Raw genomic sequence first — 144,179 nt, 5'->3', positions numbered from 1 at the left:
TATTCCTAAAGAAATGTTAGGGCCAGAAAAATCCTCCAAGAATTCCCTGGGGGGATAAAAAAAAGTGTTCTTGTTTTCGGCAAAATCCATTCTGAACCAGGCAGTTGAAAACAAACACGGCTCCTTCCCCTGGTGTCGGGAAACCATACATTGTGTTTGGAGGCCTCCTGGAGTGGGCTGAAATATTCTTTCTCTCGGGGGAAATGAAACTCGGCTTCGTACACTACAGTTGGGACTGCTTCCAACCCCACAGTCAGGACATTTGCTATTCTGATTGTATAAGACCGAGTCAGTTACACACGCTGGGGCTTCTGAATATATTTACAAGGAAATCAGCATAATGCTCAGTTAATATTCAGAATGTGATTAATCCAAAAGCCGCACTCCATATTCCAATTACATCCACTGCTCCCTGATGTGGGCTGGGTTTTGCTTAAATGCATATGGAGTCAATTGGAGCGCCAGATTTATGGAAGCTGCCTAAAGTCTGGAGCTCTAACAGTAATAAGTTATATTCCTATTATGTTGTGGGCAATAAAAAATCTGATATTTGTTCTGCTGGATTTTGAGAAACTCTTGGAAAGATCCTAGGCTGCTGGAACACAGGGACATATTTCCCAAACAAATGTCCCCACTGTGGTTTCACAGCTTAGATGTGATGGAGCCACCGTGAAGTCTGGTGCCCAAATACTGGAGAAGGCCAACCAGCATCCCCAACATGGTTGGTAGGTCCTCCCTACCCTAGCATAAGAACTTGGTTCTGTCCTCCCAGAAAGGTATAAGCTGTGTGTCCTTGGGCAAGACCCTCAGACTTCCCCGAGCGTCTTTTTCTCCATCTTTTCCTCCATTCCCATCAAATGGGAATGGCCATAGCCACCTGAAAGTCCTCTTGCAAGGATTAAATGAAGAGATGAGCATGCCTGCACATGGGCCAGTGTCTGGTACATAGTAAGCAGATAGTTATATCTAATAGATATATTCTTTCTAACAGATGTGTTTAAAAGAAGAATTGGAATTTACAAAAGAATAAATGGATTGGAGTTAATTTTTTTCAGTGCATAAAGGTACTTATTAGAATAGGGTGTCCTTAAAATGTGGTAACCATACCACTGGGGGAGAAGGGCCTAGGGAATGATGATTCACGATGCATGATAGTGATTTTTATTTCTAAAGTTGAGCACTTACTTTAATGGATCTTGAGGGTAAGTAACAAACACATCAACCACATGATTTCATGATTATGATTGTTTAGGCCAAGACTCTAGAAGGCTGGCTATTGGGATAAATGTTTTTTTTTTAATAAGGTGTAACTAAAGATAGGCAAAAAAATCTCGAAAGTAATAGTAAAATAACTGCAGCTTAGGAAGCATTATTCTAGAAGGAGTAAAAATGGTGACAAGAAATATTGGGGTTTGCTAAGTTCTTTCTAAACACAAAAACAACTCAAGGACCTTGAGGGTGTGACAGAGTCACGTGAGTACCCTAGGGTCATTTGGAATTCCCCAGATGGCACCCACTGCCCATTTCCACCCATCTATCACCTGCAGGAAAACAAGGCACTGAAAATGGCATCATTTTAGAGGGAAACTTGAAAGTTCTCCAATTTATTTTTTAAGCAAATCATTGGCCCACTTTGATAGTTCACAACCCATTCAAGTTATTTTCCAACACCCTGGTAAGCTGATGGCCATCCAGCACTGACCAGTGCAGTGGTTGAGAACCACTGGTCTCCAGGACCATGACACACGGTTGAATGAAAACCACCCAGGGTATCAAGAACCCAAACTGAAAGCAAAACAGGAGAGATCTGGTTCTAGCTTCTTCTGCTATCATGCCATTAGCCGGAGAGCGGCTAAGGCCACCATCACCTGCTGTCCTTATTACAGATTTCCCTGCACCTTGGAAGAGAAATTCATTTCAGGCTGGACACTGTGCAGAAAGACAAGCTTACGGAGCAGCAAGGGGTAGGTTTGGTTGGTTGGGCATGGACCTCTTTTTACATAAATTTCTGAAGTTTTCTTGTGCACTTGGAAAGAGCAGAAGCTCTTTTCCTTTGGCAACTGCTACAGTGCTTTTCAGATGACCAAGGGCAGGGGCTCTCACTCAGAAATGGTGGGTAAGAATCAACGTCTGAGGACCCGGTAAAATGATGGGCAAACCAGGGAAACCAGTAGATGTGCGTGTGCGCAGGGGTGCGGGTGTCTGCGCTGACTGGTGCATTTCTCCAGGAGAAGGTCCGTGGCTTTCAGAGACTGTCAAAGTGGCCGATTTTGGTTTTGTCAGCTGTCTGGAGCTTCAGGGATATGGGATCTTAACACTGAAAAGGAAGAAGTGTATCAGTCAAGAGTACAGAAGGTGGTTTGGGGTGATGCTGGGATAGAAAAGGAGGCTTGAGAAATAATTCCGTGGACTCTGAGTCCACGGTGTTGAAGAATTACAGTAAGTGAATGTGAGTCAGGGGTGCCTGGGTGGCTCAGTGGGTTAAAACCTCTGCCTTCGGCTCAGGTCATGATCCCAGGGTTCTGGGATCGAGCCCTGAGTTGGGCTCTCTGCTTGGTGGGGAGTCTGCTTCCCCCTCTCTCTGTCTCTGCCTGCCTCTCTGCCCACTTGTAATCTGTCTGTCAAATAAATAAATTTTTTAAAAAAGTGAACGTGAGTCATTTTTCAATTATTCCTGGGGTTGTTAAGTTGTCCTTTTCATCTCAATACTTCTTTCAGCTGGTCCATATGGATCCTGACTCATCAGCAGCACGCTGACACTTCCTGCCAGGTCTCCCGTCTCTCCTGCCAGATGCTGGTCTCCTGGAGGCAGGAGCTCTGGCTAATTTCACAGCACATCTTCTTTTACCTCTGAAGCTGCCACTTGGTGGATATTTGCCAGAGGAAAGATTGTGCCTGTTTTCATTGCATCCAAATAGACGTGGACTCAAACTGTTAATCTCCATTACATAGTCATAAGGTGTTCTCGGGCTTGTTTCCTATCCACTTCCATCCTCAGTCTCCCATCAGAGAAATGGGGTGAATGTTCCCAGGGTCTATGGTTATTGAGATAATTGAGTGAACGGAGTTGGTGTGCTTAGCATCATTCCTAGCCCTATATGAGGCATGCCGTCAGTCATGGTTACTGCTCTACAAAATATATTTGTTTGAAAGACTGACCCCACTTAATTGTTTAAAAATCATTTAAGGTCAGCTGCATACAGCTCACATTACCACTAGCTTTCACAAAAGTATTATTCCATCAACTAATTCTTCGCTGAGAGCCCCCTCCGTGCTTTCTATGTAGGGGAGCAATGATGCAATTCCAGGCTTCATGGGCTCAGCAAGGAGAGGGTGGTGTGGGTGTCCTTTACAGGATCCCTGCAAGCTCAAACAGAAAGAGCTAAATGCCACGGACATTCTCCTGGATGTGGGATCAGAGAAGCTGTCCTAGGTGAGCAGATGTGAGGGAAGACAATTTAAAGAGCAGGAGGGGTGCCTGGGTGGCTCAGTGGCTCGAGCGTCTTGACTCTTGATTTCAACTCAGGTCATGATCTCGGTGTCCTGGGATGGAGCCCCATGTCAGGCTCCATGCTCAGTGCAGAGCATGCTCCGGATTCTCTTCCTCCCTCTTCCCCCACCCCTCCCCCACTCCCGCTCTCTAGATAAATAAAAGTGTGAAGAGATAGCTAGAGAAAGACGCTGAAAGGGATTGTCCTCTTCACCTTTGAGTGAGGTGAGGGGCGCTGTATCAGAAACCTTAAGGCGAGAGCAAGCTTGTGAGTTAAAGGCCAGGGTCCCAGCATACCTGGAGTGAGATGAAGCAAGGAATCCTTCAGGGTGGCCAGGCTAGGAGCACTGCCGGCTGTCCCACCTGTTCTCCCTACTCCCATTCTTGGAGCAGTCTTTTCCAATCACCTCCATCGCCATCGGGGAGATCACTTGGATCCTTCCATTCCCTCTTATGGCTCTCTGTGGCTGGCAGGATGAAGTCCAAGTTGCTTTTCTCCTCAAATGTCCTACTGACCCCTGATGACCTAATCTCTGACCTCATCCCACACGGGCACCACCCCCGCCCCCATGCTTCAGCACACATACTGTGCACCAGCCTCCTAACTGCATCCATTCTCTTCATTGTGTGGGCCTTGCTCATTCCCACCCCAGGGCCTTTGCACCTGCTCTTCTCTGCACCTGAAGTGTTCTTCCTCTAAGTGCTAGCCTGGCTGCCTCCCTCACTCCATTATTGCCTTAGCTCTACTCCTCAGACAGGTCTTCTCTGGTTTCGTTAAGAAGATCCTCCCGCGCTTCCTTCACATCTTAGTGCTTTCTAAAATCTACTTTATTTGGGGGTTTCCTTGCTTATTTCTTTTTTTAAAATTTTTATTTATTTTTTAAAATTTCTTTTCAGTGTTCCAGAGTCATTGTCTATGTACCACACCCAGTGTTCCATGCAATACTTGCCCTCCATAATACCCACCACCAGAATTCAAGTTCCAGGAGAGCAGGGACTTCATCTAATTCACCACTCAGGGTGTGTTATTGTGGGTTCTCAATAAATCTAAATAATGAGTGGATTGAATGGGAAGCATGAAAACAAAGGTGTCTGGACCAAGTCTGAGGTGTGTTGAAGCCAGGGTTCTTCAGGCTCCCAGCAAACCTGTCACCTGGGACTGAGCCTCAGGTGAGTGCACACCTCCCCCACCTTTTCCCTGTGCTGCTTCTACCAACAAACAGCTCATGTCTCCTTTCACACCGGGCTCACCCTGCACATAGTCACCCTTTCAACAACAACACATGTGCACCTAGGAATGTGCTAGGTCCTACTGTGGGGCATCCAACACAATGAACAGAAACACAGACTTAGGGAGCAGTCTGTACCACAATTAGATCCAGGCTCTGCCATTTGTTTGACGGCTGTTGGAGCTTGGGCAAATCTATTTGCTTCTCAAAGCCTCAGTTTCTACATCAAGAAAATGGGGCCAATAATAGCACCTGCCTCACGAAGTGATGGGAAGGAAAGGATGCAATGATCTAGTAAAAATACTCGAAAGAGACTGACAAGGTCAAGGGGCAAAGCCGTTCCTGCAGGAGGTCCCCAAAGCAGCCGGGCACCAGACAGGGAACGTTGGGCCAGTCACCTCAGGTTTGCACATGCTTGAATGTAGCTGGCAAGGTGCACTCGCAGGCAGAGAGAATGCCCTGGCAAAAATTTGAAAAACTCTGGCCACCTGCATCAGCTCTACCCTGTTGAGGATTTGTGGGTTACACCTGTGCGGGGCACAGAGCTCCTTCCCAGAAGGGAGGCTTATTTCTTTTATTTAGTTATTTATTTATTTTTTTTAAATTTTAAAAATAAACATATAATGTATTATTAGCCCCAGGGGTACAGGTCTGAATCGCCAGGTTTACACACTTCACAGCACTCAACATAGCACATACCCTCCCCAATGTCCATAACCCCACCCCCTTCTCCTTACCCCTCCCCCCAGCAACCCTCAGTTTGTTTTGTGACTTTAAGAGTCTCTTATGGTTTGTCAGGGAGGCTTATTTCTTGATCCAAATGTTGATTCCTTCAAAGTGTCTCCCAAGAACCTAGAGACTAAAAGCCAAGTGGGAAAATGGAACAGAGAAGATGAAACATTTTGCCCCGTGCTTTCAGACTGTTGTTCCGTGCGGGCCCCGGGGAGTGAATGAGTGAACGTGATTCTCCGTTCCGGCTGTATCTAAGTGAGCTGACTCGTCTGCATTCTGGGTTTGCATTTTATTAGGAGAAACACAGCTTCCCTGACTCCCGGTAAGTAGATGGTGAATAGATGATATTCAAGAACAGTGATAGATGCCAGTTGGGAGTCTGTCTGGGGAAACCGTGGTCTCAGGGAGGCTCTGGGTCAGGCTCCGCAGAGTCTGGGTGACTGCGAGCTGCTGTTGTTACATTTGTAGTGGGAGTGGCTATTTGGTTGGTGTACATCTCCTTTCACCAGAGTCATGCTCTTTTAAAATATATATTGATTTTGAGAGAGAGAGAGAATGTGTGCGATTGAGAGGGGTTGGGGGGAGGGGCAGAGTAAGAGGGAGAGAGAATCTCAAGCAGATTCCCCACTGACCATGCAGGCCAATGTGGGGCTCGATCCCACAACCGTGAGATCATAACCTGAGCCAAAATCAAGTCAGACACTTAACTGATTGAGCCACCCGGGAATCCCCATGCTCTGTCTTTGAAAGGAGTAAGTCATAGGTCACAAGATGTCATTTTTTCAGCCCCTGAGGTCCACTGGGGAGGAACACAGCAGAAGCCCAGCGTCAGATGGCTGATGATCCCGTTGTATTTTCAAGATAGGAACATGGCTGTTCTGAATCAGAACTTTGCGTCACATGTGATGGAGAACCTTCTTCTCCCAGCTGCAGGCTTGCTGCCATTCTCCAAGGCATCCACAGCGTAGGTCCCCATTGCCACGGAAAACTCGATTTCTAATCCAGAAAATCCCTGACTAATCATAACGTCCAGGAATTAGAGATTCTGATTAATAGAATTTTCCGCTTAACTGAGTGCTAATCAGACAATCTTTTGCATTTTAACCCTTCTGGCTGTTACCTTTGACTAAGTATGGACGTTCCCTCTGGTTCTGAATCCTGGCTCTTATTCTTGAGAGCGAGGTAGGTTGGGACAAGTTACCTAATGTCTTAGTGATTCTGTTGCCACCTAACAAATGACTTCAAATGTAGTATCTTGTGGTTTCCATGAGTCGCTAGTGTAAGCACGGCTCCCTGGGGTCTTCTCTTCAGGGTCCCACATGCTGCATTCAAGGTGTCAGTGAGCTCCTTGCTGAAACGTGGTGACTTAGTGAAATTACTGCGTTTCGTGTTCACCGTGATCCTCTAAGCATACACACTCATGATTTCCACTTTGCAGATGAGGAAACTGAGTCTTGACACGGTGCCATGATTTGGTACAGGGATTTCCATCCTGCAGGTGCAGGTGTGCCCCTCCCCCTGCCCCTCACCATCAAAGCCAGACTGGTCTGGCTTCAAAGCCCACATGTGTAACCAGTAACAGACGTTGCCTCCTGCTGGCTGTGTCTTATTAAAAATTGGTGGAGCTTGATTGTGTCTTTTTTAAAATTTGAGAGTCTATTTCTTGCTAGGAGGCATGTCTCAGTCCTGTATGACCCAGGTCCCCAACACAAGCCGGGGCATATATCAAGTAATTATTCCACGGTTGCTAAATAGGTGAGGAGGGTGGTAAGCCCCTGGTGTAGCCCCGCCCTCCCGTGCTATCCCATGTTGGCTGTCCAATGCCCAAGCTCACATTTGCAAATAGTGTGTGTATGGATAATAATGACTATTTTATTATGTGAATGTTTTCAGTGTCATTAACTTTTAAAATTAAATTCTCCCCAAATTGCACAGTTGGGGGATGCCATCTATTTCCTGAAGAAGACATTAGTCCACCATGTGGCTGAGACGAGGCTCAGTGAGAGCCTCCTCTGTGCCTGGCTTGTGATGGAAAAAAATCAGACTGGCGAAAATAACGCGTTCCTCTTGCTGAGCTCATGCTCTGTTCTGTGCATGCTGCTAATATCTGATATAATGATCGCAACCACCCCAGGTGGGGGCTTCTATTATTATCCCCAGACAAGAATACTTAGGCTCAAAGCGGTAAGGGACCTATGAAAGGTGACTGTAAAGGCGAAAGGGGCAGGATTCAGACCTGGTCGCCCTGACTTCATGGCCTCTTGGCAGCCTCACAGTGCAGGAAAGCAAACGTGTGCAAACGCTGACTCATCTCATCTTCATCTCTGCCACAGGTTCAGTGAATTGTACAGACCCATTGTACAATGTACATTGTACAGATGAGAAGACTGAGTGTTGGGGAATGGAGCCCAAAGAACCACAGGTAGAAAACTTCAAGGCTGACTTACAAATCCAGCTCTACCCAACTCCAAAACTTCTCATTCCGTTTCTGTCATGCCTCTCTGCCAATCAGGTCTAGTCTCTTAGTCACACTGCATCCCATGCGGACCCCAATGGGAACTCTGGGCAGCTCTGCCCGCAGCCTGCTGGACAGAGGTGGGTCTCTCACACCCTCTGCTTTGTCTCTCAAGTGGCCTGGCCTCTCTCCAGGCCCCAGCAAGCTATCTGCTCCCATGTCAACCGTTTCTCGGGGCCTCCTGTCACCCGTGTTTTATAACCTCCTCAGTGAACAGCAAATCTGTATTGATTTCAGAACAACTCAGGCTGTAAATTACAGGTCGTGATTGGCTTGGTCACCCCGAAATGAAAATCTATCCACTGCACCAGGCGTCTAAATCTGATTATCGTCGCAGGAAGCCCATTGGCAGGGTAGTCTGGTGCCTGTGCAGAAAGGAATGCTTCAGATGGTCAGCAGCAGCCTGCAAAATACATACTACAAAATTTAGAGCTGCCTCTAGTGTTTGTCGGGCAAACAGAAGTCTCGCAGGTTGCTTTGATCATCAAATTGAATATCAGAAGTAACCTTGAGCCATTTCTGTTATTAAGAATAGTAGTAATAATGAGAATGATAAAATAACTGTAGCTAATAGTCGCTGATGGTTTGCATGCACTCTTTCATCTGGAAACCTCAGAGCTGTTCGTCACTTACTGGCTGTGGGACTCTGGGTCAATTATTTAGCTTCTCTATGCCTCTGTTTCCTTAGCTGTAAACTGAGGGAGAGAAGCAATATGTGGTTCATCACATTGAGGGAAAGGTTAAATAAAGTGATTTATGCAAATTGCTAAGATCAGGAGCAAGGTGCATTCTTGCAGTCATTATTCATGAAGAAACAGAAATTTAGAGAAGTTAAGAGACTTCCCTGAGGTCACACAGCTAACAGTAATTTTTGTCTGCAGCCTGGCGCATTGTTTTTAAAATGCTGTTTAATTGCCAGCATTGAAAAATGCAGCTGATTTCCTGTTTCTCTTGAGCATCGGAGAAAAACTGGCAGCACCGAGGCCATGTTTCTTTCTACCAGGCTTCCCTGACTAAATCTATTCTGGCCGGCCAGCTAAACCCCAGAGTGCCAAAGATTCTTGTGCAAAAACAAACCAACACCCCCCAATTTAGGGGGTTTTGAGGTTGTCTGGAGACAACCATCAAAGGCTTTGAGTGCTCTGAATCAATTAATGACCAGCAGCAGCTGAGCCCATTACGTGGGGTTTGTCTCCTACTTTGCCACAGTCCCCACCAGTCCCTGCTGCCCTGCACCCAGCCTACCTCTCCCACAAGGCCTGTTTGGCCTCTGTAGACACTGGAGATTAGGGGATGATCAGCACACTCAAATCCCATATCAAATCTATGAGAGATCTACCACTGTCACACTTAGTTTACAGATGCAGGCACAAGGTCACAGAAATAGGGATTTGCCCAAACTCACACAGTCAGCAAACGTCAGAGCTGGGATTTGAATGCAAGCCCACTCACACCCAGAGCCAAACTTTTGTCCCTCATGGGGATTCCTTCCCAAGCTCGTGGGCTAAAGGGAAGTCTCCAAGCTCAGGCTGGAAAGGGGAGTCGGTGTCAGTCTCTCACGGGGAGGCAGGGATGTGAAAAGAGAGAGTCTCACAGACTCTCCTGCCACTCCTTCTCTGAGGACAAAGGGGTGAATGGCCCTGTTAACATGCAAGGCTCTTCCCAGAGAAAGCACTGAACTTACATTTGTCCCTGTTGTGTGACTGTCACACAGAGGGCTCCCGCATTCAGCTAGCTGTCCTTTTCTATTCTTCAGACCTCCCAGAAAAGCCAGAGGCAAGGAGAGGCTGTGGCTGGTGGTGCCTGACACACAGCCTGGGCCCCAGTGGGCGACAATGCCAGGGCTCCACTGCCCTTAGCCCCCTTGAAGAGATAGCTTGCCCTCATATCCGCTCCGCAAAGAAAGCAGCCCCTGGGTACTTGGGGTCGGGGGAGGAGTGGCCAGGGAGAGAGATTCCATTTTCTTTTCTAGAGCTGAGAGCTCGGACAGTAGCTTCCAAAGGAACAAAGCTTATTCTCAGGGACACAGACAGGCTGAGCTTTACATGAGTCCATGAATATTTATGGCTTTCCTCCCAACTTCTGCTTCAGTCTTGCCCTGGGCACAAGGTGCCCACACACAGCCAACCCTTTGAGTCTCATTGCTGCACGGACGTGGCTTGTCTGCAGCCTGGATGAAGAGCTACTGGGGGGCGCTGTTGCCCAACGGGGAGGATTGCTCTCCCAGGCGCTGGAGCTCCTGAAGCCTGCTGAGTGAGGGCTTTCCATAGGGTTAGATCGCTCAATCCTCCCAACCACCCCTAGAAGGATGCAGGGAGGCTCAGAGGCACCAGGTTGCTTTCCCAAGGTCACATAGCTTGGAGGTAAGGGACACAAGACTCAAATCCGTAAACCAGTGGCAGAAGTTACTGTCATCCCCAAGCCAATTTTTTTTTTCTATTTTGATTAAGGACAAGAAAACCAATAACAGACACACTGTCTCTATTATTTCATAAAAGGAAGGGTGTAACTTTGGGTGAAAAAGACCATAGCCCTTCCCCAATGGAATCATAAATGAAACATGGCAGCGGTGGCGGGGTCGGGGGGCGGGGGGTGGGGGGCAGCGATGGGTGAAAGGTTTTCAGCCAGGGCGCTGAGGGTGATTGTCCTGACATCACATCTGCATTTTAAAGATTCGAGCTTTGGCTGTAGTGTGGGTAAGAGGCCAGAGGGACGGCAGTGGTTGGGGGATGGAGACAGTTGAGGAACCCACTGGATGATGCCTACCAGATAGTCCCATCGAGGAGGACCTGATGAAGTTCTAGAACCTAGGTGAGGTTCGGTGCGCTGAGATCTGGAGCCGATGACCAAGAAAGAATTCTTGAGACATCTGTGGTGCAAAATGGTAGTTTATTAAAGCACTGGGACAGGACCCATGGGCAGGAAGAGCTGCTGCCTGGGGTTGTGAGGGATGGCAGGTTATGTACCTTGTGGTTGGGGGAAGGGGAGGGAAGGGAGGTTTCAATGGAACTTTCTTATGCTAAAGAGGGCCTACAAGGTGCCAAGATATCAGAGGCCTACCAGAGGCCTTGCCCTGGTGGGCTTAATCAATGTTGTCTTTAGGCCAGCCATTAACATCAAGATAGTTGGGAGATTTTTGGTCAGTTGTCACAATCCTGTTATCGTTCATCTTTGTTAGTGAGATTTAGGTTTAGAAGAGATTTAACTATATTTACATTTTCTTCTACCTCAGCCTTCCTCAGTTTTGTTTATGGAGGGGAGGGTGTTGCCTCTGGAAATTGTGCTATTGATAAGGTAACTTCTTTGTAGATCTCTAGGGCATTTGTAAACCAAGGGAGACTCTGTCTTGCAGCATGTGATCTCTGCAAGTTAACTATTTACCGAGGAGAGTGTGTGGAGAAGGGGTGCAAGGTGCCAGCTTTTGCTTTGTCTTCAGCCAGCCTCCTGCTCCCTCATCAGACCAACACTGCAAGCCAGGGTCACATTATTCGGGATCCTGATGATGAGGGAGCAGGAGGCTGGCTGAAGACAAAGCAAAAGCTGGTACCTTGCACCCCCTCTCCACCCACTCCCCTCGGTAATGTGTGTAACATTCCTCAGGCACCCCTGACTGCCATAAATGAGAAACAAATAGTTGACTTGCAGAGATCACAATCCTGTAAGGCAGGAGTCTCCTTTGGTTTACAAAAGTCCTAGAGATCTACAAACAAAGAAGTTACCTTATCAATAGCACAAATTTCCAGAGGCAAGTAACTCTGTTCCTCAGCTCTAAATAAAGTTAAATTTCTTCTAAACCCAAATCTCACTAACAAAGACGCTTGATAGCAGAAATGTGAAGGCAGCAGCTCCTCCTGCCCACAGGTCCTGTCCTGGTGCTTTAGTAAACCACCATTTTGCACCACAGATTCTCAAGAATTCTTTCTTGGTCATCGACTCCAGACCTCAGCCCACCAAACATCACCTAGGTTCTAGAACTTCATCACTGACAAGAGGCAGATCACCTGGAATGGCAAAGAGTTGGTTCTTAGCAAGCGGTATTGGGTGGGCTGGAGGGTAACTCCTTTCCCATTTGCAAGGGTCTGTCTGGCCTCTACAGTTTTAAGTAGAAAGATCATCTCACTGTCCAATTTGCCCAGAACCTTGGTACCAAAAGTCTCAAGCAGGGAAAACTCCTGCCTTCCTCCCTAACTTGGGGGCAAACTGGGGCTACGTTTGCTGCGTCAGTCAGGGTACATGGGCACTTTACTCTGTGCAGCATTTCGTCAAATTGTGCAACACGAAGCAGCTGAATCTGAGATTTTGTTTTTACTGTGCCGTGTAGTACTTCTTAAAACTACATGCTCTGTGTAATGACTGGGATATGTTGTCTTACAGGCAAGGTGCTTAGTGTTAGAGCTTTTTCTGCAATAGGCAATAGGCTTTTCTGTAAAGTGAGCGTAGAATGCTTGGATTAGCTAAATGCTTTGATTAATATTTATATCATGCTTGTAAAGGAATCCTACATATTCAAATATTATATTACAATAAAAATGCACTTTTTTGTGGTTGTTACTCATTAAAGTCTTGAGATTACATGCTTGACCTGGAAAACCGGGTTGCACGGGGTTCAAATTTCCCTCTGTTGTCTGTAAGTCTTATGACCTTGGGCTTGTCACTTAGCCTTTCTGTGTCTTGTTTTTCCCATATGCAAAACAGATAACAGTAATATCTACCTCTTAGGGTCGTGTGCAATGCTGGCTATCATGCCAGGCATACAGTAACCACTCAATAAATGGTACTCTTACCTATGAGCCAAGGAACTTTAAAGAGAGAATTATGTGAGATCGATTGCACCCAAGCCACCATGTGCATTAGCCATCAACCATCAGCCATAAGATGTTAGTGAGCATTTAAAGTCTAAAGTGTTTTGCTGTTGTTGTGTTCTGTTTTTTGGGTTTTTTTTTTTTGTCTGTTTGTTTTTGTTTTTTTATAGGAAGTCTTGAAATCTGCCTTTATTCTATTAGAACCGGTGGTTCCTCTGGGAAGGACCCTGAATACATTGAACTAGAGCCAGACCCTGCGTCAAGGTTAAGATAGGTTATACTGCCTTCTGATGTCCCAGGCACCAAACCAAATTCCTATTTATTTAGCCCAGCTCTGGGGAGGGGGTGAATTGAGATGTGCTGTATGGTAAAATATTTTTTGGTGATTTCATAGAAAGAAAGAATGTAAAATCTCTCTTTGCTAACTTGTATGTTCATTGTATTATAAGGGCCTATTCAGCCAGAGCAGCCCCACCCTGGCTGAACTGCCATTTTGCTGTAAAGCTTAAATTGACCTTGCCCCCTCCCCGCAAGGGGAACTTCCTTAGAAGCAGGTCTGGGCAACCAGTCCCAGGTAACAAAGTCCAAGTACAAGGGTGGGTTAGGCCCGGTGGAGGTATTCAATCAGTGGGGGCACATACTGTCTCCTGGCTACCAAGGAGTAGGGGCCCCGCCCTTCAGGAGCCTTTTGGCGCCAATCCTAACCAAGGTGTGATAGGCTGGTCCAAATGTCTACTAGGGTAAATTGTAATTCAATTTGTTGCCTAGCATCACTGTGGAGTTTCCTGTGTGTGTTACAATCTCATTGGCCTGTGTGTGGCCAGGCCCAACCACATGGCCTTGCTCTATAAAAGTTAGTCTGGAAAGCAGGGAGGGGGTTGCCCTCTCTGTAAGAGGTGTGGCCCTGGCCGGCCAGTTTGATACCTGATGCTTGGCGCGAAATAAAGCTTTGCTTGACCTTCGCTTTGTATCAGTCTCGCTCCTTTAATCACGGACCCATTATTGGGGTACCCAATTTTGGGGGACCCAACAGTATATTGAAACAATAACATTTTTAATATATCAAACAAGATAAAATCTCTTACTAACTTTCTTCTTTATTAATATGGCTACTAAATATTTTAGAACTATGTATGTGCTTTCCATATGTAGGTTGCATTCTTTGTCTGTTGAACAGTGCTCGGCTAGAGGTTTGGGGGCTGATGGACAGGATAATCAAGGAAGAAGGAGAGAGGCACCACTGCCCCTGAAGTGCTCCTCTGAGACCACACAGCCTTAGGTACTCATGTTTCGCTCAATCACATCTGCTCTTTCTGAATGTGAAGATCTCTTCCATCAGATACTGTACCACTCTAGCTCCACGGTTTGATTACTAGAACACTAAAAGCAAAGAGAAATCAGGATATATAACATCATGAGAATTTTCTCTCCTCCTTGGTGCAAATAATGCTGTTTGTTCTTCTGCTGAAAACATGTGTGTGTGCCTGTTCCCATAGATGATGCATTATACTCTGAACCCAGGGAGCAAGGATGTGGGGACTGCCTAGAGGTTGGAGATGCCTCCAAGCCCTGGATTCGGACCTCAACAGGAAGGGGCTGGGCACCCTGGGACACCGAGTCCCAGTGTTCTACACTTGACTATGTCACCTGCTACATACTGGCTCTGAGAGTAGACAAGACACTTAACGCTCTGAGCCTTAGTCTCCTTGTTTGCAGAATGGGACAATTACCTCAATTCAAGGTCTTGTGATTAGGACTAAATGAGACAATGTGTGTAACACACCTAGCACATTAGCTGGTAAACAGTAGATACTCTGATGTCTGACTTCCTCAGGCTCTGTGTTTGTGAGATTCAGTCACATTGTTGCATGTGCTGGTCCTTTGTTCATTTCCAATGCTGTGTTGCCACTGAAAGCCACTACCGTCCCTTACATCCTTTACCTGGCTATCATGCCAGGTATAATCCAATACTGTGATATTGATGGACAATTCCAGTCCCTGCAAATACTCAGCAGCACTGAATGTTGACAACTTTCACTTAGACATTCCGGTGTGTGTGTGTGTGTGTGTGTGTGTGTGTGTGTGTGTGTTGCATGGGGTGTCAAATTGTATTTCAGTGAAAACTGATAAGGTTGAATATATTTTCATTTGAGTTTTAACAATGGACATTCTTTTTGGTGAAGTGCATATTCACAATTTTGTCTATTTCTTTTTCTCTCTCTCTTTGTCAACACAAGTCCTTTATTGGATATATGTATGCAAAAAGCATTTCCATTGGTGGCTTATCATTTCATGGTATTCATTGATGAGCAATCCTTTTTTTTTTTAACATAGTATTATTTGCCCCAGGGGTACAGGTCTGTGAATCATCAGGCCTATACATTTCACAGCACTCACCATAGCACATATCCTCCCCAAGGTACATAACCGAGCCACCCTATCTCTCGCCTCCACCCCCCAGCAACCCTCAGTTTGTTTCATGAGATTAAGAGTCTCTTATGGCTTCTCTCCCTCCTGATTCCATCTTGTTTCATTTTTTTCCCTCCCTACTCCCTATTATCCCCTGCCCTGCCTCTCAAATTTCTCATATCAGAGAGATAATATGATAATTGTCTTTCTCTGATTGACTTAATTTGCTCAGCATAATACCCTCTAGTTCCATGCACATTGTTGCAAATGGCAAGATTTCATATTTTTGATAGCTGCATAGTATTCCATTTTAATATGGACTATTATCCAATTTAATATGGAGTGTACAGATATATACATAAGTACCTATATATATCACATCTTCTTTACCCATTCATCTGGTGATGGATATCTAGGTTCTTTCCATAGTTTGGCTATTGTAGACATTGTTGCTATAAACATTTGGGTGCACATGCCCCTTCAGATCACTACATTTGTATCTTTAGGGTAAATACCCAGTAGTGCGATTGCTGGGTCATAGGGTAGCTCTATTTTCAACTTTTTGAGGAACCTTATGCTGTTTCCCAGAGTGGCTGCACCAGCTTTATTTCCAACAAAAGTGTAGGAGGGTCCTCCTTTCCCTGCATCCTCACCAACACCTATCATTTCCTGACTTGTTAATTTTAGTCATTCTGATTGGTGTGAGGTGGTATCTCGCTGTGGTTTGGATCTGTATTTCCCTGATGCCGAGTGATATGGAGCACTTTTTTATGTATCTGTTGGCCATCTGGATGTCTTCTTTGCAGAAATGTCTTCTGCCCGTTTCTTGATTGGATTGTTTGTTCTTTGAGTGTTGAGTTTGACAAGTTCCTTATGGATTTGGGATACTAACCCTTTCTCAGATATGTCATTTGCAAATATCTTCTCCCATTTTGCCAGTTGTCTTTTGGTTTTGTTAACTGTTTTCTTTGCTCTGCAAAACCTTTTAATCTCGATGAAGTCCCAATAGTTCATTTTTGGCCCTGCTTCTCTTGCCTTTGGCAATATTTCCAGGAAGAAGTTGCTGTGGCTGAGACTAAAGAGGTTGCTACCTGTGTTCTCCTCAAGGATTTTGATGGATTCCTTTCTCAAATTGAGATCTTTCATCCATTTTGAGTCTATTTTTGTGTGTGGTGTAAGGACATGGTCCAGTTTCAATCTATGCATGTGGCTGTCCAGTTTTCCCAACACCATTTGTTGAAGAGACTGTCTTTTTTCCATTGGACATTCCTTCCTGCTTTTTCAAAGATTAGTTGACCATAGAGTTGAGGATCCATTTCTGGGCTCTCTGTGCTGTTCCCTTGATCTATGTGTATCTGCTTTTGTGCCAGTACCATACTGTCTTAATGATTACAGCTTTGTAATAGAGTTTGAAGTCTGGAATTATGATACCACCAACTTTGGCTTTCTTTTTCAACATTCCTCTGGCTATTTGGGGTCATTTCTGGTTCCATATAAATTTTAGGATAATTTTTCCATTTCTTTGAAAAAAATTGATGGTATTTTGATAGGGATTGCATTAAATGTGTAGGTTGTTTTAGGTATCATAGACATTTTCACAACATTTCTTCTTCCAATCTAGGAGCATGGAATGTTTTTCCATTTCTTTGTGTCTGCTGCAATTTCTTTCATGAGTACTTTATAGTTTTCTGAGTACAGATTCTGTGCCTCTTTGGTTAGGTTTATTCCTAGGTATCTAATGGCTTTGGGTGCAATTGCAAATGGGATCAACTCCTTAATTTCTCTTTCTTCTGTCTTGCTGTTGGTGTATAGAAATGCAACTGATTTCTGTGCATTGATTTTATATCCTGATACTTTACTGAATTCCTGTATGAGTTCTAGTGGTTCTGGCATGGAGTCTTTTGGGTTTTCCATAGAAATTATCATATCATCTTCAAAGAGTGAGAGTTAGACTTCCTCTTTGTCAATTCAGATGTCTTTTCTTTTTGTGGTCTGATTGATGAGGCTAGGACTTATATGTTGAATAGCGGTGGTAATGGTGGACATCCCTGCTGTGTTCCTGACCTTAGGGGGAAAACTCTCAGTTTTTTCCCATTGAGAATGGTATTCACTGTGGGATTTTCATAGATGGCTTTGATGATATTAAGGTATGCACCCTCTATCCCTACACTTCGAAGAGTTTTGATCAAGAAAGAATGCTGTACTTTCTCAAATGCATTTTCAGCATCTATTGAGAGAATCATATGGTTTTTGTTCTTTCTTTTATTAATGTTTTGTATCACGTTGATTGACTTGTGGATGTTGAACAAACCTTAGAGCTCAGGAATAAATTCCACTTGGTGGTGGTGAATAATCTTTTTCATGTACTGTTGGATCCTATTGGCTAGTATTTTGGTAAGAATTTTTGCATCCGTATAAGGGATAACATGGAGGACATGGGGAAATGGAGAGGAGAAGGGAGTTGAGGGAAATTGGAGGGGGGGGGGATGAACCATGAGAGACCATGGACTCTGAATAACAAACTGAGGGTTTTGAATGGAAGGGGGTGGGAGGTTGGGGGAGCCTGGTGGTGTATTATGAAAGGCATGTATTGCATGGAGCACAGGGTGTGGTGCCTAAACAATGAAATCTATTACAGTGAAAAAAAATTAAATTTTTAAAAAATTTCAAAACTTGAAAAGAAATATTTCTGCATCCATGTTCATCAAGGATAATGGTCTGTAATTCTCCTTTTTGATGGAATCTTTGCTTTTAGGATCAAGATCATGCTGGCCTCATAAAATGAATTTGGAAGATTTCTTTCTGTTTCTATTTTTTGGAACAGTTTTAGGAGAATAGGTATTAATTCTTCTTAAGATGTTTGGTAGAATTCCCCTGGGAAGCCATCTGGCCTTGGGCTCTTGTTTGTCAGGAGATTTTGATGATTGCTTTGATATCCTTACTGGTTATGAGTCTGTTCCGGTTTTCTATTTCTTCCTGGTTCAGTTTCAGTAGTTTATACATCTCTAGGAATGCATCCATTTCTACCAGATTATCAAATGTGCTGGCATATAGTTGCTCATAATGTGTTCTTATACTTGTTTGCATTTCTTTGGTGTTGGTTGTGATCTCTCCTCTTTCATTCATGATTTTACTGATTTGGGTCCTTTCTGTTTTCTTTTTGGTAAGTCTGGCCAGGAGTTTCTCAATCTTATTAATTCTTTAAAAGAACCAGATCTTAGTTTCATTGATTTGTCCTACTGTTCTTTTGGTTTCTATTTCATCAATTTCTGCTCTGATCTTTATGATTTCTCTTCTCCTGCTGGGTTTAGGCTTTCTTTGCTGTTCTTCCTCCAGCTCATTTAGGTGTAGGGTTAGATTGTGTACTTGAGACCTTTTTTGTTTCTTGAGAAAGGCTTGTATTGCTATATCCTTTCCTCTCAGGACCACCTTTGCTGTGTCCCAATGATTTTGAACAGTTGTACTTTCATTTTCATTTGTTTCCATGAATATTTTCAGTTCTTTAATTTTCTGGTTGACCCATTCATTCTTTAGTAGGATGCTCTTTAGCCTCCATGTATTTGAGCTCTTTCCAACATTCCTCTTGTGGTTGAGTTCTAGTTTCAGAGCATTGTGGTCTGAAAATATGCAGGGAATGATCCCTATCTTTTGGTACTGTTTGAGACCTGATTTGTGAACTGGGATGTGATCTATTCTGGAGAATGTTCCATGTGCACTCGAGAAGAATGTGTATTCTGTTGCTTTGGGATGGAATGTTCAGAATATATCTGTGATGTCCATCTGGTCCAGTGTCATTTAAGGCCTTTTTCATTGTTGATATTTTGCTCAGTTGATCTGTGCATTTCGGGGGGGGGTGTTAAAGTCCCCTACTATTATTGTATTATTGTCAATGTGCTTCTTTGATTTTGTTTTTGATTTATATAATTGGCAGCTTCCATGTTGGGGCTTAGATAATTAAAACTGTTAATTCTTCTTATTGGACAGACTCTTGAAGTATGATATAGTGTCCTTCTTCATCTCTTATTAGAGTCTATGGCTTAAAATCTAATTAATCTGATATAAGGATTGCCACCCCAGCTTTCTTTTGATGTCCATTAGCATTGTTTTCCACCCCCTCACTTTAAATCTGGAGGTGTCTTTGGGTCTAAATTGAGTTTATGTAGACAGCATATTGATGGGCTTTGGTTTTTTATCCTTTTTGATACCCTGTGTTTTTTGATTGGGGCATTTAGCCCATTTACATTCAGGGGAAATATTGAAAGATAGGAATTGAGTGCCATCGTATTGCCTGTAAGGTGACTTTTACTGTATATTGTCTCTGTTCCTATGACTTTTAGGCTCTCTCTTTATTTCCTGTAGGGCTGGTTTGGTGTTTGCAAATTCTTTTAGCTTTTGTTTGTCCTGGAAACTTTTTTATCTCTCCTATTTTCAGTAACAGCATAGCTGGATATAGTATTCTTGGCTGCATATTTTTCTCCTTTAGTGCTCTGAATATATCATGCCAGTCCTTTCTGACCTGCTAGGTCTCTGTGGATAAATCTGGTGCCAATGTAATAATCTCCACCATTGATGTTATAGACTTCTTGTCCTGGGTGGCTTTCAGGATTTTCTCTTTGTCACTGAGACTTGTAGGTTTTTCTATTAGATGATGGGGTGTGGACCTATTTTTATTGATTTTGAGGGGGGTTCTCTGGGCCTCATTGATTTTGATGCTTGTTCCCTTTGCCATATGAGAGAAATTCTCTACTATCATTTGTTCCAATATACCTTCTGCCCCTCTCTTCCTTTCTTCTTCTTCTGGGATCCCAATTATTCTAATATTGTTTCATCTTACAGTATCAGTTATCTCTCAAATTTTCACCTCATGGTCCAGTAACCACTGGACCATGAGGTGTTTGTCTCTCTTTTGCTCAGCTTCTTTGTTCTCCATCATTTGGTCTTCTATATCACTAATTCTCCCATCTGCCTCATTTATCCTTGAAGTAGGAGCCTCCATTTTTTTTAATGCACCTCATTAGTAGTTTTTTTGACTTCAACTTGGCTAGACTTTAGTTCTTCTATTTCTCCAGAAAGGAATTTTATTTCTCCAGAAAGGGATTCTCTAATATCTTCCCTGCCTTTTTAGAGCCCTGCCAGCACCTTGATAATCATCATTCTGCGCTCCAGTTTTGACATATTACCAATGTCCATATTGATTAGGTCCCTAGACATTGGTATGGCCTCTTGGTTTTTGTTTTTTTGTGAAATTTTCTTGTAATTTTATCGAGATGAGAATAGATAAATTGGAGAATAAAATACTAAAAGGTTAGCAATGACCTCACAAAGACATACACTAAGCAAATCAGAAGAGACCCAAAACCAGGTTGAGAAGAAAGGGGGGAAAACGGGAAAAAATTATATGTATGTATATATAAAAGATTGGTGAATAGAACAAAAACATGCACTTGATTTGTTGTATATTTTGGTCTGTTAGAAGAAACTACCTCCAAAGTTTTATAGAAAAAAATATATCTATGGGCAGACACAATGAAGGGATGTAATATGAATATAAAGATGAAAATTTAAAAAGATTCTTATAAAGGAATTGATAAGATAAGAAGTTGTTTGAAAAAAGAAAAAGGAAAAAATGAGAGAATGTGATCAGGCTGGAGACTAGAACAAAGCCATGTGCTAGATTAAGGGTGTATTTTGATCTATTAGGAGGAATTATATACCAGAATTTTAAAGAAAAAAATACCCTATATGTACACAAATAATAAGGTTAAATAAAATGAAGGGATAAGATGTGACTATATGAAAATTAAAAGAGATTTTTTAAAAGCTATTGATAAGATGAAATAGTTAAAAATGTTAAAATAGTAAAGAGGAAAAATTAGAAAAAACATATAATAAGAAAAAAATAAAATTAAAAAAAATTTACTTTGAAAGTCTAAAGAGTCATGGGGAAAAAGCGATGAATTCTATATATTTCGTTCCCCTAACTCTGAAATTCCGTAGTTCTCACTGATTGGTGAACTTGGTCTCAGCTGGATATTCTTGCTGATCTGGGGGAGGGGCCTGTTGCAGTGATTCTCAATGTCTTTGCCCAAGGTGGAATTGCACTGCCCTTGCCAGGGGCCAGGCTAAGCAGTCTGTTCAAGTTTGCTCTCTCAGGAGCTTTTGTTCCCTGAATGCTTTTGTAGAGCTCTGGAGGACAGGAATGAAAATGGGGCCTCGCAATCTCAGGCCCAGAGTAGCAGAGAGCTCAGGGCCCCACTCCTCAGTGCACTCTCAGAGAAAAGCAGCCAATCCCTCCATCTCCCTGGTCTCTGGCCACGCTCCGAGCTCACCCAGCCTGAGACCGAGCTTTTCTATTTTTGGCACATGGCCTCCTTTGGAGTCTGCAAACCCAGCAGATTCCTGACGCTTGCCTGTGCTGCTCCTCCCAGAGGAGGAAGGTAAGTTTCCCCAGGTCTGCCACTTGTGGGGTCCCCGCTCAAAGAGCAGTGGCCCTACTGTGCCATGGATCATGGTTTAAGGTAACCCTAAGCTGGGAGCTCCCTCCTCAGCTCTGTGTCTGCAGCCAGCTTCCCCAATCCAAAACCTTGGAGTCTGCCATGCTCAGACACCCACAGTCTTTCTGTAACTCTACGGGTCCTGAGAACACCTTGTCCCTGCGAGGACTCCACTCCTGCTTAGCCACTGGAGAGATGTCCCTCCATCGAACAGACTTCTAAATGTTCTGATTAGTGCTCTGCTGCTTCACAGCTTGCCTGGAGTTGGGCCCTCCGCCTGCGATCTCTCTTCCCAGGGCTTTTGAATTCACTTCTCTGCATGTCCTACCTTCCAGAAAGTAGTCTCTTTTCTGTTCCTAGAATTGCTGCTCTTCTTCTTTTTGATCTCCTGTTGAGATTGTAGCTGTTCAGAATGGTTTGATAGCTGTCTAGCTGAACTCCTGGGACCTGATGATATTTCAGTCTGCTACTCCTCTGCCGTCTTGCTCCTCTCCCAGCTCCTCCTTTTAAAATAGCTATTTCTTCCCTTCCCAATGGTGGGTACTCAGGAGGGCACGGATTACATGGAACACTGGTTGTCATACATAAACAATGAATCATGGAACCCTACATCAGAAACTAATGATGTACTGTAGGGTGATTAACATAATAAAAAATTATAAAAAGTAATAAAATAAAATAGCTATTTCTTCCCTCATGGTTAGCACTGTTGTACACTAGTTACATAATCTGTGCCAACCCCCAAAGTCATGAAAACATTCTCTTCTGTTGTATTCTAAAAGTTTATTGGTCTATCTTATATAATTAGATCCCTAATCCATCTGAAACTGATTTTTGGATATGATTTTGAGGTTGGCTTAAAGATTTCCATCCAGAAAATTGATCCAGGATCATTTGCTGGAACACATGGAAAAATTTGCGATTTTTTTCCATGTCCAAGAGTTTAGCTGTCATTGTCTTAAGTGCATTTTTCTTTTTAAAATATTTTTAATATTTTAGTATTTTATTTTTTTAATAACTGGCATTTATTTATCATGAACTGAAGCCCTACTATGCTGAGCTCTCCACAGCAATGGGACAAGCAAGTGTGGCCCTCACAGTTCTCAGGGGAGCGGACATAGGACAAACTGCTCATAGAATGGGTCTATTTTACTCATCTCTGTATTCTTGAAACCTCAAACAGTGTCCAACTCATAGTAGGAGCTCAGGAATTAACAACTGCTATGGACAATGGGACAACACTATGTCTCTGGCCTTTGGATTTAAACAAAATGTTTGACAAATAACAGCTTGTCTGGTTACATGCTGTGTGATTCTGGGCAAGTCACATCATCTCTCTGAGATTTGATTTCCTGGTATGTAGGGTGAGAACTCACTCCAAGGGGTCTGGGGGTGGTGAAGAAGCTAACTGGTGAAAGGGAGTCTGGGTGGCCCAGTTAATTGAGTTTCAGGCTCTTGGTTTCAGCTCAGGTCATGATCTCAGGGTCATGACTTTGAACCCTGTATCAGGCTCCAAGCTCAACGAGGACTCTGCTGGAAATTCTTTCCCCCTCTGCTCCTTGCACATGCACACACACTCTTCTCTCTCCCAAATAAATAAATAAGTAAATAAAATCTTTAAAGAAAAAAAAAAAGGAAAAAGGCAGCTAATGGGTGAAAGAAGCCTGACACGCTGAGTGCTCCTCAAGTCACAGCTATTGGAGTCAATACTGTCACCAAAACGTCAAAGAGCCCAGGTAAAGCCTCATATTTCCACATGCTTTCTGAAGAATGGGGAGGGCTCAGCAGATGGCCTCTCTGCCTCATCCACACTAGGATCTCAGAATCAGAAATTCGAGCTGTTGTCAGTGGCCATAGAGCAGCATCTAGTGGAAGGGAAGGAAAAGTGACAATGTCACAGGATATCTGGAAGAGAGAGTTTTAAAGGTGGGGACAAAGTTTGGCAGAGAAGCCAGGAAAGTGACTGGCCTGTGCTGGTGTCCTCAGCAGGGGAGGTCACACAAGGTCCCCTGATCAGGACCTGGGACTCTCCCTGCCTGAGCCAAGGGGACCAATGGAGGAGAGGCCCGCTCCCTCTCATCCCCCTCACTCCCTCTCTTCCTCCCTCCCTGCATGAGTGCTGGGACCCCATCTGTACCATGTCCAAGCCTGCTGCCTCCACTACTCCCAAGTCCCCAGCTCTCAGGACATCAGGACAGAGGAGGACTCTGTGCAGGGCACAGTCAGGCCATCTCCACGGCTCTTGGGCCACTCATCTGCAGCGGGGTCTGTGTCCCTCTGACACCTGGTCCTTGGGTTTCTGGTTCTGCTGGTCTGTGCAGGGACACTAACCATGCTGTCCCTTTCCCTTGCCCCATCCTCCTGCCTCCCTTCATGCCTCTGCCTACAGCCCTCCCTTCTCCTCCTTCTGCCCAAAGAATCTAGAGAAAACCAGCCTTCTCCCCTGTCCTTGTATGCCTAGGAGAGTGGTGAGAAGGAACAGTGCTATCAGGTTGATGCACTGAACATTTGGCAGCAGAAAGAGTGAGGGTCCAGTGATCCTCAGGGAGAGTCCAGGGGTGAGCTCGTAGGCTATGGATATGGAAAGGACTCTTGAAGAGGGGATGGGACTTGGTCCCCTGCCACTGAAGGACCTAGGGTTGGATGAGGAGCTATAGAGACTGGAGGAAGAAGGAGGACAGGGAAGGTACTCTACTCCGGGCCAGTGCTGCCCACATCCGCTGTCAGCCAGACCTTCATCCAAGTTACATGGGTGTTTACTTAGACCAAGAGCCAGTGAAACCTTGAGGGTCCTGGAATCCATCCATTAAGCCACCAAAGCACCAGGCCAGATGGCCACTTTCCTAGTTAATTCGCAAGAACTGGTGGGGTTCCGGTTACCAGCCAGGGTTGGTCAGTCAAAGGGAAGCTAGTTCTTGGCAGAGTTGTCCTGCGATATTTGGTTTGGAATGGCCTGGGTTCTGAGTCAGCCAGTGAGCCCAGCAGACCACTAGTCCTTGAGGGTCAGCTGGTTACCAGGAAGGCTCTGCGTGAGGAGGCTGGGGGAGGACGGCCACAGCTGGGCTTCCCTGACCCTTTGGAGGGCTTGGTTTGGGGAAAATAGTGGGTATTTTTGGGTCAGGGATTGATAGAAAAGGTGAATGGTGATTCGGACCCTTGTGTTGGCTCTGATACTTCTTCTAGGACATCATCTCTCTCTCATAGGAACCTTGAGGGAGGAGGAGTTAATAAATGAAGGAAGGGAAGCCCTTGGTTCAGGAGTTAAGGGCATGATTGAAAGGACTTGGGGCTGAGTTCAGGGAATCTCTGTCCTCAGGAACCAGGTGCATTCTTGGTCCAGAACCCTCACTCATCTGTGTTGTGGATTTCTGAATACCTCTAAATTTCAGTGCCATGAACTATACAACACAGGTCACAGGTCCTGCTCAGCCCACCCCGCAGGGCTGACGGGATCAGAGGAGATGGGAACAGATATTCCTGAGCTGTAATGCATCCTCCCTGTGTACAGGATGAGAAGTAAACCTCACCCTCCCTGCTCTGTGGCCATGTAAGCCCCATCTCCAGAAGCAGCCACTGCTCAAACACAGAGCACTTACCAATTATTTTCTTAAGGATTTACCTGTATGTAATAATTTTTGAGCATCCTACTGTTAAAAGGAAACAGGAGGTTCTATGCAAGTATTCATGGTGCAGTGCAGAGAACTGAGGCACAGAGGGGTAGCCCGACCTTCCCAGCTTCTCATAGCATCTGAACCCAGGACCTTGGGCTCGCGCTGTCTGTTACGAGCTCTGCTGACTTTCTATATCGCTTAATGCAAGGAAGGGTATTTCCCACGCAGTCTGTCTGCTGGGTGTTTTAAGTGCGCACCAAACCACAGGATTCCAAAGCCCAGCTTTGATTCAGCGGGTTCATGAGAGACCAAAAGCTTCAACTGTGAAGCAGTTATCACTAGTTTCGCTGTGGTCTTCTGCCACCGAGGTGTCAACAGCTCTCTTATTATGAACTTGTTTCCAGAGTCTTAGCTGATGGATACAAAAAGAAAATTCGGTCCTCATTTACGAAAAACACGCACCTCACCGCCGGCAGCGGGTCAGAAAAATGGGTGTCCTGCCGCGCCCCAGGGTGCATCCCGCAGACGAGTCCATGGAAGGAAGCGTGGAAATTAATCATTCAGCAGATTTGAGAAGAAATGAATGTTTGTTCGGTGTACCACACGTGATGGAAAGCTATAAACATGCTAAGCCATGTGCTTTTTTATTCCATGTGTGAAAGTTGTGATTGGCTGAGTCAGTCAGTAGTGCTGTGACCATCACTGTGGAAGTAAAGACGGGTTGAGAGATAACTCCGCCTTGTTCACATTTAATAGGAAACAATGTCTCAAGTTAATGTTTGGATATTAACTGGTGCTGAACATTAATGGAAATAGATCTCTTCTGGAAACATACTAGTTTTTAATTAATAAACCCGTTTTTAAATTTTTTTAAATTAATCAAGCAAATAAATAAACAAATAAATAAAATTAATTAATTATATTATAATGACTTGTTTATAAATTATAAATTATTAAATTAAAAATTAAATAGATATTTATTTAATTATATAATTATAATAAATTATAAATTATAAACTTACTTAAATAATTAAATGATTAAATACATAATTAAAATTAATAAAATTATATTTCCTTACACCACACACGAAAATACACTCAGGACCTCAATGTGCGAAAGGAATCCATCAAAATCCTTGAGGAGAACACAGGCAGCAACCTCTTCGACCTCAGCCACAGCAACATCTTCCTAGGAACATCGCCAAAGGCAAGGGAAGCAAGGGCAAAAATGAACTATTGGGATTTCATCAAGATCAAAAGCTTTTGCACAGCAAAGAAAACAGTTAACAAAATCAAAAGACAACTGACAGAATGGGAGAAGATATTTGCAAACGACATATCACATAAAGGACTAGTGTCCAGAATCTATAAAGAACTTAGCAAACTCAACACCCAAAGAACAAATAATCCAATCAAGAAATGGGCAGAGGACATGGACAGACATTTCTGCAAAGAACACATCCAGATGGCCAACAGACACATGAAAAAGTGCTCCATATCACTCGGCATCAGGGAAATACAAATCAAAACCACAATGAGATATCACCTCAGACCAGTCAGAATAGCTAAAATCAACAAGTCAGAAAATGACAGATGCTGGCGAGGATGCGGAGAAAGGGGAACCCTCCTACACTGTTGGTGGGAATGCAAGCTGGTGCAGCCACTCTGTAAAACAGCATGGAGGTTCCTCAAAATGTTGAAAATAGAACTGCCCTATGACCCAGCAATTGCACTACTGGGTATTTACCCTAACGATACAAACGTAGTGATCCAAAGGGGCACGTGCACCCGAATGTTTATAGCAGCAATGTCCACAATAGCCAAACTATGGAAAGAACCTAGATGTCCATCAACAGATGAATGGATCAAGAAGATGTGGTATATATACACAATGGAATACTATGCAGCCATCAAAAGAAATGAAATCTTGCCATTTGCGACAACATGGATGGAACTAGATTGTATCATGCTTAGCGAAATAAGTCAAGCAGAGAAAGACAACTATCATATGATCTCCCTGATATGAGGAAGTGGTGATGCAACATGGGGGCTTAAATGGGTAGGAGAAGAATCAATGAAACAAGATGGGATTGGGAGGGAGACAAACCATAAGTGACTCTTAGTCTTACAAAACAAACTGAGGGTTGCTGGGGGGAGGGGGGTGGGGAGAAGGGGGGTGGGGTTATGTACATTGGGGAGGGTATGTGCTTTGGTGAGTGCTGTGAAGTGTGTAAACCTGGCGATTCACAGACCTGTACCCCTGGGGATAAAAATACACGTTTATAAAAAAATAAAAAATTAAAAAAATTAATAAAATTATATAAATAACTCATCTAATTTATAAAGCACTTCAGATTCACGTAAAACTTGAACAGATAATGGAGAAAGATCTACTATGCCTTCTCCCCTCCACCGCACCTTGTTTTGCTTGTTACTCACCTCTGACCTTCATGTGGTGTGTTTGTTCCTATCAGTGGACCAATATTGGTGGATATTTGTTATCAACGTGCACTCTTTGTGTGGTATAATTCTATGTTTTTTTTTTTAAGAAAAAATTTGGAATTTGGCAAAAATATATAATGTCTGGTATCAACCACCCAGAAGAGTCTCACTGCTCTACTAATCCCCTGGTTTCACCTATTCAACCCCCCACTTCCCTGAGACTCCTGATCTTTTTACTGTCTCTCTAGATTTGCCTTTTCCAGAATGTGATATAGTTCTGATCATGAACATTTCATGGCAACTTCGATGGTCTTTTCCAGAAAGCCGAAAGGCTCTGATCCTTATTTCTCTCCTGCCCCTCTCCTTTGCTGGTGACCCAGTAGCAGCCCAGTTCATGGTTATTAACTAGCTGATTCCATGACTCCCTCTCCATGCCCAAGTCGACCAAACCTCCCTGAGTCAGTCCTGAGCAGCAGTGCCGCCCGAGACTGACAGCCCCTCGGTGTCCTAGACCCTCCAAGGTCCTATCTGAGAAGCTTCCTCGTGTTCCAGCAGATTAAGAAGCCCCATCTAATGCCCGGTTATGGTCTCCCGGCTTTGAGATGAAAACGTCGCTGTGTCAGTTTATCTCATGTTCGAATGAGCTCACGTATGGAAAATCTGACAATGGATATTGTAGATGGGATGTGCAGTTCTCATTGTGGGGAGACTCTTGAGGCCTGATTCAAGAGGGTGCTCACATGCCAGCATCAGCTTACCAACCGTATGGCATGGCTTCTCTCTTCAGCACCAATATCCCTCCTGGGTTTTAGAGTCTTACTGTTGCTGATCAAGATGGACATAAGAGTTGCATCCACTGGGACAAGCCTGTGTCTTTCCCACAGGGGTCCTCCACACTTGGTTCTGGCATCTTTGCCCAGGCCATGGCTTCCTGTCTCATTTTCTAGACTCACCCAGAGAACAAAAGCCCCGTGCCAGCAGTGTACAGTATGGCCGCACCTTCGTGGGGGTTTCTTTTGTGTAAGGGCAGGTGGCCTCCAGACCCAGTAAAATAGGAACGTGTTTTTGAATCACTTACTTACTGAGGAAAAATCCATGAGAAAGGAAAGGTGGGGCTCTCGTGTTTCGCTGGAAGGTCATGCTATTTCCGGCTTCCTGCTGGGAATGAGGATTGGGATGTTTCTGGAAGGACTGATTTTCCAGGTAATGGACTGTGGCCAGTGCTACAGCCTCCAGGAGCAGCCATGTTCCCTTTAGGTGGCATGGGTCTGTGTGCTCAGGCTTTAGGGATGTCTCTGTGTTGGTCTGTGTAGTGTGAATGTGAGGTGTGGACAATGGCTAGACCCGAGAGGGTGTGCTCCCCCTGTAGATATGTCCCATGGACATGTCACAACTTGGTGTCACTCTGAGAAAACCCTGTCTCCCCTGTACCTTTGGCATGCCCTGTCTTGCTCAGCCTTCGCCATAGCTGGGCCGGCATTGGTTTTTCTCCCACTGCTCAGAGGGAGAAACTGAGGTACAGAGATGAGTGACCCACGCTCCAGAGTGCTCGGGGGGAAGATCCAGCCTGTGACCTCCAGCTCTGAAGTACTAACCTGTGCTCAACACTTGCACAGGGTCACTAGCGATGGAGTTCCAGCATCTGTGCATGTGCCTGGAGGCTGAGAATCTGCAGAGGTCCCAGATGTGGCCACTGCCATAAGGTGGCGTCTGAGGTCCCACAGCCCAGGGCGGCCAGAGGCACCCAGAGCCAACTCTGGCATGGAGGCTAATGGGAAGCATGCATAGATAGCCCTGTGCCCCTGATCCGCCTGCAGATTCAGAGGTGAGAGGTCACCTTGGACCATGTAGGTCCGCATCTGTCAGTGCTGGGGTCGCTCCTCAGCCTTCAGCCCAAAGTAGGGAAATATCGTGGAGATTTGTCACTACAAGCCCTTGAAGCATCAGGCTGTGTGAGCTGTATAGCCTGAGATGGTGGCAAGGAGGGGTTCGATACTCCGCTGTTTTACCAGCCTGGACTCAGCTCCTCCCTCCCCTCTGTCCCGCTGCTCTCCTTGGCCTCCTTCCACCACCAAACTCCTCTGCCTGACAGCAAGCAAGCCCCACCAGGAGGGAGCCTGACAGCAACACAATGTCCTCCTAGCTCCACACAAAGGCCTGCTGGAGGAGCACCCCAGGGACAGGAACAGGGAAAAGGCCCCATGGAATGCCAAGGTGAGCTCACCTGCCGTTGAGATGCAAATCCTGCTTTCTTGGTCTCTTTCTTTCTTTTTAAATTCAGTTGAATTCCGAAGAGAAGCTGTGGGCCTGTGCATCACACACAGTGTAAGGACCTATTTAACCAGACTTCATTAAGGTTAAACAATAACCTTGTTTAACCCTTATACTGTCCCTGCTCCCCTCCCCCAGGGGACTGACTTAAAAAATAAATGAGTCCTGGAAACCAGCCACAGGTAACAAAGCCCAGATACAAGGGTGGGTCAGGCCTGGTGGAAACATCCGATCAGTGGGGGGTTGCATACTGTCTCCCTAGCTATCAAGGAATATAGGGCCCGCCCTTTGGGAGCCTTTTGGGCACCAATTCTGACCAAGGTGATAGGCTGGTTCAAATGTCTACTAGGGTAAATTGTAATTCAGTTGGTCACCTAGCATCTCTGTGGAGTTTCCTGTGTGTGTTACAATCTCATTGGCCACCTGTGTGTGGCCAGGCCCGACCGCATGGCCTTTGCCCTTAAAAGCTAGTCTGTGAAACAGAGAAAGGTCACCCTCTCTGTAAGAGGCACGGAACTGGCCGGTCAGTTTGATTCTTGATGCTTGGCGTGATATAAAGCTTTGGTTAACCTTCACTTTATATCAGTCTTGCTCCTTTAATCACGGACCCATTTTGGGGGGACATAACGGTATTTGCCATCTCCTTTTTGGGGGTTTGGGGGAGTCGAGTCCCACCTGGGACACCTGCTTCACACAGCCAGTGGGGGGATGGCAGCACCAGCTGGTAGATGGTAGACTGTGCGAAGGTGGGGTGGGGTGAAGGTTTCTCCCCAGCAGAAATCCTCCCTTGTTGGATGAAGAATTCCATGATTGGCAACCAGTATGGATGGAGAGTACGGGATCCAGGAAAAGCTCAGGCCCATTTTGCCAGCATCCTTTCTGCTGGCCTTGGGGTTGATGAGGGAGCACAAGGCTGGCTGAAGACAAAGCAAAAGATGGCACCTTGCACCCCCCTCTTCATCCGTTCCCCCTCAGTCATATGTGTAGCATCCCTCAGGCAGCCCTGACTGCCGTGAACAATAAGCAAATAGTTAACTTGCAGAGATCACAATCCTGCAAGACATCTCCCAACTATCTTGATAATGGCTTGCTAAAAGACAACATTGGTCTTCCGGCACCTTGTAGGCCCATATGAAAACTCCATTGAAACCTCCCTTCCCCTCACCTTCCCCCACCTGCAGGGTACATAACCTGCCATCCCTCACAACCCGGCGCAGCAGCTCTTCCTGACCACAGGTCCTGTCCCAGTGCTTTAATAAACCACCATTTTACACAAAGATGTCTCAAGAATTCTTTCTTGGTCATCGGCTCTGGATCTCAGCCCACTGAACCTCACCTAGGCTCTAGAACTTCATAAGGGTCATGGACTGGACTGTTCCCCAGCCAGTTTGCTAAAGCCAACAATAGGACAAATGACCCAGACAGACGTATAGGGAGTGATGTGATCTGTCACTGCAGGTGGTCTTGGGAATAAGTGACAACAGTATCAACTCCAGATTCCCTCACTTGCCAGAAAATGATCTAGGTGGTAAGAGAGGGTGGAGGCCCCTTGCCACCTCTGCTGATTCTGGGTTCCTGCTGGGAACCAGGGCTGGGGGTGTGAGGAGGGAAGCTAATTCTCCTGGTAAAGAACTGTGGCCATTCTTCAACAAGTACCGCTGTTCTCTTTCGTGGGTGAGGGTTTGCATGCATGGTGGTGGGCTGTACCTTGGGGGAATCAGGTGCTGTGATTGTGTGTGTGTGTGTGTGTGTGTCCATCCCCCTAGATCGAGCTCCCCTCTAACAACACAGTTGTCAACGTCAGTATCTAAGTGACAATTCCCATCACCATTGTTTCATGCAATTATCTGTTTCAAAATGATCAAATTGTGTATTTTAAATGTTTGCTCTTCCCTGTATGCCAAGTACACCTCAGTAAACTTGGGGGGAAATGCCATCACCAGCTAGGAGAATGTTCACAAGGTTCTAAGTGGACAAAACTGTGCTCCAGATTAAGAACATTAAGAATGTTCACAGGGTTCTAAGTGGACAAAACTGTGCTCCAGATTAAGGGGTCAAAAACAACTTCAGATCTGACCTCTGAGCAGGCTGTTTCATTCCCCTCGAGGTGCTGGGATCAATCATGACTAAAGAAAAGGAGCCCTAACGGTATCTAGTTGGCCTCTGAGAAAAGGGAGGCTGGAGAGGGTGCAGAATTGTGCGGCATCACACAGCTTGTGGTTAAGGAACCCGGCACTGAGATAAAGCCCTTCAAGCCCCAGACCCTATGCACTATCTCTCATGCCTCCCCCACCAGGAGAGAATTCTGAGAGGGGATGAGGCAGGTGGTGAAGTCATGGCTGGTGTGAGTGCTGTGTGGACGTCTTCCTAAAAGCCCAGAGAGAGGGCCTTGCTTCCCATTCCAGCCTCTTCTCCAGCAGCCTTGTAACAAATTAGGCATCTTCCTTCATGGAAATTGGGGAGAGGCAGAGAATGCAGTCAGGTCTCCTGTTCCCCAATTGAGACACATCAGTGGGGATGGAACCACAACCAGACCAGAGACATGGAAGTTCCCAGTCTGAACCACCCAGGGCCCGGAGGGATGAGTTTTTACTTTTCACCTGCTTCTGGGAGTCACCTGACAACCAGTCCTTGTCTACACACTGTTGGCTAAGGGTTATCTGGCCTGCAGACACAGTTACACTGAAGAGATCTCACCCCATGTGGCCATAGCAGCTGTAGAGCTGCACAGGAGGTGAGAGGGGCACAGACTCCAGGCACGGTGAGCTTAGCAAAGTGATGGGAGCTGAACCCAAGGCTGGGGTGATCCTTCTTGATCCCTTTTATGGCCCAGAGGACATCAGTTTGAGGGTTTCTCTGACATGACCTGAGAGTTCTCACACACAAACTCTGAGTCCTCCTGCTCATGGGGACGGGTAGCCACTTCAAGGGCACCAACAGCATCTCCCTCATTCCTTCTCCCCGAAGTGGTCAGCTCTCAGCAGCCTCTCTTGATACAGCCTGGATTAGGGTCTACTTCAGGAGCAGAAACTTCCCTCTTCAGCTTGTCTGGGCCTCTGTGACCCCATCCTAAGCTAAGTACCTGCCCAGGCTCTAGTCTGGACCAGGAAGAGAAGGATGGGCTCCTGAAGACAGTGAAGTGTCCCTGCCCCTAGCTAGACATGCCTGCTCATGTGTGAGTTAATTCGAGGAAACAAAGCTAAACAGTCCCATCCTTCATCACATCAGCCAAATTTCAGGTGCCCCGTAAAGCATGTTTACAACACAGAACATTTTCATTTGCACAGACATCTCCCCTGGGCATCTGTTCTAAGCCTGGCAGAGGGGCTGCTCATGGACCCCATCTAACCCAGACTGTTTCCACCACAGTTGGGATCGCAGGTTGATCCATGCACAGGTGAGAGCTATCTTGATCCCATGGAGACAGGGAAGTGCCATGTGAAGGGGCATCCTTCCTTTCGCTGAGGGCAAGCAGCTGTGCTTAAGGTCTTGTTGAAGGGCTCTGACTCCAGGAAGCCCAGGGCAGGTCTGGCTCTGGAGGAAGAACAGGTGATGCCAGGCGAGCCAGCCTGGTCTCCGCTGGGGCCACAGGCACAAGGGAGCCCCTCTCTCTAACAACCCACCACTCATGCTTGTGTCTCTAAAGATTTGATTGTCTACAGAAGCTACAATTCAGCAGTGAAGATGAAGACACCCCAGGTAGGGAGCAGCTCTCAGGTGTGTCCCATGGGAGAGGTTTTGGGGAGCAGTCAGGGAACACTTACAGCATGGAGACTTAGGAAATGCTATGAAATCAGAGAGAACAAGGAAATGCATGTGCTTTTCATATTTTAATGATGTAAGAATAAGAGCCATCATGTCTATTAGCTTTGGGTGTACTGTTTGTCATCATCTTGTCTTCCTTTGCTATTTAAGATTACCTTTCCTCCAGACCCTCCAGGCGCTGGTCTCATCCAGGCATAGGAGGTCCTCACATCTCCCATGTCTATAAAATGTCCTGCTGCTGCCCCCTCACTTCTCTCCTGCATCACCCTGGCTCCTGACCTGGGTCTGCAACACAGAATGGTGCTGAGCAGCCCTGAGTGGTGGGCAGGGAGCAGGGTGGGAGTGAGAAGGACTGGGCCTTCCTGCTGGAGGGGCCCTGGAAACCTGGGTCTGCCCCGGGCTCCCCCCACTTTGTGCTCTCCTGCCCTGGAGGGCTCTGGACTCACTTAACAGCTACCCAAATCACACAATTTTAAAACAGGATGATTCCATCAAGAATCTGATTCCCGAAATCCTCTTCTTCTGCATTCCAGAGACTGAATCAAGAAAGAAAGAAGAAAAAAGAGAACAGGAAGAGGAAATGGAGTGTAGAGAGGCAGGAGGAAGAGCAGAGGCAAACGAGAGTCCTTCAGGGACCCAAACCCCAGGAGGGCACTGGAGTGGCCTTCACTGCCTATGACCTTGCAGGAGGAATGACGGTCAAGGCCAGTGCTACGAGGGAAGGATGTAATGTGAACATACCCTGGGGAAAGGACACCCTTGCCTTCTCCAGCCCTGAGTTTGCTAGGTGAGTCCCCTACTGGCTCCGAGGTTGGGCAGAGGGGGCTGTGCAGTTTCACCCTGTGCCTGATGCCAGGAGGAGCAAGTCACATAGTGTTCTTTGTGGAAAGTGTCCCTGGAGGGTTCACCAGTCGTGTGTGGCCCTCTCAAGGTGAACAGGGAGCAGCTCAGCCAATCCATGTGGGGAAATAATGCGGGAGCTCAGGCTCCCGAGTAAAGTGAGGAGGACAGAGGCCCTGGGGGTCCCTCCCATGCCAGCAGGGTGGCTCTGCTGGCCCCACCACCCATCCCGGAGGGCACATGGCAGCCTGAGCTCAAGTTGGCAACAAGGCAACATCCAACCCCAGCTGGGAGAGGCCCGAGCCCTGGGGTTCCCTCAGCCTCTGGGGAGACCCATCGACGGCCAGGCTTACCTCATGGCACCGTTTCTCAGGTTCTATAGATTTTTCATACATACAGGGAAACCAAACAAAACACTAGAATTTGAAGGAAATTGAATTCAGTGCTAATTTGGAATATGTTAAGGAGTTAGGATTAGAAATTGTGCACAATTCAGGGACACCTGGTTGGCTCAGTCAGTTAAGCATCTGCCTTCAGCTCAGGTCATGATCCCAGGGTCCTGGGGTTGAGAGTCGTGTTGAGCCCAGAGTCGGATTCTACAGGGATACTGCCACTCCCTTTCCCTCTGCCTGCTGTTCCCCCTGCTTGTGCTCTCTCTCTGTGAAATAAATAAAATCTTTTAAAAAATTGTGTACATTTCACATTCTACTTTTGTAAATAAAACAAATATAAGTTGTATTATATGTTAAGAAGCAGTGTTTTCTGTCACTTACCTTGCTGGAATATACTAAAGCCATGAAATTATTATTTTTTAAGACTTCTGTTTTACTTATTCATTTGAGAAAGATAGAGAGACAGGGACAGAGCGAGCACAAACAGGGGGAGAGGCCGAGGGATACAGAGAAGCAGAGTCATTGCTGAGCTGGGAGCCTGATCCCAAGACCTGGAGATCACCACCTAAGCCAAAAGCAGGTGTTTAACCATCTGAACCAGCCGGGTACTCCCCAAATTAGTGATTCTATGTGAAGCATACTGATTGTCTTTTAACTGAAAGCCATAGGCAGGGTTTGATGGCATGTTAGGGAGAAGAAGGAATATGAGCAAGGGAAGGGGGCATTTCAGGTCTCTGGTCACTGTGCCGGGGCAGATGTCATGATGGGTTGTATTGCATGAGGGGTGGGGGGCAGGGTCACCACTCTTGGTCTCTGTTTTCAGACCTCTGGCTCCTCACAGGGCCCAGAAGGTGGGACTTGGGCTTTTTCTCCTGCAGTTACTTACATGAATTTCCCCAGTGGCAGCTTTGCATCCAGAGGAGCTTGCCTGCCTTCCCCTGGGGCGGTGCTAAAGCTTTCCTTGTGCGCAGCAAAGTTTCTGCACAGTAAGGTTTGATTGGATGCTGTGTTTCAGCATCTCACTTCGCAGGGGCCAATTCCTTCCTCTTGTCCCCGGACAGGTGTCACAGAACCCAGGACAGGATAGTGGCCTCACCCTGGAACTTTGCATCCTGAGTTAAAGTGGAGACTAATTCCTGTCAGGGCTCCAGGTTCCTGATCTGGACACCAGCTCCCCAAGCTGAACACTTGTCTTGATCTCACTCTTCTGAGGCACCACAGAGCAGAACAGACACAACAAACCTTCCCCATGGGGGTCCTTCTGCCATGAATTGGTGGACTTATGGCCGCAGACATAAACACACTTTAGTTACATGGGTTTCTCAAGATGACCCAGGCAGATGAGACATCTACTTCCTTCTTTAAAATGTTCAGCCAGACCCACTCTCTGTGGAAAAACTTGTAGACTGGAGTTTCCCAATGACTGAAATGACCATGAGTGCTTGGGTTCTTAATCTTCTCTACTTGCATGTCTATACATGTTATGTAGCTACTACATGTCATCCCTCTCCTAGGAAATGACACACAATATAAAGATAAATGACTCTTGGCCCCGAACTTCTGATATTTGAGATACTAATGAGAATAAAAAGCTTGGTTGGTCAATCAGCCTTGACCTGAGCTGGTGCAGTGAACCAGATCATGGGTGTCCAATACTATAGCCACCGACCACCTGTGGCCATCGAGCACCTGGAGTTCAGCTCCTCTGAGTTGAGATGTACTCTGAGGGTAAAATGCACACTGGATTCTGAAACTAGAAGAAGGAAGAAGTGAAATTATCTTATTGAGATCTCTGAAACAATTCTCATTGACATAAATACATGTGGAAGGGATACCATTTTTCCAATTATAATTATTTTTACTCATTTCCTTTTACTGTGTGTGACGTGGCTACTAGAAAATTTGTTGCTGACGTAGGTGGGACACATTAGATTTCTTCCAGGCATTGCCAGACTCAACTCCTGAGAGTCTCCAACTTGGGGAACTGGTCCCACCTGGCCGTAACTCAGAACCACAGCAGCCACTGAGGGGTGGAATCAGTCAGTGGGGAAACTCAGTGCAGCATCTCGTAGAGCAGTCTGAGCTATGATCTGGTTAAGGAATAGAAAGACTTGGTCCTCTCTTCAGTGTGGGTATTGAAAATCTAGTTCTGCCCACAGCTCCTAGAGCAGAGACCCTGAGTGTATGCAGTGTCTCTAGGTGCAGACGCTGTTTGGAATTGAGTTGGCCTCCAAAACACTTGCTGTATTAGGAAAATACTTTATTCCCTGTAATATGCTTTCTCATATTTGCTTTTTGCAGAACCCTGAGAAGTAAAAAAAAAAAAAAAAAAAGTTTCACAAGATTGGATGGGTCCTCTATGAGAGTCTTCTCTGGTCTCCTACTCCCTCTGAAGGTGACTTGGTTCTGGAGTGAGATCGATCTGGATGGGATCTCTGTTAAAGGGATCTCTTTCCACTCTACCATACCAGCATTTGCCTCTTGAATTTGATTCATTTTAAGTTAGTTCTAGGAGAGAATCAATTTACTGATGACAGAAAGGTGGCCAAAAATGTTTTTATTCAACATTGAATCAAAATTTAACATGGTGCTACACTTTCAAGAAAGTTGAATTTGAATATTTACAAATCTCAAGAATTGCCTGAGGCCACTAATTATAAATTTTTCTCATCTTTTAGACAAACTCAGACATGTGTATTTGACTTCATCAATATTTCTCCATATGTATTCCTCCATACATATTTGGAAAAAATTCATGCTTCATCTTGAAAACCACACTACAGAAGGTAAAATTCCCATTTCAATTTCACTAATATTTTCTTAAGATTAAAACCTCAGCTTTACTAAGCAATACTCACCCTTCACTAATATCTATATAAGTTCTCTTTCACTTTAGCTCAACTATTTAGAGTATGTGGGCCAGGGTGATGGCCATACCACCTATTTGCTAAGGAATCATGAAGAACCAAGCCAAGGGGGATGGCATTTGGCTCTGCTTCGTTCCCATCCTATGAGATAGATGCTTCACGTTGATTTTATTGCCACTTGGTGACTAGAAAGAGGAAACCCCTTATTGCTATCACATTTTGCTTCACAGTTAAATATAAAAATACAGGCGTATCAAAACCACGAAGCGATTTTAAAATATATTTGAGAATCAAGACACGGGAGGTTCAGATCAACATTTTATAAATTATACCTATTTTAAATATTCTTATTAAGGAACCCTCGGTGATATTTGAGAGGATATTGTTGCTGTGCCTCACTCATTTTGGCCTTTATTCCTCAAATATAAAAAGCTCTGATGGATTTTAGTTCTCAAGTGACTGGCAGACACTGGAACTTTTGGTGAATGGAGCAGTCGTAAATGCATCTGGCCCCTAGGTGGAGCTATGTCACAGACTATGCAAGCTCTTCCCTCTTCCCTGTCCCTACTCAGTCTAACTTCATCTGTTCTGCTCTCTGAAATGCCCACCAGAGGGCAAGGACCCATCTGAGTCTGCAAGTGCTCACAAGACAGTTAAACATCGCCCTCTCTTGATAACTAGGGTTGTCTTCACCCCTTGCTGCTCACAAGACTATTAAAAATTAGTGCAGTTTAAACTCATAGGTAAATGTTCAGCCTTCCTTCTTTCTTTATCCTCTTTTTAGGGAGGAGAGGGGCAAAGGAAGAGGGAGAGAGAGAATCTTAAGGAGACTCCAGCCCAAGGAGTAGCTACATGCAAGGGCTCCATCTCATGACCCGGAGAGCATGACCTGAGTTGAAATCGAGGGTCAGACATATAAGTGCCTGAGCTACCCAGGTGACCCATGAATCCTTAATGACACGGCAAACTCAGCTAAATCCAATCTCCCCTTAATTATTCCTTAATTATACCTGTAGGAACCTTACATTTGTTCCCAAGACAAATCATTTCTTCATGTTGCTATCCCAGGACAATTTATAAATGCTGCTGCTTCTTTCTTCTCTCTCTCTCTTTTTAAAAAAGATTTTATTTATTTATTTGACAGATAGAGATCACAAGTAGGCAGAGAGAGAGAGAAGGAACCAATCTCCCTGCTGAGCAGAGAGCCCGATGTGGGGCTTGATTCCAGGACCCGGAGATCATGACCCAAGCCGAAGGCAGAGGTTTTAACCCACTGAGCCACCCAGGCGCCCCCCCCCCTTTTTAAAGATTTTATTTGTTTATTTTAGAATGAGAGGATGCACAAGCAGGAGAGGAGCAAAGGGAGAGAGGGAGAGAAAAGAGAGATAGGAGCAGACTCCTTGCTGAGTGTGGAGCTACAGAGGGCTGCATCCCAGGACCCTGAGATCATGACCTGAGCTAAAACTGAGACTCCAACCCTCAACCAAATGAGCCACCCAAGTGACCCAACTTATAAGCACTTCTAATAGAATCAGTTACTATGTTTTTGAATGGGTGTGGTCTTACATTATTTTGAATGAGACAAATTTAAGAGAGAGCTTGGTCTGTGGTCTTGATTTTGGATATCAACTACAAGGAATATCCAGTAAAAAGTAGATAACAAATAGTTTTATTAGATTGATGTATAGTTTACTTTAAATCTTGAAGTCAGTCATATTTACCTTTTATTATCTCCTGATTTTCATGCTCCCTACACTCTCCTGCTTATCTAGGAGTATTATAAAACAATATAACATAATTGAAGGGAGAAAACTTGATTGTATCTTATGCAAAGAATAAAACAAAAGCCATTTCTTGAGTTGTGGTGCAGCATCAAGAAGGGGAAATGAGGGGCACCAGGGTGGCTCAGTGGGTTAAGCCACTGCCTTTGGCTCAGGTCATGATCTCAGGGTCCTGGGATCTAGTCGCGCATCGGGCTCTCTGCTCAGCAGGGAGCCTGCTTCTTCCTCTCTCTCTCTCTCTGCCTACCTGTTTGCCTACTTGTGATCTCTCTCTGTCAAATAAATAAATAAAATCTTTAAAAAAAAAGAAGAAGGGGAAATGAGAAGATGATATAAAAATTATTCGTAATTTCCCATCTCAGAAGTCAAGTCTATAATTCTCATTATTCTTTTACAGTTTCAAACATTTCCAAACTTGTGGTGAACGAAAGAAAGCACATATGAAACTCATCAGATGCAACATGGGGAAATGGTGGTGGTATTTGATTTCAAGGCACACACCCTTCTAGCAGGCTGTAAAGGCTGTGGGTTCACACTTTTTTCAGCCACCCCCAGAAGAAAAAATCATACATTTTATTAGCATTAGCAGGGGGTGAAAAATTGTGGGACATGGCTGATGAATGCTAATGTGTCTGTGAATATGAATTTCAGTTTGGATAAAAGATGCAGGATATTCTACTGCAATTTTCAATGTCTCGTTTCTATTATACTCTCTTGCAAATTTTTCAAAAAGGAAAGGCTATTGTCCAATTTCAGGTGGTTTGGGGCATGTTCCAGTTTGTCTAACAATGCTTGGAAGTACATCTTTGTGTCATGGAGAAAAATAGTTGGGGAGAAATGACTGGGTCCACAGAGTGAGCTTTGAGAGAACACTTCTCAAAACAGTATTTTCTACTTTAAAAAATTGTGTATATCTTCTAAAAAAATGTGTATATATCCTTACACCAGTGGGGTCTATGACTAATTCCATATACATAGATATCAACCCTTTAATATTGGATTAAAAGACATCAGTAGGAATCCCCATTTTTCTTTCTTTTTTAAAAGAAATGATTTACATGTATCTTTGAGAGAGAGAGAGAGAGAGAGCATAAGTGGGAGGGGCAGAGAGAGAGGGAGAGTGAATCTCAAACAGGGACTCAATCCCAGGACCCCATGACCATGACCTGAGATGAAACCAAGAGTCAGATGCCCGACTGATTGTGCCACCCAGGCATCCCTAGGAATCCCCATTTTGCTTAAAGGGACTTAACAGACATGGCTTAAGACAGGGCTTCTCAACCTCTGGGTTGTCCTTTGGGACAAGGCAACTCTTGTGGGGAGCTTCAGGGTGCCTTGTAGAATGCTGAGTAGCATCTCTGGTCTCTACCCACCAAATGCCAGTAACACCCATCCCCACAGTTGGCAACCTCCCATGTACTAAGTCATTACCAAGAGTCCCCTGGGTCCAAAATCCTCCCTGGGGACAACTGGAAGCCAATGCATGTGTCCCAGAGAACTGGGAAGCTATTATTTCTGGGTACAATATTCTATTATGTACTTTAGTTGAGTAAAAATACTATCGGACTAAAGAGGCATTGACAGAGTGTGAATACAGGGAGAGATAGAAAACTCCAATGTCAGCCTCATTGCTGTGTAAGCGCCTGGAGGCCAGGTTACAAGGGGAGGAGAGGAGATCCCTAAATTAATTTATTTTAATTAATTAAAATGATTGATAGTCATTCATTCTGTTCATTGGTTTCTCACATTCTCAAGAGGGTGGCTAAAGAGAGAGCAAGATGGAGAATTTAGATATTGTTGAGTAAACTGTTACTGAGCCACTACCATCCGTGCCTGGCAACGTGTATGGAATTTCCTCACACACTGACTCACTGGGGTTGGGAATCCCAGGCACAGATGTGCTTCTCAGTACTCAGTCTGAAGAAGTGGCTTATTTCAGGATGTTCATAAATCAAAGTGCAGTATAGGCTGGGATATCCTGAGAAGCACTGTCCAGTAGCATTCCCTGATGGAAATGATCTCCAGAGGCACTGTCCAATGTGGCAGCAACCAGGTCTGAGAGGCTCTTGAGCCCTTGAAAGGTGGTCACCTTTCATGTGTCACATGTGGAAATCTTCATATTTGGAGGATATTGAATTAAAAACACATGAATTTAGGGGAGCCTGGGTGACTCAGTTGGTTAAAAGACCATGTCTTGATATCAACCCAGGTGTTGATCTCATAGTTGTGAGTTCAAGCTCTGACTTGGGCTCCACACTGGGCACGAGCCTCCTTAAAAAAACAAACAAACAAAAAAGAACCCCAAAATATCATTTATATTTACCTCACCATTTTCATTTTTCTTCTTTCCAGTGTGCTTCATAGAAAACCCCAAACCACCAAAGTGCCTTGCATGGAGTCAGCAACGATTGACATTGGCACTGTATAGGTTTTTTTTTAATTAATTGTTTTTATTAACATATAATGTATTATTTACCCCAGGGGTACTGGTCTGTGAATCATCAGGCTTACACACTTCACAGCACTCAGCATAGCACATACCCTCCCCAATGTCCATAACCCAGCCCCCACTCCACACTCCCCTCCCCCTAGCCACCCACAGTTTGTTTTTTGAGATTAAGAGCCTCTTCTGGTTTGTCTCCCACTCAATCCCATCTTGTTTAATTTTGTCCTTCCTTATCCCCCAAATACTCCACTCTGCCTCTCAAATTCCCCATATCAATGAGATCATATGATAATTGTCTTTCGCTGATTGACTTATTTTGCTCCGCATAATACACTCTAGTTCCATCCACGTTGCTTCAAATGGCAAGACTTCATTTCCTTTGATGGCTGCATAGTATTCCTGTGTGTGTGTGTGTGTGTGTGTGTGTGTGTGTGTGTGTACACACATATATACATATCACATCTTCTTTATCCATTCAACTGTTGATGGACATCTAGGTTCTTTCCAGAGTTTGGCTATTGTGGACATTGCTGCTATAAACATTTGGGTGTGCATACCCCTTCAGATCACTACATTTGTATCTTTAGGGTAAATACCCAGTTGTGCAATTTCTGGGTCATAGAGTAGCTCTATTTTCAACTTTTTGAGGAACGTCCATGCTGTTTTCCAGAGTGGCTGCACCAGCTTGCATTCCCACCAACAGTGCAGGAGGGTTCCCCTTTCTCTGCATCCTCTCCGACATCTGTCATTTCCTGACTTGTTAACTTTAGCCATTCTGACTGGTGTGAGGTGGCATCTTACTGTGGTTTTGATTTGTATTTCCCTGATGCCCAGTCACGCCGAACACTTTTTCATGTGTCTGTTGGCCATCTGGATGTCTTCTTTGCAGAAATGTCTATTCGTGCCCTCTGCCCATTTCTTTTTTTTTTTTTAATTTTTTTTTATAAACACATAATATATTATTAGCCCCAGGGGTACAGGTATGTGAATCATCAGGATTACACACTTCACAGCACTCACCATAGCACATACCCTCCCCAATGTCCATAATGCCACCACCCTCTCCCTAATCTCTCCCCCCAGCCACCCTCAGTTTGTTTTGTGACATTAAAAGTCTCCTATGGTTTGTCTCCCTCCTGATACCATCTTGTTTCATTTATTTTTTTCCTACCCCCAAAGCCCCCATATTGCATCTCCACTTCCTCATATCAGGGAGATCATATGATAGTTGTCTTTCTCTGATTGACTTATTTTGCTAGGCATAATACCCTCTAGTTCCATCCACATCATCATAAATGGCAAGATTTCACTTCTTTTGATGGCTTTATAGTACTACATTGTATATATATACCACATCTTCTTTATCCATTCATCTGTTGATGGACATCTAGGTTCTTTACATAGTTTGGCTATTGCGGACATTGCTGCTATAAACATTCGGGTGCACGTGTCCCTTTGGATAACTATGTTTGTATGTTTAGGGTAAATACCCAGTAGTGCAATTGCTGGCTTGTAGGGTAGCCATATTTTCAACTTTTTGAGGAACTTCCATGCTGTTTTCCAGAGTGATTGCACCAGCTGGCATTCCCACCAACAGTGTAGGAGGGTTCCCCTTTCTCTGCATCCTCGCCAGCCATCTGTCATTTCCTGACTTGTTAATTTTAGTCATTTGACTGGTGTGAGGTGGTATCTCACTGTGGTTTTGTTTTGTACTTCCCTGATGCCCAGTCACGTTGAACACTTTTTCATGTGTCTGTTGGCCATCTGGATGTCTTCTTTGCAGAAATGTCTGTTCATGTTCTCTGCCCATTTCTTGATTGGGTTATTTGTTCTTTGGGTATTGATTTTGGCAAGTTCTTTATAGATTTGGGGTACTAGCCCTTTATCTGATATGTCTTTTCTGAATATCTTCTCCCATTCTGTCAGTTGTCTTTTCATTTTGTTGACTGTTTTCTTTGCTGTGCAAAAGCTTTTGATCTTGATGAAATCCCAATAGCTCATTTTTGCCCTCGTCTCCCTTGCCTTTGGCAATGTTTCTAGAAAGAAGTTTCTGTGGCTAAGGTCGAAGAGGTTTCTGCCTGTGTTCTCCTCTATGATTCTGATGGGTTCCTGTCTCACGTTGAGGTCTTTTACTCATTTCGAGTTTATCTTTGTGTATGGTGTAAGAGAATGGTGAAGTTTCACTCTTCTACATATAGCTGTCCAATTTTCCCAGCACCATTGATTGAAGAGACTGTCTTTTTTCCACTGTATATTTTTTCCTGCTTTATCAAAGATTATTTGACCATAGAGTTGAGGGTCCATAACTGAGCTCTCTACTCTGTTCCACTGGCCTATGTGTCTGATTTTATGCCAGTACCAAGCTGTCTCGGTGATCACAGCTTTGTGGTAAATCAGGCAATGTGAAGCCCCCTGTTTTGTGTTTCTTTTTCAACATTTCCTTAGCAATTCAGGGTCTCTTCTGATTCCATACAAATTTTAGGATTGTTTGCTCCAGCTCTTTGAAAAATGCCAGTGGAATTTTGATCAGAATGGCATTGAAAGTATAGATTGCTCTAGGCACTGTAGACATTTTAACAATGTTTATTCTTCTGATCCATGAGCATGAAATGGTCTTGCATCTGTTTGAGTCTTCTTCAATTTCTTTCATGAGTGTTCTGTAGTTTCTCGAGTACAGAACCTTTACCTCTCTGGTTAGGTTTATTCCCAGGTATCTTATGTTTCTTGGTGCTATAGTAAATGGAATTGATTCTCTAATTTCCCTTTCTGTACTTTCATTGTTAGTGTATAAGAAAGCAACAGATTTCTGTACATTGACTTTGTATCCTGCCACATTACTGAATTGTTGTATGATTTGTAGTAGTTTGTGGGTGGAGTCTTTTGGGTTTTCCATATAAAGTATCATGTCACCTGCGAAGAGAGAGAGTTGGACTTCTTCATTGCCAATTTGAATACCTTTTATTTCTCTCTGTTGTCTGATTGCTGTTGCTAGGACTTCTAATACTATATTGAACAAGAGTGGTGAGAGTGGGCATCCTTGTTGTGTTCCTGATCTGAAAGGGAAGGCTGTCAGCTTTTTACCATTAAGGATGATATTCACTCTGAGTTTTTCATGGATGGATTTTATGAAGTTGTGGAATGTTCCCTCTATCCCCATACTTTGAAGCATTTTAATCAGGAACAAATGCTAGATTTTGTCAAATGCTTTTTCTGCATCAATTTAGAGGACCATGTGGTTCTTCTCTCTTCTATTATTGATCTGCTCTATCACATTGATTGATTTGCGAATGTTGAACCACACTTGCAACCCAGGGTTAAGTCCCACCTGGTCATAGTGGACAATCTTTTTAATGTACTATTGGATCCTATTTGCTAGGATCTTGTTGAGAATCATAGCATCCATATTCATCAGGGATATTGGTCTGAAATTCTCCTTTTTGGTGAGGCCTTTGCCTGGTTTGGGAATCAGGTAATGCTGGCTTCATAAAAGGAGTTTGGAAATTTTCTTTTGCTTCAATTATTTGAAACAGCTTCAGGAGGATAGGTATTATTTCTTCTTTGAAAGTTTGGTAGAAATCCCCAGGGAATCTGTCAGGTCCCGGGCTCTTGTTTTTTGGGGGGTTTTTAATCACTGTTTCAATCTCATTACTAGATATCAAGTCTATTCAGGTCATCAGTTTCTTCCTGATTCAGTTTTGGAAGTTTATAGTTTTCCAGGAATGCATCCATTTCATCTAGGCTTCTTAATTTATTGGCATGTAACTGTTGATAATAATTTCTGATGATTGTTTCTATTTCCTGAGTGTTAGTTGTGATCTTTCCCTTTTCATTGATATTTATTAATTTCGGCCTTCTCTCTTTTCTTTTGGATTAGTTTGGCCAATGGTTTATCGATCTTATTAATTCTTTCAAAAAGCAGCTTCTAGTTTCATTGATGAGTTCCACTGTATTTGTAGTTTCTATCTATTGATCTCTGCTCTAATCTTGATGATTTCCCTCCTTGTGTGTGGAGTTGGCTTAATTTGGTGTTGATTCTCCAGTTATTTAAGATGTACAGACAGCTGGTGTATTCTGGATTTTTCCATTTGGTTGAGGGAGGCTTGGATGGCTATGTATCTTCCCCTTAGGACCGCCTTTGCTGTTTCCCATAGGTTTTGGACTGAAGTGTCTTCATTCTCATTGGTTTCCGTGAATTGTTTAAGTTCCCCTTTGATTTCCTGGTTGATCCAAGCATTCTTAAGCAAGGTGGCCTTTAGCTTCCAGGTGTTTGAATTCCTTTCAAACTTTTCCTTGTGGTTGAGCTCCAGTTTCAAGGCATTGTAATCTGAGAATATGCAGGGAATAATCTCAATCTTTTGGTATCATTAAACTCTGATTTGTAACCCTGTATGTGGTCTATTCTGGAGAAGGTTCCATGTGCACTCGAGAAGAATGAGTTTTCTGTTGTTTCAGGGTGGAATGTTCTGTATACATCTATGAGGTCCATCTTGTCCAATGTGTCACTCAATGCTCTTGTTTCTTTATTGATTTTCTGCTTGGATGATCTGTCTGTTACTGAGAGTGGAGTGTTAAGATCCCCCACTACTAATGTATTCATATCAAATATGTCTCTTTATCCTGATTAATAGTTTTCTTAGGTAATTGGTGCTCCCATATTGGGGGCATACATATTTACAATTGTTAGATCTTTTTGGTGGATAGACCCTTTAAGAATTATGTAGTGTCCTTCTGTATCTCTGTTTACAGTCTTTAGTTTAAAATCTAATTTATCTGATATGAGAATGCCTACCCCAGCCTTCTATTGAGGCCCATTGGCATGAAAAATTCTTCTCCACCCCTTCACTTTCAGTCTGGTTGTATCCTTAGGTTCAAAATGGATCTCCTGGAGACAACATATGGATGCGTCCTATTGTTTTAGCCAATCTGCATTCCCATGCCATTTTATGGGCATGTTTAGGCCATTCATGTGGAGAGTGATTATTGAGAGATATGTTTTTTTTGACATCGTGTTACCTGTGAAGTCTTTGTTTCTATAGATTGTGTCCATAAATTTCTGTTCAATGATATTCTTGGGATTTTTCCTCTTTTATAGAACCCTCCTTAATATTTCTTGTAGTGCCGATTTGGTGGTCACATTCTCTTTTAAAGCTTGCCGGTCTTGGAAGCTCTTTATCTCTCCATCCATTTTGAATGTCATTCTTGCTGGATAAAGTAGTCTTGGCTGCATGTTCTTCTCATTCAGTGCCCTGAATACATCTTGCCAGCCTTTTCTGGCTTGCCAGGTTTCTGTGGACAGGTCTGATGTTATTCTGATAGTGATGCCACAACTTTGGGTTTCTTTTTCAACATTCCTCTGGGTATTCATGATCATTTCTGGTTACATATAAATTTTAGGATTATTTGTTCTTTTTAGGATTATTTGTTCTTTTTCTTTGAAAAAAATTTGATAGTTTTTGATAGGGTTTGCATTAAATGTGTAGATTGCTTTAGATGGCATACACATTTTCACAATATTTTTTCTTCCAATTCATGAGCATGGAATGTTTTTCCATTTCTTTGTGTCTGCTGCAATTTCTTTCATGAGTACTTTATAGTTTTCTGAGTAGAGATTCTTTGCCTCTTTGGTTAGGTTTATTCCTAGGTATCTTATGGCTTTGGGTGCAATTGTAAATGGGATCACCTCCATAATTTCTCTTTCTTCTGTCTTGTTGTTGGTGTATAGAAATGCAACTGATTTCTGTGAGTTGATTTTATATCCAGACACTTTATTGAATTCCTTTATGAGTTCTAGTAGTTTTGGAGTGCAGTCTTTTGGGTTTGCCACAGAAAGTATCATATCATCTCCAAAGAGTGAGAGTTTTACTTCTTCTTTATGCCTTTTCTTTCTCTTTGTGGTCTGACTGCTGACACCAGGACTTCTAGTACTGTGTTGACTAGCAGTGGTGATAGTGGATACCCCTGCCGTCTTCCTGACCTTAGGGCAAAAGCTCTCAGTTTTTCCCCATTTTGAATGATATTCACTATTGGATTTCATAAATGGCTTTGATGATATTGAGGTATGTACACTCTATCCCTACACTGTGAAATGTTTTGACTAAGAAAAGATGCTGTACTTTGTCAAATGCTTTTCAAGCATCTACTGAGAGTATCGTGTGGCTCTTGTTCTTTCTTTTCTTAATGTATTGTATCATATTGATTAATTTGCAGATGTTGAACCAAACTTGCATCCCAGGAATAAATCCTCCTTGGTCATGGTGAATAATCCTTTTCATGTACTGTCAGATCCTATTGGCTAGCATTTTGGTGAGAATTTTTGCACCTGTGTACATCAAAGATATTGGTGTGTAATTATCCTTTTTTAAAAAAAATTATTTTCAGCGTAACAGTGTTCATTGTTTTTGCACCACACCCAGTGCTCCATGCAATACGTGCCCTCCTTAATACCCACCACCTGTCTCCCCCAACCTCCCACCCCCTGCCCCTTCAAAACCCTCAGGTTGTTTTTCTGAGTCCATAGTCTCTCATGGTTCACCTCCCCTTCCAATTTCCCTCAACTCACTTCTCTTTTCCATCTCCCCATGTCCTCTCATGTTATTTCTTATGCTCCACAAATGAGTGAAACCATATGATAATTGACTCTCTCTGCTTGACTTATTTCATTCAGCATAATCTCTTCCAGTCCTGTCCATGTTGCTACAAAAGTTGGGTATTCATCCTTTCTGATGGAGGCATAATACTCCATAGTGTATATAAACCACATCTTTCTTATCCATTCATCCATTGAAGGGCATCTTGTTTCTTTCCACAGTTTGGGGACCATGGCCATTGCTGCTATAAACATTGGGGTACAGAGGGCCTTTCTTTTCACTACATCTGTAACTTTGGGGTAAATACCTAGTAGTGCAATTGCAGTGTCATTAGGGAAGCTCTATTTTTAATTTCTTGAGGAACTCCATACTGTTCTCCAAAGAGGCTGCACCAACTTGTATTCCCACCAACAGTGTAAGAGGGTTCCCCTTTCTTCACGTCGTCTCCAACACACATTGTTTCCTGTCTTGCTAATTCTCCTTTTTGAAGGAGATTTTGCTTTTGGGATCAAGATCATGCTGGCCTCATAAGTTTGGAAGTTCTCCTTTTGTTTCTAGTGTTTGGAACAGTTTTGGGAGAATAGCTACTAATTCTTTTTTGAATCTTTTGTAGCATTCCCCTGGGAAGCTGTCTGGCCCTGGGCTCTTGTTTGTGAGGAGATTTTGCTGACTTTTTCAATGTCTTTACTGGCTATGGGTCTGTTCAGGTTTTCTATTTTTATTTTTTCCTGGTTCAGTTTGGGTCGTTTATACATCTCTAGGAATGCATCCATTTCTTCCAGATTGTCAAATGTGCTGGCATATAGTTGCTCATAATATGTTCTTATACTTATTTGCATTTCTTTGGTGTTGGTTGTGATCTCTCCTCTTTCATTCATGATTTTATTGATTTGGGTCCTTTCTCTTTTCTTTTTGGTAAGTCTGGCCAGGGGTTCCTCAATCTTTTTAATTCTTTCAAAGAACCACCTCCTAGTTTTATGGATTTGTTCTACTGTTCTTTTGGTTTCTATTTCACCGATTTCTGCTCTGATCTTTAGGATTTTTCTTCTCCTGCTGGGTTTAGGCTTTCTTTGCTGTTCTTTCTCCAGCTCATTTAGGTGTAGGGTTAGGCTGTGTACTTGAGACCTTTCTTGTTTCTTGAGAAAGGTTTGTATCACTATATATTTTCCTTTCAGGACCATGTTTGCTGTGTCCCAAAGATTTTTACTAGTTGTGCTTTCATTTCATTTGTTTCCATGATTTTTTTCAATTCTTCTTTAATTTCCTGGTTGACCCATTCATTCTTTAGTAGGATGCTCTTTAGCCTCCATGTATTTGAGTTCTTTCCAACATTCCTCTTATGATGGTGTTCTAGCTTCAGAGCATTCTGGTCTGAAAATATGCAGGGAACGATCCCAGTCTTTTGGTACCGGTTGAGACCTGATTTGTGACCTGGGATGTGATCTATTCTGGAGAATGTTCCATGTGCACTGGAGAAGAGTGTGTATTCTGTTGCTTTGGGATGGAATGTTCTAATTATATCTGTGATATCCATCTGGGCCAGTGTCATTTAAGGCCTTTTTCCTTGTTGGTCTTTTGTTTGGATGATCTGTTCATTTCCATGAGGGGGGCATGTTAAGGTCCCCTACTATTATTGTATTATTGTCGATGTGTTTCTTTGATTTTGTCATTAATTAGTTTATATAGTTGGCTGCTCCTATGTTAGGGACATAGATATTTAAAATTGTTAGATCTTGTTGAACAGACCCTTGATATATGATATAGTGTCCTTCCTCATCTCTTATTTGTCTTTGGCTTAAAATCTAATTAATCTGATATAAGGATTGCCACTCCAGCTTTTTTTTTATGTCTATTAGCATCGTTTTCCACCTCCTCATTTTATTTATTTTCTTTTTACTTCTTTTCAGTGTGATAGTATTCATTGTTTTTGCACCACACCCAGTGCTTCATGCAATATGTGCCCTCTCTAATACCCACCACCTGGTTCCCCCAACCTCCCACCCCCCCACCCCTTCAAAACCCTCACGTTGTTTTTCTGAGTCCATAGTCTCTTATGGTTCACCTCACCTTCCAATTTCTTTCAACTCCCCTCTCCTCTTCATCTCCCCTTGTCCTACATGCTATTTGTTATGCTCCACAAATAAGTGAAACCATATGATAATTGACTCTCTCTGCTTGACTTATTTCACTTAGCATAATCTCTTCTAGTCCTGTCCATGTTGCTACAAAAGTTGGGTGTCTTTGGGTCTAAAATGTGGTTCTGCAGACAGCATATTGATGAGCTTTGGTTTCTTATCTAATCTGATACCCTTTGTCTTTTGATTGGGGCATTTAGCCCATTTGCATTCAGGGGAACTATTGAAAGAAAGGAATTGAGTGTCATTGTATTGCCTGTAAGGTGACTGTTACTGTACATTGTCTCTGTTCCTTTCTGATCTATGACATTTAGGCTCTCTCTTTGCATAGGGGATCCCTTTCAATATTTCTTGTAGGGCTGGTTTGGTGTTTGCAAATTCTTTTAGCTTTTGTTTTTCCTGGAAGTTTTTTTTTTTTTTTAATCCCTCCTTCTATTTTCAATGGTAGCCTAGGTGGATATAGTATTCTTGGCTGCATATTTTTCTCCTTTAGTGCTCTGAATATATCATGCCAGTCCTTTCTGACCTGCCAGGTGTCTGTGGATAAGTCTGCTTCCAATTTAGTATTTCTACCATTGTATGCTATTGACTTCTTGTTCTGAGCTGCTATCAGGATTTTCTCTTTGTCACTAAGACTTGTAGGTTTTACTATTAGATGATGGGATGTGGACCTATTTTACTGATTTTGAGAGGGGCTCTCTGTGCCTCCTGGATTTTGATGCTTGTTCCCTTTGCCATATTAGTGAAATTCTCTACTATAATTTGCTCCAATATACCTCTGCCCTGCTCTCTCTTTTTTCTTCTTCTGTGATCCCAGTTATTCTAACATTGTTTCAGCTTATGGTATTACTTATCTCTTGAATTATCCCCTCATGGTCCAGTAGTTGTTTGTCTCTCTTTTGCTCAACTTCTTAATTCTTTGGCATTTGGTCTTCTATATCACTAATTCTCTCTTCTGCCTCATTTATCCTAGCAGAAAGAACCTCCATTTTTTATTGCAGCTCATTACTCACTTTTTAAAATTTCAACTTAATTAGATTTTAGTTATTTTCTTTTTCCAGAAAGGGATTCTCTAATATCTTTTATTCTAATATCTTTATTAGATATTTTCTTATATTTTAGTCTAATATATTTATTTCTCTAATATCTTCCATGCCTTTTTTGAGCCCAGTTAACACCTTGAGAATCATCACTCTGAACTCTAGTTCTGACAATAGCCAATGTCCATATTGATTAGGTCCCCAGCCACCAGTATAACACCCACCCACCCACACACACACACACATTTGGCTAGTGAATAGAACAGAGCCACCCATTTGATTTTGGGTGTATTTTGTCTCTTAGGAGAAACTACCTCCCAAAATTATAAAGAAAGAAAAATATATATATATATATACACACACACACAAAAATAAGGGTAAACATGATGAAAGGATGGAATATGAGTGTAATGATGAAAATTTTAAATAAATTCTAAAAAAGGAATTGATAAGTTGGTTGGAAATAGGAAAAAAAAAAAAAAAAGCAAGAGGAGGGAACGCGTTCTGGCTGGCAACCAGGACAAAGCCATGTGCTAGATTTGGGTATATTTTGATCAACTTGAAGAAATTGTATCGCAAAATTTTTTTAGAAATAAAAACCTATATGTATACAAGAAATTAGGTTAAATACAATGAAGGGATAAAATATGACTCTAACAATGAAAGTGTAAAAAGATTTTTTTTAAAGAAATCTACTGTGAAGATAAACTAGTTAAAAAACACTAAAAGAGGAAAGAACAAAAGTTAAAAAATAGAGTAAGAAAAAAAGAAAATTAAAAAATAATTAATTTAACTTTGCAAGACTAAAGGATCATGGGGGAAAAGTCATGAATTCTATGCATTCCTTTCCCCTAGCTCTGGAGTTCCACTGTTCTCCTTAATCAGTGAGCTTGGTCTTGGGTGGTGTTCTTGCTGATCTGTGGGAGGGGCCTGTTGCAATGATTCTCAGTTGTCTTTGTCTGAGGTAGAATTGCACCAACCTTGCTTGGGGGTGGACCAAGTAATCTACTCGGGTTTGTTCTCGAGAGTTTTGTTCCCTGAGTGCTTTCCATAGAGCTTTGGAGGATGAGAGTGAAAATGGTGGCCTCTCAATCTCTGGTCCGGAAGAGCCAAGAGATCAGGGCCCCATGCTCAGTGCACCCCCAGAGAAAACCAGCCAATCACTCCTGTCTCCCTGGTATGAAAATTGACACTCTCTGACTTATATCACTCAGCATAATCTCCTCCAGTCCTGTCCATGTTGATACAAAAGATGGGTATTCATCCTTTCTGATGGAGGCATAATATTCCATTGTATATATGGATCATATCTTCTTTATCCATTCGTCTGTTGAAGAACGTCTTGGCTATTTCCATAGTGGGGCAACTGTGGCCATTGCTGCTATGAATGTTGGGGTACATATGGCCCTTCTTTTCCCTACATCTATATCTTTGGGGGTAAATACCAAGTATTACTTTTGAATTCTTTCAACCTCCATAGGCTCTGTAGTGATCCTCTTGTGTCCGATATTAATGTACATTTTCTCTTTTTCTTTCATTTTTCTCCAGGCTAGAGTTCATCCTTTTCACTGATATTTACAAGAAACGAGCTTATGTCTTGGTTTTGTGGATTTGGTCTGAGAATTTCCCGTGTTCCATTTCATTGGTATCTGCAATAATATTATTTTTTTCTCTTGCTTGTTTTATATGACACTATTCTCTTGCCTTGTTTTCTAAGAAGGAAGCCTAGTCACTTTATGTCTTTCTGATTTTCCAACACACATCTTTCAGTACTATCAATTCTCCCAAGCCCTACCTCTTCATAAATGTTTGTCAAGATATAGTTACATCTCATTTAGCTCAAAATATTTAATTGATTCCCTTGAAACAATTTCTTTGACCATTGTGTTATTGAGAAATATATTTTTAAATCTCCAGCTCTTTAGGGATTCTCCAAGATTTCCTCCTATTGTTGCTCTCTAGTTTAATTTCATAGAGGTCTGAGAGCAACTATTGTATGGCTTCTGCTCTTTTAAATGTGTTCGGGTGTGTTTCACAGCCCAGAATGTGGTCTCTTTTGCTGAATGTTCCATGTGAGCTTGAGAAAATGGTGTGTTCTACTAAAGTCTCTGCTCCTGTGCTCCAGGAAAGCTTTATTCCCTGTGTTCCCTTTTCTGTCTCCTGAGAGCCATGGTTTGCCCTGTGTCTTCCCCTCTCCTATGGATCCCAGAGGAGTGGTTGATTTTTCAGTGTCTTCAGCCTTTCTTTTGTCCTTGGGAAGAAGAGCTGATTTCCATGCTTCTTGCACATGGAAGCCTCTCCTTTTGCTTTCATGTGCCTTCAATCTCCCTTCTCCTGGCATGTGTCTTGAGTTAAATATATGTGGGCACATGGTGCTTTCATTCATAGAACTAGTTTTCCAAAACAGCTAAGAAGAATGTGTCTAGATGTAAGCTTCTGTACTAAAACACATTTCCTTTACATCTTTTCACCGTTATCCCAAATTATAAGTGTACAAAAATATCAGCAACATGCTTTCTCTCAACCTGTTGCCCACCCCAGAGGTGTAGACTGGTGAAAAGAGAAAAAAAATAGATATATACCCATTGAGTATCCAGCCTTTCACACACAATGATAGACAAAGAAATCCATTGACAGAGATGGATCAAAAAGCAAGTCCATAGGGAGTTGATACCATAACAAAAAAATGAAAGGTAAATTTTTGAGATGAAAAGAGAAATAAAAAAATTATGTATATAGATCATTGCATACTTTTGCATATAGAGCACCAGCTTTAAAAAAGAACAAGTTTCTATGGATGTTGTTTTGATGTAATGCGCAAATCTGGTCCCGTGAAAGACCTAGAGCTCTTTTCAAAGGTGAGGTTAACATCATTTGCATGACTTGGAAACAGGTCTTAGTTTGACATGCCTACTTGAGAAGGAACAAATCACACGAGATGATTCGTTTCACACATTTTGGAACACCCATATGTTATGTAGGCAATCCTCTCTCCCTAGAAAACTGGTGTTCATTGTGTTTTACCAGATAGGTGTTGGGTCAGGCAACTAACACATTCTGGAAGCATGATGCACATTATTTTGGGAAATACCCACTTGGTGTATACTCAGGCAGTATACTCAACCAAAAGATTTCTGAGACCTTTGTCTGACTCCTTCAACACCAGGTCGGTTTAAGATAAAGTGGTCATGTTTAGACAGAGCAGCTGTAAGTCATGGAAAAAGCACTGCCCTGGGAGTTTGGATGCCAGGGTTTGAATGTAGCTCTGAGTTTTGTGAAGTTATAGAATCTCAGACAAGGCATCTCACCTCTAAGTAACCTTTCTGATCATTTACATGGCATGCTTTACTTATATGAACCATTCAACCCTCACCACCAATTTAGTGGTTTCCTTGCTAATGGCACTCTTCAGATGGAGAAACTGAGGCACAGAGATGAATATGCCCAGGCACACAAGCTCTTAAGTGTAAATGCCAAAATGTGAACCCCTATGCTGATCCTTTGAGATACAGAATTGCACTTACCACACTGACAAGGGTAGCTCTGAGCCATGGGTTCAGTAGAAACAATGGAAGGTCTTTCCAAGGTCTGTATAGATTTCTGAACTGCTTGAGTCTACAGAAATCCCAAACACTGTCTATCCTCATAAGGTGACCTCAGTGGTCCCATGGAGGACCAATGTCGGCATAGCCATTAGTGTGACAAGCACAGAAAAGGTCTAAACTGTCTGGCCATCTCACAGATTTTGAGATTGGGAGGCATAACATTGAGAAACCTGGTAAGTCGATCTCAGTGTTGGGTCACCTCTCAGCAGCCAGCCCCAAACAGAAATGGGGAGAAAGTTAGTACTCATTGACTGCTGAGCCCCAGAAAGCCTCAGATACTGGAAGGTACACAGCAAGCAACAAGCACAAACAAGAACTCAAAGTCACCTTTGGCTATGAACCTAGGCTCCACTCTTTTTCTTTCTTGCAACTCTCATACAGAGTTGGGTTAGATAGAGAACATTGGAAGGAACCCAGGCCTCCCATTGTAAAGAATCATCCCATGAGTGAATGACTACTGCTCACTCGGAGAGCCACCCAACTCAGTGAATACAGAGATGAGACACAGACTGGATGAAAAGATACCATGAGATTAATGATGGTTACTTGTATTAATTTCATGTTTTGAAATTTTTGGACACTCTTCTCTCTTTAGGGTTTCTTTATTTTCCTTTATTGTTTTTTAATGGAGGCCAAGTTGACATACAATGTCCCCTTAGCTTCAGGTGTAACTTTGTCTTCAATGGCAAAGCCAAGACTCTGTTTCTCCCTTCTTTTCTACTCTTCTGCCTTGCATTTCCTTCCATGAAGAAGGGTGGCTCACCAAGAGCCACCTGCATGCTTGTTTTAAAAGTTTAAATTCAGATTAGGTAACAGATACTGTAGCATTGGTTTCAGAGGTAGAATTGAGTGATTCGTGTGTTCCGTCATGTACCCTCCTTCAGAGACAGAGACAGAGAGAAGTAATAAAGACACACAGAGAGAGATGATAGAGAGTTAAATGTGTTTCTCCAGGAGATACTGTCAGACAGAAACCACATGATATCAACCTTCTAAAAAAATATTATCACATGGCACACTTTAAAACTTACTGCTGTGGGTGGCCCAACATTGGCATTTCAGTCCATGCTTGGTACCCAACTGGCGCCATACACTCTAGGCTCACGTCCATATCAACTAACACGCCCCGGGTTACTCTTGAGCAATACCACAAACATGCTGATGGGTACTCTGTGTCCTAGATCTCTCAGAGGACTTCCTAGGAACAGCTCTGGGTGATAACATCATTACCAAAGATCTATCCATTGTGACAGTGAGCTTGATGTTCTTTCTCCGAGGAACAAATGTTGCTTTCTTGTTTTCTTTCCAATCAAATACAGATGACAATGGGACAATGTACATTTGAGTTGAGATATATATATATCTCCTATGATTTCCCTATTGTAGAGAGTGCTGAGTGGTGCCCTCTTTTGAACCGCTAGCTGATGAGAGAGGACATTTACTATTGGTAACACCAAACCTGGTTAGAAATGCTGTGGTAGGATCCTTTCCCTCAGCAACAGTTTCTCCTGTTTGGATGAAGAATTTTGTAGTTGCCATCCTGAGTGAATGGGGCAGACACATCCCCCAGGAAAAACAACTTCCTACAGGCATCCAGGTCATGTACTTGGGGTCTTGGGCTCAACCACTGTGTTCCATATGGTTTCCTAAAGTCATCCAGAGAACTAAAGATCAGTGCAGACAGACAAGTGTACAGCATGACCTGAGCCCCATGGTGTCCTCTTATTTATACCTGCAACCCCCAGAAATGTCGGGAGCAAAGGGAAAGTGGCATGTTATCTGGAATCAGTCTCTTCCTGGGAAAAACTTCTAGCTGGTAAGGCAGGTGGGGCCCCCTTGGAATCTTCAGTCTGGAGAGCCTCACCAGTTGGGGGTTCCTGGTAGGACTATTGGAGGTTTGCAAGACAGGCATATTTCCCAGGTGACAAAGTACGCTCTTGTGTCTGCAAGACTAGGAAGCCAATGTATTCCGTGTGTGTGATAGGAGTTTGTGTGCATGAGACTTGGGGTTAGGGTGTCTTTTGTGGCTCTATGTAGTGTGATTGTGAGTGGGTGCTTTTGTGTGGGAGACAGGAAGAGATAAAGACAGATACAGTCACAGAGACAGAGACAGAGAGGAAGAGGGAGAGAGTGAAAGAGCAGGAGAGACAGTGTATATTTCTGCAGATCAATCCCACTGCCACTGGCCAATGTCAACCTTCTCAGAGAAAAGAAAAAAACCTCATCACGGCACACGTTCTAGCCCTATGACCGTGGGAGGCCCCACAGGTTCATTTCAGCCCCTGCCAGCCAACCAAATGACCCCAATGATCTAACACCATTTATATCAAGCAATCCTCTCCAAGCTATTCATTCTTTTTTTTAAAGGATTTTATTAACCTGAGAGAGAGAGAAAGAGAGAACACAGTCAGTTGGGAGGGGCAGAGGGTGAGAGAAAAACAGACTCTCGCTGAGCACGGAGGCCCCACGTGTGACTCAATTTCAGGACCCTGAGATCATGACCTGAGTGGAAGGCCGATGCTGAAAGGACTGAGCCCTCCAGGAGCCCCTCCCCGAATTATTCTTGAGCAGCACCACCAATGTACTGACAAGTATGTTCTTGATGTCCTTCTAGACATCCCCAAAAAAAGCTCGATCTGGGCAAGGTTTCGTCAGAATATCAAAGACAAAGACGACCAATGTGTTGCCAAGGTGAGCTTGCCTGTCCTTGCCCAAGGAACAAGTGTTGCTTTCTCGGTTTCTTTAATCAAATTCAGTTGAAAAGCATATAACATACTATATGTTGGTAAATTGAAAATAATAAAACATCGGCTAAATAAATAAATGGCTTGTATATGGAAATAAAATGTTTAAACTGTATGAGTGTTTGTGTGTATGTGTACATACACACACATTTGAGAGGACACATATATAATTTCTCTTTTGGGAAGTGTGCTGAGTGGTTGTCTCTTGCCAACCATCATCTGATTTGAGAGGACATTTACTATTGGCAACACCAAACCTGGTTATAATTGCTGTGATAGGATCCTTTCCCTCAGCAACAGTTTCTCCTGCTTGAATGAAGAATTTTATAGTCACCTGGGTGGACTAGGCAGACACATCCCCCAGGAAAAACAACTTCCTATAGGCATCCTGTTTGCTTACCATGGGAGCCAAGCACTGGGTTCCCTCTGGTTTCCTATTGTCACTGACATAACTAAAGATTAGCAGACAGACAGTATACAACATGACCCGAGGCTCATTGTGCCCTCTTTTCTGTACCTGCAGGTGCCACCCAGATTGAGCAAAACAGGTATGTATTCTGGAATACATCTCTTGTTATCTTTAGTCTGGGGCACCATCAGATCCTGGGTTCCCAATCGATTGGGGATCAGAGGTGTGTTGAAACAATGGGTTTTCCACATGGAGAACCATGGTCATGTCTGCGGCTGTGTAGCATTCACGTAGTGAGTTTGTGTGAATGGAGGTGGAGTGTGTCTCTGTGTGAACTGACGAGGTGTGATTGTGAGTGGGCATGTGGTTTTGTGTGTCTCTCTGTGTGTGTATATTTCCAAGAAATTATGTCTCCCTAAATAGCACAGTTGTTGGTGTGAACTTTGCCATTTAGGAAAAGAAAAAACAAATCCTGTCCCCTGGCCTAATGGGTGCATATGTATGTCAGAACTTACGGCATTGTACGACTTAAATATGTGTGTAGTCTATCATATACCAAATAGACCTGGTTTCGTCTGAAAAATCCCATTATCACACAGAAAAATGTTCCCAGGGTCCTGAGAGGAAAAAGCATTTTCAGAATTCCCCTGAGTCTGTCAGGAATGACTTCAGTTAATGATGGGTCTCACCTCTGAGCAGACAGTGGGATCGATCATGACTAAAGAGAAGGACTCCTGTGGTGTTCAGTTGGCCTCAGAGAAAAGGGAGGCTGGAGGGGGTGCTGAATGACAGCGGGGTCCTAGTGCCTGTGTTTGGGGAGCCTGGCACTGAGATGAGGCTCTTTAACCCCAAATCTCATGCACCATTTCCCACCTCTCCATTTCTAGGGGAAGACCCTACATTTTTTTGTAAATTTTTTTATTTATTTTCAGCGTAACAATATTCATTGTTTTTGCTCCACACCCAGTGCTCCATGCAATCCGTGCCCTCTCCAATACCCACCACCTGGTTCCCCCAACCTCCCACCCCCCGCCCCTTCCAAACATTCAGATTGTTTTTCAGAGTCCATAGTCTCTATGGTTCACCTCCCCTTTCAATTTTCCTCAACTCCCTTCTCCTCTCCATCTCCCCATGTCCTCCATGTTACTTCTTATGCTCCACAAATAAGTGAAACCATATGATAACTGACTTTCTCTGCTTGACTTATTTTACTCAGCATAATTTCTTCCAGTCCTGTCCATGTTGCTACAAAAGCTTGGTATTCATCCTTTCTGATGGAGGCATAATACTCCATAGTGTATATGGACCACATCTTCCTATCCATTCACCTGTTGAGGGGCATCTTGGTTCTTTCCACAGTTTGGCGACCGTGGCCATTGCTGCTATAAACATTGGGGCACAGATGGCCCTTCTTTTCACTACATCTGTATCTTTATGGTAAATACCCAGTAATGCAATTGCAGAAGACCCACACATTTCTACACGGAGTTTGGTATCAAAAATACTTTTACAACTTGTTCCTGATCCTCCTACTGTGGGGTGCTTGCCATTCATGAGACTACAGTGATCCCAGGGTCCTTGCTCTCTCACATACTTTAAGGTAAAGGAATTTTTCTCTCCATGGATTCTTTGCTTCTGCCCCTCCTCTGTTCCCACACCTTTCTGATGAAAGGAGCCTGAGAAAGAATATTCTTCCTCTTAGTGGGAGAGCTGGGTCAGGTGGTCCCAAGGGCAGATGGTTACCACACCCTGTTCTGAAGGGAATCTGAGAAGTGGGAGCCTGCAGGTTCTAGAAATCCTTTGTCTCTAGATCATGGTCAATTGGTAGTGTGAAAGAGAATGCCTGCTGGGTGCAACCCAATAGAGAAGTGAGAGCAGCAGTTAGGCTCTAAGGAGTCCTGGCTCCATCAGATCCTTCTGCATTGAAGGGTGAGGGCATGATCCAGGGGCTTGGACTAGAACTTTAGAGGGAGGAGGTAGAGGGGATGGTGGGGGGAGGGGCAGACGGACAGCACAAAGGACAGCCAGGCCATGTGAGAGAGGGAGGGCATGCCAAGATTGCAAGGTTAGGTGAATCAGTACAGGATCACTGCCTGGGCCCAGCCTTGCCCACCCTGAGGATGCCACTCGGGCTCCTCCTGAGCAGGGACAAGGCAGGTCACACTGTCACGGCTGGTGTGAGCACTGTATGGACGTCTTCCTAAATCCCCAGGGAAGGGGCTTGCTTCTCATTCCATCCTCTTCTCCGGCCACCTGTGCAACAAACCAGGCTCTTTCCATCATGGAAATTAGGGAGAGCCAGAGAATGCAGTCAGGTCTCCTGTTCCCCCACTCTAGACACATCAGTGGGGATGAAACCAGGACCACGCCAGACACACGGAGGCTCCCAGCCTGAACCACCCAGGGCTAGGAGGGGCGAGTTTTTACTTTTCACCTGCTTCTGGAAGTCACTAGACAACCAGTCCTTGTCTACACGCAGTTGGCCAAGGGTTATCTGGCCTGCAGACATATTTATGCTGAAGAGATCTCATACCATGTGGCTATGGCAGCTGTAGAACATTCTAGGTGCACATGAGGTGAGAGGGGCACAGACTCCAGGCATGGTGAACTTAGCAAAGTCATGGGAGCTGATCCCATGGTTGGGGTGCTTCTTGCCCCTCCCTTTTATGGCCCAGAAGACATCAGTTTGATGGTTTCTCTAAAATGATCTGAGAGTTCACACACCCAAACTCTGTGTCCTACCACTCATGGGGACAGGAGCCCTGCACCTGGTAGCCACTGCAAGGACACGAGCAGCATCTCCTTCATTCCTTCTCCCCCAAATGGTTAGCTCTGAGCAGCCTCTCTTGATACAGTCTGGATTAAGATCTAGTTCAGGGGCAGAAATTTCCCTCTTCAGCTTGTCGTGGTCTATGTCCACCCACATTATGCTAACTGCGTGCCCAGGCTCTAGTATGGACCAGGAAGAGAAGGATGGGCTCCTGAGGACAGTGAAGTGTCCCTGCCCCTAGCAAGACATGTCTGCTCACGTGTGAGTTAATTCCAGGAAACAAAGCTAAACAGTCCCATCCTTCATCACATCAGCTAAATTACAGGTGCCCCATAATGCATGTTTACAACACAGAACATTTTCATCCTCACAGACAGCTCCCCTGGGCACCTGTTCTGAGTCTGGCAGAGGGGCTGCTCATGGACCCCATCTAACCCAGACTGTTTCCACTACAGTTGGGATCACAGGTTGATCTGTGCACGGGTGAGAGCTATTGTAATCCCATGGAGACAGGGAAGTGCCATGTGAAGGGGCATCCTTCCTCTCCCTGAGGGTTAGCAGCTGTGCTCAAGGTCTGTTGAAGGGCTCTGACTCCAGGGAGCCCAGGGCAGGTCTGAGGATCTAGGAGGAAGAACAGGTGATGGCAGGTGAGCCAGCCTGACCTCTGCTGGAGCAGTAGGTGCAAGGGAGCCCCTCTCTCTAACAACCTGCTGCTCATGCTTGTGTCTCTATAGAATGGAGCCTGGAGATGATATTAGAAGTCAGCTCAGAGGAGGAAGACTCTCCAGGTAGGGAAGTACACTCAGGTAGGAACTAAGGGGAGAGGGTTCCTGGGAATAGGCAGGTTCCAGCAGCTACTTTGTAGACCAAGAGTGGGAGGTAGGAAATCAAAAAGATGAAGTATATGTATTAGAGGATTTCTTTCTGTTTTTCAGCCATGGAGAGATTTTATTTTTTTAGAGAGAGTGAAGGATTGGCGGGGAGGGGCCATGGGAGAGGGAGATGGCGACTCCAGGCTGAGCCAGGAACCTAATGCAGGCCTGCTCCCAGGGATCAGAAACCCAGCAGAATGCAGACATTGAAATGACTGAGCCACCCAGATTCAGTCTCTGTTTTGTTCCTTTCCTGTAATGGTAGGTTCTTTTGAAATAATAGTAAGAAGTAGTCTGCCTCTGAGCCTTGAAGGTGCTCTGTTTGTAATCCTCTTTTCTTATTTTATATTTAAGATTCTCTTTCCTAAGGAGCTGTGAGGTTGCATTCCTCAATGCAAAACAGGAGAGCCTTTGGATATAGTCGTAGACTGGTTGGAATTCCAGAGGCATATGTGAAGGCTGCTGAGCTGGTCGCACACCCTGGCACTCTAGGCTAGGACACTTAATGGCTGTAGTAACACTCAAGTATGATTCCAGTGTCTATGATCAGCCCAGGCATAGGGTAGTACCTTTATTGCTCAGTTTCCTGTCACACTCATGCCTAGCACAACCCAGGCCCATGGAAACCATCTCCATGCTGGCTGGTTTGGCTCACGGGTCAACTGAGGGACTAGGGAGGATGGCAGTAAACCCATCATCATTGCACCACTGTTGCCATTTCACAGAACAATCAGGTTGTTGGAGGTGAGAGGAGAAGGGAAAGAAGAAATTCATGATTCGGGGAAGGATGAGGGAGCATAGCAGGAGGGAGCAGAGGAAGGCATGAAATCATGGGGACAGAAAGTCATGGGCAACACCTTGGCTGCCTCTTGAAAGAATGGGATGACAGGCATTGGTTGCAGGTCCCAGTTATGAAATGTAAGAGCTGGAAAAGGCCCAGAGACCCTGGACACCTTCGTTATCAGTGGGTTAAAGGGATCATGGTTCTGGAGCTGGTGAGGTGGGGGGACTGTAGCGCTGAGGATAGAAATTGAGTTCTGAGGTCAGGGACATGATCCTAGGAGCAGTGGCCTGAGTCCTCTTTCTCCCCTTTCCCTTCCCAAAGGAAGGCCATGTCTGTTACCATTGCTCTGCACAGAGAAGCCTATTTTGCAGACTGGGAAGACCCAGAACACTAGATCCTCAATCCGTGTGCCATTATTTTGTCTCTCATTCCTTTTTACTCTTTCTTTTCTTTCTTTTTATTTTCTTTTGTTAATGAATTATTTTATTTTGAGAGAGAGTGAGATCACATGAGTTGGAGGGTGGGCGAAAGAGGGAGAGAGAATCCAAAGCAGACAGCGTGCTGAGTGCAGATCCTGACAGGGGACTCAACCCCAGGACCCTGAGACGATTGCCTAAGCTAAAACCTGGATTCAGACACTTAATCAACTGAAGAAACCAGGCACCCTTCCTCTCTCTTATTGATAAGCTACTTTTTGTAACTTTGCTTACTTTCTATTTTCGTGCTTTGTATGATTCTCATCCTGCAGGACCTGGGCTCATCCAGGAACTTGATGTTCTTAAATCTTCAAATTTATGGTCTCTCTCTTCAGCCCTGCTCAACAACTTCCTCAGCATGTTCCTGGTTTCTGGTTCCCAGTCTGCATGAAAAAGCGAGCACACAAATGGGCCGTAGGCAGACCGTACATGAAAATAGGTTTCTGTCCACAACCAATCCAGGACCCAATCCTTGGTGTCAGCAGAGAAAGCAGGCTTACTATGTATGTCAGACTTGGAAGGAGATTAGCTGCTGTACATAGCAAATGGCCAGGGTTCTGCACCAGGTCCTTCTCAACAGTGGGCCTCAAATGGCCATAATTCTATCTGAGAGCTTCCCTAACTCTTGTCCCCACTCCCCACAAAGAACCAATTGACCATAAAACAACCAAGTATGCACCTCTAACAACCACAGAGGATGCCTCCCTTCCAGCCACCTCACTAGACCCTCTTTGTGCCAATAACCTCCCATCACGGCATAGCTGAAGCCTTCCCTTTTTCCCACTAGCATGAGTTCTCACTCTTCTGCTTGATGTTGAGTCTCTGCAAAGTGCACATAATGGTGGCTCGACTCCCTTGCTCTAGCAAGCTCTGGGTGTTCTTTTCCTGTTGTCATTTGATTGACCTTTCTTTACTGGGCAGGTCATCCCAGAGTTCCTGCCTAGACCCTGTCTAGCTGCCTGTTGCTTCAAAACCACAGCTTTCAAGCCTGTGTGGTGCCCACCAGGCCCCTTGGCCTTGCTGCATGCAGCTTCTCAACACCTCTTCTGTGTTTCTGACTGTGGGATGTGCCATGTAGCTCTGGACCCCATGGGAAATCCCTCTGGGCAATTCAGATTTCATCAAATGAAAGGAATCACCAATACCAGAATTTCCAACTCCTGGGTGAGCTCCAAAAGGAGGCCATGTTTGGTTACTCAGGCACACAATTTGGGGGAATTACTATTCATGCCCCAAACTAGAACAATGCTCACTTTGGTGAAAACTGCAAAAATAAGAAAGCCTATGAGTGAGCACTGAATCTGAAATTTGCTCTCTTGCAGTGAGTTCCTAGGCTGTTGATACTCAGGCTGGCACCTGGGGCTTGTTTTGGGGACCCATTTGTTTGCCTCCTTGGTGGATTCATACCATTCCTTTTTGTCCCCTTAGGCTGTCCTTTTGGTTACAATGTTGTGTTGTGCTGTGCAAAACTGTTGTGAGTTATAAGAAGAAGAATCTGAGCATAGAACCATGCATAGGCTCTTGTGAATCTTGTCTGAGCCAGCCTCACAGACAAGGAGACTAATGATCTCAGCAGACTGTCATCCACCGGGATGAACTGAGATGAAGATCCTCTATGAAACCAGCTAAAGTTCTCCCACTATGTCAATGTTGGGTCCTGGGAGTACTCTCTCTGGTTTTCCACTGGCTAGAGAGTCCATATTGATGGACCTGTGTTCAGAGGTGGCCAACTGCCATTATGGGGGCTCAAGGTATGAGATATACAAATGTTCTATTTCAACCAACCATCACCACTTCTTTGGGAATCCTCTAAACCTAAACTCTTTCTTCTCCCTAAAAAAAAAAAAAAAAAAAAAAAAAAAATCTGCTTCTCATGTGTACTTTCATCACAATCTCAATTATTATTCCCCACAACTTCACCAATGATGACTTGGGTCTTTAAGGCCAACTCTGCACAACCTGATTTGAGCCAAATCATTCATTTGAGAAGCAGGCATGTAACACACAAGATATTGGGTCAAGTCATCCATTTCATTCTTTTTTAATTTTCTTTTTTTTAAGATTTTATTTATTTATTTGACAGAGAGAGAGATCACAAGTAGGCAGAGAGGCAGGCAGAGAGAGAGAGGGAGGAAGCAGGCTCCCTGCCGAGCGGAGAGCCCGACGCAGGGCTCAATCCCAGGACACCGAGACCATGACCTGAGCTGAAGGCAGAGACTTTAACCCACTGAGCCACCCAGGTGCCCCTTCCTTCTTTTTTCATTTTGTATCTGCTTAGTTAAAATTATTCTTCTCATTTTAATTAAATCCCTTGCTGCCATTCACCCAGAATGACCCCTTTACTCCTTTTGTCTTATTATAATCATTATACTAATTATTATCCTTTTAAAGTCAGAACATACTCTATACCTCTTCTGTGTTTCTGACTGTGGGATGCGCCATCCAGCTCTGGTCCCCATGGGAAATCCCTCTGGGAAATTCATATTTCATCAAATGAAAGGAATCACCAATACCAGAATTTCCAACTCCTGGGTGAGCTCCAAAAGGAGGCCATGTTTGGTTACTCAGGCACACAATTTGGGGGAATTACTATTCATGCCCCAAACTAGAGCAATGTTCCCTTTGGTGAAAACTGCAAAAATAAGAAAGCCTATAAGAAACCTATCTCCAGGGGGCGCCTGGGTGGCTCAGTGGGTTAAGCCGCTGCCTTCGGCTCAGGTCATGAAATCAGGGTCCTGATATGGAGTCCTGCGTCGGGCTCTCTGCTCAGCAGGGAGCCTGCTTCCCTTCCTCTCTCTCTGCCTGCCTCTCTGCCTACTTGTGATCTCTCTCTCTGTCGAATAAATAAATAAAAATCTTTAAAAAAAAAAAAGAAAGAAAAACACATTATGTTTAAAAAAAAAAAAAAACCTATCTCTAGGGTGCCTGGGTGGCTCAGTGGGTTAAAGCCTCTGCCTTCAGCTCAGGTTATGATCCCAGGGTCCTGGGATTGATCCCACATCGGGCTCTCTGCTCAGCATAATGCCTGCTTTCCTCTCTCTCTCTCTGCCTGCCTCTCTGTCTACCTGTGATCTCTTAAAAAAAAAAAAAAAAAAGAAACCTATCTCTACTTTTGGCAAAATTTACTGATAATACAATTTTTGTCTGAGATGGAATATGGATCAGTCTCAGCATATTGGGACATTTGACAGTTGTCCCATTGCCATAGATTTCTTGTTGGCAGGATGTGGTGGCATCTGTGTTAGTGTTTACACCTTTTGTGCTTGACCCCATAAAGGAGGGCAGGTAAAACAGGTTCTCAAATGTCTTAAAGAAGAAGCTGTTTGGCATTAAGGTTGATCTTCATGCCTTATGGGATTTGTTCTCTTGGCCTGGGTTGGGCAATAGGGCTTCCTGGTTTGGAAGCACCTTATACAGACTATCAACATATTCTTTGTTTTGTTTGTCTTCATAGTGGTCATAGTGCTGGTCCATTGTGTTCTAGCCAGTGTTAGTCTTACAAGCATCTATACAGATGTTCTCTCATCACATGCATGGTCAAGAAGACCTTCCAATACAGTTGCCCATGAAGATGACTAGACCATGTCCAGCAGTGAAGTGTGGGATCTCTGGTCTTGTCTGAATAGGCCAACCTCTCCTAAGTGAGATAAGGACCAAAATGGGGGATAGACACATGGAAGACCCCAAAGAAAGTGCCCTGAATATATATAAAAATAGGACTGTGGCCTGATATGTGTAGCCCAGGAAACCAACCCATTATCTACAGTTTTCATCTTTTAAGACATCAGACCACTATCTGGGGCATCCAGTCCAGAAAGCTAACAAATAACCTCTGTAGCAATTGGCCCCGAAGGACCAGCACATGATTTGTAACAGACTGAGCCTGGTTTTTCTCCATTTTTGCACCTGAGGCCCAGCATATACAATAGCCCTGACAAAGACATGGGATGTCCTGCTGCTAGATTCCTGACTTCAGCTTCCTTATGCCAAGAGGCTTTAATCAGGCATCCCTGAAGACTTTCCTTCTGGCTCTACAATGTTTCTGCACTCTTCTCCTGCTTTTGAATCTCTGCCCAAATGCAGTGATAGTGGCTGACTCCCTTGCTCTAGCAAGTTCTGAATAAATCCCCTTTACTTGTTATCATACGGTTGGTCTTCGTTTTTATGCACATCACCACTGAATAGTGTCAAGAAACCCTGAATGGTCCAGGCAGGGAGCTGGACTGAGTCAGGTGTACTAGGCCCACCCTGCTAGAAGGAAATCCTGTAAAGTCAGGTTCTGGCCCATGTACTCCCCCACACTGCTATTTTCCTGTTTTGGGTGACTCTGGACATGCACAATTTGCCCATCAATTTCCACTCTCGAGATTGCTCCAGCATGGGTCTGGTTCTAGAGGTTCTTTTGTCTTTGTCTTCAGCTTTGGAAATATGAAGACTGAGGCATGAGACAACTGTGTGGAATTGCTGAGTAATATTCTGGATGTCTGGGGCATGGTGTGGGCAAAATTTTAGATTTGAAGTGGGGCCATGCTAGGTCAGAAAGTTTGGAGCTGATGAGCATAGAGTTTTCCTGAGTGAAAGAGAAAATAGGAAAATATGTCTGGTTTGTGATCCTTGGTTTGTGTCCTGGGGAGGGGGTCTGCAGGTTCTGGGTATAAAGGGGGCCCTCTAAGAGGAGACAGGACATTGTCCCCTGCCCCTATAGGAACTAGTAAGGGAGAAAAGTCTGTAGAACCTGGATCTGGGGAGACTCTTTGGAAGGAAGGAGTAGGGAAGTTGCCCACTCAAGCCAGTGTTCAGACCCCCTGTTCACTCTGAGGCCATAGTCCAGGTTATTTGCACACTTTCTCAGATCAACCTATGAGACACTGAAGGTCACAGGTTTAATTTATTAAGCCACCAAAGCACCAATGCAGATGGCCACTTTCACAGTTTATTCACAGTAACTGCTCCGGCATCCTGCAGAGGCCATCTGGCATCCTGCAGAGGCATCCTGTGACAGTTGGTTTGGAATATTCCGTATTCTGAGTCAGTTAGCAGTTGAGCAGACCACTCACTGGTCACTAAGCATAGCCAACTGGTCCCTGGGAAGGCTCCAGCTCCACGTGACACAGCTGGTAATGTGCATGCTGGGGGAGGATGGCCACAGTGGGTCTTCCACCGGCACTCCAGGGGGTTTCCCTTGGGGTTAACTGCCTTGTGTTTTGGGTTATGGATTAACACCTAGAGGTGGGAGGCTGAGTTAGCATCTGGTCTTTTCTGTTGGCTCAGGCACCTCCTCCAGCAGGAGCGTCCAAGAAAGAGACTTGGTTCTGGGCGACAGGGCATGATCTCTGGTGCCCTGGGCAGGTCTTGGGTGTTCAGGGATCTCTCTCCCCAGGGAAACAACTCTATTCCTGTCCTGGACCCCATCCTCATCTGTATGGTAACTCCTGGCATGTCAGTTCATCTCTGTGAATTTCAGGGCCTCCCACTGTAGAATAAATGAAACAAGATGGGATTGGGAGGGAGACAAACCATAAGTGACTCTTAATCTCACAAAACAAACTGAGGATTGCTGGGAGGAGGGGGGTTGTGAGAAGGGGGGTGGGGTTATGGACATTGGGGAGGGTATGTGCTATGGTGAGTGCTGTGAAGTGTGAAAACCAGGTGATTAACAGACCTGTACCCCTGGGGATAAAAATATATGTTTATAAAAAAAAATAAGAATAAGGCTTACAGCCTCTGCCCTGCCCTCACCCACCTCACTAGGGCCCACCTGGGAATTACAGGAGATGGTCACATGTATTGTATTGTCCACGAGCTGTGAAACATCATTCCCATGTAAAAGCTAAGAGGGAGCTTCCTTCCTCCCTGCTGTGGAGCCATCCAAATCCCCTCTCTGGATTCAACCACTACCAAGTGTCTATTTCCTTCTTGCAGTCACTCAGGGATTAAACACTTAGGGCAATTAGGAAACACCAGTCATCTGTTTTTTTTTGTTTGTTTTTTTTTTTTGTAATAAGGCTTTCTTGTATTTAATTATGTTTAGGCTCTTAACATAATAGTAAAAAAGTAGGCCATATTCACATTTGAACATCTCAGAACAGGGAATTACACAGAGTGTTTTTGTCACTTTCTCAGGCACTTGTGACTTCTAAATGGAGTTTGAACCCAGGCCATCAGTCATGGATAGTGCCCTTTGCTGCATTTCTCTAATGCCTTAGTGAAATAAAAGTATTTGATCACAGGATCTGTCTATAGGGTGTTCTAAGCGTATAGCCAACCACAAGAACTCCAGAAGTCCTACTTGGATTCAGGAGGCTCTACTGAGCGGGCAGCAGGTGGATAATGGGATGAAAGGATTGAATTAGGAATAGATGATCACCCATTTCCCTGTGTTCTTCTGCCAGCAAGTTGTCCTCAGTTCTCTCTATTGTGATGCATTTCCTGGGATCTTGCTTCAAGGATTAAGAAGAAATGTTCACATAAGGTGAAGAATATCAACTGGTCCTAAGCAGTGATTCAGGAAACTCTACCTCTGGCCACACAACAGAGGGCACCCTATAGATGACCCACTTGAAGGTACTGTGGAAATGGACTCATTAGGTTCATTCAAGAATAATGATTCTATTTTATTCCCTGGCCTATCTTTAAGAGAAAACCATAAAAATGTTAAGCCACATTCTTCTCTTGTGTATGCAAAGATAAATGAGCAAGCCATTCAGTATTGCTGTAGCTCTAGAATACAGGTACTTTTCAAACTCAAGAATGGGTTTCCTTTTAACAGTAAACAACATCTTTAGTTAACATATAGACTTTTAGCTGATTTTTGAACATTGGCTAAAACAGATCTTTGACTGAAAAAGTGTTTTCAGATTTTAAAAAATTAATAGGTATTATTTATAACAGGAGGTTTAGATGAATGTAAGAGTTGAACAGATAATATAGAAAGCTCCCATAACCCATGCCCCCTGATTCATCCATTAAGGACATCTTACATGAATGTGGTCCATTTGCTATAATTTGCAAAACAATATCAATACACTTCGATTAACTAGAAGTCCATGGTTTACATTAAAATTCACTCTTTGTGCTTTGACATTCTGGGGGTTGTGACAAATGTATAGTGTCGTGTATCATCACCATGCCAGGATTCTTTTTTTTTTTTTTTTTTTTTTACTTTGATAGATTTATTACAGACGGAAAAACAAAACCAATATAAAAAAGAGTTGAGTTAAATATTTGGCTATATCTGACGTACTTTTCCTACTAGGTTTCCTACTAGGTTTGTGAAATCAGTGAGAACATAACTGGTGACAAATGATGGCTGGTGATACAATTTATTGTCACAGATACCATTTAACACAGACATCAGTCTAATTCAATAGAAGTTTACCAAATGATTGGTCAAAAATCTATCATGACTCTACCTTCTTCCAAATTTTTGCTACTTATAGAACTTTGAAACATTAAAATTTTTGTGGATTTTCACTGGCGTGTTTCTTTTTTTTAAAAATTTTTTTATTTTTTATAAACATATATTTTTATCCCCAGGGGTACAGGTCTGTGAATCACCAGGTTAACACACTTCACAGCACTCACCAAAGCACATACCCTCCCCAATGTCCATAATCCCACCCCCTTCTCCCAAACCCCCTCCCCCCAGCAACCCTCAGTTTGTTTTGCAAGATTAAGAGTCACTTTTGGTTTATCTCCCTCCCAATCCCATCTTGTTTCATTGATTCTTCTCCTACCCACTTAAGCCCCCATGTTGCATCACCAGTTCCTCATATCAGGGAGATCATATTATAGTTGTCTTTCGCTGCTTGACTTATTTCACTAAGCATGATACGCTCTAGTTCTATCCATGTTGTCGCAAATGGCAAGATTTCATTTCTTTTGATGGCTGCATAGTATTCCATTGTGTATATATACCACATCTTCTTGATCCATTCATCTGTTGATGGACATCTAGGTTTTTTCCATAGTTTGGCTATTGTGGATATTGCTGCTATAAACCTTCGGGTGCACGTGCCCCTTTGGATCACTACGTTTGTATCTTTAGGGTAAATACCCAATAGTGCAATTGCTGGGTCATAGGGCAGTTCTATTTTCAACATTTTGAGGAACCTCCATGCTGTTTTCCAGAATGGCTTCACCAGCTTGCATTCCCACCAACAGTGTAGGAGGGTTCCCCTTTCTCCGCATCCTCGCCAGCATCTGTCATTTCCTGACTTGTTGATTTTAGCCATTCTGACTGGTGTGAGGTGATATCTCATTGTGGTTTTGATTTGTATTTCCCTGATGCCGAGTGATATGGAGCACTTTTTCATGTGTCTGTTCGCCATCTGGATGTCTTCTTTGCAGAAATGTCTGTTCATGTCCTCTGCCCATTTCTTGATTGGATTATTTGTTCTTTGGGTGTTGAGTTTGCTAAGTTCTTTATAGATTCTGGACACTAGTCCTTTATCTGATAGGTCGTTTGCAAATATCTTCTCCCATTCTGTCAGTTGTCTTTTGATTTTGTTAACTGTTTCCTTTGCTGTGCAAAAGCTTTTGATCTTGAGGAAATCCCAATAGTTCATTTTTGCCCTTGCTTCCCTTGCCTTTGGCCTTGTTCCTAGGAAGATGTTGCTGCGGCTGAGGTCGAAGAGGTTCCATGCCAGGATTCTACAGAAATCCATACATCAGTGCTCCTGGCAGCACTATTCACATTAGTCAAAAAGTGGAATCAACCCTCAAGTCCCTCAAATGATGAATGGATCAATCACAATGTGTTATATACACACAATAAAGTACTATTCACCTATAAAAAAGAATTTGAAATATGCCCAACATGTATGGACCTTGAAGAAATATTATCCTCTATGAGATCAATCTAGCACAGAAATACCAATATTGTATGATTCCACTAATATAATGTCTTTAGAATAGGCAAACTCATAAAGACAGAGGTTATTAAGAGCCAGAAGCAGTGGGGAAGATGGAGTTATCTCTTCCTGGGTATGGAGGTTATGTTGGATAGGATGAGAGAGTTTTGGGTATAGATAGTAGTGATGAATATACATGTGTAAAGATAATTAAAACCACTGAATTGTATACAGACAAATGATTAAAAGGATGAATGTTATATATTCTTCATCACAGTAAAAAAGTTAAAAATCCAATAGACTAGTGATGAATACAGTAGCTGTGTATAAAAAGCATGGAGGCTGAAAAGGTCTTATAACATTTGAATACGTGTAATTTTGCTGTGCTTTAAAATGGGTAGGAATCATGGGACTCCATCATTGAAACAACATACATTTTAATGTTTGCCTTTTTTAGATAGACCATTTCACATGGATTAAGTTCCCCTTAGCTAGAAAGACAAAGCCTCTATTTCTCATTTCCTTCCTGCTCCTTCTCTTTGCCTGCCTTCAACCACTGAGGAAGATGCTCCAGCAGCTGCTCAGTCCTTGCTGGTTAACCAACGATATGCATACGTTCCTGCCCCATGTCCACACCAAGCAAATCTCCCTGAGTAATAAGTGAGCAGCACTTCCAATGTCCTGACAGCTTCTCTGTGCCCTAGCTCCGTCCAAAGGCCTTTTGGAGAACCTTCTTGGAGACACAAGGGAGAAAGTGGTCCCATCTACCACCAAGGGAAGCAAGCCTGTCTTTGAGATAGAAACCTTGCTTCCTTTCTTTCTTCAAAAGAAAATGAAACAATGTGCGTTATAGATGACATCCACAATTTCCTTGTTGGGCGTGGGGAGAATGTTGAGTCTATTATCAACTTATACCTGATTTCAAAGGACATGTGTTGTCTTAATGTTACAGTTAACTCAGGAAAGGTGTCCAATTAATAGGGGACATTTGTGGTCAATTAAATAAGATCAAGATATACACCGATCTATTTCACAAAATTGGTAATTGGGGATATATTTAAGGGATGTGATCATAACTTGGCAACAAATATTTTACGTTAATCCTTTTTCATGTGCTGATGCATGTACCATTTGCTGCCCATCATGACCCCCAGAGCCATACTACGAGCCCCTGGATGGAAACCTGGATAGATTTTTTTTTTAAAGATTTTATTTATTTATTTGACACACACACACACACACACACACACACACACACACACAGAGCTCACAAGTAGGGAGAGAGGCAGGCAGAGAGAGAGAGGGGGGGAATAAGATTCCCCACCAAGCAGAGAGACCAACGTGGGGCTCGATTCCAAAGCCCTGATCATGATCCAGGCCAAGGGCAGAGGCTTAACCCACTGAAATACCCAGGTGCCCCAGATTTTTTTTTTAAATTTTTTATTATATTCATTTAGCCACTGTATAGGAGTACATTATTAGTTTTTGATGTAGTGCTCAATGATCTATTCTTTATATATATATAACACCCAGTCTCAGCATATGCCCTCCTCAATACCCATCACCCTGTTACCCCTTCCCCCTACACTTCTCCCCTCTGAAACCCTCAGGTTGGTTCTTGGGGTCCATAGTGTCTCATGGTTCATCTCCCTTTCATCTCCCCTTTCAGATTTCCCTCCCTTCCCCTATGGCACTTCATGCTATTGCTTATGTTCCACAGATGAGTGTAACCATATGATAATTGTCTTTCTCTGCTTGACTCTTCTTTCCTTAACATATTCCCCTCCAGTTCCATCCATGTCAGTGCAAATGGTGGGTTTTCACTGTTTCTGATTTTATATATGGACCACATCTTCTTTGTTTTTTTTTTAATTTTTTAATTAATTTTCAGCATAACAGTATTCAACCAGTTAGAATGGCCAAAATTAGCAAGACAGAAAACAAGTGTTGGAGAGGAAGTGGAGAAAGGGGAACCCTCTTCCACTGTTGGTGGGAATGCAAGTTGGTGCAGCCTCTTTGGAGAACAGTGTGGATATTCCTCAAGAAATTAAAAATAAAGCTTTGCTATGACCCTGCCATTGCACTACTGGGTATTTACCCCAAAGATATAGATGTCGTGAAAAGAAGGGCCATCTGTACCCCAATGTTTATAGCAGCAATGGCCACAGTTGCCAAACCATGGAAAGAACCAAGATGCCCTTCAAAGGACAAATGGATAAAAAAGATGTGGTCCATATACACTATGGAGTATTATGCCTCCATCAGAAAGGATGAATACCCAACTTTTGTAGCAACATGGGCGGGACTGGAAGAGATTATGCTGAGTGAAATAAGTCAAGCAGAGAGAGTCAATTATCATATGGTTTCACTTATTTGTGGAGCAAAAAAAATAGCATGGAGGACATGGGGAGATGGAGAGGAGAAGGGAGTTGGGGGAAATTGGAAGGGGAGGTGAACCATGAGAGACTATGGACTCTGAAAAACAATCCGACGGTTTTGAATGGGCCTGGGTGGGAGGTCGGGGTACCAGGTGGCGGGTATTAGAGAGGGCAAGGGTTGCATGGAGCACTGGGTGTGGTGCAAAAACAATGAAAACTGTTATGCTGAAAATAAATAAAAAATAAATTTAAAAAACATTTTAAAAAAATAATGGGACCTCTATCTATTCTCAATATGTGTTTATTTTTCTCTCTTCACCCTAAAGATGGGCTAGTGACTCTATTTGGGGGGCAGGCAACCTCCCCTCATGTCATTTCTTTTCAAAAACAGAGGGATAATGTGTGAGACCAGACTTCAACTTTGGAAAGGAAGTGTTTCCTCTCACGTGAGACCCTTGTCTGTGAAGAGCCACCTGTCTGGACAGCAGGAGTTGGCCGCTGTGCAGCTGCGGTGACTCTGAAAGGTCTATGATGACACCATCACCATGGCGACGAGAGATACACCTCTGCTGTCCTGTCCAACTGCCCCTCTTTGAGCTGAGTGAGTCATTGAGACACGTAGAGCTCTCTATATGGGGAACAAGATTGGATTGTGTGGCTGCTGTTGTGGTATGTTCTTACAGATCTCCTGACTGCTGTTTGCTGCTAATCAGATAGTTCACTCTTCCTCCAACTATTCTCTCATCTTTGAAAATTTTCTCTCTCCAACTTGTCATTCAGAGTTATACAAATATTTTATAGTTTAGTTTTATCCCTTGATTTATATTTTTGGTTATTCTACCAAGCTAGCTGCCTTGACTTTTGTCCTCCATTTAGAAAAATGTACTCCTTTCTTTTATATCCTGCACCTCACCCTTGCCAAACTAGGTTTCCCTAGGGGAGAAAACACGGCAACATCTATTTTCATTTACGCCTTTTTAACGTCCAAAATTATACATTCCCATTTCTCCTTTCTGAAAGTGAGAGTGAACCCGGAAAGGTCGATATGGAGGATATTTATGATTGTTTTATCCATGTTTTACAATGTCTTCCTGTACCATTTATCCCAAAATGGGTATGCATTTCAGGATTTTGGGGACATGTTGGTTTGTTCCTAGAAACAGGCGCCCCAAAGAGATCCAAAGAAGAGAAGAGTCTACATTTCACTTATGACCCCCAAGCAGATGTTTCCCTTTCTTCTTTGGCTGTTATCCAAAATTACTTTTTCTAGGTGATATGCTGTCTAGGTCATATGCTATCCCCCATCCTTTTCAGTTCCCCAGAAGTAAGTATAGTGAAACTATAAGGACATTTTGTCCTCAGTTACACAATGAATAGCCAGTCTTTCAACATATGGTGAAAGATGGCTAATTAGTTAATGAATTGTGTTAATGAGTGATTGATACCCAAGCACATAGATTGTTAGGAATGCACAAAGAACGATGGGAGGTGGAGACCATGAGTAGAGACAAACTTTACGTGTAAGTGGATAAACATGTACACTTGCCCATAGGATGGTAGCTCGAAAGCAGAAAGAGTCTTCATTAGAGTGGTTTTGATGGGATGTGTTTGTTAGTTCTCTTGACCTTTCCTCCAGATCTCTTTCCAACAGCTAAGCTATGGTTTTCTTCTGTGACAATGGCCTCAGGAACTCATATGTTGTTTGGAGGCACTTATGTTTGTGTGAGGAATACATAATGCAAGGTGGCATTGTTTCACATGCTTTAAAACACTAGACTTTGCAATAGTGACCCTGCCATCCTTTACCCTGGGATTCCTTTCATTTGGCCTGCTGACCATGAGTCAGGCAACTGGAACAATCTAGAGAATATTCATGACTATTTCTGACCAAGGGTCCCAGAGAGTGTATTCAGGGAATCAGCAATTGGTTGTTTTTTCCTTATTGACTTCTTGATGCCTCTGATCCATCCAAACGAAATTGTGTTAGGGTCAAACACTTGTATTTAGGCAAAGCAGCTGTGCCACAAAGCAATGGTCTGGGAACTCAAATGCCCAGATGTGACCCAGCTCTGGAAGTTGTGAAATTGTGAGATCTCAGACAAGATCCATACCCTCCAATGAGCCTCCCAGACCATGTGACATGCATTAATTCAGTAATGCTCATCACACACATATTGGATGTTTTGTTTACTCTCCGTATTTCCCAGGTGGAGGAACGTAGGCATAGGGATGAATGTGACCAGGTTCATGGTCTCCTATGTAAAGGAGCCATGAGGTGAACCTAGGCCTATAGTCCCAGGGTTCATGCTCTAACTACTGAACTGAACTGCACTGACTACTCAGACATGGATTCATTAGTGTCTGTGCATAGAGCTGTAGCCACAGTGTGTACGTCAGGAATTACCTGAGCCAAGGGAAATCCCAAGTGCTGTTTAGCATTATGAGGTCATCTCAGGGGTCACATAGGCCACAGAAGCTCCTGAGCCCCACAAGTACAGACCTTGCCATAGTCTTTACTAGGAAAGGGACATAGAAAGCCTGGTTAGTTCAAAGATATTGAGGGTTTGGAGGCACACTTTAGGACAACCCAGTCAAACTCTGTTTCATTGCTGGGCTACACCTCAGTCCAGTCAGAACTGAGGAGACCCTTTCATCGTATTTGATGGCATTTTCAGTATGAGTAAGACCTAGTAATGCAGAAATCCTGTGAGCCCAGGGACACTCCTGGGACAATAAAATGGACTCAGAGAACCGGTTCATGATTAGCCTTCTCTCCACTGCCCTCATTGCGATTGCCTTGTAGAGCTGAGATAGAGAGTGGTCAGTGTCATGGCATGGTCCCTTTTCAGGGCATGGTACAAATAGAATAAGAATAGGGATCATAATGGGTGGTTCCTGGCTGACTCAGTCAGGGGAGCATTTGACTCTTGATCTCAGGGTCATGAGTTCAGTCCCCATGTTGGGCGTGGAGCCTACTAAAAAAAAGAAAGAAGAATTGGGGACCTAGTGTAGCATATTGGATAACATTCTCCCCCATAAGCCCTAAAAACATGCTTGAATGCCATGAATTACACACTTTAGGGACACTGACCAATAAGAACTCAAATGCTCGTAACAGCCTGGTGTTCATCGTCTCTGTTTTGACAGGCTTGTCCCTCAGGGTCAGGGAGTGTCCATGCTCCAGTGGGGACCTTGCCTTCTTAAAGAGCTCTCCCATTGTTGGCTAGTAAGTGCAAGCATGGAGAGAGTCCATGCTCAATGAATATATACACCTGGCATCACACAGCAAGACCAGAAGGAAATCAACATAGAACTAAGAGGGTGCTTGGTTTTCAATGATAGGACTTCATTACTTACATTTTTAAATATTTCATTTATTTATAATGAATGAATATTTCATTATTCTCATTATTAGTTGTCAACAACTGATGAGATTCCTCAACAAGGACCAAGCAATTTGGTTGCTTCCTAACCAAGCAACAGAATGTCGTGCCTAGATTTGAATTTAGTCTCTCAATGAAAGGTCACCGATTCTCAGGTGCCAACGAGTATAGAGCAGAGGAGAGATAAATGCAAAAACAGGTCTGGGTGATGCTCATGGAGTGTCATGAGAGGGGGAGCTTCGCGGGGCTCGGGTTTAGAAGGGTCCCTCCCTATGGGTCCTTTGTATATTCCCGGTTTTTGAAAGAAGATTTTATTTGAGGGGGAGAGAGAGGGAACGGTCATTGGATATGAGGAAAGTGGGGAGGAGAAGAGGGACTAGTAGGCACCAAGCTGAGTGCAGAAGCAGGGGATGGGCTCGATCCCTGGACTCCAAGATCACGACATGACCCGACGTGAGACACTTAACCCACTGAGCCACACAGGTGCCCCAGAGGGTTCCCCTGAAAGGAGGTGTGACATGGTCCCCTGCCACTTCAGGGTGTAGAGAAGAATGAGGAGTCTATAGAGACTGGGCCTGGGGGAGGGAGGGAGGAAGGAACAGGGAAGGTGCCCACTGAGAGCCTGTGCAGGCCCTGTTCACTCTGTGCCAGCCAGCCCTTCATCCAGGCTGTTTGGATACTTACTCAAATCAATAACCAAGGAGACACTGAAGGTCCCTGTCTTGATTTATTCAACCATCAAAGCACTAAGCCAGGTTGCCATTTTACCAGTTAACTGGCAGGAATGGCTCAGGGATGCTGAGTCCTTAGAAGGGAAGCAGATTCTTAGTAGAGCCATCATGGGACAGTTGGTTTGGAATGTCCTGGCTTCTGCATGAGCTTGGGATACCAGCAGACCACTGGTCCCTGAGGGTGGTCCACTGGTCCCAGGGAAGGCTCCACATGAGAGAGCTAGGAGTATGAATGCTGTGGGTGGATGGCCCTTGGATTCCACTGGCTCTTCAGAGGGGTTTCTCACGGGGCCATCTGCATTGTGTTCCAGGTTGGGGATTGAAACTCAGTGGTAGGGGGCTGAGTTAGGATTTGGACTGTTCTGTTGGCTCAGGCGCCTCCTCCATGGCATCAAGTGTCTCCCACACTCCCACTTGGGGCAGGAGGATTTGAGAATGGGACTAAACTGAGGAAGCCCTGGTTCAGGACTGCAGGGCATGATCTCAGGTGCCCTGGGCAGATCTCAAGTATTGAGGGATCTCTCTCCCCAAGGATTCGACTCCATTCCTGTCCCAGATTTCCCACTCCTCAGTATAGTTCACTCTTGGCAAGTCACCAATCCCTCACTCTCAATGACAGTGTCCTTCTGTCTTTCTCTATAGTCTCATACAGTGTCTGCTAGAGCTTTCCCCCATCTTTTCCTGTGGTAGTAAAGGACACTTAAGCTACACTTAACCTACATTCCAACATTTTACTGATTTTCAAGCCTGGAATACAGGGTTCTTAATCCCAGGCCCCATGTTGCAAGGTCCATTTCCAGACTCATTTCTTCTGTACCTTTGAAACTTTGTTCTATCATCAATATCCCCCTATTTGCTCCTCCTCCAAGCCCCTATTCTATTCTCTGCTTCTACGTATTGGACTATTGGAGGTGCCCCATATAAGTGACATGATGCCATATTTGTCTCACTGGGTCTGGCTTATTTCACTTAAGATTATGTCCTCCAGGGCCATCCAGGTTGTCACAAATGTTGACATTTCCTTCCTTTGCAGGTGAGAAATTCACCCAGCTATGGGCCCGAAGATGGAAACATCATATAAAAATACAACCCACTGATGGATCCCATGAAGGTACCATGGGAATTTATTCATGAATCGGATTCAAGAATAATTACTGTAGGAGCACCTATGTGGTGTCCAAATCTTGATTTTGGCTCAGGTTATGATGCCAGGGACCGGAGCTCGGCCCCATGTGTGGCTCCGTGGTGGGTATGGAGCTGTTTAAGCTTCTCTCTCCAATTCCCATGCCCTTCCCCTGCTCACACTCTCTCTTTGTTGCTAGAAAAAAAAAAAAAAAAGAAAGAAAGAAAAGAAAAAAAGAAGCTGTATCATTATACTAGCCTGTGAGTGTTCCATACTTCAGACAAAGATACCAAGCCATATTATTTTTGTGAACACTGAATTTCAGCTGGTCACTCATGAGTTTATAACCACAAGAATAAAGCTGCATTTGCACCTCCAGTTTGGTAACGTTAAATGGTAGGTATAGTGAAGCTAACATTTGGACATGAGTGTGTTGTTAAACACTAGCCAAAGAGATCTCTTCTTAATTTTTAATCAATAGACCTTAATACTTAGAGTAGGTTTAGAGTATCCTAACAAGTGAAGAGATAATCAAAAAAAGTTCCCTTATCCCCCTTATCCCATAGTGCACCTTTTCCACAAGTATCAAAACCTTCATCATGGTGGAACATTCGTCACAAATAACAAACCAGCCTAGAGCTATTATTCACTGAATTCCACCATTGCTATTAAGGCCTGCTCTGTGTTGAGCAGTAGTATGTGTTTTGACAAATGGGTAAAGTCCTGTATCCACCATTTATAGGGTAGGTTCACTGCCATAAAAATCCTGTGTTTCACCTAGTAATACCTTTGCACTTTCTCTAGGAATCAGAGCAACCGCTGATGGTTTGTCATCGCTCTAGATTTCCTTTTTTCAGAATACGATAGAGTTGGAACTCTAAGCCATGTTGCTTTTCCACACTGACAGCTTTCCCCTCTATCTATACAGTTACCATTCATTGATATCTTTCTGTGACTTGACACCTGAATTATTTTTCTTTTCTTTTATTATTTTAGTTAGAGAAAGAGGGAACGTGTTGGGGAGAGGAGGAGGAAGAAGGAGAGAGAAACTTCAGCAGGCTCCTCCTCAGCATGGAGCTTACCTGACACGGGGTTGAAATTCCTGACCCCGAGATTCTGACCTGAGCCAAAATCAAGTGTTGGGTGTTTAACTGAGAGAGCCGACTACATGCCCTGAAGTTCAGCTCTGTTTTTTACAGAATCCTACTTCATTGTATGGGGATATTGTTGGTTGTTTACCCATTCACCCTGTGAAGGACAACTTAGTTGCCTCGAGTTGTGGTGTTCCTAAAGAAAGCTGATAGAAGCACTCCTGGGCCGGTTTTCATAGGAACATAATTTTTCAGCTCAACTAGATAAATACCTAAGAGTGTGATGGCTGGATTAGACACAGCAAGGCTCTTATGCTTTGTTAGATTTGATAGAATTCACCAGTCCAGCCACCTGGGGCCGGCACCTTCTTTCTGGGAAACGTATGAACTGTGGATTCACTGTCTTTGATATATGCCAATTCAGACAATCTATTTCCTTTGCGTGGGTCTTGAGAGTTTCTGTTTTGGAAGGAATTGGCCTTTTTGCTTAAGCCATCCTAGGATATTTCCATGTATTACTTTACTTTTTAAAATTTGATTTTTTTTTTCAGTGTTCCAAGTGTTCATTGTTTATGCACCATACCCAGTGGTCCAGGCAATACTGCCCTCTTTAATACCCACCACCAGGCTCACCCATCCCCCTCACTTCTAAAACCCTGTTTGTATCTCAGAGTCCACAGTGTCTCATGGTTCATCTACCCCTCTGATTTTCCCCAATTCACTTTTCCTTTCCTTTTCCTAATGTCCTCCAAGTTATTCCTTATGCTCCACAAGTAAGGGAAACCATACGATAATTCACACTGCTTGACTTATTTCTCTCAGCATAATCTCCTCCAGTCCTGTCCATGTTGATACAAAAGTTGGGTATTTATCCTATTTAAAACAATTTTTATTTTTTTTTTATTTCTTTTCACTGTTCCAGAATTCATTGTTTATGCACCACACAAGTGCTCCATGAAATACATGCCTTTCATAATACCTACTACCAGGCTCACCCAGCCTCCCAACACAGCCCCTCCAAAACCCTCAGATTGCTTTTCAGAGACCATAGTCTCTCATGGTTCATCTCGGCTTGACTTGTTTCTCTCAGCAAAATCTGCTCCAGTCCTGTCCATGTGGATACAAAAGTTGGGTATTCATCTTTTCTGATGGAGGCATAATATTCCATTGTATATATGGACCATATCTCCTTTATCCATTCGTCTGTTGAAGAATGTCTTGGCTATTTCCACAGTTGAGCAACTGTGGCCATTGCTGCTATGAACGTTGGGGTACAGATGGCCCTTCTCTTCCCTACATCTCTATCTTTGGGAGTAAATACCCAATATTACTTTTGAATCCTTTCAACCTCCATACGATCTGTAGTGACGATGACTCTTGTGTCCCATGTTAATGTACATCCTCTCTTATTCTTTCATTTTTCATCAGGCTACAGCTTTATTCATTTCACTGATATTTACAAGGAATGAGCTTGTGTCTTAGTTTAATGGATTAGGTCTGAGAATTTCCCATGTTCCATTTCAATGGTATCTGCAATAATATTATTTTTTTCTCTTGCTCGCTTTCTATGATACTACACTCTTGCCTTGTTTTCTAAGCAAGCCTAGGCATGTTACATCTCTCTGATTTTCTGACACATGACTTTCAGTCCTATCAGTTCCCCTAAGCCCTGCCTTTCCATAAATGTTGGTCAAGGTACATTTGCATCTCATTTGATGAAAAATATTTTAAGGTTCTCTTGAAATTTCTTCATTGACCACTGTGTTATTCAGAAGTGTATTTTTAAATCACAGCTCCTTGGGGATTCTCCCAAGATTTCTTCCTGTTGCTGATCTCTAGTTGAATTTCATAGAGGTCTGAGAGTGGCTGTTGTATTGAGTCTACTCTTTGATTGTGTTGGGATGTGTTTTCCGGCTGAGAATGTGGTCTCCTGCTGAATGTTCCATGGGAGGTTGAGAAAATGGTGTGTTCTGCGAGAGAGTGTCTGCTCCAGGAAAGCTCGATCCCCTGTTTTCCCTTTTTTGTCTCCTGAGGGCCATGGTTTCCCTGTGTCCTCTGTTTTCCTATGGATCCCAGAAGAGCGTGTTGATTTTTCAGTGTCTTCAGGCTCTCTCTTGTTCTTAGGAAGAAGAGGTGATCTCCATGGTCTTTGCCCATGGAAGTCTCTCTTTTTGTCTTCATGTACCTTCAAACTCCCTTCTCGTGGCCCGAGTCTTGACTTCAATACATCTGGGCACATGCTGTTTTTATTCATAGAACTAGTTTTCCAAAACAGCTGAGAAGAATGTGTCTAGATACAAGCTTTTGTACTAAAACACACATTTTCTTTTACATTACGTCTTTGATGACATCTGGCTAATTTAATTAATCTTCCTAAATTTAATCTGCCTAAATTATAGGTATAGAGAAATACCAGCAGCATGCCTTCACTCAGCATTTGCCCACCCCAGAGGTATAGACTGGTGAAAATAGAAACAAGATATATTTCAATATATACCCATTGATTATCCAGCCTTACACACAATGGCAGGCAAAGAAATCTACTGATAGAGATTGATAGAAAAGCAATGACCTTACATATCTAACCCACATTCATATCAAGCAATACTCTCCGAGCTATTCATTTTTTTAAGATTTTATTTCTCAGAGAGAGAGAGTGAGAGAGAGAGAGAGAAAGCACAGTCAGGTGGGAAGGGCAGAGGGAGAGAGAAAGAGCAGGTCCTCCCTGAGGAGGGGCCCCCCACGTGGGACTGGATCATAGCATCCTGAGAGCATGACTTGACGGGAAGACCAGTGCTGAAAGAACTGAGTTTCCAGGCGCCCCTCCTCGAATTAATCTTGAACAGCACCACCAATGTGCTGATGGGTACATTCTTGATGTCCTTCCAGATGTGTCTGAGAAAATCTCAGTCTGTGAGACGCTTTGCCATAATCCCAAAGAAGAAGAGGACCAGAGTGTTGCCAAGGTGAGGTTGCCTCTCTTTTTCCCCAAGGAGCAAGCATTGCTTTCTTGGTTTCTTTCATCAAATTCAGATGACAATCAAATTATACACTATATGTTGGTGAATTGGACATAATAAAAAAATTCATTTTCCTAATGTAAATTTTTTGTACATGGAAGTAAAATGGTTTTTTAAAGATTTTATAACTTTATTTGACAGACAGAGATCACAGTAGGCAGAGAGGCAGGCAGAGGGAGAGGTGGAAGCAGGCTCCCCGCTGAGCATAGAGCCCGATGCTGGGCTCAATCCCAGGACCCTGTAATCATGTCCAGAGCCAAGGCAGAGGCTTTAACCCACTGAGCCACACAGGCACCCCTAAAGTGAATTTCAAACTGTATGTGTGTGTGTATGTATGTGTATATATAATTTTATATACATATATATGTATAAACGTGTATATATATATATGTATATGCTTATATATATATACATACATATAAATATATGTGTGTTTATATAAGTATATATATCCATATATATACACATACGTGTGTATACACACACATACACATTTGAGAGGACATATGTATAATTTCCCTTTTGCGGAGAGTCCTGAGTGGTTGTTTCCTGCCCACCATCATCTGATTCAAGAGGATATTTACCACTGGCAACAGCAAATCTTATTAGAATTGCTGTGGTATGATCCTTTCCATCCACAAGAGTTTCTCTTGCTTGGATGAAGAATTTTGTAGTTGCCATCCTGAGTGGACTGGGTAGACACATCTCCCAGGAAAAATAACTTCATACAGGCATCCAGGTCCCACTCTTGGGGCCTTGGATTCAATCACTGTGTTCCATCTGGTTTCCTAAAGTCATTCAGAGAACTAAAGATCAGTACAGGCAGACAAGTATACAGCACGGCCAGAGACTCATGGTGTCCTCTTTTCTGTGCCTGCAGCCTCAGGAAACATCAACAGAGGGAGGCGGTACGTATTCTGGACTCAGTCTCTTCCTGGGGAAAAACTCTAGCTGGTAAGGCAGGTGGGGCCCCCTTGCAATCTTCAGTCTGGAGAGCCTCCCTGATTGGGGGTTCTTGGTAGGACTCTTGGTGGTTTGGGGACAGGCATATTTCCCAGGTGACAAAGTATGCTCTTTTGTCTGCAAGACTAGGAAGCCAGTGGGTTCTGTGTGTGTGCTGTGAGTTTGTGTGCATGAGGTTTTTGGTTGAGGTGTCTTTTGTGGCTCTATGTAGTGTGATTGTGAGTGGGTGATTTTTTGTGGGAAACATGGAGAGACAGAGGCGGAAAGATACAGACAGAAAGACAGAGAGGGAGAGATGAATAGAGCAAGAGAGAGCGTGTATATTTCTGCAGGAGATAGATTCTACCACCACTGCCACTGGCCAAAGTCAACATTCTCAGAGAAAAGAATAAACCTCATCTAGGGCACACGTTCTAGCCGTGGGAGACCCCAAAGGGGCAGTTCAGCCCCTGCCAGCCAACCACATGACCCCACATGATCTAACCCCTGTTCATATCAAGCAATACTCTCCGAGCTATTCATTTTTTTAAGATTTTATTTCTCAGAGAGAGAGAGTGAGAGAGAGAGAGAGAAAGCACAGTCAGGTGGGAAGGGCAGAGGGAGAGAGAAAGAGCAGGACCTCCCTGAGGAGGGGCCCCCCACGTGGGACTAGATCATAGCACCCTGAGAGCATGACTTGACGGGAAGACCAGTGCTGAAAGAACTGAGTTTCCAGGCGCCCCTCCTCGAATTAATCTTGAACAGCACCACCAATGTGCTGATGGGTACATTCTTGATGTCCTTCCAGATGTGTCTGAGAAAATCTCAGTCTGTGAGACGCTTTGCCATAAGCCCAAAGAAAAAGAGGACCAGAGTGTTGCCAAGGTGTGGTTGCCTCTCTTTTTCCCCAAGGAGCAAGCATTGCTTTCTTGGTTTCTTTCATCAAATTCAGATGACAATCAAATTATACACTATATGTTGGTGAATTGGACATAATAAAAAAATTCATTTTCCTAATGTAAATTTTTTGTACATGGAAGTAAAATGGTTTTTTAAAGATTTTATAACTTTATTTGACAGACAGAGATCACAGTAGGCAGAGAGGCAGGCAGAGGGAGAGGTGGAAGCAGGCTCCCCGCTGAGCATAGAGCCCGATGCTGGGCTCAATCCCAGGACCCTGTAATCATGTCCAGAGCCAAGGCAGAGGCTTTAACCCACTGAGCCACACAGGCACCCCTAAAGTGAATTTCAAACTGTATGTGTGTGTGTATGTATGTGTATATATAATTTTATATACATATATATGTATAAACGTGTATATATATATGTATATGCTTATATATATATACATACATATAAATATATGTGTGTTTATATAAGTATATATATCCATATATATACACATACGTGTGTATACACACACATACACATTTGAGAGGACATATGTATAATTTCCCTTTTGCGGAGAGTCCTGAGTGGTTGTTTCCTGCCCACCATCGTCTGATTCAAGAGGATATTTACCACTGGCAACAGCAAATCTTGTTAGAATTGCTGTGGTATGATCCTTTCCATCCACGAGAGTTTCTCTTGCTTGGATGAAGAATTTTGTAGTTGCCATCCTGAGTGGACTGGGTAGACACATCTCCCAGGAAAAATAACTTCATACAGGCATCCAGGTCCCACTCTTGGGGCCTTGGATTCAATCACTGTGTTCCATCTGGTTTCCTAAAGTCATTCAGAGAACTAAAGATCAGTACAGGCAGACAAGTATACAGCACGGCCAGAGACTCATGGTGTCCTCTTTTCTGTGCCTGCAGCCTCAGGAAACATCAACAGAGGGAGGTGGTACGTATTCTGGACTCAGTCTCTTCCTGGGGAAAAACTCTAGCTGGTAAGGCAGGTGGGGCCCCCTTGCAATCTTCAGTCTGGAGAGCCTCCCTGATTGGGGGTTCTTGGTAGGACTCTTGGTGGTTTGGGGACAGGCATATTTCCCAGGTGACAAAGTATGCTCTTTTGTCTGCAAGACTAGGAAGCCAGTGGGTTCTGTGTGTGTGCTGTGAGTTTGTGTGCATGAGGTTTTTGGTTGAGGTGTCTTTTGTGGCTCTATGTAGTGTGATTGTGAGTGGGTGATTTTTTGTGGGAAACATGGAGAGACAGAGGCGGAAAGATACAGACAGAAAGACAGAGAGGGAGAGATGAATAGAGCAAGAGAGAGCGTGTATATTTCTGCAGGAGATAGATTCTACCACCACTGCCACTGGCCAAAGTCAACATTCTCAGAGAAAAGAATAAACCTCATCTAGGGCACACGTTCTAGCCGTGGGAGACCCCAAAGGGGCAGTTCAGCCCCTGCCAGCCAACCACATGACCCCACATGATCTAACCCCTGTTCATATCAAGCAATACTCTCCGAGCTATTCATTTTTCTTTTAAGATTTTATTTATCTGAGAGACAGAGAGAGAGAGAGAGAGAGAGAGAGAGAGAGAGCCCACAGTCAAGTGGGAGCAGCGGAAGGAGAGAGAGAAGACGACCCTCGCTGAGCAGGGTGGCCCCCATATGGGACTAGATCTCACAACCCTAAGATCATAATTCAGATGAGCAAAAGGCTGATGCTGAAAGGATTGAGCCCTCCGGGTGCCCCTCCCCGAATTATCCTTGAGCAGCACCACCAATGTGCTGACAGGTACATTCTTGATGTCCGTCTAGATGTGGACATCGGCTTGGTCTGGGCGTGGCCTCGCCAGAACACTGAAGTGCAGAAACACCAGCATATTGCCAAGGTGAGCATGCCTGTCTTTACCCAAGGAACAAGCATTGTTTTCTTGGTTTCTTTCAGCAAATTCAGGTGAAAATCAGATAATATATGTTGATGAATTGAACATAATAATAAAAAATTCATTTTCCTACTATAAATTGCTTGTATATGGAAATAAAGTGATTTTTCAAATGTATATGTGTCTGAATGTGTGTGCATGTGTAATTGCATAAATGTGTAATTACACATACACACACATTTGAGAAGACATATGTATAATTTCCCTTTTGGGGAGAGTGCTGAGTGGTTTTCTCTTGCCAACCATCATCTGATTCGAGAGGACATTCACCAATGGCAACAGCAAACCTGGTTAGAATTGCGCTGGTGTACAAAAGATAAAAGAAAGAAAAATGGTGTAACATTATCATTATTTAGAAAAGGTATTGATAGTATTTGTTCCAAATTATAGAAATATTATAGTATAACCTCACTTTCTTTTTTTTTTTAAGATTTTATTTATTTATTTGACAGAGAGAAATCACAAGTAGGCAGAGAGGCAGGCAGAGAGAGAGAGAGGCAGAAGCAGGCTCCATGCTGAGCAGAGAGCCCGATGGGGGACTCGATCCCAGGACCCTGAGATCATGACCTGAGCCGAAGGCAGTGGCTTAACCACTGAGCCACCCAGGTGCCCTCACTTTCTTAAAGCTAAAGAAAGTAATTTCTTATTTAGCTTTTAAATTTGGTCAACTTTTATGAGGTACTTATACAGGATACATAAAGCAGGGATCCCAAATGTCCTTGCTGAAAAGAACTTTCTATAGTTAGTAGATCATGCTTTCATTTTAGACCCACATTAGTCTACACTAGACTTTTCAAGCTTTAATATTACATTAGTTAAAATGATTTGGGGTTCTGTGAACAAACGCATTTGCTAAACACTAAGTATGTTCCTAATATGTATAGACAAATAAAGGTTGGTTGAACTTCACGAATGATACTTAAAAAAAAAAAAAAAAAAGAATTGTGGTGGTGGCATTCATTCCCTCAGCAACAGTTTCCCTTGCTTGGATGAAGAATTGGTAGGCACCATCCTGAGTGGACTGGGCACACACATCCCCTAGGACAAACAATTTCCTTCACGTGTCCTGTTTGCTTTCCGTGGGGGCCAAACACTGGGTTCCCTCTGATTTCCTGATATCACTGAGAGAACTAAAGATCATGAAGTCAGACAGTATACAACATGACCTGAGCCTCATGGTGCTCTCTTTTCTATACCTGCAGGTGCCGCGCAGACTGAGCCAAAGAGGTGTGTATTCTGGAATCAGTCTCTTGCTGTCTGTAGTCAGGGGCACCATCAGATCCTGGGTTCCCACTGGAATGGGGATCAGAGGTGTGGTGAAACAATGGGTTTTCTATGTGCATACCCATGGTCATGTCTTTGTAATTCAGGTAGTGATTTTGTGTATGTGGAGGTGGGCTGTGTCTCAGTGTGAAATAATGAGGTGTGATTCTGAATGGGCATGTGGTTTTGTGTGTGTGTGTGTGTGTGTAACCAGGATTTATGTCTCCCTAAATAGCACAGTTGCTGGTGTGAACTTATCATTTAGGAAAAGACAAAGAAAATCCCGCCCCTTGCCTCATGGGTGTGTTGTGTGTCAGAACTTACGGCATTGTATGACTTAAAAATGTGTGCAGTCTATCGTATGCCAAATACATCTGGTTCCATCTGACAAAATCCCAACACCATGGAGGAAAGTGTTCCCAGGGTCCTGATAGAATAATAACATTTTCAGAAATCCCTTGAGTCTGTCAGGAATGACTTCAGTTCATGATGGGTCTCACCTCTGAGCAGACAGCGGGAGCGATCATGACTAAAGAAAAGGAGCCGTAGGATATTCAGTTGGCGTCAGAGGAAAGGGAGGCTGGAGAGGGTGCTGAATGACAGCGAGGATGTAGTGCCTGTGTTTGGGGAGCCTAGCACCGAGATGAGGCCCTTCCACCTCAGATCTCATGATATTTTTCCCATCTCAATTTCTAGGGGAAGACCCTACATTTCTACACTGAGTGGCATTAGTAATAGCTATTTGCCTTGTTCTTGATCTTCCCTGAACGGGGCTCTCACCAAACCCAATCCCAGAGGCCATGTTCCATCAGACTCTTCAGATTAAAGGGATATTTCATCTACGACCCCTCCTCTGTTCCCACAATTTTTGATGAAAGAAGCCTGAGAAAGAATCCTCTTCCTCGTAGGGGGAGAGCTGAGGCAGGTGGTCCCAAGGGCAGATGGTTGCCACACCCTGTTCTGAAGGGAATTTGAGAAGTGGGAGCCTGTAGGTTCTAGAAACCTTTGTCTCTAGACCATAGTCTCACAGTAGTGTTGAAGGGAATGCCTGCTGGGCACAACCCAATACAGAAGTGAGAGCAGCAGCTAGGCTCTAAGGAGTCCTGACTCCATCAGATCCTTCTGCTTTGACGGGTGAGGGCATGATCCAGGGGCTTGGACTAGATCTTCAGAGGGAAGATGTAGAGGGGATGGGGGGGCGGGCAGAGGGACAGCTCAAAGGACAGCCAGGCCATGTGAGAGAGGGAGGGCATGCCAAGATTGCAAGGATAGGTGAATCAGGTGAAGCCTGGGCCCAGCCTGGCCCATGCTGAGGACGCCATTCGGGCTCTTCCTGCGCAGGGACGAGGCAGGTCACACTGTCACGGCTGGTGTGAGCACTGTATGGACGTCTTCCTAAATCCCCAGGGAAGGGGCTTGCTTCTCATTCCATCCTCTTCTCCGGCCACCTGTGTGACAAACCAGGCTCTTTCCATCATGGAAATTAGGGAGAGTCAGAGAATGCCGTCAGGTCTTCTGTTCCCCCACCCGAGACACATCAGTGTGGATGGAACAGGACCAGGCCAGACACACGGAGGCTCCCAGCCTGAACCACCCAGGGCTAGGAGGGGCAAGTTTTTACTTTTCACCTGCTTCTGGAAGTCACTTGGTAACCAGTCCTTGTCTACACGGAGTTGGCCAAGGGTTATCTGGCCTGCAGACATATTTATGCTGAAGAGATCTCACACCATGTGGCTATGGCAGCTGTAGAACATTCTAGGTGTTCATGAGGTGAGAGGGGCACAGACTCCAGGCATGGTGAACTTAGCAAAGTCATGGGAGCTGATCCCATGATTGGGGTGCTTCTTGCTCCTCCCTTTTATGGCCCAGAGGACATCAGTTTGATGGTTTCTCTGAAATGATCTGAGAGTTCGCACACCCAAACTCTGTGTCCTTCTACTCAGGGGGACAGGAGACCTGCACCTGGTAGCCACTGCAAGGGCACCAATTGCATCTCTCTCATTCCTTCTCACCCAGATGGTTAGCTCTCAGCAGCCTCTCTTGATACAGCCTGGATTAGGGTCTACTTCAGGGGCAGAAACGTCCCTCTTCACCTTGTCTTGGCCTCTGTGGCCCCACAAAATGCTAAGTGCCTGCCGAGGCTCTTGTATGGACCAGGAAGAGAAAGATGGGCTCCTGGGGACAGTGAACTGTCCCTGCCCCTAGCGAGACATGTCTGCTCATGTGTGAGTTAATTCAAGGAAACAAAGCTAAACAGTCCCATCCTTCATCACATCAGCTAAATTACAGGTGCCCCGTAATGCATGTTTACAACACAGAACATTTTCATTTTCACAGACAGCTCCCCTGGGCACCTGTTCTGAGCTTGGCAGAGGGGCTGCTCACGGACCCCATCTAACCCAGACTGTTTCCACCAAGTTGGGAATACAGGTTGATCCGTGCACGGGTGAGAGCTATCTTGATCCCATGGAGACAGGGAAGTGCCATGTGAAGTGGCATCGTTCCTTTTGCTGAGCGTTAGCAGCTGTGCTCAAGGTCTTGTTGAAGGGCTCTGACTCAGGGAGCCCAGGGCAGGTCTGAGGACCTGGTGGAAGAGTAGGTGTTGCCAGGCGAGCCAGCCTGGCCTCCGCTGGAGCCTCAGGCGCAAGGGAGCCCCTCTCTCTAACAACCCGTTGCTCATGCTTGTGTCTCTATAGAATGGAGCCTGGAGATAATATTAGAAGTCAGCTCAGAGGAAGAAGACCCTCCAGGTAGGGAAGTACACTCAGGTAGGAACCAAGGGGAGAGGGTTCCTGGGAACAGGCAGATTACAGCAGCTACTTTGTAGATCGAGATTGGGAGGTAGGAAATCAAAAAGATGAAGTATATGTATTAGAGGATTTCTTTCTGTTTTTCAGCCATGGAGAGATTTTATTTTTTGGAGAGAGTGAAGGATTGGCGGGGAGGGGCCATGGGAGAGGGAGATGGTGACTCCAGGCTGAGCCAGGAACCTAATGCAGGCCTGATCCCAAGGATCAGAAACCCAGCTGAATGCAGACATTGAAATGACTGAGGCATCCAGATTCAGTCTCTGTTTTGTTCTTTTCCTGTAATGGTAGGTTTTTTTAAAAATTAATTTATTTATTTTCAGAAAAACAGTATTCATTATTTTTTCACCACACCCAGTGCTCCATGCAATCTGTGCCCTGTATAATACCAACCACCTGTTGCCCCAACCTCCCACCTCCCTGCCATTTCAAACCCCTCTGATTGTTTTTCAGAGTCCATAGTCTCTCATGATTCACCTCCCCTTCCAATTTACCCCAAATCCCTTCTTTTGAAATAGAAGTAGTCTGCGTCTGGGCTTTGAAGGTGCTCTGTTTGTAATCCTCTTTTCTTATTTGATATTTATGATTCTCTCCAAAAGTGCAGTGAGGCTGCATTCCTCACTGCCAAACATAAGAGCCTTTGGAGACCCTCCTAGGCTCGTTGGAATTTCAGACCTGTGTGAAGACTGCTGAGCTGGTCGTACACCCTGGTGCTTGAGGGTCCCACTGAGCTCTTTCCTGGACGACCCGGCCCAGGACAGGGGCTCTAGAAGTGGGACCATTGTCTCTGCTCCTGTCTGATCCCACTGCTCCAGCCACACGGTAATGGACCTGCTCCCCACATCATGGTCCCAGACCACCCTTGGAACTTCCTTCAACCCGCTTGGGGCCTCCCCCAGTCTTTCCAGGGCTTGGGGGCTTGGCATGATTGCTGGCAAGTGCTGGGGTTTATATAGCCGTGCTCGCTGTGGAACCCTGTCTCCACACTGACAGCCTAGGGGAATTTGGATGTCATTTTCCCTCTCCTGTCACATTCACCTCTTCTCTGGGCTAGGACACTTGTGGGCTGTAGTAACACTCAAGTATGATTCCAGTGTCTATGATCAGCCCAGGCATAGGGCAGTACCTTTATTGCCCAGGTCCCTGTCACACTCATGCTCAGCACAAGCCAGGCCCATGAAAATCACCTCCATGCTAGCTGGTTTGACTCACGGGTCAACTGAGGTAGGACTAGGGAGGATGGCAGTAAACCCATCATCATTGCTCCACTGTTGCCATTTCACAGAGCAATCAGGTTGTCGGAGGTGAGAGGAGAAGGGAAAGAAGAAATTCATGATTCGGGGAAGGATGAGGGAGCATAGCAGGAGGGAGCCGAGGAAGGCAGGAAATCATGGGGACAGAAAGTCATGGGCAGCACCTTGGATGCCTCTTGAAAGAATGGGATGACAGGCTTTGGTTGCAGGTGCCAGTTCTGAAATGTAAGGGCCAGAAAGGGCCCAGAGACCCTGGAGGACTTCATATCAGTGGATCATGGTTCTGGGGCTGATGAGATGGGGGGACTGCAGAGCTGAGGACAGAAATTGAGTATTTGGGTCAGGGTCATGATCCTGGGAGAAGTGGCCTGAGTCCTCACCTCAGCCTGACTGTCCCCTTTCCCTTCGCAAGGCATGGCCATGTCTGTTACCATCACTCTGCCCAGAGAAGACTATTTCGCAGACTTAGAAGATTCAGAACAATAGATCAATAATCCGTGTGCCATCATTTCCTCTTTCATTCCGTTATACTCTTTCATTTCTTTCTTTTTAGTTTCTTTAGGTAATGAATTATTTTCTTTTGAGAGGGAGTGAGATCATGGGAGGGGGTGAGGGGCAAAAGGAGAGAGAGAGAGAGAATCCCAGGCAGATTACCCACTGAGTGCAGAGCCTGACAGGGGACTCGACTCCACGACCCTGAGACCATGGCCTCAGGACTCACACACTTCACCAGCTGAAGAAACCAGGCACCCCTCCTCTCTCTTACTGATAACCTCCTTTTGGTAGCTTCGGCTACTTTCCTCTTTCCTGCTTTTTATGATTCTCATCCTGTAGGACCTGGGCTTATGCAGGCACTTGCTCTTCTCAGATCTTCAAATCTATAGTCTCTGTCCTCAGCCCTGCTCAGCAACTTCCTCAGCATTTTCCTGGTTTCTGGTCCCCAGTCTGCATGAAAAAGTGAGTGCACAAATGGGCCATAGGCAGACCGAACATGAAGATGGGTTTCTGACCACAACCAATCCAGGACCCAATCCTTGGTGTCAGCCGAGCAAGCAGGCTTACTATGTATGTCAGACTTGGAAGGAGGTTGGCTGCTGTATCTAGCAAAAGGCCAGGAATCTGCACCAGATCCCGCAGAACAATAGGGCCTAATGGCCGTAGTTCTATCTGAGAGCTTCCCTAACTCTTGTCCCCACTCCCCACCTAGGTCTGACGGAACAGAAAACATCAAGTTGGGACCCCGAACAGGCACATAGGATGCCTCACTTCTAGACAGCTCACTGAGGCTCTCTGGGCCAATAGGCTCCCATCGGGCATAGCTGAGGCCTTCCCTTTTCCCCACTAGCATGAGTTCTCACTCTTCTGCTTGATGTGGAGTCTCTGCCAAATGCACATAATGGTGGCTTGACTCCCTTGCTCTAGCTAGCTCTGATATTCTTTGCCTGTTGTCATTTGCTTGGCCTTCCTTTACAGCACAGGTCATAACAGAGGTCCCGCCAAGACCCCGTCTGAGCTGCCGTTGCTTCAAAACCACAGCTTTCCAGCCTGGCACCTGGGCCTTCTTCTGGGGTCCCCTTTTTTTTTGGCCTCCTTGGTGGAACCAGACCATTCCTTTTTGTCCGCTTATGCTATCCTTTTGGTTACAATGTTGTATTGTTCTGTGCAAACCTGTTGTGAGAAGAATCAGAGCTCGGAACCATGTATAGGCTCTTGTGAATCTTGTCTGAGCCTGCCTCAGAGACCAGGGAGATTGATGATCTCAGCAGATTGTCATCCACCGCGATGAACTGAGCTGAAGGTCCCCAATCACAAAAGCTGAAGTTCTCCCACTAAGTGATTGTTGAGTCCTGGCAGTATCCTCTCTGGGTTTCCACTGGGTGGAGAGTCCAGACTGATGGGTCTGTGTTCAGAGGTGGCGAACTGTCATTTTGGGGGGCTCAATACATGAGATATACTAATGTTCTATTTTGACCAACCATCCCCACTTCTCTTCGGAATCCTTTAAACGTAAACTCTCTCTTCTCCCAGAAAACAAAAATGTCTGCTTCCTGTATGTACTCTCCTCACAATCTCAAGTCTTATTCCCCACAACTTTGCCAATGATGATTTGGGTCTTCAGGGCCCACTCTGGACAACCTGATTTGACAAAATCGTTCATTTGAGAAGCAGGTATGTAACACACAAGATATTGGGTCAAGGCTCCCATCTAGTTCTTTGTTCATTTTGTATACGCTTAGTTAAAATACTACTTCTCATTTCCCATAAACGGCTTGCTGCCATTCACCCAGAATGACCCCTTTACTCCTTTTTTTCTTATTGTAATCACTATACTAATTATGATCCTTGTTAAGTGAGAACATAGCCTATGCCACTCCTCTCTGTGCTTCTGACCGCAGGATGTGCCATCCATCCCTGGACCCCATGGCAAATCCTTCTGGGAAATTCAGATTTCAACAAATGAAAGGAATCACCAAGACTGGAAATTCCAACTCCTGGGTGAGCTCCAAAAGGCGGTGACTTTTGATTGTTTGGACCCACGACTTGGAGGATTTACTATTTATGCCACAAATTAGAACAATGTTCCCTTTATTGGAAACTGCATAAATAAGAAAGCCTGTAAGAAACCTATCTCTAATTTTGGGGAAATTGACTCATAATACAATTTATGTGGAAGATGGAATATGGATCCGTCTGAGCCCATTGTTGGCATAGTGATTTTCGTGCCATTGCTGTAGATTTCTAGTTGGAAGGAGGTAGTGGTATTTGTGTTACTGTTTACACTTTTTGGTCCATAAAGTAAGACAGAACAGTCTCTGAAAGGCCTTAAGGAAGAAGCTGTTTGGCATTAAGGCTGATCCTCATGGCTAAGGGGATTAGTTCTCTTGGACTCAGTTGGGCAATAGGGGTTCCTGTTTGGAAGCACCCTATAGTGACCCTTAACATGTTCTTGTTTGTTGTGTTTGTCTTCATAGTGGTCATAGTGCTGGTCCACTGCGTTCTTGCCAGAGTCTTACAAGCATCTATACAGATGTTCTGTCATCACATGCATGGTCAAGATCTTCCAATAGTTGCCTGTGAAGATGACTAGACCATGTTCAGCAGTGAAGTGCGGGATCTCTGGTCTTCTCTGACTGGGCCAACCTCTCCCAAGGCCCAAAATGGGGACAGACACGTGGAAGACATGAACGGGCAGTGCCATGACCATACATAACAATAGGTCTCAGGGAGTCAAGCCTCTGCCTTCGGCTCAAGTTATGATCTCAGTGTGCTGGGATTGAGCCCCACATCAGGCTCTCTGCTCAGTGGGGAGCCTGCTTCCCTATCTCTCTGCCTGATTCTCTGCCTACTTGTGATCTCTCTGTCAGATAAATTAATAAAATCTTAAAAAAAAATAATAGGTTTCTTGCCTGAAGTGTGTAGCCCAGGAAATCAACCCATTATCTACAGTTTTCTCCTTGGAAAGCATCAGAGTACAATCTGGGCCATCCGGCCTATAAAGTGTACCAATAACCTCTGTAGCAATTGTCCTCAAATGACCAGGAAATGGTTTGTGACTGAGTCTGTGCCTGATTTCTTTCCCTATACGCACCTGAGGCCCAGCAGATACAATAGCCCTGACAAAGACATGGGATGCCATGCTTCTAGACCACCGGCTACAGCTTTCTTATGCCCAGAGGCTCTAATTGGGGCATCCCTGAAGCCTTTCCTTCTGGTTATACAATGTTTCCCTGCTCCTATGCTTCCCTTGAATCTCTGCCGAAATGCAAGTGATAGTGGCTGACTCCCCAGGCATGGAGCTGGGCTAAGTCAGGTGTACTAGGCCCACCCTGCTCTAAGGGAACCCTGTGAAGTCTGGTTCTGGCTCAGGTACTACCCACACTGGTGTTTTCCTGACTTGGGTGGCTCTGGACATGTACTATTCCCCCTCCATTTCAACTTCCAAGATTGCTCCAGCAAGGGTCTGCTTACAGAAGTTCCCTTCCCTTTTTCTTCAGCTTTAGAAATATGAAGACTGAGGCGTGACACAGTTGGAGTTGCTGAATAAGATTCTGGATGTCTGGGACATAGTGCGGGCAAAATTTTAGATTTGAAGTGGGGCCATGAATTCCGAATGTTTGGAACTGATGAGCATAGAGTTTCCCTGAATGCAAGAGAAAATAGGAAAATAATTCTGGAGACCCTTGGTGAGTATCCTGGGGAGGAAGTTGGCAGGTTGTTGGTATGGAAGGGCCCCTCTAAGAGAAGAAGGAACAAGTCCCCTGCCCTGTAAGGAAATAATGGAGAAAGTCTGTAGAGACATGATCTGGGGAGACGCTTTGCAAAGGAGTGGGAAATTTGCCCACTCAGAGCCAGTGCAGCCCCTGTTCACTCTCGGCCAGGCCTTAGGCCAAGCTGTTTGTACACTTGCTCAGATCAACAAGTGGTAAGACACTGAAGGTCACAGGTTCAATTTATTAAGCCACCAAAGTACCAATTCAGGTGGCCATTTTCCCAGTGCGTGCACAGTAACTGGTCCGCCAGGGTTGGTCAGTAAAAGGAATCTAATTCTTGGCAGAGCCATCCTATGACAGTTGGCTTGGAATGTCCCAGGTCCTCAGCCGTTGAGCAGTTGGGCAGACCACTCACTGGCCACTAAGTGTGGTCAGCTGGTCCCTAGGAAGGCTCCATGTGAGACAGCTGGTAATATGAAGTCTGACGCAGGATGGCCATGGTGGGTTTTTTCCACAGGCACTTCAGAGGGGCTTCTCTTGGAGGTAACTGTCTTGGGGTTTGGGTCATGGGTGGAAACCTAGAGGTGGGAGGCTGAGTGAGCATGTGGACTTTTCTGTTGGCTCAGGCACCTCCTCCAGCAGGAGTGTCCAAGAAAGAGACTTGGCTGTGGGCATCAAGGCATGATCTCACGTGCTCCAGGAAGGTGACTCGTATTCAGGAATCTCTCTCCCCAGGGAACCAACTCTATTCCTGTCCTGGACCCATCGTCATCTGTATGGTAACTCCTAGCATGTCAATTTATCTCTGTATATTTCAGGGCCCTCATTCTAGGATATGGCTTACAACCCCTTTCTGTCCCCCCACACCTCAAAAGGGCCCACATGGGCATTACAGGAGATGGTCAAAGGTGTCATCCACGAGCTGTGAAACAGCTGCATTTCTCCAATGCCTCCATGAAATGAAGGTATGTGCCCACAGGACCTACCTGTCCGGTGTTCTTAGTGCACCCCCAACTGCAAAACCTCCACAAGCCCAACTTGCATTCAGGAGGCTCTACTGAGCAGGCAGCAGGTGAATAATGGGATGAAAGGATTGGACTAGGAATAGGTTATCACCCATTTCCCTGGGTTCTTCTGCTAGCAAGATGTCCACAGTTCTCTCTATTATGATGCATTTCCCAGGATCTTGCCTCAAGGATTAAGAAGAAATGTTCACCCAAGGTGAAGAATATCAACTGGCCTGAAGCAGTGATTCGCGAAACATCACATCTGGCCAAACAATGGGAGGCCCCCTATGGATGGCCCACTTGAAGGTACTGTGGAAACACACTCTTTAGGTTCATTTCAGAATAATGAGTCTATTTTAATCAGTGACCCATATTTAAGACAAAACTATGAGATGTTCAGCTACATTCCTCTCTCCTGTATGCAAGGGTGGATGATCAAGTCAATCGGTAGTGACTCTAACTCTAGACATCAAGATACACTCCAACTCCAGAATGGGCTCCTGTTGAACAGTAAACAAAATCTCTAGCCAACGTGTGGACCGTTGTTTTTTTCCTCTTTTGCCTACATTCTTTGTTTTTCTTATGTTCAATTAGCCACCATAGAGTACATGTTTAGTTTTTGATGCAGTGTCCAATGACTCATTGTTTGCATAGAACACCCAGTGCTCCTCACCACATGTGTCCCCCTTAATACCCATCACCCCGATACCCCCTCTGCTCCCCTCCCCTCACCCTTCTGTAATCCTCAGTTTTTTGCAGGAATCCAGAGTCTCTCGTGGCTTGTCTTCCTCTCTGATTTTTTTCCCATTCAGTTTTCTCTCCCTCCCTCTATGGTCCTCTGCACTATTGTTTTTTTTTTTTTCCTTTTTTAAAGTTTTACTGTGTTGTTAGTCATCATACAATATATCATTAATTTTTGATGCAGCATTCCAAGATTTGTTGCTTATGTATAACACCCAGTGCTCCATACAATACGTGCCCTCCTTACTACTCACCACCAGGCTCATGCATCCCCCACCCCTCCCCTCCAAAACCATCAGTTTGATTCTCAGGGTCCATAGTCTTTTTTTGATCCTTTTCATGAACAGAACAAAATCATGTAGTATCCATCTATGTGCCAGAACACACACTGAACCCTACCTTTTGGGGAGTATTTAAAATACTTCATTTAGATAAGTATCGATTTTATGTATTTCCCTCCACTGGTCCACTCATACAGAAATGCTGTGTTAAAAAAACAGTGATTCGTTTCTCATAATTACTCACGAAGAGCCTGTTTTTCCCACACACAGTGACCGAGAAATTGGTCCGTGAATTCACAAAGGTTGAGAGATAACGAAGTACCTAGCCTTAGCTACACACAGAGAAAAAGCAGATCAAATACATAGATGGTGAGAGAATGACTAATTTGATTAGTATGTGCTTAGAGAAATATGACTTTGGAAAATGGAATTGGTGTTAACACTGCTTTTGATTTCATCTGGGACCCATGTTCAACTTTGTTCTAGAAATGTCTGATGACTCAGGACGGTAAAAATGGATAGGAATGGTGTTTTCAATCAAGAATGGGACCTCTATTTATTCTCAATATGTGTTTCTTTTCCCCTCTTCACCCTAAAGTTGGGCTAGTGACTCTATGGGGGGGGGGGCAGGTCACCTCCCCTCATGTCATTTCCTTTCAAAAACAGAGGGATAATGTGTGAGACAAGAGTTCAACTTTGGAAAGGAAGTCTTTCCTCTCATGTGCCACCCTTGTCTGTGACTAGGCACCTGTCTGGACAGAAGGAGTTGGCCACTGTGCAGCTCGAGTGACTCTGAAAGGTCTATGATGACACCATCACCATGGCGACGAGAGAGACACCTCTGCTGTGCTGTCCAAAGGTCCCTCTTTGGGCTGAGTGAGTCATTGAGACAGGTACAACTCTCAAGGACGGAAACAGGATTGGAAATATTTTGTGTGGCTGCTGTTGTGATATGTTCTTACAGATCTCCGGACTGCTGTTTGCTGCTAACCAGATAGTTCCCTCTTCCTCCAAATATTTTCTCATCATTGAAAATTTTCTCTCTCCCAACTTGTCATTCGGAGTTATACAAATGTTTTATAGTTTAGTTTTATCCCTTGATTTCTATTTTTGGTTATTCTACCAGGCTAGCTGCCTTTTGTCCTTCGTTGTGAAAACTGTACTCCTCCCTGTGATATCCTGCACCACACCCTTGACACACTAGGTTCCCCTAGGGGAGAAAATACGGCAATGTCTATTTTCATTTCTGTCCAAAATTATATATTCCAATATATGTTCAATATATATATTCGCGATAAGCACCTCCTGAAGCCAACTTGAAACTAGGACCGGCTCCTTCTCCCCTGAACTGTGAACAGGCCTAATATGGGGAAATTCATCAATTCAATTAAAGGGGCCCACTGCCTCCAAACACCTCCACCCCCACCCCTCATGGTTCAGCTCAGCCTGAGAAGCCTGGAGTGCCTGCCTTTGGGGACCCAGCTGGATTGCCTGCAGGAAGGACGCATGGATGAGCCTGAAAGTCCCACCCTCTGCCAGAGGAGAGAAAGTTTGTCATTTACCCGGGTGCTGGGCTGTCACCACTCCGGGTTCCTTTCTCACCCGGCTCTGGGCGCTGAGCCCCCAGCCTGCGGGGAAGCGGCTGGACCTGGGAGCCCCGATTGGGGGCAGGAATCCTTTGGCGGCAGCTCGGCCGCCCCGCTCCCCCTCCGGAGCCCTTCTACCTGGCCCTGCCGCCTCTACCCTTACCTGAGGGGGTCTCGGCCACTTGCAAACTCTGCCAGCAGAGCCCAGCAGGCGCCAGGGTCTCCCTCGGCGACTCGCGCGTCCCGCTTGGCTCGCCCGCTCCGTGGGCGCCTTCCCCGCTGCCAGCCGCTGCAGTGGCATCCAGCAAAGCCGACTCGGGATCGCCTTTCTCGCCACCAAGCCTGCTCAGCGCCGGGTCCGGGGCGGGGGTGGGGGGCTGCTCTTCGGGGCTGGCGCAGGGGGCCACCGTACGCGTGGCCAACGGGAAAGTGCAAGAGTGTGCGTCCTGGATTGCAGCAGCGGCGACAGCGGCGGCCGAGGACTAGGAGGCGGTGGCGACGCCAGCCGCCGAGCCGGGGAGGCGGGCAGCGGCGCGAAGTGGAAGCCCGGTTCCCGCGAGCATGGCGCCCGGGCGGGCGGCACTGCGAGTGCCCTGCGCCGGGACGAGGTCCCGAGCGCGCGCGGCCACCGGGTCGGGGGATGGCGAGGCCGGGGCACGGCGGGCGCGGGCGGCGGCTGGGCGCGGGGCGCCGGGCTCCGGCCGCTGTGCCTCGCGCTCGCCGCCTCGCGCGCTGCCTCGCTCGCTGCCCGGACTTCCCGTCTCAGGCCCGAGCACCCCGCCGCCGCCGCCGCGAGCAGCACGCCTCAACCGGGCGAGCGCTGCCCCCGCTTAACTCCTTACGTGCCACCTGGCCCTCCCGCAGCCGTCCGCGGAGCCAGGCAACTCAGCCCCAGGCAGGCCTCCCGGCCTCGCTTTGCTTGTCTCTAAAATGGGCTCGCGGCCCGGCTCTGGGGAGTCGAGTAGAGAATTAACGGAGCAGATTAGTGATGCGAAGTGCCATCCGGCGGGCATTAAGGAAGTGCTCGATAAATGGCAGAGGATTGGCTTCTGCTGCTGCTGCTGCTGCTGCTGCTGCTGCTGCTGTGCTGGGTTAGCAGGTTACCTTGCAGAGTAAACATCCTGAAAAGGGCGGTTTGGTTTGCTGGTGTTTACTTTGTTCTTTTTAACTGGAAATAGGTTTAAGCTGTGTGACCCTGGGCTAGTCATTTACCCTCTCTGAGCCTGTTGCAGAAGATTCCCTCTGCACTGTGTGACCTTGGGTCTCAGCACCCCCTCTGAACCTCTTGTAGTAGCCTCATCTGTAAAGTGGGGGATGATCGATGTGGCTCACCTTCAAAGGACCTCCTGCAAATCTCTGGAAAGGGAGCTGCTCTCAAGAGAACCACCATGGAGCCAGTCTCCTAAATGCCAGGCACCTGGCCAGGGTAGTTCCAAACACATCACCTCATTAAGTTATGGAAACAACCCTAAGAGGCAACTTGTTTCTTTTCTTTCTTTCTTTTTTTTTTTTTTTTAAGATTTTTTATTTCTTCATGTAACAGAGAGAGAGATCACAAGTAGGCAGAGAGGCAGGCAGGGCGGGGGAGCAGACTCCCCGCTATGCAGAGAGCCCGATGTGGGGCTCGATCCCAGGAGATCATGACCTGAGCGGAAGCCAGAGGATTAACCCGCTGAGCCACCCAGGCCTCCCGAGGCAACTTGTTTCAACTCCCCTTCGCAGGTGAGAGATTTGGCGCCCCAGGATGTTAAGTTCACCCAAGTTAGCATGCTTACAGAGGATTGGAGCTGGACCCAAGGACCTTCTGACTCCCAAACCAGTACTGTTAAGCTGGGGATTGAAGGAGAAGCTCTAATGTGGGCCAACCTTTGTTGAGGCTAGCAACCAGAATTTGCATCTGCACTTCTTTAATTAGAACATGTTGTATTTCCAATTATAAAATTAATTCTGGTCTAATGTAGGTATTTCAGAAAATACTAAAATATAGGAAGGAAAGCAAATCAACCCTATTCCTACCACCCAGAGGTAATAATGAAGATCTTGATGTAGTTCCCCCACTCTTTTTTCTATACCCACATGTAAAGGCAGTTCGCATAAGGCGAATAATCCCAAGCACACCATTCCGTATCAGGAGATAGGAAGGGTCTGGCAGATGCAATTCATGAACCCCTTGCTGAGGCTGGACCCCCCAGGTACCCCCAGCTTCAACAAACCCAGATGACAGTGACCCTACCACTAGTCCAATAGAAACCTTACCAGGTTGGGGATTTGTGCATTTCACCCAGTTACCATTGGACAAACCCTGCTCTGATGCTTTCCCTTCTCCCACTGTTCCTGTGTCTTTTAGAAGACCAAATCATTCCTTTGCCTGGAGTACAGAGACTACAGATGTCACACACACCTTCCAGGCTGCCCAACCCCATCAGGAACAAAGCATTCCCAGAGTGAAGTCCCCAGGAGGACCGAGGCAGTGCTACGGCTTAAAGGTGCAAGCAATCTGGGTTCAAATCTGTGCTCTGTCTCAAGCAGCTGTCACCTCTCTGAGTCTGTTTCACATCTATAACATGGGGCAGAAAGAACACCAACCCTCTGGAGTCGTGAGGCTTACACAAGACAAAGACCAGTAAATACTCAACTCATAGCAGCTATTGCTTTTCATTAGCGAGGAGAAGTGATCTGAATAACACTAATACTGATTGTCAACAACTGTTGAGTCCTTGCAAAGTGCAGGCACAATTCCCATTAATTCCTAACAACAACTTCAGGTGATCGGTATTAGGACTTAGTCCATTGAGAGATGGGGAAACTGAGGCCCAGAGAGATGAAATCCTCTGTCAGAGGGTACATAGTAAGCTCACAGTAGAGGTTGGGTTAGATCCCAGCTTTTCTGGCCCCTGCGGCCCAATCACCAGCACAATTCCAAATGGCAGACTTGGTACCTTTCCCATGTCCTCCTTGTCCCTCCCCAGCTCAGAACCCTCTTGCTCTGTCTGGGGGACAAACCTCCTCCTGGGAGTGATCTGAGTGATCTAGGGACTGACACCTGGCTATGGAGCCCCCTGCAAGGTGCTGGGGATCTGAGAACAGAGCTATTAATCTCCAGCAGCCAACGCCAATCCCCAGCGCCCCCTCAGGCATAGGCACTGGGCTCATGGAGAAATGGAAAAAGCCCCAGGCTGGGACTCAAGCAGGTGAAGTTCAAATGTTAGGCAAGTGTCCTGGATTGGTCACTCCCCATTTTCATCAGCCACAAAAGGACGAATAATGTTTTCCCTGCCTACTTCCTAGGGTTGTTAGGAAAATTATGGATTGGAAAACACCTTGAGGGTAGAACCATGTATAAATACACAGCTGTGATCTTAGAGTCATCACAGGCATCACCATACAAGCAGTACAACAGAGCATCGTGACATTCTGTAGCCGTGGAAACTGGGGGCTCTGGAGACAGAATTGTTTTCCCCCATATAATATCCACCATGTGGAGGGAGGGGGCTGATTCTGCCTTTTCTTCCCTTGCCTAATTCTTGGGGTTGCCAGGGCACCATCCAAACACTGTGTAACCCCCTTGCTGGTCTCTGAAACCAAGAGATTGAGATTCGCTATAGAGAGTAAGGAGTAGGGGCTCCTGGGTGGCTCAGTGAGTTAAGCCTCTGCCTTCAGCTCATGTCATGATCTCAAGGTCCTGGGATTGGGCTCACTGCTGGCCAGGGAGCCTGCTTCCCCCTCTCTCTGCCTGCCTCTCTGCCTTCTTGTGATCTGTCTGTCAAATAAATAATTTTTTTTAAAGATTTTATTTATTTGTCAGAGAGAGAGGGAGAGCACACAAGCAGGCAGAGGCAGAGAGAGAAGCAGGCTCCCTGCCGAGCAAGGAGCCCGATGCGGGACTCGATCCCAGGACCTTGGGATCATGACCTGAGCCGAAGGCAGTGGCTTAACCAACTGAGACACATAGGTGTCCTGAAATAAATACATAAAATCTTAAAAAAAAAAAAAAAAGTAAGGAGTAAAGTTTTAGGATTTTTGTCTAAACCACACAGTCAGTTCGGGCAGAATGAGACATTGGACAAACTAATTTTTGCTAAGGTCCTTCTCTGAGCGGGTCCTTGGCCTGGCCCTCTTTTGGGTATCAGGTTTCTGAGCCTCTTCCTCTCTCTGCTCTTGCTACTTCAGCACAGAATCTTACTGTTTCTTGGCCCAAGTCTGCTGCAGGACTCATGGAGGAGAGTGAAGAAACAAAGCCATCTTTGAAATCAATTATAAAGACCAAAACAATGATGTAAGAGAGCTTCTGTGAGTAAAATGATGTAACACCTCCAAGCTACGTTCATAGAACAAGTCACTAACCAGTACATCCCTGTCTTTGAACCACAGCGTCCTAAAATAGTATTTGCTGTAATTTCCTGAGTAGCTGGTATAAATGGAAAGAGTGTTAGAGTAGTGAGTGAGCTGTGTTGGGTGGTAACTAACTCCCCTTTGATGGTAGTTTTCTTTTTCTTTTTTAGGATGTCGTTTATTTTTTTTATTTGACACAGAGAGAACACAAGCAGGGGGAGCATCAGAGTGAGAGGGAGAAGCAGGCTCCCTGAGAAGCCGGAAGCCCAACACTGGGGCTTGGTGTGGGGAGTCTCGGCTCATGACCTGAGCCAAAGGAATCTGCCAGGAATCTCTCTCTGCTCCCCAGCCCCTCCGTTCAGAATCCTCCTATGATTTCCGCCATGTCCCCCCTCCCCTGCCCCAGCCCCACTCTTCTGATGGGGGCTGGTCTGCCATGCAGAATCCCAGAGTCCAAGGGCTGTGTCTTTCAACCATTCCTCTGTCCCTGGCACTCACTGAACACAGTGCTCTGCACACAGTAGGCTGTGTTAGTCTGCTTGGGCTTCTGTAACAAAAACACTGAAGACTGGGTGGCCTATAAGCAACGGAAATTTATTTCCCACAGTATAGGGGGCCGGGAAATGCAAGACCAAGGTGCCAATGGATTCGGTGTCTGGTGAGAGCGCACCTCCTGGTTTGCAGACAGCCATTTTCTTTCTGTGTCCTCTTAGGATGGACGGGGCTGAGGGATTTCTCTTCAGGTCTCATTTGTAAGGGCAAGGATCCTATTCATAGGACTTCCACCCAGGTAACCTATTCACCTTACAAAGGCCTCACCTCCTCCTACTATCACCTTGGGGGTGAGGTTTTAATGTATGAGTTCTGGAGGGACACATTTGGTCTAGAGCACAGGTGCTCTGAAAGAAATGAATGAATTAATAAAACCGTCCAGTATCGCCACAGATATATACAGATGAAAAGAATATCTGGTGTGATCCGGAGAGTTCACTCATTAAAAATTCAGTAAAAGAGGCAAAGGTATGTAAAAGTAGAAGAATGTGTACTGCAGTACCTTTTAATGGCAGAACGCCAGAAAGAATCCAAATGCCCAACAAGTGAGAGAACAGAGGGACCAATTCCAGTATATTCTTAAAGGGAAGGTACCACACGGCCGTGAAAAGTAATGAACTAGAACTCTATGCATCAGCTTGGATAAATCTCAGAAATTAGAGCATTGAGTAAAAAAGCCAAAAAGCTGGCTGCAAGATAATAAATAAGCTAATTGCAAAAGGACACATACATAATACTAGTTAATAAAATTCAGAACTATGGAAAACAATTCAGTATATTTTTATGAGCACCTACATGTACAGTAAAAGCAGAGAAACTGTGAATACTAAGTTCAGGAGAGAGTTAATGGCTGTGGGGGGAGAAAGGGGGCAGCAAAGATCCCAGAGCACTTTCATTGTGTCTTTAATGTTCTACTTCTGATGCCGTTTGGTGGATACGTAGAAGTTTTATTGTTTTTTTGGATTTTCTATTGTATGCCTGAAATATTTTATTTTATTTTTTATTTTTATTATTTTTTAAGATTTTATTTATTTATTTGATGGAGAGATCACAAGTAGGTGAGGAGGCAGGCAGGGGGTGGGGGGAAGGAGCAGGCTCCCTGCCGAGCAGAGAGGCCCATGCGGGGCTCGATCCCAGGACCCTGAGATCATGACCTGAGCTGAAGGCAGAGCCTTAACCCACTGAGTCACCTAGGTGCCCCTGTATGCCTGAAATATTTTATTAAAGAAAAAAAACCCAAGCTAGCTGTTGAGAGTGAAGGCCTAATTCCTATCTCCATTCAGATATTCGCTATGTGTCTCGAACAAGGGATTTAATCTCTGAGCTTCGGTTTCCTCAACATTACAATAGGGATAATAAATCTTGGAAGAATTAAGTGACATCATGGGTGTAAATTGCTTAAAGCAGTGGAAGTATTCAACAAATGGTAACTATTCATAAGTAATTATCAACAGCAGTTAGTTTCAAATTATTTGAAAACTGGAGACATCCAAGTAGATCAGCCATTTTAAAAAAGATTTTATTGTTGAGTAATCTCTACACCCAACATGGGGCTTGAACTTAAAACCCTGAGATCAAGAGTCACATGCTGCACCAACTGAGCCAGCCATGTACATCCAAGATCAACCACTTCTAACCTATCTTCACAGATGACACCCTAAGACTTGAGAGGTTGGGAAGTTGTCTGAGGTCATGGGGGGCATGGGAGGCAGCACTGAGGATGGGAGGTGTGCAGAGGACCCCCCTCTGGGTAAGGTGCTGAGCAGGTGTCTGTTCCAAAGTGCTTCCCTCAAAACCTCACTTCCTTCTAGGGAACCAACAATGGTCACATGGGGACCTACTAAAACAGTAGGACCTACTAAAACAGGTACCTGGACAGGTTCTAATGTGGCTTCCTAATCCCAAGGCCTATTTATGTCACCATGAAAGAGATGGAGAAGAATAATGTCACAAGGGCATCCCTTTCTATTTTATATAACTATATTTTTTAATATTTTAATTATTTATTTGTCACAGAGATATCACAAGTAGGCAGAGAGGCAGGCAGAAAGAAAGGGGGAAGCAGGCTCCCCACTGAGCAGAGAGCCTGAATCGGGGCTCCACTCCAGGATCCTGAGATCATGACCCAAGCCAAAGGCAGAGGCCCAACCCACTGAGCCACCCAGTTGCCCCCTATTTTGTATTTTTTTAGTAAAAATCTGATGCCTAACACACAGAGGCATATATCTTCACAAAAATACACAAATTCAAATGCAGTTTGTTAATAGCCCCAAACTGGAGACAACACAAATGTCTATCCATGGGAGAATGGACAGCGTTGCACTCTTTCTGCAGGATAATACTCTCCGGCAGAGAATGAACACACTACTGCTATCAGGACCACACAGACGAATGTCCCAAACAGTGTGGATGAAACAAACCAGACCCAAAGCTTTTACTTGCTGATATTTACATGAAGTTCAGCACTGGCAAAACTAACCAGGAGGCTAGATGTCAGAGTAGTGGTTGTGCTTCAGTGAGAGGTTGGAAGTGGGCTGGGGGGCCATCCGGGAATGGATAGTGTTGTGTTGGTTGGTCTGGGTCTTGGTTCCCAGGGTGTGTTCTTCGTGAGAATGCATAAGCTATACTCTTATTGCTTGTACACTTATGGCCATATATTACACTTCAATTAAAATATTGTTTAATATAAAAAAACTTGCCAATTGCAGTATTTTAACCACTATTAGTTACTGATTGTTTATGCCACATCACGGATGGAGTCATAAAATATAGAGGGCAATTGTGGGCCTCTCAGTTAGCAACTTCTCCGAAGCCTTGACCTTGAACGGTACCAGCTGAAACCAGCTTTCCTTTCAGGCTCACTGAAAGGGGGGATTGTCTACTGAGGACCCAGCCAGGTGGAGACAAGGGCCATTACTCAGGACATCTGGTCCAGAGAGACAGTAAAATTATCTGATTTGGCAGTTTCCTGGGATCAGATGCCCCAGATAATGGTCAAACTGCCATGGAGACACCACACATTCCAGCCAAAATACCCACCAGGTGGACCCTTCTCCTGGAGCCCTAATTGTGGGCGGAGCGCAGAGAGAGGCCTGTGCCACCCCGGGGTTTCCTTTCTGCAAGAGGAGCCAAAGGAGCTCTTCCAGAATCTGCATAGGCGCCAGAAAGGTAAGGCCGATCTGGTCCCAGCGGCGCTCCAGGCCTGTCCCCTCCAAGGACCCAGCTCTGAGCCTTTGGGCAAAGATGATCTCATTCAATCTAGCAGCCCTAGGAAAGAAGTAGCATCACAACTCCCATTTTGGGTGGAGGAAACAAGCTGTGAGAGGTTGAATGAGTCTCCCAGGAGTGAACACCAGGGGCGCTATTCCCCATTTCTTATCCAAGTTACTGGCCCATCTGGCATCCCTATGAGCTTCACTTCCACTGGATGCTCAAGGAGTTCAGGTCCCCCGCCATGCAGGCTCACAGGTGCAATTCAAAGTGCAGGGGTTCCATGGCGGAAACTGTTGCAGAGGTAAAAGACAGAGAAAGCAAGGTCGGACAGGAAGAGCCTTCAAACTGAATACAGGTCTGCCCTCTGGGAAAGGCCACGGGAAGGAAGGCAGTCTGTGCGGGGAAATCCCCATACCACAGCTCAGCTCAGAGGCAAGAACATTATCCTGTGTGTACCTTGACTTCCATGGGAAAGTCATATTCAATTATATACTGACACACCTCTCACCGACAGGAGCAGTACCGAGCAGAGACTTTTATTTTTTTGAGTTTATTTATGAGAGAGAGAGAGCGAGATCGAGAGCGCACACATGCATGAGCAGGGAGAAGGGGCAGAGGGAGAGAGAATCAGAATCCCCGTTCAGCAGAGAGCCCAATGTGGGGCTCGATGCTAGGACCTGGAATCATGATCTGAGCCGAAGGCAGACTCTTAATCGACTGGGCCACCCAGGTGCCCCTGGATGGATTTTTTTTTAAGATATTATTTGAAGTAATCTCTATATCTAATGTGGGACTTGAACCCATAACCCCGAGATCAAGAGTTGCACATTCTACCAACTGAGCCAACCAGGTGCCCAGAGTAAAGACTGTCTTAAAACACTGTTGCTTATGTATCCAGTTATCTGTGCCCCAAGCCTACCCATGGAGCCACAAGCCCTGCCTTATTTGTCAGGTGGTACCAGTGAAAGACCCTAGAGGACCCGCACCCAAGGACGCACTCACAGACCACTGGATGCAATAAGCAAGAGGATTTTATTCGGGCATGCTCGGACTCCCAGGGACACTTGACCACGAAATCCGCGAGGGATGGGTCAGTGTCCGAGAGCCCCGATCTGTTTCGGGAGTCCCTTAATATAGAATTTTACAGTCCATTACATCAGAGCCCTCACTTTTCTAGCCAGTAATTTCAGAGCATTACAGTAAGGCCTACACATAGGTAGCCAATCCTTTAAAACCAACCATACATTCTGGCCAGTCACCGTTCAGGTAGTGTACAGTAGAGGGTACGTGTTGAATTGCACGTTTCTAACCTTTATCTGTATACATGCTGAACCGCACGTCTCCAGCTAGCGTACGTGCTGAACCGTACGTCTCCGGCCTTGGTACGGGAGGCAACCCTTATCAATTTTACTTAGTAGTAGAAGAAATTCTTAACAGGGGAAGGGTATAACTTTATTTGATTACACAGCGAACGAGGGTTTAAGCAATTTTTCATTTCTTAGCAAAGCATTAGAAGCATTATTATACAGAAGCCAGAAACAGCTGGGTTAAACACAGATTTTTGCTATTCGTTATCCTGTTATGCTGCTTGCTGACTCCCTTATCTATGGTCAGCTGGCCACAGTTTCTTAGTTAGCATAAGCTGGTTATAAAAAGAATGTTAAAACTTATAGGCTATACTATAGTTCTGACCTGGGGTCCTTCACCAGCACAGAGCAAGGCGTTCACACATTATAAGGACTAATAAATGCACATTTCTGAGCCTGAACTGGAGGCATAGCTGTGGGACCACGTGCCACATGCATTAGTTGATTTAATTCCTGATGTGGGAAACAAAGGCAGAGGAAAAATTATTAATTTTCCTTACTACCTACAGCCCATTGACAAGCCCTTGAAACAAGAACTTCCTCTAGGAACTCAACTGCCTTGATGTTGACACTTTGCTAAGGGCAAAAGGCAATCTAGCTCAACCCGCCCCCCCACACACACACACACTGCCTAGGATCCTGTAAGTCAACTTTAACATATAAAAATTCCTTTGGAAGTTTCCTGTATCTCTTAACCCCCCCAAGATAGGTCTTGGCAATCACCCCACAAGCCTGTGGTCGACTGATAAACATGGTCTCATGGCTAAGGTTTTATTAGACAATAATAAATGACCTTTTCCAACAATAGCTAGCCTCTTCAAGGTCCTAGAAACCTTGTTCCCAAATTCCTTAAAAGGTTTACTCTAACCTACCCCTTCCCAACTTGAAAGTGCATAATGGGCCACTCCTCACGACCCCAGGGCAGCTCTTACTCCCCAGAGGTCCTGTCTCTGTGCTTTAATGAAACCACCTTTTTGTACTAAAGATGTTTCAAGAATTCTTTTTGGTACACTGAAAAGAAACTTTAAAAAAAGAAGAAGAGAAAAGAAAAAAAAGAAAAGGAAAGGAAAAAAAAAAAGAAAGAAAGAATTTGTTTTTGGCCATGGGCTTTGAACCTTAACGCTTTTCCTCCATCAGTCCCCACCACAGCCCCATGTGGACAGTACTGTTGCCATCTTCCCAATGGAGAAACTGAGGCCCACCAGGGTGAGACAACCTTCCGGAAATCATGCACTGGAAGGTTTCAGGCTGGGGTCGTCCAGGCTCCATGCTGGGGTTTTTCCGGCGGGACATGTGGCTGTCAGGCCCGGCAAACAGGTCCTTCCAAGATGCAGCCCGATGTCCTCATTCTCCCTGGAGATGCCCGCCCAGCCTCCAGGGAAATACTCTTGGAAACCAACCTCTTCTGGCGTGTTCCAATTGAAACCCATGAGTATCCTAGGAAGAGAGAGAGCCCGGGGCTTGTGGGCTGAAAGGTTTTTACCATGAAGGTCAGGGGATGTCAGCCCGTCCTGGTTACAGAGCTGGTCCAAGAAGCTTGTGTTTTGAATGTTATTTCTTTCCCATGTCTTCTGTGTTCAACCTTTTTCCATGCAAATAAACTCAGGAGCCACAACTGTGCGAATCACAGAAGCAATTTTTGCTGATCTCCTACTAGGGGTGAGTCTGGGGTCTGCTGGTCTGGGACCCATCACATCCACGTTGGCCTTGCAAACCCACAGCCGCCGTGCACCGTGGGTATTCCTACTTCCATTTTTGAGGTGAGCAAACAGGCTAAGGGAAATGAAGTAACCTGCCCACTGCTGGAAAGTGGCACAGAGAAGACATGGATCCAGCCAGGTCAAGGTCTGAGCATAAGACAGGGAGAAAGGACACCAGCAGCCTGAACCGGGAGAGCCCTGTAGGCAGCCATTCCTTAAAGACATATTGGGACAGCCTTGTCCTTGGCACCCTGCCTCCCATCACCACTCCAAAGTCATCCACAGCAATCTCTTAGAACATACACAGCTCTGACTACACCACCCCCTGCTCAAGACATCCAAATGGCTTCCTGTTTCCCACAGTTGAAACCCAGACTCCTTCACTTGGCACCCAAGGCCTTCTGCAGCCGGGCCTGAAATCCACTTCCTGCCTCCTTTCCCATGGTTCCAGCCTACCCTCTGTAGCAGACGCTCCCCTGCTCCCCCACACCGCATGCTTGTTCTCCACCTTGCCTTCAAAGACGCTCTCTCTCCTCCCTGGAGTGTTCTTTCTCTCCTTCTGCTTCTCCACCCAGTGAACTCCTGCTCATCGTTCGATTTCAAATGGTACCTTCTTTTGAGATGTCTTGGTTTCTAGAAACCTGTGACTTCACTAACATACCAGGGACGGGAGAGTAGAGTGAAACCAGTTGGGCCAATGGAATCTTCTTCTCTTTATGCCTTAGGACACAATCAGAGAAGGCAATTCCATACCCTTGATTGAGCCCAAAGAAATGCCTCCCCAAAACCATTTACAGAAGCTGGAAGCCTCCCTCCATCCCCTTTACCCCACACTAATTGTTTTGTTTGCCCAGAAATAGCATAACCCATCTTGGGGAAAACTGCTTCTTTCCATTCCAATCTTGTGTGTGTGGAGGAAGCCATCCCTGAATGTGGTAGGGACACCTTGGAGTCTAACTTGGCCAATCTCAGAATCCCAAGGCCCCGACCACAGTGATTGGTCCAGGAATTGGCACGACCCAAGCCCAACCAATCAACGGACTTCCCTGGGAGTTTTCTGACTAGTTGGTGGGGAACAATGCTATTTTGTGTGGTCGGAAGGTTCTAATGTTTAGATGTCCAGAGCCACCTGTGATACTGGTTTGAGACCAGTGAGGATGACTAGCTTGAGGGAATGAACCAGTTTGCTGACAATAGACTACACAGAGAGGATGTTGCTGAATTAGTTTCTGGCTTCCAACACTCCTGGAGATTGCTTTCACCCCTGATCTTTCTGCAAATGGGTCTTGGGGGCCCATGAAGTCTTTAGTAGGAGTTCAAGTTCAAGATGGGTTCTGATCTTAAAACCATAGGGTGAATTTTGGTCACTTAACAACTACAGGGTTCTAACAAACAAAATTTAAAACTCATTCTTCAATTACATTAGGTGATAATGCAGTCAATAAATATTTATTAAAGACCTGGTATAGACTAGGCACTCTGCTAAGGGGGATGCCAGAGGGAGAGAAAAGTATGGTCCCTGACCACACAGAGCTCAGTCCGCATTACCCTCACTTAGTTATTGAAATTTAAAATAGTTAAAATTAAATAAAATTTGAAGTTCAGTTCATTAGACTCATGTACTACCTTTCAGGTACTCAGCAGTCCCATGGGGCTGGTGGCTACCGTATTAGGGAGCATGGACACAAAACCTCACCCTCAGCACAGAACTTTCCACTGGCCCAAGCTGGTCTAGAGCCCTGCCCATCCAAAGTGTTCTTGAAACCAGCCCCATCAGGCTCACTGGAAATGCAGAATCTCAAATTCCATCACAGATTTAGTGAGTTGAAATCTGCATTTCAAAGAGATTGTTGTGACTTCATTAAATTAACATTTGTTAATGGAGCATGGGGGAGGAGGGTGTTGAGCCACAGTTACCCAAGACAGCAGTGGTGTGAAATAGAGTTCATTGGTTACTCACCTGTCAGGCAGGCAAGGGGTACTCAGCTGCCTGAAGGGGTCTGAGCAGGAAGAGCCAGGCAGAGTGCTGGGGGCCCAGGCCTTCATTATGGTCCATGCGTTCCCAGTCTGAGGCTAGATTGGTCAGTTCTAATAAAAAAGGGTGGGATTGTTGTAAGCCTCATGGCCCTGGGCGGCAGGAGAGAACTCTTATCACAAGGGCCCTTGGTGGGTCCACGTAAGAAACTTACATTTACTTATGACCACAGATTGTTCATTTAGGACATGTGGCCATGGAAGAGTCGGCATCAGTTCAAGGCCCCTGTAGGCTGCTGGGCCACACAGAGCAGATGCTGAGACCGAAAAACTGTGGAGTAGTTGAGAGAAGTGCTCAACACAGATGCCCAGGCGATTCACATGTGCGTTATCCAAAGAAACGCCATCCTAAGAGCCGCTCTGAGTTTAGCCCCTCTGCCTGACGCTGTCACACACACCCTCCCGTGAGCATCAGAGGAGGGTCCCAATCTGTCTTTCAGCCGACTGACCTCCCTGCCAGCCACAAATTCAGCTCTCACAAAGTGGACAGTTGGGCACCCACCTAGTTGGTAAATAGGATTCCGGTAAACTAGGACCCCTGGACGAGGTGGGACCCTAGGGGAAATACCACCCTAGGGATGATTTTCTTCAGGGTAAAACCACTGCAGAGAGCTGGGAGTGAGCAGGCATTTATGCTGTGTTATTAGTTTTATTTTTTTCCCCAGAAAGAGGAAGAAGGCCCTTGCTGTGTGGCATGAGTTCTGCTCGTTCTCATGCTGTAAAGGATGTGCCCACCCCTGTGTGGGCTTAGGGGCTCTCAACCATCCCAGCCTGATTGAGAAGCACTCTTTGAAAAACCTGTGTGCGGCAGGGCACGCGCGCGCGCGCACACACACACACACACATCACACACACACACTTCAACTAATTGGTGGCAACCAACAAGAACCAAGAAAAAAGGCAACAAACTATCCATTTATATTGCAGATTGTGACCTTTATGCTTGAAATCTTTTCAAACATCCTGTTTATAGCTTTGGGGTTCTGGCATTCAATAATTCTCCAAATTATTTTTCTCCGTTGGTTGTTTTATTTTTCCCCCAGTTGTCATTGTGATGCATTGCATTCCCCCAATTTCTGGGCCTCATCACCGCCCCCTCCTGCCCCCTTCTCCCCAGCTGGTTTCTCCTGAGAGTCCCATAATTTGCAAAGACCAACAGCAGGACTTTTCTTGAATGTTGCCACTTTATTCAGGCGAACCAGCTGCAGGAGCTGCTTTGCAAGGCTTCACCTGCCCACGCAGAGACCAAGGCAAGGGGGTTTCCGAAAGGCTTTGGGTGGAAAGGAGGGCTTTTTCTCCAAGCTGTGCAATGCCTCTACCCCCCCCCCCAAAGATCTCCGATGCACTGATCTGTGAGGTCATTCCCGGAAGTGTTAGTAAGTTACAGGGGCAGATATTCCAACTGTGTTACAAGTAACTAGGGGTTAAATTCAGAGGAGAGTCTTCCTTATGGGGGATTTCTCAGGACCTTCAAAAACCAGCTCCTTTGGGGGGTGACGCGAGGTGGCAGGTTTCCCAAGTTTACTTAATCAGAGTGCACCTGTTTTCCTGGATGGTCTCGTAGATCGCCGTCCACCATCCGCTTGTGGGGTGCTGCTTGTCCCAGTTAGTACTGCAGGGAGGGTCCTGAAAACCCAGCCCACAATGACAAGAAGGGAAGTAGGCTCTGCCTCTCTGTAGAATGTGCAGCTGCCTCTGGCTTCCCAGGCAGCACAGTAGGGACTCAGGATCAGAAAGAATGGGTTTGAGCCCTGCTTCCTGGCATCGTTAATATGCCCATTTTAAGTACACAGCTCATCCCCACACTTGTACCTGATGATCTGGGAGCCTGAGTGGACATGGTTCCTTCTGCCTGCCCATCCTCCTCTCTCTTCTGGAAACAAATCCCTTTTTTCAAGGGGACACACAGATCCTTAGAATTAATGAGCCTGTGGAGGCTCATTGCATGTTTGATTCTTCTCAGAGAGCTGATGTCTGCAACAAAAGTGTTTGATAACTGAATGTGGATCGCTGAGTCATTCCAGAAAAAATAACGTGTAACAACAACAACAACAACAAAAGTATCATGGGCTTCCTGTGTACCAGCCACTGTGCTGCTCCAGTTTCCATTCTCGGACTCACTTAATCCTCAGGACAACTCCATGAAGGGGCTCCTACAATTATTCCTATCTTACAGATGGGAAACTGGAATCATTTGCCATATGACTCAGAGAGAGTAATCAGAGATGTCAGGCCGGACCTGTCCTCCTTCACATCTGCAATTCTTAAACGCTTGGACTAGACGGATGGAGAAAAGCAGTCAGTATCCAGGAGAGTTACTATTTTTGGAATATTTTCCATATGTCAGGCTCATGGGTTACTGTTTATCAAGTACTTTCTGTAAAGCAGGCTCTGCTCTAAGAACTGTGTACTCATTTAACCCTCATAGCGACCCCATAATCTAGGGATCATTCTTTAAGGAAACTGAGGCACGGCAACATCTGTTAACTTGAAAATATAGAAGTTCTTTTACCAGCAAAATGGTTTTTTTCTGGGAACAGCAGAGAATAGCAAAACAGAAGAACCATAGGCAAGTGTAACCAACAAAGGAGAGAAATGTTTTATGGAGAAAGAGGAAGTTAGTATGGTTGTTTTGAATGAAAGTCCTCTAAGCAAAGCAAGACTTCAGGGTGCTGACAGTTTCTCACTAGCTTAGTTGTTAGGGTAGTTGAATTTCTGGTGGGGAATGCAATATACACCCCCCCCCGGCCCTGCCCTAGCCTATAATTGATTATTTCCTGAATCTTCTGTTGGGAGTCTGCAACTGACAGTTCTTCCTATAATGGATACTTGAACAATACTCTGCCCACTGCTAGACTCTCCCTTCTAGCCTCCTGACTCCCTTTTAGTGAGGTTTCCTTTGATTACTTTTTATATGTTCAATGCAGGCCCAGGGCTTACACGGCTTCTTGGTGATGGGAACAGGATGTGAACCCAGAACTCTGGAGTCCAGGGTGTGTGCTCTTTCCCATGCTGCTGCCCCAGAAAAGGGCTTTTGTTCCTCTCCTGGAGGGCAATAACAGTTTGAACCAAAAAGCCAGGTCTCCATGACACTCAGCTCTCTCTGAGCATTCTGAGGCTGGAGCATCAACAAGGCTGTGGTGGTGTCCTTACTCCTGCCTTGGCTCTGAGGACATTTAACCTTCTCAGTTCCCCTTACACTCCTTGGGCCAGCTCCTGCGTGAATCAAGGCTTTCAGACAGGGGAAGGAAAACTACAGACGGGCCAAGAGCCCAGCCTCACGGGTCCTGCCTGCCTGGCCCGGCTCTTTGAACAGCCCACATCACGTCTGACCACCGCTCAGGCACCAGAGTGAAGAAGTTTTATTTAAGGGGCTCTGGAAGGCCCTGGCAGGCTCACCCTGAATTCCCCGCATTCCCCACGGCCTGGGGTGGAAAGAATTTCCAGCCAAACTTGGCAAGCCAGGAAGGACTGTGGTCTGGCTTCTCCCTTTGAAAGGTGCTATGCAGCCCTGGCAGCCCAAGGCATCTTTTTCCTCTCCTACCTCATTGCTAAGAATAAACAGGCCACGTCCACGCCCTCCACTCAGGCCCAGCCTGTGCCGAGCTCTCCCTCTGCTGGGTTTAAATGGTCTTTGGCAGTGAGAGTGTGGACAGTGAGCCCGAGAGTTGGGATGTAAACCCACGATGTGTGGTTCCAGACCTCACTCTTGTACTGTGTTGGAGTAACCACCTATGTGTAGGACAGCAGAGATCTTTTTCTGGAGATCAGACCTGTTTTCTACTCGGGACTGCATTCATGGTGTGGGGAACAGACCCTCAGACCTAGCTGTGGCTGCTGCTGTCAGCATCCTACCTGTATGCCCGGACACTCATCACTCTGTTACTTGGCAGTAGCTTCTTTTCTTCTTCTTTTTTTTTAAGATTTTTTTTTATTTATTTGACAGACAGAGATCACAAGTAGACAGACAGGCAGGCAAAGAGAGGAAGGGAAGCAGGCCCCCTGCTGAGCAGAGAGCCCAGTGCAGGACCCTGGGATCATGACCTGAGCCAAAGGCAGAGGCTTTAACCCACGAGCCACCCAGGCGCCCCACGGGCAGTAGCTTCTTAGGCCAACCCGGGTGTCTGGGCCAAAGTGCTAGAGAATTGGCAAATGAGAATAAGTAGGTAAATGTCCCAGGTGCTTGTCCCTGGGGTGGGCTAACTCTGTCCACATTATACCCTGTCTGTCCCAGAGCCCCGCCATGGGGCTGCCCACGGCACTCATTTGCTCAGTAACACCTATTTGTTGGTTTCCTTCCCTTCCCTTCCCTCCCACCCTTCCTGCTGTTCCCAAGGATCTGCTCCTTCTTCAACGTCTCTTCTGGGGGACGCTCAAAATAGAAGGCCCTTGAGAGTCCTAAAGGGGCTAAGGCTAAGGGGTCTCTTTCTTTAACGAGCCAGACTCTTAGCTGTCCAGGCTCCTGAAGGTGCCAGGACGGAGTAGGCGAACAGACTGGTGGCAAGTTCCCATGTCTTCAGTCCATGGCCTTGGAATGCACTGCTTGGGTTTCTTTCCACTTCCGCTGCTCTGTCTTCAGGGAGCCTGTGCCAAGCAGAAGTTCATTTGCCCTGAAATCTGTACTGAGCATTGACCATGTGCTAAGCACCACGCTGGGCTCTGGCCACCCAGAGGCGAGCACTTAGCTGAGAAAGTCGCCCAGCAGGAGGCCAGTGGACAGCCTTGTCAGAGAAGATTGAGATGCCTAGACTCCATCCCCAGAACCTGATTTGTAAATCAAGGTGTGGCCTGGGCACTGACATGTTTAAAAGCTGCTGAGGTAGTTCTAATTGTTGCCAGGGTAGAGACCCGCTTGCCTTAAGGCCTGTTTGCCTGTTCAACCATGGGCTGATGAGGAGGTGAAAATGTTGGCAGGGACTTCTAGGGAGCAGGGTCCCTGGTCTCCGTTGTCTTGCCCACCCTGGGCCATGGGGGTAGAGGAGGGTGCAGAGTCAGGTTTCCTGGTCCTCAAGGTATGTCCACCTTAAAAATAAAAGTCGATCTTTTACCAGCAAAAATGAGTTTACTCAAGAAGAGTAGAGAATTACAATGTGGGACACACTATGGCAAAACCATAGGCAAGTCCAACAAACAAAGGAGAGGAATGTTATTCTGTGGAGAGGAAGTTGGAAGACATCACTTTGAACAAAAGTCCCTTAGAGAAAAGCAACAGTTCAGAGTGATGACGGGTCCTCATGGCCAGACTTGTGGAAATCGTTGTGTTCTCCTTGGAGATGGATGTACATCTCTCCCCTGTTGGGGCCTGTAATTGATGATATCTCTCGACTATACTTCCGTTGGGGTCTGTAGTTGACAGTTCTTCCTGTAATTAACAGTGAGCAACACATCTCCCTGTTCCAGGCCCCCACGCTAAGTAGCGAGGTTTCCCTTTATTAATTTTCAGAAGTGTGTACCCCAGATAACCAATCCATCTACACCAACCGTGCTCTGAAGCAGAGCCCAGTTCTGAACCAGAATTTATACTTGTCTACACGTACACGTTCAGCACGAGGCCCTGCACCTGATTACAGAGTCTCCGGAGTCAGAAAGATATGGGTCCTAACACCACCTACACCACCTACTTAGCTGTGTGCCCTTGTGCAGAAGAATTCACCACTCTGTGTGATAACAACAACACCTCACAGAGAAATTTTCCCGAGGAATACCTTTTGACGATATCTAGAGACATTTTTAGTTGTTAGAACTGGGGGGTGATACCGTCACCGTGTCGGTGCTGCTCAACGTTCTAGAATACACAGGGACCCCTTCCCTCCACACACGCCCACCCCAGCTGCATGGATCATCTAGAACAAAAGGTCGATGGTACCACTGTTGCAAAAACGGTGATCTAAGTCAATCATGCAGCACTGAGTTAGACACAGAGTGAGGGGCCCCGGAACATCAGCTCCTTTCCATTTGACTTATTTACTGCCAAAATGTCGACCTGGTATGGTGATCCTGGGCGGCGCCTCGGGAGAAAAAAATACTAATTAATTAATATGGGGGGATGAGGCAGAGGTGCTAGGCTAAGGCTCTCTACCAGAAATACGGTAAGAGCCACAAATGCAGACCATATATGCGAGGTGAAATACTGTAATATTTTAAATATTTTACTTAACCAACTTATTGAATATATTAGCATTTTTACATGGAAACAATATAAATTATTAAGATATTTTAGACTTTTTTTTTTTACACCAAGTCTGCAAAATCCAGCGTCCATGTTACCCTTACACATTGTGGACTGTGACCTGTAGTAATGTGGACTTGTCACATTTCAAGTGCCCCATAGACACATGGCTCCTGGCTTCTGTGGACAGCAGAAGTCAGACTAAAGCCTTTCCTCTCACATACGCTTGGTGATGATCAGGTCAGGCCAAAAGAGAAAACAGAGGAGGAGATAAAGGAGGATGGGAAGGGAATCTTTGAGAACATATAAACAGGAAGCAGGAGTAACATCTCCAAAAAAGGCCTAGAGCCCTGTGCTCTGCCTCTGCCCACCGGCAATGGGGAGACACAGGAGGACCTGCCTCTGCTCTCCAGGTTAACTTTGCTCATAGGCACCAGCCCCAGAGGAGCCTGGGCAGGGGTGGGGGAGGTGGGGATGGATGCTGACCTACCAGCGGCCCACAGCAGGAACTCAGAGCCCTGGGGAGACCATTCCCCCAGCCCACCCCCAACAAATTAAAGAGACCCTTTACATAAGCCTCATCTAAGGCTGGCTCTCCCAATGTTTTTAAATCACCTTTGGCTTAGGGAGATGGAGTGTCCGCTTGTTCCATCAAGTGATGACTCCTGGACAAGACAAAGCCCATTTCCGTGGCTAAAAGGACAGAGTGTTCAGAGAGTGCTGAATCCATTAGGGACCAAAGTGGTTTCCCGCTGTCATCGGCAGAAATGCAGATGAAGATAGAGCTCAGGGCTCTGGGTGGAGGCCCTGGGATCAGCATGGGGAATCCCAGCCCCACAGCTAAGTCACAGCAGCCCCGTGAAGACCAGCCCTGTTAAGACCCTCTACAAAGTAGCTTAGGGTGCGTTTACTGTGGTTGGGTAACCTGAGGCCAGAAAACTGGCCCACGTTCCAGCTCCATCTGACAACGGGCGATCAATCCAATCCTTCCAAGCCCATTTAGTCATCCATAAAAGGGAGTGATAACTGTTATTCCCACTGGTCAGTCTGCCCCCAGACATTTAGAACTCACACAGTCATCTCTTCTGAGTCTGCGTTCAGATGTTGCCTCCTCCAAGAGGTCTCCCCGCCGTGTCAGAAACCACAACTCTATTCTCACCACTCTTCAGCCCTTCGTGGCTCTGATTTATTTTTTCATATATGTAGTATAGATTTACATATTCTGTTTGTGTTCTAGCTCACCCCCAGTAGAATTTCAGCCCCAGGAGGGAGGGAGTTTTGTCTCTTTTGTTCCCTGCTATCTTCCCAGCACCTAGAACAATGTCTGGAATGAAGTAGGTGTTTGATAAATATTTGTTGAAATAATTTTATTTAGAATTCATTCTTTTCTTTTAATAATCTCTACGCCCCCAACATGGGGCTCAAACTCAGATTCCCGAGATCAAGTTGTACGCTCTTCTGACTAAGCCAGCCAGGTACCCCCGACTGACATAATTTCTTACTTAAAGAAACATCAACAATGCCTGACACATAGTAGTTCATTAGGATTACTCAGATGTTGGTCACAAAAGCAGGAAAGTGCCACATGGTTCCTTCACTTTATTAACTCATCTAAAAATGTGAACTCTTGCTTTACCAATGTGCCAGGCAGGGTACTAGGTTCTGTTGCAGCAGGGCTGGGCAAGAGGGCACAAAACCTCAGCGAGGATTTAATAGTACCCCACTCACGGGTTGTTGGGAGGACTGAATAAACTCATGCCTGAAAATGCTTTGCATGATCCAGGAACATCGTGTCTGCATTAGTCAGCTTGTGCTGTGATGAAGCCATGTGACAAACACTGCCCAAAAATCTCAAGAGAGCTCCAACAGAGTCATTTCTCACTTTTATGTCTGGAGGGGAGGTGGGTCCCTTTTGGGTCTGCTCCATGTGTCTTCTCATTTGGGCCCCTCGTAAAGGATCAGCTCCTATCTGGAAATGCTATTCTCTGGAGACAACAGCTGTTCTTTGACACAACTGCCTAGAAGTGGGAGACATCATCACTTTTGCCCACATTCTGGTGGCCACATCAATCCACATGGCCAAGTCCCACATCTAGGGGGTAAGGAAATGGGCTCTCCTCACTGACCAGGGAGGGGAGAGTGACTACTTGCTGGATAATAGTACAAAACACCCTATGTTTAATAGAAGGTCTTTAATATTCTAAGGGAGAGAGAGAAAAAAAAAACACACAAAACCCTACTAGAAAATCCAGGATAGGCAGTCATCAATGGTTACAGATCACTCAAGGAGAGCTGAGTTCCAGAGTTGGAAGCTGGACGCCCTCCTGGTGTTTTTTATGAATCAGAGAGAGCACCCGTTTGAAATCAACACAGACTCAGTATGTGCATCTCAGCCCTATCAATGAACGGCCAAGCCTCTGCGTGTCCCTTTACCTCTCCAGGAGTCATCTATACAGTGAGGTTCTCACATGACTCTGGGAGTTTCTGTGAGGATCAAAGGACTAATATGAGTGCAGACCTTTTGTGGGACATGAACACCCACAGTGGTTGTCTAGGATTCCAGAGCCGTTCATATGATGGCCCTGAGTGTCCAGTGAAGCTTCGTGGCCACCCAGCTGAGCCTCAAGCCTTTCCCAGGGATAGTCTGCATAAAGGCACCCTTGAAGGTGACGTTGCAATATTTCTCTTGCAGTTCCCTCTCCTGCACTAATTCAAAGCAAGGCTTAGCAAGTCAGGCACAGGCCAGACAGATATTTCCTGGGCATGTCAATGGGTCTGATGCTCTGCAAGGGGCTGGGAATAAGGCAGGAAAGGAGGCAGTTGTACCCACACCTGCTGTCATGAAGTTCATGTCCCATGAAGGATGGTGGGTAAGTAATTCTAAGTGTGGGGGGTGTTGGGGTGGTGCAGGGGATAATGGATGAGGATGACAGAGCTAAGCTGGAGGAGAAGCCTTACCGATGAAGCTGCTACTGTGATGCCCAGCGAATAGAGGTGTGCAGGAGGGAGGCCGTGTTCCAGTGGCCATGCGGTGTTAAAATGGGCAAGGTTGAGAAGCTCTGAGAACATGCTCCAGGCTCAAAAGTCAGAGGTAGCTTCCTGGGGGCCATGGATGGCGGCTGACCCTCTGCATCAGCTGCATTAGAGATGATTGGATGTGTCAAAGCCAATGAGAGTGATGTAGTCCTCTTCCTGCCAGGGACCAGCTCAGAGAAGACACGTACCCATTCCAGGACAGAGAGACTTGAGGGAGATCTGCCTGGAAGCTGAAGGGAGGGGTTTCCTTGACTGTCAAAATGAGACACACATTAAAATAAAAAACCCTTTGATTTCTTTATGTGGTTGGGTCTGGATGCAATGCCCGGTCTACAGCAGCTACTTTGCCACCTGCCATGGGTGAAGCTTACCAAGCAAAGAATTGGAAGGGGTGGGGATTCTCGAGGACACTGCACAGTGGCCTCAACCAAATGGGGACCCTCCTCCCTCACCTCCGGACTTCCATTTGTGTGGGATATTAAATTTTCATATGGGTTGTGCCTGTTTGGAAAAAAAAAAAAAGGACTTTTTATTACTTTATTGCTTTACTAAGAACCAATAGGGGTGATACGGAGCTGGGTCTTGAAGGTTGCATAAGAGTTTTCTAGGTGAGGAAGAAAGGAAGGTCCCCCCGGGGAGAGGGAATGGCTTGGGCAAAGGCATGGATGTATTCAGAGAAGGATCAAAAGGGGAGATCGGGACGGGGGTGCTGCTACATCATGGAGGGCCTGCCTTGCCTTCCTCTGGCTTTCCTCTGAGAACAGCTCTTCTGTAGATTAGTCAGCACCCTTCAGAGACAGTACAAAGAAAACTCGGGAGTCTGATAGAGCTAAGTTCCAATCCTGGCTTCTCCGAGGAAAGCAAGTAGTGATGCTAGACAATGAGGATAAATCTTAAGCAAGCCTCAGCTTCCTCCCCTGTAAAATGAGAAGGGCCACTGTGACAATTAAATACAGACACAGATCTAGAGACAGAAGCAGATAGAGATAATGACCTGCACAGTCCTTGAAATGTGGTACAGGATGGCTCTCGCTACCATCTTATTATTCTTATATAACTATCATCACACATATGCTGTATCGGTGAGCTGTTGCTGCCTAACAGACCACCCCCAGGCTCCCAGCTTAAAATAAGAAGTGATTCTTTTGCTCACTGTCTCCAGGTCAGCTGGAGGTTCTTCTGGGCTTGGCTGGGCCCACCATGCTATGAGTACCGCTGGGGTCGAGTAGGGGGCTCTGTTCTCTTGACTGGGCTGAAGTTTCTCATATTTGGGGGCCCTCTGGGGAGGGGGGCGTCTCTCATCCTCTAGCAGACTAGCTTGGGCTAGGGCTCAGTAGGGATGCTGGGCAAGATTCTAAAACAGATGGGGCACCTGGGTGGCTCAGTGGGTTAAAGCCTCTACCTTCAGCTCAGGTCATGATCCCAGGGTCCTGGGATCTAGCCCCACATCAGGCTTTCTGCTCAGCAGGGAGCCTGCTTCCCCCTCTCTCTCTGCCTGCCTCTCTGCCTACTTGTGATCTCTCTCTGTCAAATAAATAAAATTTAAAAAAAAAGTTTGAAAAACAGAGAGCAGGCATGTTCTAGTTTTCTTTCTTTTTTTTTTTTTTTGAGTGATTTAATTTTTTATTTTTTATAAACATATATTTTTATCCCCAGGGGTACAGGTCTGTGAATCACCAGGTTTACACACTTCACAGCACTCACCAAATCACATACCCTCCCCAATGTCCATAATCCTACCCCCCTCTCCCAAACCCCCTCCCCCCAGCAACCCTCAGTTTGTTTTGTGAGATTAAGAGTCACTTATGGTTTGTCTCCCTCCCAATCCCATCTTGTTTCATTTATTCTTCTTCTACCCACTTAAGCCTCCATGTTGCATCACCACTTCCTCATATCAGGGAGATCATATGATAGTTGTCTTTCTCTGCTTGACTTATTTCACTAAGCATGATACGCTCTAGTTCCATCCATGTTGTTGCAAATGGCAAGATTTCATTTCTTTTGATGGCTGTATAGTATTCCATTGTGTATATATACCACATCTTCTTGATCCATTCATCTGTTGATGGACATCTAGGTTCTTTCCATAGTTTGGCTATTGTGGACATTGCTGCTATAAACATTCGGGTGCACGTGCCCCTTTGGATCACTACGTTTGTATCGTTAGGGTAAATACCCAGTAGTGCAATTGCTGGGTCATAGGGCAGTTCTATTTTCAACATTTTGAGGAACCTCCATGCTGTTTTCCAGAGTGGCTGCACCAGCTTGCATTCCCACCAACAGTGTAGGAGGGTTCCCCTTTCTCCGCATCCTCAGCAGCATCTGTCATTTCCTGACTTGTTGATTTTAGCCATTCTGACTGGTGTGAGGTGATATCTCATTGTGGTTTTGATTTGTATTTCCCTGATGCCGAGTGATATGGAGCACTTTTTCATGTGTCTGTTCGCCATCTGGATGTCTTCTTTGCAGAAATGTCTGTTCATGTCCTCTGCCCATTTCTTGATTGGATTATTTGTTCTTTGGGTGTTGAGTTTGCTAAGTTCTTTATAGATTCTGGACACTAGTCCTTTATCTGATATGTTGTTTGCAAATATCTTCTCCCATTCTGTCAGTTGTCTTTTGATTTTGTTAACTGTTTCCTTTGCTGTGCAAAAGCTTTTGATCTTGATGAAATCCCAATAGTTCATTTTTGCCCTTGCTTCCCTTGCCTTTTGCGTTGTTCCTAGGAAGATGTTGCTGCGGCTGAGGTCGAAGAGGTTGCTGCCCGTGTTCTCCTCAAGGATTTTGATGGATTCCTTTCGTACATTGAGGTCCTTCATCCATTTTGAGTCTATTTTTGTGTGTGGTGTAAGGAAATGGTCCAATTTCATTTTTCTGCATGTGGCTGTCCAATTTTCCCAGCACCATTTATTGAAGAGGTTGTCTTTTTTCCATTGGACATTCTTTCCTGCTTTGTCGAAGATTAGTTGACCATAGATTTGAGGGTCTATTTCTGGGCTCTCTATTCTGTTCCATTGATCTATGTGTCTGTTTTTGTGCCAGTACCATGCTGTCTTGATGATGACAGCTTTGTAATAGAGCTTGAAGTCCGGAATTGTGATGCCACCAACGTTGGCTTTCTTTTTCAATATCCCTTTGGCTATTCGAGGTCTTTTCTGGTTCCATATAAATTTTAGCATTATTTGTTCCATTTCTTTGAAAAAGATGGATGGTACTTTGATAGGAATTGCTTTAAATGTGTAGATTGCTTTAGGTAGCATAGACATTTTCACAATATTTATTCTTCCAATCCAGGAGCATGAAACATTTTTCCATTTCTTTGTGTCTTCCTCCATTTCTTTCATGAGTACTTTATAGTTTTCTGAGTATAGATTCTGTGTCTCTTTGGTTAGGTTTATTCCTAGGTATCTTATGGTTTTGGATGCAATTGTAAATGGGATTGACTCCTTAATATCTCTTTCTTCTGTCTTGCTGTTGGTGTAGAGGAATGCAACTGATTTCTGTGCATTGATTTTATATCCTGACACTTTACTGAATTCCTGTATAAGTTCTAGCAATTTTGGAGTGGAGTCTTTTGGGTTTTCCACATATAGTATCATATCATCTGCGAAGAGTGATAATTTGACTTCTTCTTTGCCGATTTGGATGCCTTTAATTTCCTTTTGTTGTCTGATTGCTGAGGCTAGGACCTCTAGTACTATGTTGAATAGCAGTGGTGATAATGGACATCCATGCCGTGTTCCTGACCTTAGCGGAAAAGCTTTCAGTTTTTCTCCATTGAGAATGATATTTGCGGTGGGTTTTTCATAGACGGCTTTGATGATATTGAGGTATGTGCCCTCTATCCCTACACTTTGAAGAGTTTTGATCAGGAAGGGATGCTGTACTTTGTCAAATGCTTTTTCAGCATCTATTGAGAGTATCATATGGTTCTTGTTCTTTCTTTTATTGATGTGTTGTATCACATTGACTGATTTGCGGATGTTGAACCAACCTTGCAGCCCTGGAATAAATCCCACTTGGTCATGGTGAATAATCTTTTTAATGTACTGTTGAATCCTATTGGCTAGTATTTTGTTGAGTATTTTCGCATCTGTGTTCATCAAGGATATCGGTCTATAGCTCTCTTTTTTGGTGGGATCCTTGCCTGGTTTTGGGATCAAGGTGATGCTGGCCTCATAAAATGAGTTTGGAAGTTTTCCTTCCATTTCTATTTTTTGGAACAGTTTCAGGAGTATAGGAATTAGTTCTTCTTTAAATGTTTGGTAGAATTCCCCCGGGAAGCCGTCTGGCCCTGGGCTTTTGTTTGTTTGGAGATTTTTAATGACTGTTTCAATCTCCTTACTGGTTATGGGTCTGTTGAGGCTTTCTATTTCTTCCTGGTTCAGTTGTGGTAGTTTATATGTTTCTAGGAATGCATCCATTTCTCCCAGATTGTCAAATTTATTGGCGTAGAGTTGCTCATAGTATGTTCTTATAATAGTTTGTATTTCTTTGGTATTAGTTGTGATCTCTCCTCTTTCTTTTTTTAAATTTATTTATTTATTTATTTATTTATTTAAATTTTTTATTTTTTATATGCATATATTTTTATCCCCAGGGGTACAGGTCTGTGAATCACCAGGTTTACACACTTCACAGCACTCACCAAATCACATACCCTCCCCAATGTCCATAATCCAACCCCCCTCTCCCAAACCCCCTCCCCCGAGCAACCCTCAGTTTGTTTTGTGAGATTAAGAGTCACTTATGGTTTGTCTCCCTCCCAATCCCATCTTGTTTCATTTATTCTTCTTCTACCCACTTAAGCCTCCATGTTGCATCACCACTTCCTCATATCAGGGAGATCATATGATAGTTGTCTTTCTCTGCTTGACTTATTTCACTAAGCATGATACGCTCTAGTTCCATCCATGTTGTTGCAAATGGCAAGATTTCATTTCTTTTGATGGCTGTATAGTATTCCATTGTGTATATATACCACATCTTCTTGATCCATTCATCTGTTGATGGACATCTAGGTTCTTTCCATAGTTTGGCTATTGTGGACATAGCTGCTATAAACATTCGGGTGCACGTGCCCCTTTGGTTCACTACATTTGTATCTTTAGGGTAAATACCCAATAGGGCAATTGCTGGGTCATAGGGCAGTTCTATTTTCAACATTTTGAGGAACCTCCATGCTGTTTTCCAGAGTGGCTGCACCAGCTTGCATTCCCACCAACAGTGTAGGAGGGTTCCCCTTTCTCCGCATCCTCAGCAGCATCTGTCATTTCCTGACTTGTTGATTTTAGCCATTCTGACTGGTGTGAGGTGATATCTCATTGTGGTTTTGATTTGTATTTCCCTGATGCCGAGTGATATGGAGCACTTTTTCATGTGTCTGTTCGCCATCTGGATGTCTTCTTTGCAGAAATGTCTGTTCATGTCCTCTGCCCATTTCTTGATTGGATTATTTGTTCTTTGGGTGTTGAGTTTGCTAAGTTCTTTATAGATTCTGGACACTAGTCCTTTATCTGATATGTTGTTTGCAAATATCTTCTCCCATTCTGTCAGTTGTCTTTTGATTTTGTTAACTGTTTCCTTTGCTGTGCAAAAGCTTTTGATCTTGATGAAATCCCAATAGTTCATTTTTGCCCTTGCTTCCCTTGCCTTTTGCGTTGTTCCTAGGAAGATGTTGCTGCGGCTGAGGTCGAAGAGGTTGCTGCCCGTGTTCTCCTCAAGGATTTTGATGGATTCCTTTCGTACATTGAGGTCCTTCATCCATTTTGAGTCTATTTTTGTGTGTGGTGTAAGGAAATGGTCCAATTTCATTTTTCTGCATGTGGCTGTCCAATTTTCCCAGCACCATTTATTGAAGAGGTTGTCTTTTTTCCATTGGACATTCTTTCCTGCTTTGTCAAAGATTAGTTGACCATAGATTTGAGGGTCTATTTCTGGGCTCTCTATTCTGTTCCATTGATCTATGTGTCTGTTTTTGTGCCAGTACCATGCTGTCTTGATGATGACAGCTTTGTAATAGAGCTTGAAGTCCGGAATTGTGATGCCACCAACGTTGGCTTTCTTTTTCAATATCCTGTTGGCTATTCGAGGTCTTTTCTGGTTCCATATAAATTTTAGCATTATTTGTTCCATTTCTTTGAAAAAGATGGATGGTACTTTGATAGGAATTGCTTTAAATGTGTAGATTGCTTTAGGTAGCATAGACATTTTCACAATATTTATTCTTCCAATCCAGGAGCATGAAACATTTTTCCATTTCTTTGTGTCTTCCTCCATTTCTTTCATGAGTACTTTATAGTTTTCTGAGTATAGATTCTGTGTCTCTTTGGTTAGGTTTATTCCTAGGTATCTTATGGTTTTGGATGCAATTGTAAATGGGATTGACTCCTTAATATCTCTTTCTTCTGTCTTGCTGTTGGTGTAGAGGAATGCAACTGATTTCTGTGCATTGATTTTATATCCTGACACTTTACTGAATTCCTGTATAAGTTCTAGCAATTTTGGAGTGGAGTCTTTTGGGTTTTCCACATATAGTATCATATCATCTGCGAAGAGTGATAATTTGACTTCTTCTTTGCCGATTTGGATGCCTTTAATTTCCTTTTGTTGTCTGATTGCTGAGGCTAGGACCTCTAGTACTATGTTGAATAGCAGTGGTGATAATGGACATCCATGCCGTGTTCCTGACCTTAGCGGAAAAGCTTTCAGTTTTTCTCCATTGAGAATGATATTTGCGGTGGGTTTTTCATAGACGGCTTTGATGATATTGAGGTATGTGCCCTCTATCCCTACACTTTGAAGAGTTTTGATCAGGAAGGGATGCTGTACTTTGTCAAATGCTTTTTCAGCATCTATTGAGAGTATCATATGGTTCTTGTTCTTTCTTTTATTGATGTGTTGTATCACATTGACTGATTTGCGGATGTTGAACCAACCTTGCAGCCCTGGAATAAATCCCACTTGGTCATGGTGAATAATCTTTTTAATGTACTGTTGAATCCTATTGGCTAGTATTTTGTTGAGTATTTTCGCATCTGTGTTCATCAAGGATATCGGTCTATAGCTCTCTTTTTTGGTGGGATCCTTGCCTGGTTTTGGGATCAAGGTGATGCTGGCCTCATAAAATGAGTTTGGAAGTTTTCCTTCCATTTCTATTTTTTGGAACAGTTTCAGGAGTATAGGAATTAGTTCTTCTTTAAATGTTTGGTAGAATTCCCCCGGGAAGCCGTCTGGCCCTGGGCTTTTGTTTGTTTGGAGATTTTTAATGACTGTTTCAATCTCCTTACTGGTTATGGGTCTGTTGAGGCTTTCTATTTCTTCCTGGTTCAGTTGTGGTAGTTTATATGTTTCTAGGAATGCATCCATTTCTCCCAGATTGTCAAATTTATTGGCGTAGAGTTGCTCATAGTATGTTCTTATAATAGTTTGTATTTCTTTGGTATTAGTTGTGATCTCTCCTCTTTCTTTTTTTTAAATTTATTTATTTATTTATTTATTTATTTATTTATTTATTTAAATTTTTTATTTTTTATATGCATATATTTTTATCCCCAGGGGTACAGGTCTGTGAATCACCAGGTTTACACACTTCACAGCACTCACCAAATCACATACCCTCCCCAATGTCCATAATCCAACCCCCCTCTCCCAAACCCCCTCCCCCGAGCAACCCTCAGTTTGTTTTGTGAGATTAAGAGTCACTTATGGTTTGTCTCCCTCCCAATCCCATCTTGTTTCATTTATTCTTCTTCTACCCACTTAAGCCTCCATGTTGCATCACCACTTCCTCATATCAGGGAGATCATATGATAGTTGTCTTTCTCTGCTTGACTTATTTCACTAAGCATGATACGCTCTAGTTCCATCCATGTTGTTGCAAATGGCAAGATTTCATTTCTTTTGATGGCTGTATAGTATTCCATTGTGTATATATACCACATCTTCTTGATCCATTCATCTGTTGATGGACATCTAGGTTCTTTCCATAGTTTGGCTATTGTGGACATAGCTGCTATAAACATTCGGGTGCACGTGCCCCTTTGGTTCACTACATTTGTATCTTTAGGGTAAATACCCAATAGGGCAATTGCTGGGTCATAGGGCAGTTCTATTTTCAACATTTTGAGGAACCTCCATGCTGTTTTCCAGAGTGGCTGCACCAGCTTGCATTCCCACCAACAGTGTAGGAGGGTTCCCCTTTCTCCGCATCCTCAGCAGCATCTGTCATTTCCTGACTTGTTGATTTTAGCCATTCTGACTGGTGTGAGGTGATATCTCATTGTGGTTTTGATTTGTATTTCCCTGATGCCGAGTGATATGGAGCACTTTTTCATGTGTCTGTTCGCCATCTGGATGTCTTCTTTGCAGAAATGTCTGTTCATGTCCTCTGCCCATTTCTTGATTGGATTATTTGTTCTTTGGGTGTTGAGTTTGCTAAGTTCTTTATAGATTCTGGACACTAGTCCTTTATCTGATATGTTGTTTGCAAATATCTTCTCCCATTCTGTCAGTTGTCTTTTGATTTTGTTAACTGTTTCCTTTGCTGTGCAAAAGCTTTTGATCTTGATGAAATCCCAATAGTTCATTTTTGCCCTTGCTTCCCTTGCCTTTTGCGTTGTTCCTAGGAAGATGTTGCTGCGGCTGAGGTCGAAGAGGTTGCTGCCCGTGTTCTCCTCAAGGATTTTGATGGATTCCTTTCGTACATTGAGGTCCTTCATCCATTTTGAGTCTATTTTTGTGTGTGGTGTAAGGAAATGGTCCAATTTCATTTTTCTGCATGTGGCTGTCCAATTTTCCCAGCACCATTTATTGAAGAGGTTGTCTTTTTTCCATTGGACATTCTTTCCTGCTTTGTCAAAGATTAGTTGACCATAGATTTGAGGGTCTATTTCTGGGCTCTCTATTCTGTTCCATTGATCTATGTGTCTGTTTTTGTGCCAGTACCATGCTGTCTTGATGATGACAGCTTTGTAATAGAGCTTGAAGTCCGGAATTGTGATGCCACCAACGTTGGCTTTCTTTTTCAATATCCTGTTGGCTATTCGAGGTCTTTTCTGGTTCCATATAAATTTTAGCATTATTTGTTCCATTTCTTTGAAAAAGATGGATGGTACTTTGATAGGAATTGCTTTAAATGTGTAGATTGCTTTAGGTAGCATAGACATTTTCACAATATTTATTCTTCCAATCCAGGAGCATGAAACATTTTTCCATTTCTTTGTGTCTTCCTCCATTTCTTTCATGAGTACTTTATAGTTTTCTGAGTATAGATTCTGTGTCTCTTTGGTTAGGTTTATTCCTAGGTATCTTATGGTTTTGGATGCAATTGTAAATGGGATTGACTCCTTAATATCTCTTTCTTCTGTCTTGCTGTTGGTGTAGAGGAATGCAACTGATTTCTGTGCATTGATTTTATATCCTGACACTTTACTGAATTCCTGTATAAGTTCTAGCAATTTTGGAGTGGAGTCTTTTGGGTTTTCCACATATAGTATCATATCATCTGCGAAGAGTGATAATTTGACTTCTTCTTTGCCGATTTGGATGCCTTTAATTTCCTTTTGTTGTCTGATTGCTGAGGCTAGGACCTCTAGTACTATGTTGAATAGCAGTGGTGATAATGGACATCCATGCCGTGTTCCTGACCTTAGCGGAAAAGCTTTCAGTTTTTCTCCATTGAGAATGATATTTGCGGTGGGTTTTTCATAGACGGCTTTGATGATATTGAGGTATGTGCCCTCTATCCCTACACTTTGAAGAGTTTTGATCAGGAAGGGATGCTGTACTTTGTCAAATGCTTTTTCAGCATCTATTGAGAGTATCATATGGTTCTTGTTCTTTCTTTTATTGATGTGTTGTATCACATTGACTGATTTGCGGATGTTGAACCAACCTTGCAGCCCTGGAATAAATCCCACTTGGTCATGGTGAATAATCTTTTTAATGTACTGTTGAATCCTATTGGCTAGTATTTTGTTGAGTATTTTCGCATCTGTGTTCATCAAGGATATCGGTCTATAGCTCTCTTTTTTGGTGGGATCCTTGCCTGGTTTTGGGATCAAGGTGATGCTGGCCTCATAAAATGAGTTTGGAAGTTTTCCTTCCATTTCTATTTTTTGGAACAGTTTCAGGAGTATAGGAATTAGTTCTTCTTTAAATGTTTGGTAGAATTCCCCCGGGAAGCCGTCTGGCCCTGGGCTTTTGTTTGTTTGGAGATTTTTAATGACTGTTTCAATCTCCTTACTGGTTATGGGTCTGTTGAGGCTTTCTATTTCTTCCTGGTTCAGTTGTGGTAGTTTATATGTTTCTAGGAATGCATCCATTTCTCCCAGATTGTCAAATTTATTGGCGTAGAGTTGCTCATAGTATGTTCTTATAATAGTTTGTATTTCTTTGGTATTAGTTGTGATCTCTCCTCTTTCTTTTTTTTAAATTTATTTATTTATTTATTTATTTATTTATTTATTTATTTAAATTTTTTATTTTTTATATGCATATATTTTTATCCCCAGGGGTACAGGTCTGTGAATCACCAGGTTTACACACTTCACAGCACTCACCAAATCACATACCCTCCCCAATGTCCATAATCCAACCCCCCTCTCCCAAACCCCCTCCCCCGAGCAACCCTCAGTTTGTTTTGTGAGATTAAGAGTCACTTATGGTTTGTCTCCCTCCCAATCCCATCTTGTTTCATTTATTCTTCTTCTACCCACTTAAGCCTCCATGTTGCATCACCACTTCCTCATATCAGGGAGATCATATGATAGTTGTCTTTCTCTGCTTGACTTATTTCACTAAGCATGATACGCTCTAGTTCCATCCATGTTGTTGCAAATGGCAAGATTTCATTTCTTTTGATGGCTGTATAGTATTCCATTGTGTATATATACCACATCTTCTTGATCCATTCATCTGTTGATGGACATCTAGGTTCTTTCCATAGTTTGGCTATTGTGGACATAGCTGCTATAAACATTCGGGTGCACGTGCCCCTTTGGTTCACTACATTTGTATCTTTAGGGTAAATACCCAATAGGGCAATTGCTGGGTCATAGGGCAGTTCTATTTTCAACATTTTGAGGAACCTCCATGCTGTTTTCCAGAGTGGCTGCACCAGCTTGCATTCCCACCAACAGTGTAGGAGGGTTCCCCTTTCTCCGCATCCTCAGCAGCATCTGTCATTTCCTGACTTGTTGATTTTAGCCATTCTGACTGGTGTGAGGTGATATCTCATTGTGGTTTTGATTTGTATTTCCCTGATGCCGAGTGATATGGAGCACTTTTTCATGTGTCTGTTCGCCATCTGGATGTCTTCTTTGCAGAAATGTCTGTTCATGTCCTCTGCCCATTTCTTGATTGGATTATTTGTTCTTTGGGTGTTGAGTTTGCTAAGTTCTTTATAGATTCTGGACACTAGTCCTTTATCTGATATGTTGTTTGCAAATATCTTCTCCCATTCTGTCAGTTGTCTTTTGATTTTGTTAACTGTTTCCTTTGCTGTGCAAAAGCTTTTGATCTTGATGAAATCCCAATAGTTCATTTTTGCCCTTGCTTCCCTTGCCTTTTGCGTTGTTCCTAGGAAGATGTTGCTGCGGCTGAGGTCGAAGAGGTTGCTGCCCGTGTTCTCCTCAAGGATTTTGATGGATTCCTTTCGTACATTGAGGTCCTTCATCCATTTTGAGTCTATTTTTGTGTGTGGTGTAAGGAAATGGTCCAATTTCATTTTTCTGCATGTGGCTGTCCAATTTTCCCAGCACCATTTATTGAAGAGGTTGTCTTTTTTCCATTGGACATTCTTTCCTGCTTTGTCAAAGATTAGTTGACCATAGATTTGAGGGTCTATTTCTGGGCTCTCTATTCTGTTCCATTGATCTATGTGTCTGTTTTTGTGCCAGTACCATGCTGTCTTGATGATGACAGCTTTGTAATAGAGCTTGAAGTCCGGAATTGTGATGCCACCAACGTTGGCTTTCTTTTTCAATATCCCTTTGGCTATTCGAGGTCTTTTCTGGTTCCATATAAATTTTAGCATTATTTGTTCCATTTCTTTGAAAAAGATGGATGGTACTTTGATAGGAATTGCTTTAAATGTGTAGATTGCTTTAGGTAGCATAGACATTTTCACAATATTTATTCTTCCAATCCAGGAGCATGAAACATTTTTCCATTTCTTTGTGTCTTCCTCCATTTCTTTCATGAGTACTTTATAGTTTTCTGAGTATAGATTCTGTGTCTCTTTGGTTAGGTTTATTCCTAGGTATCTTATGGTTTTGGATGCAATTGTAAATGGGATTGACTCCTTAATATCTCTTTCTTCTGTCTTGCTGTTGGTGTAGAGGAATGCAACTGATTTCTGTGCATTGATTTTATATCCTGACACTTTACTGAATTCCTGTATAAGTTCTAGCAATTTTGGAGTGGAGTCTTTTGGGTTTTCCACATATAGTATCATATCATCTGCGAAGAGTGATAATTTGACTTCTTCTTTGCCGATTTGGATGCCTTTAATTTCCTTTTGTTGTCTGATTGCTGAGGCTAGGACCTCTAGTACTATGTTGAATAGCAGTGGTGATAATGGACATCCATGCCGTGTTCCTGACCTTAGCGGAAAAGCTTTCAGTTTTTCTCCATTGAGAATGATATTTGCGGTGGGTTTTTCATAGACGGCTTTGATGATATTGAGGTATGTGCCCTCTATCCCTACACTTTGAAGAGTTTTGATCAGGAAGGGATGCTGTACTTTGTCAAATGCTTTTTCAGCATCTATTGAGAGTATCATATGGTTCTTGTTCTTTCTTTTATTGATGTGTTGTATCACATTGACTGATTTGCGGATGTTGAACCAACCTTGCAGCCCTGGAATAAATCCCACTTGGTCATGGTGAATAATCTTTTTAATGTACTGTTGAATCCTATTGGCTAGTATTTTGTTGAGTATTTTCGCATCTGTGTTCATCAAGGATATCGGTCTATAGCTCTCTTTTTTGGTGGGATCCTTGCCTGGTTTTGGGATCAAGGTGATGCTGGCCTCATAAAATGAGTTTGGAAGTTTTCCTTCCATTTCTATTTTTTGGAACAGTTTCAGGAGTATAGGAATTAGTTCTTCTTTAAATGTTTGGTAGAATTCCCCCGGGAAGCCGTCTGGCCCTGGGCTTTTGTTTGTTTGGAGATTTTTAATGACTGTTTCAATCTCCTTACTGGTTATGGGTCTGTTGAGGCTTTCTATTTCTTCCTGGTTCAGTTGTGGTAGTTTATATGTTTCTAGGAATGCATCCATTTCTCCCAGATTGTCAAATTTATTGGCGTAGAGTTGCTCATAGTATGTTCTTATAATAGTTTGTATTTCTTTGGTATTAGTTGTGATCTCTCCTCTTTCTTTTTTTTAAATTTATTTATTTATTTATTTATTTATTTATTTATTTATTTAAATTTTTTATTTTTTATATGCATATATTTTTATCCCCAGGGGTACAGGTCTGTGAATCACCAGGTTTACACACTTCACAGCACTCACCAAATCACATACCCTCCCCAATGTCCATAATCCAACCCCCCTCTCCCAAACCCCCTCCCCCCAGCAACCCTCAGTTTGTTTTGTGAGATTAAGAGTCACTTATGGTTTGTCTCCCTCCCAATCCCATCTTGTTTCATTTATTCTTCTTCTACCCACTTAAGCCTCCATGTTGCATCACCACTTCCTCATATCAGGGAGATCATATGATAGTTGTCTTTCTCTGCTTGACTTATTTCACTAAGCATGATACGCTCTAGTTCCATCCATGTTGTTGCAAATGGCAAGATTTCATTTCTTTTGATGGCTGTATAGTATTCCATTGTGTATATATACCACATCTTCTTGATCCATTCATCTGTTGATGGACATCTAGGTTCTTTCCATAGTTTGGCTATTGTGGACATAGCTGCTATAAACATTCGGGTGCACGTGCCCCTTTGGTTCACTACATTTGTATCTTTAGGGTAAATACCCAATAGGGCAATTGCTGGGTCATAGGGCAGTTCTATTTTCAACATTTTGAGGAACCTCCATGCTGTTTTCCAGAGTGGCTGCACCAGCTTGCATTCCCACCAACAGTGTAGGAGGGTTCCCCTTTCTCCGCATCCTCAGCAGCATCTGTCATTTCCTGACTTGTTGATTTTAGCCATTCTGGCTGGTGTGAGGTGATATCTCATTGTGGTTTTGATTTGTATTTCCCTGATGCCGAGTGATATGGAGCACTTTTTCATGTGTCTGTTCGCCATCTGGATGTCTTCTTTGCAGAAATGTCTGTTCATGTCCTCTGCCCATTTCTTGATTGGATTATTTGTTCTTTGGGTGTTGAGTTTGCTAAGTTCTTTATAGATTCTGGACACTAGTCCTTTATCTGATATGTTGTTTGCAAATATCTTCTCCCATTCTGTCAGTTGTCTTTTGATTTTGTTAACTGTTTCCTTTGCTGTGCAAAAGCTTTTGATCTTGATGAAATCCCAATAGTTCATTTTTGCCCTTGCTTCCCTTGCCTTTTGCGTTGTTCCTAGGAAGATGTTGCTGCGGCTGAGGTCGAAGAGGTTGCTGCCCGTGTTCTCCTCAAGGATTTTGATGGATTCCTTTCGTACATTGAGGTCCTTCATCCATTTTGAGTCTATTTTTGTGTGTGGTGTAAGGAAATGGTCCAATTTCATTTTTCTGCATGTGGCTGTCCAATTTTCCCAGCACCATTTATTGAAGAGGTTGTCTTTTTTCCATTGGACATTCTTTCCTGCTTTGTCAAAGATTAGTTGACCATAGATTTGAGGGTCTATTTCTGGGCTCTCTATTCTGTTCCATTGATCTATGTGTCTGTTTTTGTGCCAGTACCATGCTGTCTTGATGATGACAGCTTTGTAATAGAGCTTGAAGTCCGGAATTGTGATGCCACCAACGTTGGCTTTCTTTTTCAATATCCCTTTGGCTATTCGAGGTCTTTTCTGGTTCCATATAAATTTTAGCATTATTTGTTCCATTTCTTTGAAAAAGATGGATGGTACTTTGATAGGAATTGCTTTAAATGTGTAGATTGCTTTAGGTAGCATAGACATTTTCACAATATTTATTCTTCCAATCCAGGAGCATGAAACATTTTTCCATTTCTTTGTGTCTTCCTCCATTTCTTTCATGAGTACTTTATAGTTTTCTGAGTATAGATTCTGTGTCTCTTTGGTTAGGTTTATTCCTAGGTATCTTATGGTTTTGGATGCAATTGTAAATGGGATTGACTCCTTAATATCTCTTTCTTCTGTCTTGCTGTTGGTGTAGAGGAATGCAACTGATTTCTGTGCATTGATTTTATATCCTGACACTTTACTGAATTCCTGTATAAGTTCTAGCAATTTTGGAGTGGAGTCTTTTGGGTTTTCCACATATAGTATCATATCATCTGCGAAGAGTGATAATTTGACTTCTTCTTTGCCGATTTGGATGCCTTTAATTTCCTTTTGTTGTCTGATTGCTGAGGCTAGGACCTCTAGTACTATGTTGAATAGCAGTGGTGATAATGGACATCCATGCCGTGTTCCTGACCTTAGCGGAAAAGCTTTCAGTTTTTCTCCATTGAGAATGATATTTGCGGTGGGTTTTTCATAGACGGCTTTGATGATATTGAGGTATGTGCCCTCTATCCCTACACTTTGAAGAGTTTTGATCAGGAAGGGATGCTGTACTTTGTCAAATGCTTTTTCAGCATCTATTGAGAGTATCATATGGTTCTTGTTCTTTCTTTTATTGATGTGTTGTATCACATTGACTGATTTGCGGATGTTGAACCAACCTTGCAGCCCTGGAATAAATCCCACTTGGTCATGGTGAATAATCTTTTTAATGTACTGTTGAATCCTATTGGCTAGTATTTTGTTGAGTATTTTCGCATCTGTGTTCATCAAGGATATCGGTCTATAGCTCTCTTTTTTGGTGGGATCCTTGCCTGGTTTTGGGATCAAGGTGATGCTGGCCTCATAAAATGAGTTTGGAAGTTTTCCTTCCATTTCTATTTTTTGGAACAGTTTCAGGAGTATAGGAATTAGTTCTTCTTTAAATGTTTGGTAGAATTCCCCCGGGAAGCCGTCTGGCCCTGGGCTTTTGTTTGTTTGGAGATTTTTAATGACTGTTTCAATCTCCTTACTGGTTATGGGTCTGTTGAGGCTTTCTATTTCTTCCTGGTTCAGTTGTGGTAGTTTATATGTTTCTAGGAATGCATCCATTTCTCCCAGATTGTCAAATTTATTGGCGTAGAGTTGCTCATAGTATGTTCTTATAATAGTTTGTATTTCTTTGGTGTTAGTTGTGATCTCTCCTCTTTCTTTTTTTTAAATTTATTTATTTATTTATTTATTTATTTATTTATTTATTTATTTAAATTTTTTATTTTTTATATGCATATATTTTTATCCCCAAGTGTACAGGTCTGTGAATCACCAGGTTTACACACTTCACAGCACTCACCAAATCACATACCCTCCCCAATGTCCATAATCCAACCCCTTCTCCCAAACCCCCTCCCCCCAGCAACCCTCAGTTTGTTTTGTGAGATTAAGAGTCACTTATGGTTTGTCTCCCTCCCAATCCCATCTTGTTTCATTTATTCTTCTTCTACCCACTTAAGCCTCCATGTTGCATCACCACTTCCTCATATCAGGGAGATCATATGATAGTTGTCTTTCTCTGCTTGACTTATTTCACTAAGCATGATACGCTCTAGTTCCATCCATGTTGTTGCAAATGGCAAGATTTCATTTCTTTTGATGGCTGTATAGTATTCCATTGTGTATATATACCACATCTTCTTGATCCATTCATCTGTTGATGGACATCTAGGTTCTTTCCATAGTTTGTCTATTGTGGACATAGCTGCTATAAACATTCGGGTGCACGTGCCCCTTTGGTCCACTACATTTGTATCTTTAGGGTAAATACCCAATAGGGCAATTGCTGGGTCATAGGGCAGTTCTATTTTCAACATTTTGAGGAACCTCCATGCTGTTTTCCAGAGTGGCTGCACCAGCTTGCATTCCCACCAACAGTGTAGGAGGGTTCCCCTTTCTCCGCATCCTCAGCAGCATCTGTCATTTCCTGACTTGTTGATTTTAGCCATTCTGACTGGTGTGAGGTGATATCTCATTGTGGTTTTGATTTGTATTTCCCTGATGCCGAGTGATATGGAGCACTTTTTCATGTGTCTGTTTGCCATCTGGATGTGTTCTTTGCAGAAATGTGTGTTCATGTCCTCTGCCCATTTCTTGATTGGATTATTTGTTCTTTGGGTGTTGAGTTTGCTAAGTTCTTTATAGATTCTGGACACTAGTCCTTTATCTGATATGTTGTTTGCAAATATCTTCTCCCATTCTGTCAGTTGTCTTTTGATTTTGTTAACTGTTTCCTTTGCTGTGCAAAAGCTTTTGATCTTGATGAAATCCCAATAGTTCATTTTTGCCCTTGCTTCCCTTGCCTTTTGCGTTGTTCCTAGGAAGATGTTGCTGCGGCTAGGTCGAAGAGGTTGCTGCCCGTGTTCTCCTCAAGGATTTTGATGGATTCCTTTCGTACATTGAGGTCCTTCATCCATTTTGAGTCTATTTTTGTGTGTGGTGTAAGGAAATGGTCCAATTTCATTTTTCTGCATGTGGCTGTCCAATTTTCCCAGCACCATTTATTGAAGAGGTTGTCTTTTTTCCATTGGACATTCTTTCCTGCTTTGTCGAAGATTAGTTGACCATAGATTTGAGGGTCTATTTCTGGGCTCTCTATTCTGTTCCATTGATCTATGTGTCTGTTTTTGTGCCAGTACCATGCTGTCTTGATGATGACAGCTTTGTAATAGAGCTTGAAGTCCGGAATTGTGATGCCACCAACGTTGGCTTTCTTTTTCAATATCCCTTTGGCTATTCGAGGTCTTTTCTGGTTCCATATAAATTTTAGCATTATTTGTTCCATTTCTTTGAAAAAGATGGATGGTACTTTGATAGGAATTGCTTTAAATGTGTAGATTGCTTTAGGTAGCATAGACATTTTCACAATATTTATTCTTCCAATCCAGGAGCATGAAACATTTTTCCATTTCTTTGTGTCTTCCTCCATTTCTTTCATGAGTACTTTATAGTTTTCTGAGTATAGATTCTGTGTCTCTTTGGTTAGGTTTATTCCTAGGTATCTTATGGTTTTGGATGCAATTGTAAATGGGATTGACTCCTTAATATCTCTTTCTTCTGTCTTGCTGTTGGTGTAGAGGAATGCAACTGATTTCTGTGCATTGATTTTATATCCTGACACTTTACTGAATTCCTGTATAAGTTCTAGCAATTTTGGAGTGGAGTCTTTTGGGTTTTCCACATATAGTATCATATCATCTGCGAAGAGTGATAATTTGACTTCTTCTTTGCCGATTTGGATGCCTTTAATTTCCTTTTGTTGTCTGATTGCTGAGGCTAGGACCTCTAGTACTATGTTGAATAGCAGTGGTGATAATGGACATCCATGCCGTGTTCCTGACCTTAGCGGAAAAGCTTTCAGTTTTTCTCCATTGAGAATGATATTTGCGGTGGGTTTTTCATAGACGGCTTTGATGATATTGAGGTATGTGCCCTCTATCCCTACACTTTGAAGAGTTTTGATCAGGAAGGGATGCTGTACTTTGTCAAATGCTTTTTCAGCATCTATTGAGAGTATCATATGGTTCTTGTTCTTTCTTTTATTGATGTGTTGTATCACATTGACTGATTTGCGGATGTTGAACCAACCTTGCAGCCCTGGAATAAATCCCACTTGGTCATGGTGAATAATCTTTTTAATGTACTGTTGAATCCTATTGGCTAGTATTTTGTTGAGTATTTTCGCATCTGTGTTCATCAAGGATATCGGTCTATAGCTCTCTTTTTTGGTGGGATCCTTGCCTGGTTTTGGGATCAAGGTGATGCTGGCCTCATAAAATGAGTTTGGAAGTTTTCCTTCCATTTCTATTTTTTGGAACAGTTTCAGGAGTATAGGAATTAGTTCTTCTTTAAATGTTTGGTAGAATTCCCCCGGGAAGCCGTCTGGCCCTGGGCTTTTGTTTGTTTGGAGATTTTTAATGACTGTTTCAATCTCCTTACTGGTTATGGGTCTGTTGAGGCTTTCTATTTCTTCCTGGTTCAGTTGTGGTAGTTTATATGTTTCTAGGAATGCATCCATTTCTCCCAGATTGTCAAATTTATTGGCGTAGAGTTGCTCATAGTATGTTCTTATAATAGTTTGTATTTCTTTGGTATTAGTTGTGATCTCTCCTCTTTCTTTTTTTTAAATTTATTTATTTATTTATTTATTTATTTATTTATTTATTTAAATTTTTTATTTTTTATATACATATATTTTTATCCCCAGGGGTACAGGTCTGTGAATCACCAGGTTTACACACTTCACAGCACTCACCAAATCACATACCCTCCCCAATGTCCATAATCCAACCCCCCTCTCCCAAACCCCCTCCCCCCAGCAACCCTCAGTTTGTTTTGTGAGATTAAGAGTCACTTATGGTTTGTCTCCCTCCCAATCCCATCTTGTTTCATTTATTCTTCTTCTACCCACTTAAGCCTCCATGTTGCATCACCACTTCCTCATATCAGGGAGATCATATGATAGTTGTCTTTCTCTGCTTGACTTATTTCACTAAGCATGATACGCTCTAGTTCCATCCATGTTGTTGCAAATGGCAAGATTTCATTTCTTTTGATGGCTGTATAGTATTCCATTGTGTATATATACCACATCTTCTTGATCCATTCATCTGTTGATGGACATCTAGGTTCTTTCCATAGTTTGGCTATTGTGGACATAGCTGCTATAAACATTCGGGTGCACGTGCCCCTTTGGTTCACTACATTTGTATCTTTAGGGTAAATACCCAATAGGGCAATTGCTGGGTCATAGGGCAGTTCTATTTTCAACATTTTGAGGAACCTCCATGCTGTTTTCCAGAGTGGCTGCACCAGCTTGCATTCCCACCAACAGTGTAGGAGGGTTCCCCTTTCTCCGCATCCTCAGCAGCATCTGTCATTTCCTGACTTGTTGATTTTAGCCATTCTGACTGGTGTGAGGTGATATCTCATTGTGGTTTTGATTTGTATTTCCCTGATGCCGAGTGATATGGAGCACTTTTTCATGTGTCTGTTCGCCATCTGGATGTCTTCTTTGCAGAAATGTCTGTTCATGTCCTCTGCCCATTTCTTGATTGGATTATTTGTTCTTTGGGTGTTGAGTTTGCTAAGTTCTTTATAGTTCTGGACACTAGTCCTTTATCTGATATGTTGTTTGCAAATATCTTCTCCCATTCTGTCAGTTGTCTTTTGATTTTGTTAACTGTTTCCTTTGCTGTGCAAAAGCTTTTGATCTTGATGAAATCCCAATAGTTCATTTTTGCCCTTGCTTCCCTTGCCTTTTGCGTTGTTCCTAGGAAGATGTTGCTGCGGCTGAGGTCGAAGAGGTTGCTGCCCGTGTTCTCCTCAAGGATTTTGATGGATTCCTTTCGTACATTGAGGTCCTTCATCCATTTTGAGTCTATTTTTGTGTGTGGTGTAAGGAAATGGTCCAATTTCATTTTTCTGCATGTGGCTGTCCAATTTTCCCAGCACCATTTATTGAAGAGGTTGTCTTTTTTCCATTGGACATTCTTTCCTGCTTTGTCAAAGATTAGTTGACCATAGATTTGAGGGTCTATTTCTGGGCTCTCTATTCTGTTCCATTGATCTATGTGTCTGTTTT

At 44.2% G+C, this 144,179-nt stretch overlaps 2 protein-coding genes and 1 long non-coding RNA gene across 3 annotated transcripts; 2 read left to right on the top strand and 1 right to left on the bottom strand.

Annotated features, from left to right (window-relative positions):
• Positions 1-36,597: 36,597 nt before the first annotated feature.
• On the bottom strand, positions 36,598-102,132 carry LOC309847621 (uncharacterized protein; the record flags this gene model as incomplete). Its single annotated transcript, XM_082698180.1, has 3 exons — positions 36,598-36,739; positions 101,176-101,773; positions 102,117-102,132. 3 exons carry the CDS (start codon positions 102,130-102,132, stop codon positions 36,598-36,600), a joined length of 756 nt encoding a protein of 251 aa, XP_082554306.1.
• On the top strand, positions 68,354-92,651 carry LOC309848195 (uncharacterized protein; the record flags this gene model as incomplete). The annotated part of the gene is made up of 10 exons (XM_082699432.1): positions 68,354-68,625; positions 69,901-70,072; positions 75,130-75,339; positions 79,886-79,963; positions 83,956-84,032; positions 86,846-86,873; positions 87,736-87,809; positions 89,066-89,174; positions 91,823-91,876; positions 92,590-92,651. Exons 3-10 carry the CDS (start codon positions 75,267-75,269, stop codon positions 92,649-92,651), a joined length of 555 nt encoding a protein of 184 aa, XP_082555558.1. The 5' UTR covers positions 68,354-68,625; positions 69,901-70,072; positions 75,130-75,266.
• Positions 92,670-96,241, top strand: LOC309848026. The gene is made up of 3 exons (XR_014302794.1): positions 92,670-92,755; positions 95,583-95,682; positions 96,159-96,241. It is a non-coding gene; the product is annotated as an uncharacterized lncRNA (long non-coding RNA).
• Positions 102,133-144,179: the final 42,047 nt, after the last annotated feature.

The sequence above is a fragment of the Mustela nivalis genome (genome assembly GCF_964662115.1).
Source record: "Mustela nivalis genome assembly, chromosome: 14".
Lineage (NCBI taxonomy): Eukaryota > Metazoa > Chordata > Mammalia > Carnivora > Mustelidae > Mustela > Mustela nivalis.
Note: the sequence above shows the minus strand (reverse complement) of the source record. Positions and strands in the feature narration are given on the sequence as shown.